Raw genomic sequence first — 144179 nt, 5'->3', positions numbered from 1 at the left:
TGTTACAACTAAGCATGTCGTTCAAAAGTATAACTCATCCTGCAAAAAGCAAGGCTTTACATGGCCATATTGATGAAAAAATAAAAAAGTTATGGCTTTGGGAAGAAGGGGAGAGAAAAACGAAAACATCCTAGGTCCTCTTGGTCTAAACTACAAGTTACGTATGTCTTTGTGGTTATGACACGCTGTTTTTTCTGTTCAGGTGTGTTGTGTTGTTACATTAATTGTTTACTCTTTTCACTCTTGTTAAACGGAAGTGTAGCTGAGCCACGTAGTATTATGGACCTGTAGAAGGGCAAAACGGTCGTTGTCTGCCATATCTCAAGTTTTCTGCTGAAATCCCTGCACCTGCATTTACAATATTAGCACTACTGCACTTTATGATATTGTCCAGGATGATAAGAAAATAAAAATGGACTGATTTACCTGCAGACTGGGCGAGTGCTGACATTCCTTCTTCTCCTTGATATTTTATTTTTCAGTCAATATGGCTGTGTGAGGGTTTGTTTTTTCCGGCATGAGTTGTACTTTTGAATCACACCATTTGTTTTACCATATAGCTTACTGTAGAATGGGGAAAAAAATTCCAAGTGCAATGAAATTGCAAAAATAGTGCGATTCCACAATTCTTTTTTTATTTTTTCATTTACCATGTTCACTCAATGCTAAAACTGAAAAAGCAATATAATTCCTAAGGTCATTGCGAGTTCACAGATACCAAACACGTGTAGGTTCTTTTTTATTTAAGTGGTGAAAAAAAATTTAAAAATTTGCAAGAAAAGAATTTGCTTTTTCGTTTTCTGAGACCTGTAACGTCTCCATTTTTCGTGATCTGGGGCTGGGTGAGCACTTATTTTTTGCGCACTGAGCTGACATTTTTACTGATACCATTTTGAGGTAGATACTATGTTTTGATAGCCCATTACTGCATTTTATTGCAATGTTGCAGAGGTCAAAAAAACGTAATTCTGGCTCTTTGATTTTTTTTCTCGTTACGCTGTTTACCAATCTGATTAATTCATGTAATATTATGATAGATCAGACATTTCTCAAATATGTGTATTTACCATATTATATACACATTTCTCAAATATGTGTATTTACCATAATATATACACATATTTACCAAATATGTGTATATATTTTTTAAAAATTGTTTTATTTTTAAGAGTGCAAAAGGGGGGATGATTTGAACTTTGTTTTCTGTTTTTTTATTGACCCCTCTACACCTCAAGGCGGTTTGCATGTTAATGACTGGGCCAATTTCTACAAATCTGACTAGTGTCATTTTATGAGTTTATAACTCTGGAATGCTTCAATGGATCCCACTGATTCTGAGATTGTTTTTTCGTGACATATTGTACTTCATGATAGTGGGACAATTTCTTCAATATAACTTGTGTTTATTTGTGAAAAAAAGCCTGAAATTTGGCAAAAATTTGCAAAATTTTGCAATTTTCAAGCTTTGAATTCTTATGCCCTTACATCAGAGAGCTATGTCACACAAAATAGTTAATAAATAACATTTCCCACATGTCTACTTTACATCAGCACAATTTTTTTAACGTTTTTTTTTGTTAGGGTTAAAAGTTGACCAGCGATGTCTCTTTTTTCTAACAAGATTTACAAAACCATTTTTTTTAGGGACCACATCACATTTGAAGTGACTTTGAGAGGTCTACAGCTCTGGCGAAAACTAAGAGACCACTGCAAAATTTTCAGTTTGTCTGATTTTTCTCACTATAGGTATATTTTTGAGTAAAATGTAAATTGTTCTTTTAGTCTTTAAAATTTTGACAACATGTCTCCAAAGTTCCAAGCAATAAATTTAGCATTTTTTTCTGACAAAGAAAAATGGTCAAAATAAAAAAAAATCCCGGGCTTTCAGACCTCAAATAATGCAAAGAAAACAAGTTCATAATAATTTAAAAGCAACAATACTAACTAGTGATGAGAGAGTATGCTCGTAACTTGGGTTTCTCCAAGCATGCTCGTGTGGTCTCCAAGTATTTCAGCGTGCTTTGAGATTTAGTTTATGTCGACGCAGCTGCATGATTTGTGGCTGCTAGACAGCCTGAATACATGTGGGGATTGCTTAACAAACAGGCAATCCCCACATTTATTCAAACTGTCTAGCAGCCACAAATCATGCAGCTGCGTCGACATAAACTAAATCTCGGAGCACTCTGAAATACTCGGAGACCACCCGAGCGTGCTCGGAGAAACCTGAGTAACAAGCACACTCACTCATCACCAATACTAATGTTTTAACTCAGAAAGAGTTCAGAAATCAATATTTTGTGGAACCACCATGATTTTTAGTTACAGCTTTCATGCATCTTCGCATGTTTTCCACCAGTCTTTCACACTGCTTCTGGCACAAAAATTTAAGCAGTTCTTTGTTTTATGCCTTGTGACTTTCCATAATCCTCTTGATTACATTCCGGAGGTTTTCAATGGGTTCAGGTCTGGAGATTGGGATGCACATCACAGGGTTTTGATGTGGTGGTCTCTTAATTTTTGCCAGAGCTGCATATGATAGAAAATACCCAGAAGTGACACCATTCTAAACTGCACCCCTCAAGGTGCACAAAACCACATTCAAGAAGTTTATTAACCCTTCGAGGCTAAGTACCAGAATTGGTGCATCTTATGGATGCACATTTTCTGGGGTGGCTGAGAGGTGATGTTTTTAGTCTGAGAGAGGGCCAATATCCACGGCCCCTTCCTAGACTATTAATATCAGCCCAAGGCTGTCTGCATAGCCTTTGCTGGTTATTAGTTATAGGGGGACCCTATATCTTTTTTTGGGGAGTCCCCCATTTTAATAACTAGTAAAGGCTGAGTATACAGCTGTGAGCTGATTTTAATAGCCTGGGAAGCTCTATGGGTATTACCCCCTTCCCTGTCTATAAACATCTGCCCCCAGCTGTCCGCTTTCCCTCTGCTCATTAATAAAATGTAGAGGGATCCCACACTATTTTTTTTACAGAGATTTATTTATTTAGTAAAAAAAATACATGTACAGAAAGCTACACAGGCACTGTACTAATTATATATGTCACTGACTTCTTTATAGCTATCTATTCTATATATATATATATATATATATATATATATATATATATCTATTCTATTTATTGCATTTTGTTTGGTTACACTGTGATTTTACTGTAGGCGGCATATGAATTGCTGGCTTTTCAAAGGATATCGGTGTCTAAAAATCGGACAACACTCGCATGGTCCGAGTGCTGTGTGATTTTTTTCTCGCACCCATTGACTTTTATTGCGGGATGCGATCTGATTTCCAATTACAATCGCAGCACGCTGCGATTTTTTTCTAGTCCGATCCGAGCTGGAAAAAAAAAATCGCAGAAAAACACACAATGTTTGAATAACATTTGTCCGAATGCAATCTGATTTTTATTCGGATTGCGTTTGTCCAACCAATTAATTGCAAGTGGGAGCAAACCCTAACCCACAATCAGTAAGACATATTCTCATGGAGTGAATATGATAAAGAAATTATGTGCTTTTTATACATTTAATTGGCATTTTAATCAGAATATATTATGGATAAGCTTAACCTGGAGGGTATCCATATTTAGGTGTAAATAAGTTCTCTGTCTTCAGCCAGCCATACTCATTGTCTTAGTCCAGGCTTACTTGGAAACACATGGGAAGTACTTGCCTAGAAACACATGGGGTCATCCATCTATATGAGCTAACCTTGTTTTGTCAATAGAGGTGATATGAGAAGCTTCTATCATTTGTTCCCATAGAAAGTAAACAGTTTAATCGCAAAACAGCAGGAAATAAAAAACAACTAAATCGAACTAGTGAATGGAGGCTGGGCAAACAAATCTGTTCTTGGACCTGAGAGAATAATGTCATTCACAATGTATGTAAACACAACACTGCCAGCTGTGACGACCTAGGGAAAATCTCAACACTGTGACATACTGTAATCTCTGCCTGTCCGCGTGGCCATCTACAGCTCCAGCAAAACAGATTTAAAGGCTAAGGAAACCTGCGATGTGGAAAAGTTTTTTTTTACATATGGTATTGGTGGCCTGTAGTGATGAGCGAGTATACTCATTACTCGGGTTTCTCCGAGCATGCTCAAGTGGTCTCCGAGTATTCTGGCGTGCTCGGAGATTTAGTTTCTGTCGATGTAGCTGCATGATTTGCGGCTGCTAGACAGTTTGAATACATGTGGGGGTTGCTTAATAAACATTAGAGCCATGAGTAGAGCTCTGACAGGTTGGTGTCACATTTTGCTGATTGGCCAGTTAGGTGAAGGACTCTGCAACAGCAAAATGACTATTTAAAAAATGTGTTTATTTTCCATTTTGGAAGCAAATCAACATAAAAAAATTCTGAAGTACAACCTCTGCCTGTTGCTAAACAATTGACTGCAATGTTTTTGGACACTCCTTTACATGCCGAGTGCTGAGAGTATTCATTAGGGAATGTCAAAGATGGTCTAAGAAATACTTACAATACCACAGAGCCACCATTGTTATGATCCGGTGGTAGGATCACAAAACTGACCTGACCTGTAAACCAGAATATTAGGACAAGTTCTGGGGATGAGGAAGCTATACTGACCGCAATCCTGATCCTATCCACACACACTAAAGGCAGCCGCGGAGCGTTACCTAAAAACCTAGATGCCTCTTCACAGCCTGAGAAACTGGCTACCCCTAGAGAGAAAGCAAAGACCTCGCTTGCCTCAGAGAAATAACCCCAAAGTTTTAGACAGCCCCCCACAAATAATAACGGTGAGATAAGGGGAAAATACAAACGTAGAAATGAATCAGGTTTAGCAAATGAGGCCCGCTAACACTAGACAGACTGAAGATAGCTAGGAATCTGTGCGGTCAGTACAAAAACTATCAAAAACAAACCACGCAGAGAATACAAGAACCCCCACACCGACTCACGATGTGAGGGGTGCACTCTGCACCCCAGAACTAACCAGTAAGCGAAAAATCACATTAAAGCAAGCTGGACTGAACTCATCATATACTGAGAAACGTTTTCAAGGAAATAATGAGCAAAATGAACAAGCAAGACTTAGCTTCTCCAGTAGGAGACAGGTCACAAGGAAGATCCAAGAGTGATCAGAATCAGGACTGAATACAACGACAGCAGGCAACAAGTGAAGGCCCAGGTGAGTTAAATAGGAACAGCAAAGCAGGAAATGAAGCAGCTGAACCCAACCACAGACCAGCCATATCGCTAAAGGCCACCAGAGGGAGCCCAAGAACAAACTCACACAGTACCACTCATGACCACAGGAGGGAGCCCGAGAACGGAATTCACAACAGTACCCCCCCCTTGAGGAGGGGTCACCGAACCCTCACCAGAGCTCCCAGGCCGATCAGGATGAGCCGAATGAAAGGCACGAACCAAATCGGCCGCATGGACATCGGAGGCGACAACCCAGGAATTATCCTCCTGACCATAGCCCTTCCATTTAACTAAGTACTGAAGCTTCCGTCTCGAAATACGGGAATCCAAGATCTTCTCCACCACATACTCCAACTCCCCCTCGACCAAGACCGGAGCAGGAGGATCAACAGAAGGGACCACAGGCACCACATATCTCCGCAACAATGACCTATGGAACACATTATGAATGGCAAACGATGTTGGGAGGTCCAAACGAAATGACACAGGGTTGAGGATTTCCAAAATCTTATAAGGACCGATGAAACGAGGCTTGAACTTAGGAGAGGAAACCTTCATCGGGACATAACGAGAAGACAACCATACCAAATCCCCCACACGAAGTCGGGGACCCACACAGGGACGGCGGTTAGCAAAGCGCTGAGCCTTCTCTTGTGACAACGTCAAATTGTCCACCACGTGGTTCCATATCTGCTGCAACCTATCCACCACAGAATCCACCCCAGGACAGTCAGAGGGCTCAACCTGACCCGAGGAAAAACGAGGATGAAAACCAGAATTGCAAAAGAAAGGTGAAACCAAAGTAGCAGAACTAGCCCGATTATTGAGGGCGAACTCAGCCAATGGCAAAAAAGTCACCCAATCATCCTGATCAGCAGAAACAAAACATCTCAAATAAGTTTCCAAGGTCTGATTAGTTCGTTCGGTTTGGCCATTCGTCTGAGGATGGAAGGCCGACGAAAAAGACAATTCAATGCCCATCTTAGCACAAAAGGACCGCCAAAATCTGGACACAAACTGGGATCCTCTGTCAGACACAATGTTCTCCGGAATACCATGCAAACGAACCACATTCTGAAAAAACAGTGGCACCAAATCGGAGGAGGAAGGCAGCTTAGGCAAGGGCACCAAATGGACCATTTTAGAAAAACGATCACAAACCACCCAGATGACAGACATCCTCTGAGAGACAGGAAGATCCGAAATAAAATCCATGGAAATATGCGTCCAAGGCCTCTTCGGGACAGGCAAAGGCAAAAGCAATCCACTGGCACGAGAACAGCAAGGCTTGGCCCTAGCACAAATCCCACAGGACTGCACAAAGGAACGCACATCCCGCGACAAGGAAGGCCACCAAAAGGACCTCGCCACCAAATCCCTGGTACCAAAAATCCCAGGATGACCCGCCAACACTGAAGAATGAACCTCGGAAATAACTCTACTGGTCCATCTGTCCGGGACAAACAGTCTCTCCGGTGAACAACGGTCAGGTCTATTGGCCTGAAACTCCTGCAACACCCGTCACAGATCAGGAGAGATGGCAGACAAAATCACCCCCTCTTTGAGGACACCAGCCGGTTCAGAAACTTCCAGGGAGTCAGGTACAAAACTCCTAGAAAGGGCATCAGCCTTCACCCGGAAGATATGAAACCACGAAATCGAAACGAGAGAAAAACAGCGACCATCGAGCCTGTCTAGGATTTAACCGCTTGGCAGACTCGAGATAAGTCAAATTCTTGTGATCCGTCAAGACCACCACACGATGCTTGGCTCCCTCAAGCCAATGTCGCCACTCCTCAAATGCCCACTTCATTGCCAACAACTCTCGATTACCAACATCATAATTCCGCTCGGCAGGCGAAAACTTTCTTGAAAAGAAAGCACATGGTCTCATCACAGAGCTATCAGAGCTTCTCTGCGACAAGACAGCCCCTGCTCCAATCTCAGAAGCATCAACCTCGACCTGAAAGGGAAGAGAGACATCGGGCTGGCGCAAGACAGGAGCCGAAGAAAACCGACGTTTCAGCTCCTGAAAGGCCTCCACGGCCGCAGGAGACCAATTCGTCACATCAGAACCCTTCTTGGTCAAATCCGTCAAAGGCTTAACCACACTAGAAAAATTAGTGATGAAGCGACGGTAAAAATTAGCAAAACCCAAGAACTTCTGAAGACTCTTCACAGATGTAGGTTGAGTCCAGTCATGAATAGCCTGGACCTTGACTGGATCCATCTCAATAGTAGAAGGAGAAAAAATAAAGCCCAAAAAGGAAACCTTCTGGACTCCGAAGAGACATTTAGAGCCCTTCACAAACAAGGCATTGGCACGCAGGACCTGAAATACCAGCCTGACCTGCTTCACATGAGATTCCCAATCATCAGAAAAGACCAAAATATCGTCCAGGTACACAATCATAAATCTATCCAGATACTCTCGGAAGATGTCGTGCATGAAGGACTGAAACACAGAGGGGGCATTAGAAAGCCCAAAAGGCATCACCAAGTACTCAAAATGGCCTTCGGGCGTATTAAATGCTGTTTTCCATTCATCGCCCTGCTTTATGCGCACAAGATTATACGCTCCTCGAAGATCTATCTTGGTGAACCAACTGGCCCCCCTAATCCGGGCAAACAGATCGGACAACAGTGGCAAGGGGTACTGAAATTTGACCGTGATTTTATTTAGAAGGCGATAATCTATACAGAGTCTCAGAGAACCATCCTTCTTGGCCACAAAAAAGAACCCCGCACCCAAAGGGGACGAGGACGGGCGAATATGCCCCTTCTCCAAAGACTCCTTTATATAACTCCGCATAGCGGCATGTTCTGGTACAGATAAATTAAAAAGTCGTCCCTTAGGGAACTTACTACCAGGAATCAAATTTATAGCACAATCACAATCCCTATGAGGAGGTAGGGCACTGGATTTGGGCTCATCAAATACATCCTGGTAGTCCGACAAAAATTCAGGGACTTCAGAAGGAGTAGAAGAAGCAATTGACACCAAAGGAGCATTGCCATGAATCCCCTGGCAACCCCAACTTGACACAGACATTGCTTTCCAATCCAGGACTGGATTATGAGCCTGCAGCCATGGCAGACCCAACATGACAACATCATGCAAATTATGTAGCACAAGAAAGCGAATCACCTCCTGATGTGCAGGAGCCATGCACATAGTCACTTGAGTCCAGTACTGAGGCTTATTCTTGGCCAATGGCGTAGCATCAATTCCCTTTAGTGGAATAGGGAATTGTAAAGGCTCCAAGATAAAACCACAGTGCCTGGCAAATTACAAATCCATCAAATTCAGGGCAGCACCTGAATCCACAAAAGCCATAACTGAGTAGGATGACAGAGAGCAAATCAAAGTAACAGACAAAATGAATTTAGGTTGTACAGTACCAATGGTGACAGACCTGGCGAACCTTTTTGTGCGCTTAGAACACTCTGAGATAACATGAGCAGAATCACCACAGTAAAAGCACAACCCATTCTGACGTCTGTGATTTTGCCGTTCAATTCTGGTCAGAATCCTGTCACATTGCATAGGCTCAGGCTTCTGCTCAGAAAATACCGCAAGATGGTGCACAGGTTTGCGCTCCCGCAAACGCCGATCAATCTGAATGGCCAAAGACATTGACTCATTCAGACCCGCAGGCGTGGGGAACCCCACCATAACATCCTTAAGGGCTTCAGAAAGACCCTTTCTGAAAATCGCTGCCAGGGCGCACTCATTCCATTGAGTGAGCACAGACCACTTCCTAAACTTCTGACAGTAAACCTCTGCTTCATCCTGACCCTGAGAGAGAGCCAGCAAAATCTTTTCTGCCTCGTCTACTAAATTAGGTTCCTCATAAAGCAATCCAAGCGCCAGAAAAAACACATCCACATTTAGCAATGCAGGATCTCCTGGCGCCAGAGAGAATGCCCAATCTTGAGGGTCACCACGTAACAAAGAAATAACAATTTTAACTTGCTGAACAGAGTCACCAGAGGAGCGAGGTCTCAGAGAAAGAAATAACTTGCAATTATTCTTAAAGTTCAAAAACCTAGATCTATCTCCGGAGAACAGCTCAGGAATTGCTATTTTAGGCTTTGACATAGGACTGCGGACTACATAATCCTGAATGCCCTGTACCCTTGCAGTGAGATGGTCCACACTAGAAGACAGACTCTGAATGTCCATATCTGCAGCTGAACTCAGAACCACCCAGAGATTAAGGGGAGGAGAGAGGCTAAACACAGTGCAGAGGGAAAAAAAAAAATGACCTCAGGACTTCTCTTCTCCCTCTTCTGCTGCATTAACACTTTGTGGGCCTGCTGTACTGTTATGATCCGGTGGTAGGATCACAAAACTGACCTGACCTGTAAACCAGAATATTAGGACAAGTTCTGGGGATGTGGAAGCTATACTGACCGCAATCCTGATCCTATCCACACACACTAAAGGCAGCCGTGGAGCATTACCTAAAAACCTAGACGCCTCTTCACAGCCTGAGAAACTGGCTACCCCTAGAGAGAAAGCAAAGACCTCGCTTGCCTCAGAGAAATAACCCCAAAGTTTTAGACAGCCCCCCACAAATAATAACGGTGAGATAAGGGGAAAATACAAATGCAGAAATGAAACAGGTTTAGCAAATGAGGCCCGCTAACACTAGACAGACTGAAGATAGCAGGGATCTATGCGGTCGGTACAAAAACTATCAAAAACAAACCACGCAGAGAATACAAGAACCCCCACACCGACTCACGATGTGAGGGGCGCACTCTGCACCCCAGAACTAACCAGCAAGCGAAAAATCACATTAAAGCAAGCTGGACTGAACTCATCATATACTGAGAAACGTTTTCAAGGAAATAATGAGCAAAATGAACAAGCAAGACTTAGCTTCTCCAGTAGGAGACAGGTCACAAGGAAGATCCAAGAGTGATCAGAATCAGGACTGAATACAACGACAGCAGGCAACAAGTGAAGGTCCAGGTGAGTTAAATAGGAACAGCAAAGCAGGAAATGAAGCAGCTGAACCCAACCACAGACCAGCCATATCGCTAAAGGCCACCAGAGGGAGCCCAAGAACAAACTCACACAGTACCACTCATGACCACAGGAGGGAGCCCAAGAACGGAATTCACAACACACCATATAGAGTAGCATCACACACAAAGTCCAACATACAGTTATTGTCAGAAAGAAGAAATTACCTGTATGTCGCAAGACATGTGGCACCCCAGGAGTCCGGTTGCCACAGTGGCATTGCCTCCCTCACAGGGGGTGATTACATGCCTGGAAGCAAGGAAGTGTTGGAGCCATGATTGACATCAGTCCACTTGGTGCAACAGCTCTCCAAGGTGTGATCACTCTTTTTAAGATGCAGATTAACGAGCCGATCTAATTTGATGCAGGTGTTATTTTTGGGTATGAAAATTTGTAGGGTGATTCCATAATTTTTTCCTCAGAATTGAGTGATTCCATAATTTTTTCCCTATGCTTGGTTAAAAAAAGTAACCATAACTGACTACCACATTTTTTGTTCTTGATTTCTTTTAGCGTTTCTTAAAGCCAGAAAGTTGCCATTTGAAACGACTTTAGTTTTGTGCCATGTCTGTGATCTGCTTTTTTTCTACAAAATTAAACAACTGAATGAACATCCTCCAAGGCCGGTGATTCCAGAATTTTTTGCCAGGGGTTGTAACAAAAAACACCTGCTTCCTAAGTGTTTAAAAAGGTCCCTTAGTCTGTTTCAGTAGGCTCCACAATCATGGGGAAGACTGCTGACTTGACAGATGTCCAGAAGGCAGTCATTGACACACTCCACAAGGAGGGTAAGTCACAAAAGGTCATTGCTAAAGAAGCTGGCTGTTCACAGAGTGCTGTATCCAAGCATATTAATGGAAAGTTGAGTGGAAGGAAAAAGTGTGGTAGAAAAAGGTGCACAAACAACTGGGATAACCGCAGCCTTGAAAGGATTGTTAAGAAAAGGCCATTCAAAAGTTTGGGAGAGATTCTCAAGGAGTGGAGTGCTGCTGGAGTCATTGCTTCAAGAGCCACAACATACAGACGTACAGTTGTGCTCAAAAGTTTACACACCCAGGCAGAATTTTTGCTTTCTTGGCCTTTTTTTCAGAGAATATGAATGATAACACCAAAACTTTTTCTCCACTCATGGTTAGTGGTTGGGTGAAGCCATTTATTGTCAAACTACTGTGGTTTCTCTTTTTAAATCATAACGACAACCCAAAACATCCAAATAACCCTGATCAAAAGTTCACATACCCTGGTGATTTTGACCTGATAACATGCACAGAAATTGACACAAATGGATTTGAATGGCTATTAAAGGTAGGAGTGAGTTTCTGTGATCCAGGCAGACTCTTGCATCTTTCATACGTTTCTGGATTGTGCAGAATAAACAGCAATTACACTCTCCTTTTGAATGCAAAAAAAAAAATTATTTTATTAAAGTTCAAAACAGAAGAGCAACCTTTGAATGTCAATGCGGTTCGGCCAACTAGGCCTTTTTCACGACAGTTGCACTCAGTAGGTATTCTCTTCTAGATAGGGATTTCTCTTCCCTGGAGGTGCGAATTGTTAAGTCTGGAAGGTATTGTTCAAGAGATATCCTTGAGTAGGTTGATGAATTTGGAAAGCCTGTATTTCACATGTCCCAGACCGGGTGCTTGCTTAAATGTTTCTGGATTGTGAGTCATGGGGAAAGCAAAAGAATTGTCAACGGATCCACGGGAAAAGGTAGTTGAACTGTATGAAACAGGAAAAGGAAACAAAAAGATATCCAGGGAATTTATAATGCAAAGTCAGCAGCATTCAAACTGTGATTAATAAATGGAAAACCACGGTCAGGTAAACCAACAACAATGTCATCCACAACTGCCAGGAAAATTGTTCAGGATGCAAAGAAAAACCCACAAATAACATCAGCTGAAATACTGGACTCTCTGAAAACTAGTGGTGTGGCTGTTTCAATATGCACAGCATGGTTGAGTCGCCAGAAGAAAGCCATTATTGTGCAAATGCCACAAAGTATCTCTCCTACAATACGCAAAACAGCACAGAGTCAAGCCTCAAAATGTCTGGAACAAGGTAATTTGGAGTGATGAGACCAAAATTGAACTTTTTGTCCGAAACCATAAACAATTGGGGAGACATCAACAAGGCCTATCATGAAAGGAACACCATTCCTACTGTAAAGCACCAAGGTGGATCTTTGATGTTTTGGCGATATGTGAGCTAGAAAGGCAAAGGAAACTTGGTCAAAGTTGAAGGAAAGATGAATGCAGCACATTATCAGCAAATACTGAAGGCAAATTTGCACTCATCATCCCATAAGCTGCACATGGGACATACTTGGACATTCCAACATGACAACGATCCAAAACACAAGTCGACCTATCATTGGCTACAACAGAACAAAGTGAAGGTTCTGGAGTGGCCATCTCAGTCTCCTGATCTCATTATCATTGAGCCACTCTGGGGACTTCTCAAGCGCGCAGTTCATGCTAGACAACCCAGGAATTTACCGGAACTGGAGGCTTTCTGCCAAGAAGAGTGGGCAGCTTTACCATCTGAGAAAATAAAAACCTCACCAACAACTACCACAAAAGAATTCAAGCTGTCATTGATGTTAGCGGGGGCAATACACGGTATTAAGAAATGGGGTATGTGAACTTTTGATCAGGGTCATTTGGATGTTTTGGATTGTCATTATGATTTAAAAAGAGAAGCCACAGTAGTTTGACAATAAATGGCTTCATCCAACCATTAATCATGAGAGGAGAAAAAGTTTTGGTGTTATTCATATTCTCTGAAAAAAGGCCAACAAAGCAAAAATTCTGCCGGAGTATGTAAACTTTTGAGCACAACTGTATCCAGGACAAGCTGGTCAAGTGTGATGTTTCCACAATCAGTGATGGTTTGGGGAGCTGTGTCATCTGCTGGTGTAGGTCCACTGTGTTTTAACAAGACCAAAGTCAGCGCAGCAGTCTACCAAGAGCTGTACCTGCACTTACATAGGGTAACTATAACATTTTGGATATTTATATGTGATATTATCATCGCTATATTTGGCTACCCTAAGTTATGGTGTGCACATTACTATTAATCCTTTTTTGAAGGTTTTATATTATAATGATCTTTATTGTGCTGGATATTTTTGATATTTGTCACCTTCAGTTACAAATTTAGCCTGACACTACATCATAAATGTAATTTACTTAATTGTTATCATCATATGCTTCCAGATACCTTATAGCCACAAAACCAATTCAACCGTCGTTGCACTATACACTTTATTCTTTGGACCTAATTTTGTCTATACTCCTATTCAGACTGGTTGTATGATTACTCTAGGATGTGGCATACCCTATATATATACATCGCCTCATCTAAGGCATAATTTTACTTATTTTATGTCCAGTGTTTGCGTTTTGCTATCACATGTATGGTCTACTTGCATTTCCTACTTTTAATTGTTCTTAAAGTGTGTTTATTAATAAAATTACTTTATATTCAAGATTATTGGTGTTGGCGGACTTTGTTGTTCCCTACGTTTTGTTGATTTACATTCGGTCCTCCGTATGTACTTTGGGGCTATTCATTTTTGTATATTCATATTGCTTTGTTAAGCTTGTACTTAACATTACTTATATAGTACCTATAGGTCATATTCTTCTAACCATGTTCAAGTCATTTGATTACGTGAACTTTTAATTTTAATTGGCCCGATTGCTGTCAATCCTCTCATATACAATTGGCAATGCTGCTAGATGATTACATGTTATGTATCCCTGCATTTCTGTTGCACTCTGATTTTTGGAATACTGTTTTTATTAAACCACTTTTTTGACTAAACATTATTTTAGGTTATAAATACTCGTGTATCTTGGACTTCCATTATTTGCCTGTGATCTCATTGTTGAATCTTGTATCAGTTCTTTGGATCACATTTGGATCCTTCAAAAGAAACCTGAAAATCCACCTCTTCAAGAAAGCTTACAACCTATTATGACCACACGGCCACCTCAACACCATCGGAGCTACTGCAACCCCCGACCTACTGTCTCCTTCCCCAAAATCCTGTAGAATGTAAGCCCGCAAGGGCAGGGTCCTCTTCCCTCTGTACCAGTCTGTCATTGTTAGTTTGTTACTGTAAGTGATATCTGTAATTTGTACAGTATGTAACCCCTTCTCATGTACAGCACCATGGAATTAATGGTGCTATATAAATAAATAAATAATAATAATAATAAGTTCTTGACCATAATTACAGAGAAGACTCCTCCACATGGGAAATTGTTGTATCATGTACAATTACATGCCTCAATTTAGTTTAAAGGACAATCCCTTCTCATTCCACATGTTTGGCCCCGTTAAAACAAATATGAAAAGACCATCTCTTGCAAACAGAAATCAGGTGTGAACAGGTGCATACTAAGAGTAGTCATCTCCATATAAAACCATCAAATAAAGAAGCACTCTATAGCGCTACAGCATGCAAACGTGAAATATAGGAAATTTGAATTGCTGAAAAAACCCACCTATACTCACCTCCCGTGGTGGCGCCATTCCAGCTGTGTTGGCACTCGCACTCTCGGAGCTCACACGGGGTTGTGACGTCTCACCTGAGCCCTGCGCCAGCTTCACTATCCCCGCTTTTGGATGCCACCTACAGGATGCCAGGGCTGAAGCTGCTTTCTGTCTAGCCATTGATGTTCCATTTGTTTGCTCACATGCCATAACAACCTCACACATTGACTAGCGGTGACATCATCACTAGTATTTTCTCACGGTCCTGAGGTCACTGCAGTTCAGCCCGGCTTTGATGATGTCACCGCTGGTCAATGATGCTGCGCTATCAGCAGCTCATTCACCAGTGGTTCTCAGCCTGGACGGTCACATCTTGGCACCATCCAGTTTGAAAACTATTTAGCTCCCAGATGTGGATTACAGCGTGGGACAGAATGACGGACAGGTATGGTACATTGTTGTTTTTTTATTTTACTTTTATTACAGGAGATCGAGGTCTTCGTTGGAGTTAGGCGATGTCGTAGGTATAGTTTAATTGAGATTATTAAAGGAGTCTGTGTTCTTTTTTCAATTAAAAGACTTTATTCTGGCTGTGCCTTTATTTAACATATAACTATAGGATTAGTAATGGAGAGGTGTCTTATAGACAACTCTCCATTACTAAGCTGTGGGCTTGATGTCACCTGACAATACAAAAGTGACATCAACCCCACAAATATGAATCCCATTTGCCACCACTACAGGGCAAGTGGAAAGAGCAGGGCAAAGTGCCAGAATTGGAGCATCTAATAGATGCGCCTTTTCTGGGTAGCTGTGGGCTGCTGTTTTAAGGCTGGTGGCGACCTATATCAATGGCTCCTTACCAGCCTCAGAGTACCAGCCCCCAACTAAATAATTAAAAAAAACAGCGTGGGAACCCCTCTATTTTTGATAACCAACCTTGCTGTAGCTGGCAGCTGAGGGTTGCAACCCCCAGCTGTGAGTTTTGCCTGGTTGGTTCAAGAAACTAAAGGTACCGTCACATTAAGCGACGCTGCAGCGATAACGACAACGATGCCGATCGCTGCAGCGTCGCTGTTTGATCGCTGGAGAGCTGTCACACAGACCGCTCTCCAGCGACCAACGATGCCGAGGCCCCCGGGTAACCAGGGTAAACATCGGGTTGCTAAGCGCAGGGCCGCGCTTAGTAACCCGATGTTTACCCTGGTTACCAGCGTAAAAGTAAAAAAAACAAACAGTACATACTCACCTGCGCGTCTCCCAGCGTCTGCTTCCTGACACTGACTGAGCTCCGGCCCTAACAGCACCGCTGTGCTTTCACTTTCACTTTAGGGCCGGATCTCAGTCAGAGCAGGAAGCAGACGCTGGGAGACGCGCAGGTGAGCATGTACTGTTTGTTTTTTTTACTTTTACGCTGGTAACTAGGGTAAACATCGGGTTACTAAGCGCGGCCCTGCGCTTAGTAACCCGATGTTTACCCTGGTTACCAGTGTAAAACATCGCTGGTATCATTGCTTTTGGTGTCAAACACAACGATACACGGCGATCGGACGACCAAATAAAGTTCTGGACTTTATTCAGCGACCAGCGACATCACAGCAGGATCCTGATCGCTGCTGCGTGTCAAACTAAACGATATCGCTAGCGAGGACGCTGCAACGTCACGGATCGCTAGCGATATCGTTTAGTGTGACGGTACCTTTAGGGGGAACCCATGCCGGGTTTTTCATTCATTTATTTTGCTATATTGCAGGCGGCGGCTGAGGAATACCCCTATCATCCGCTCCTGCTGTCACTGTTATTAGAGGCAGCAAGTGTCGGATGATGGGAGTAATAGTCTCAAAAGCTCCCACCTGCTGTCATCATTCTGACTTTAATATAACTCTCATCAATCCTTTCTGCTCGCGACGGTCGCCAGCAGAGCAGGGGAGAATGCTGACAGAAGTCTTTAGCACCCGCCGCCGTGGAACAGCGCTCACTGTAGCGCTTCTTCCCTGGCAGCTGTCCATGTGGTACTGTTGCGGCACACGGGCAGCACACAGTTGCCACACGTGTGCTGCAAGTATTACACAAACGGATACACGGACATGGATATCTCTGGTACCAGAACTGGTACTGGAAATAAACGGCTGTGTGAAATCGGCCTAATGCATAGCTAAAAAGAAGCTGCGCTACTAAGGCTACTTTCACACTAGCGTCGGGCTCGGCCCATCGCAGTGCGTCGGGCCGAGGTTACCGACGCTAGCGTTCTCTGCGCCGCACAATGGGGGCAGCGGATGCATTTTTCCAGCGCATCCGCTGCCCCATTGTGAGGTGCGGGGAGGTGGGGGTGGAGTTCCGGCCGCGCATGGGCGGTCGGAAAAAGCGGACCGTCGGCAGCAAAAAGCGTTACATGTAGCGTTTTTTGCTCCCGACGGACCGCCACAACACGGCGCAACCGTCTCACGATGGTTGCGCCGTGTGTCAATGCGTCGCAAATGCGTTGCTAATGTTAGTCAATGGGAAAAAAACGCATCCTGCAAGCACTTTTGCAGGATGCGTTTTTTGGCCAAAACGACGCATTGCGACGTATTAAAAAAAACGCTAGTGTGAAAGTAGCCTAAGTGTGCACACGCCCAGAAAATGAACTTGTGATCATGCAGTGTTATCAGGGGCTGTACAGTTCTTAAATTGGACTAGTATAGCAGATATATTTATAAAATATTTTTTTAAAGATGTTTATATATAGTTTATGTGGGTGTCTTGATGGATTATTAAAATAAGTGTGCAAAAGAAAGTAAATCTTTTTTTAAAATATGCAGACTATGAGGCAAAGAGATAAATTAAATTTTATGGAATATTGACAATTGTCTTTTATTATAAAGTTCTGTACGTCAGTGTATCTCAGATCAATCAAGTCACAGTCATCTCTGGCCGACTGGCTGATGCAATCTTCAGCAATGTGTGAAATGGCACCAGGCATTTTTTTTTTCAACAATCTGCGTGAATCAAATAGCAAATTATTTCAATTAGCCGGGATCTGCAAATCTCATGAAATTTGACTCAAAGTCGATTTGCCGCAGATCAAATCAATTTTCTCTAATAAACAGCATATTCCTAAGGTATTGTTACGGCTAGCATCACACGCAGATGTATGTGAAGGTGTCTGCTCGTCTTACAGACCGGGCCGCACACTAACAGCAACACGTAGTGTAAATTTAGACTCTGAAAGGATGCCGCAATACAACCTGGATTATACTGCTTTGTATACAGGGCCAATGTGGGCTATTTGACATTATTATCCTGTGTCTCTTTCAGCTACTGTGAACAATTCTGCTAATGCCATTATATAATATATAATCTATTATATATGCCTGCTTTATACGTAATGCGGATGGAAAATTTGATTATACGAACAGTTCATGCAATTTTTCATTTTGTTGCATTATCTTTGCTCACGTCATCCTATCAACTACACAATTAATCTTCATAGGGGTAACAGTTTTGCTTTCTTGTTATTTAGAGCTTTACTGTTTCCGCATTCTTAGTAATAGTTAAAAAAGACCTATTACTCTTGTGTATTCATGGGTTTTAATGGGAAAAAAATCATTTGCTCTTGTAAATAGAAACAATTACCTAAATACAGTATATCTAAAAAAAAAACAGAGTGTAGCGAGAATCATGACCAGCTCAAAAGCCTGCAAACCAAGCCAACATACTATGTCAGAACCTGTGATCTTACTAGATCTGATGAGAACTCGTGGATTTGCCATAAAAGAGCACTGTGAAAATAACAGCTTAATACAGTAATGTATACTATGTACAGTGCTGTTTTTTTAGTCGGGACCTGCAGCCACCACTGGTCAGAGCTCTTTGTATCCAGAATGATATGTATAAATACATATATAAATTAAGAGACCACTGCACAGTTTTATAAAAATCAGCTTCTCTACATTGTCTGACAGCCATTCCATTCCAGTGTCAGTTGAATTCCAACCAGAGTACACCTCATTCTACTTAATGTGCTTCTGATTAGGTGATCACCTGAACCAAATCTTATTTAAAGCGAACCTGTCACCCCCAAAATCGATGGTGAGGTAAGCTCACCGGCATCAGGGGCTTATCTACAGCATTCTGTAATGCTGTAGATAAGCCGCCGATGTTACCTGAAAGAGAAGAAAAAGAGGTTAGATTATACTCACCCAGGGGTGTTCCCGCTCCGATTGGTGTCTCAGGTCCGCTCCGGCATCTCCCATCTTCATTCCATGACGTCCTCTTCTGGTCTTCGCGCCGCTACTCCGGCGCAGGCGTACTTTGTCTGCCCTGTTGAGGGCAGAGCAAAGTACTGCAGTGCGCAGGCGCCGGTAAGGTCAGAGAGGCCAGACGCCTGCGCACTGCAGTACTTTGCTCTGCCCTCAACAGGGCAGACAAAGTACGCCTGCGCCAAAGTCGCGGCGCGGAGACCAGAAGAGGATGTCATGGAATGAAGATGGGAGGCGCCGGGCGGACCTGAGACACCCGCGGACCAGCAGCGGGAGCGCCCAGGTGAGTATATTATAACGTCTTTTTTCCCTCTTTCAGGTAACATCGGGCGCTTATCTACAGCATTACAGAATGCTGTAGATAAGCCCCTGATGCCGGTGAGCTTACCTCACCATCGATTTTGGGGGTGACAGGTTCCCTTTAACGAAAGAAAGTATAAAAAAAAAACCCTGCTGTGGTATACACAATCCTCTTGCAACAGGACAAGCTGGAAGGCAAAACAAGTGCTAGTAATATCCCAAAAGTAATAGGAATAAAAACATAACATTTAACCAAGCCAAAGGAGTTGAAAAGAAAAGTCTTGAGTGAGGAAAAGAAGGGCTCAATTCTGGCTTTACTAGCAGAGGGATACAGTGAGCGTCATGTTGCCTCCATCCTTAAAATTTCTAAGATGGCATTCCATTACAACAAGGTCAAGCAGCAGACATTTGGGACAACAAAGCTACAGACCGGCAGAGGGCGAAAATTACTCTCCACTGACCGTCATCTTATTCGAATGTCACTCAGCAGCTGCAGGATGACATCAAGTGACCTACAAAAGGAATGGCAAATGGCAGCTGGGGTGAAGTGCATGGCAACAACAGTTGCGGGCTCCTAGAGGCAGGACTCAAGTCATGTAAAGCTAGAAAAAAGACTTTCATCAATGAGAAGCAAAGGAGAGCCAGGCTGAAGTTTGCCAAAGACTATAAGGATTGGACCATAGAGGACTGGAGTAAGGTAATCTTCTCTGATAAGTCTAATTTTCAGCTTTGCCCAACACCTGGTTGTCTAATGGTTAGACGGAGACCTGGAGAGGTGTACACGCCACAGTGTCTTGCACTCACTGTGAAATTCTTGCCAAAATCTGACCATTCTGTGTCCATTAACTGATCAATATTTCTGCATTGATGCCAATTTATTTTCTTAAATTAAACCACATTTCGGAGGGTTTCAGCTTTCAAAAAAATAATTTATACAACCAATAGATGAATTTAACGTCAGGTTATAAGCTTTTATTTACATAACATGGATAAGCGACATAACTTCTGTCAGGGAGTGTATGAAAATGAACAAATGAAAGTCAGACATTGCTTTCCAACCATGCTTTCACAGAATAAAAATAAAAATAAAACTCCTGAAATAGACCTAGACAGAAATGATGGTACCCTTAACTTAATATTTTGTTCCACAACCTTTTGAGGCAATCACTGCAATCAAACAATTTCTGTAACTGTCAATGAGAATTCTGCACCTCTCAACAGGTATTTTGGTCCACTCATCCAGAGCAAACAGCTCCAGTTGCCTCGTGTTTGAAGATTGCCTTTTCCAGATGGCATGTTTCAGCTCTTTCCAAAGATGCACAGTAGGATTTAGGTCAGGGCTCATAGAAGGCCACTTCAGAATAGTCCAACGTTTTCCTCTTAACCATTCTTGTGTGTTTTTAGCTGTGTGTTTTGGGTCATTATTCTGTTGCAAGACCCATGACCTGCGACTGAGACCAAGCTTTCTGACACTGGGCAGCACATTTCTGTCTAGAATCCCTTGATAGTCTTGAGCTTTCATTGTACCCTGCACAGATTCTAGACACCCTGTGCCAAATGCGGCAAAGCAGCCCCAGGCAATAACAGAGCCTCATCCATGTTTCACAGTAGGGACATTGTTCTTTTCTCAATATGCTTCATTTTTCTGTCTTTGAACATAGAGCTGATGTGCCTTGCCAAAAAGTTCCATTTTTGTCTCATCTGTCCATAGGACATTATCCCAGAAGCTTTGAGGCTTGTCAATATGTAGTTTGGCAAATTCCAGTCCGACTTTTTTATGATTTTTTTTCAACAATGGTGTCCTCCTTGATCGTCTCCCATGAAGTCCACCTTGGCTCATACAACGAGGGATGGTGCGATCTGACACTGATGTTCCTTGAGCTTCAAGTTCACCTTTAATCTGTTTACAAGTTTTTCTGGGCTCTTTTGTTGCCATTCGTATTATCCAACTCTTTGATTTCTCATCAATTTTCCTCCTGCGGCCACATCCAGGGAGGTTGGCTACAGTCCCTTGGATATTAAATTTCTGAATAATATGTGCAGCTGTAGTCACAGGAGCATCAAACTGCTTAGAGATGGTCTTATTACTTTTACCTTTAACATGTAATCTATAATTTTCTTTATAATCTCCTGAGACAACTCTTTCCTTCGCTTCCTCTGGTCCATGTTGAGTGTGATACACACCATGTTACCAAACAGCACAGTGAGTATCTGTAGCCCTATATACAAGCCCACTCACTGATTCCAAGATTGTAGACACATGTGATGGTAGTTAGTGGACCTTGATTTAACATGTCCCTTTTGTCACATTATTTACAGGGGTACCATCATTTCTGTCCAGGCCTATTTCATGAGTTTTATTTTATTTTTTTTTAATTCTGTGGAAGCATGGTTGAAAAGCAACGTCTGACTTTCATTTATTCATTGTCATCGATTTTTTAAATTTATTATTACTGTATATACTCGAGTATAAGCCGACCGGAGTATCAGCCGACCCCCTAATTTTGCCACAAAAAACTGGGAAAACTTAATGACTCAAGTATAAGCCTAGGGTGGAAAATGCAGCTGCTACCGGTAAGTGTCAAAAGTAAAAATAGATACCAATAAAAGTAAAATTAATTGAGTCATCAGTAGGTTAAGTGTTTTTGAATATCCATATTGAATCAGGAGCCCCATATAATGCTCCATAAAGTTTATGATGGCCCCATAAGATGCTCCATATTAAAATATGCCCCATATAATCCCGCATAAAGGTTAATAATGGCCCCATAAGATGCTCCATAGACACATTTGCCCAATATAATGCTGCACAAATGTTGATTATGGCCCCATAAGATGCTCCATAAAGATATTTGCCCCATATAGTGCTGCATAAACCTTTATTATGGCCCCATAAGATGCTCCATACAGACACTTGCCCCATATAATGCTCCACAAATGTTTATTATGCCCCCATATGGCACTTTCAATATTCACCTGACTTCGTTCCAGCGCCACTCCATCTTCAGCGTCTTCTGCACTGACGTTTAGGCAGAGGGCGTGCACTAACCATGTCACCGCGCGCCCTCTGACCTGAGCGTCACTGCAGAAGATGCTGAAGAAGGAGTGGCACTGGAACAAGGAGAGGTGATTATCGTGCAGCGCTGTGCTCCCCTCCCCGTTATACTCACCTGCTTCTGGTGCGGTGCAGTCCCTGGGTCCCCGGCGCCGCAGCTTCTTCCTGTATTGAGCGGTCACCATTACCGCTCATTACAGTAATGAATATGCGGCTCCACCCCTATGGGAGGTGGAGCCGCATATTCATTACTGTAATGAGCGGTACAATGTGACCGCTCAGTACAGGAAAAAGCTGCGGCGCCGGGGAACCAGGGACCTACAGGGACCGCGCCAGGAGTAGGTGAGTATAATTAGACAGCCTCCACTCCCCCTCCCCTGCCGAACCCTGGGTATGACTCGAGTATAAGCCGAGAGGGGGACTTTCAGCCCCCCAAAGAATGGGCTGAAAATCTCGGCTTATACTCGAGTATATACTGTACTTTTGTCAAATTCAAGTTATTTCTGTGACCATTGTGGGTTTTTCTGTCATTAAACGAGGGGTACCAACAATTTTGACCACGTGTGTAGTGAGCCCAATTAAAGCCAAACTACTTAAGTAGAATGTTCCACATTATTAAGCAGGTCACAGGTTTCAAACAATATGGGAAAGAGAAAGGATCTCTGTGTTGTCGAAAAGCATCAAATGCCTCGGTCAAGGTATGAAAATATTAGATATTTCCCCAAAACTTAAAGAGGTGGTCCACTACAATTTATAATGCCCCCCATTGATTTAAACCTTTCAAATAAGTATTTTTTGTAAATACCTTATGTTGCTTTATGTGCTTGTGAGCGGCGCTATCTCTGCTCGCTCAATCCCAATCATATGACCCTTCGTTGCAGCCGCCGTTGACATCACACCAACTTCCAGACTCCCTTACATCCCTGAGGCGTGACCCAGTTGCACACACATGTATTTCACCGTACGTCCCAGCCCTGTATCCAGCTTGTGCTTGTAACCAATTAAAGCAGAGGAGAGAGGGAAAGGGCGTGCTGGGTAATGGGCTGTGACGTGCGGTCAAACACCATCCACAGCCCTGTCAATCAGGAGGAGTGTGTATGGCTGGGTCATGCCTCAGTGATGCAAGGGAGTCTGGAAGTTGATGTGACATCAGCGGATGTCAGCGGCAGATGTAGTCAGGGGTCACATGATTGGGACCGAGTGAGCAGAGATGGTGCCACTCACAAGCACATATGGCAACGTGTGGTATTTACAAAAATACTTATTTAAAAGGTTTAAATTGATGGGCGCATTAAACATTGTAGTGGCCAACCTCTTAAAGCGTGATCATTGTACTGTGACGACGTTTATACAGAGCACTAGAAGTTTGGACCGTCCAAGTAGTCACCTTGATGTGGTATGACTTTTATGCTTTTTTAAAAAAATCAAAACTGTTAACTATACCCCTATGTTATTTATGTGCTTTGTTGCTATTTATTTATTTACTTACTGCAGGGTAATTGTCTATTTTATTTGTATCTAAGATTTTGTTGTTTAATGGCCAGTGTGAACATGCGCCTAAACGTTACTTGCATACCACCTTATATTCCAGTTCATTTCTTTTGCTTTTTGCTTTTCGTGCAGATAAAGGCATATTAAAGAAGATTTCTCCCAGACAAATTAAGCGAGCAGATGCTAAAACACCATTACAAATCAGCAAAAGGGTATTTGAAGCTGCTGGTGCCACTAATGTCCAACAAACCTTAAAGTGCATGATCCTTCAGAGGTTTGCAGTTGTGCATAAGTCTACTATTCGGACACCCCTAAACTATGATTACAAGCAGAAATGGTTGTAGTGGAGTCAGACACACATGAAGAGTAAATTTAAAACAGTCTTGGTTACTGATGAGTGCCGTGCAACCCTGGATGGTTGGTGGATGGTCACCACATCCCAACAAGGCAGTGATTTCAGCAAGAAGGTGGCAGAATCATGTTTTAGGCCGGAATAATAGGTAGAGAGCTGGTAGGCCCCTTTAGGGTCCATACAGGTGTAAATAATCTCAGCAAAGTATATAGAGTTTCTGACTAACCACTTTCTTCCATGGTATAAAAAGTAGATCCCGACCATTGGTAATTGGTAAAATCATCTTCCTGGCTAACAATGCACTTATGCTGCAAAGAATATCTCTGAGTTATTGGCTGCTCTGGATATAAATGTAGAGAAACTCCTATCCATCATCCTCCCCTGGCCTCAACCCTATTCAGAAATTTTGGAGTATCCTCAAGCAAAAGATCTGAGGGTGGGAGGCAGTTCACATCAAAACAGCAGCTCTGGGAGGCTATTCAGACATCCTGTAAAGAAAATGAAGCTGAAACGACCCAAAATCTCACAAGTTCAATGGATGCAGGAATTGTGAAGGTGATATCCAAGAAGGGGTCCTTGATGAGAAGGTGCAGCAATTTTTAATTTTGTTTTAGTAATTATTGATTATATAATCAATTATTTTTAATACAAAATTAAATGTACAACTTTAATAGTTTTGTTTTTATTCATTTTTATTTCAGCAACTGGGGCTGCCATTTTAATTTTTCCGCTGCGACAGACAGCAGCAGACCCGGTGGACTAGAGAGACTTGGTGGGAAGAGACAGTGCGCAGCAGGGGGACATGAGTGCTCCAGCCCTCAAGCCTCAATATAGTGCAGGCCCGCGCTCGACTTTTCCCGCTAGCCATGAGAGGGGCAAGGTGTGAGCGCAACGTGCTCCGCAAGGTGTGCAGCCAGGCTGAGCCTAAATGGGGTCGGTAATTTGCCAGGATGCTGACAGAGCCTGCCGCAGTGACAGGCAGAGAGCCAGGAGCCCTGTTCAGCTGAGTGCCGCACGTGAGGTTAAGAGCCAGGGCAGTGTGCAGGACTGTGTGTTGCTGCCCACATTGCCATATGTTGACACAACATACAACCAGGTCTCTGACAGTATTGTTGCCTTGCCTGCATTGGCCGCAGCCGCTTATGGACTAGGGGCTCAGTGGAAGGTACAGGACACCGACCACTGCCGCCAGAAGACAGATCCACTAAATATGCCTCAACATTATCTTTTCCTTATACTATATACTAACTGAGACAAAACAGTGTAACAATAAAGGATATTTATTACACACACAAGTCTGCAGTCTATAACATACATATATTTATACCCAAGCTGGCGACTATAAATATATATATATATATATATATATATATATATATATATATATATATACAAATATACGGATATTACAACTCTAATACAGTAATATCACAGTCTACAGTGATATCCCAACAATATCACACAGTAATAACCCACAATATCCAGTAATATCACAACAATATCACACAATATAAAACCCCCACAATTAACTGCCCAAATCACACATACAAAATCAGCCCTCCCACCTATGGCTCATCTATCCCTAAGGCCTAGTAAGTAGAGTATACTCAGCCATGGCCATGTGTGTCCATCCCAGGAAGCAAGAGGTAAGAGAGAGGCCAGAGCACATGCTCTTGTCCCTTTTATGTGTGCCTCTAGAAAAGGTGTGTCCAGCCCCAGGAGTGTGGGGATGATGTCACAGTTTATTGTCCACTGGCAAAGGTACATCCCTTCAATCCTGAATGAAACCTGATATACCAGCACATGGAGCAAGGTGGAGGAGGGGGCCTACTGAGCACATGTGAGGGAATTATACATAGGTATATACACATCTCTATGTAATGATGTACATTTTGGGGCACTTCCCTTCAACAGTAGTAAACAGACCTATTGAGGTATAACAAGCATTTAATATTGCCAGTACCACTGACACATTGCTATCTACGCCCCCAAGATAAATTTCAGATCCATAAGATTAAAACAAGAACAGTCTCACCCAATTCTAGTTGTTCCTAGGATCTCTGGCACAAGTTCAATGAATCCCATATGGAGCTAAGGACATTAAGCCCCTATAAACATCATCCATGTCATCAGTAGAAGTCACTATGCCATTTCAAAAAAAGAGGACCGCATCCCAACGTATTTCATCCCTCCAGGACCCATCAGGGAATATGGCAGCCAGGACAGGAGGGCTCCACCATGTCTGGTATAAGTAAAGAGCCTCCATCGTGTTTTTTGCAATATATGACACCATTATACTGTGGGGTACTATATGAGGCCATTTATATTGTGGTGCACTATATGATGCCATTATACTGTTTTGCACTATATGAAACCATTATACTGTGGTGCACCACATGGAGACACTATATGGGAACAATATAGTGTGGCGCAATATGTGGGGTACATTATAGTGTGGTGCAATATGTCGGACCATTATACTGTAGGTCACTATATGAGGCTATTATACTATAGGGTACTATATGATGCCACTATACTGTGGGGCACTATATGATGCTATTATACTGTGGGGCACTATATGATGCCATTATACTGTTTTGCACTATATGATGCCATTATACTGTGGTGCACCATATGGAGTCACTATATGGGAACAATATAGTGTGGCGCAATATGTGGGATACATTATAGTATGGTGCAATATGGTGGGCCATAATACCGTAGGTTACTATATGAGGCTATTATACTATATGATGCCGTTATACTGTGGGCCACTATATGATGTCATTATACTGTGGGGCACTATATGATGCCATTATACTGTGGGGCACTATATGGGGCCATTATACTGTGGGGCACTATATGGGACCATTATACAGAGGACTCGGCAACTCTGATGAGCGGTGTAGTTACTGACGTCACTGCTCATCACAGCTGCCAGGTATCTTGGAGCGCAGCGGGACCTGGAGTGGCAGCTGCTACAGCCTATGGAGCGTCATTCTCTGAACATAGCTTCATAGCCTTTGGACGACGGATTCGGGGAGCGTCATGTAAATTGTGCCATGTAGATTACAATCAATTGCCATTTTGTGCATTGAAGTGTGGATGGCCAGTCTCAATAGCCAGTATAAACTAGCTCTTGGTTACATTAATGCTGCAAAATTTAAATAATGCAACTGTATGTCAATTATATTCTGCTTTAGATGGACTTGTTTTTTTTTATATTGGAGGTGAATATATTTTTTTCTTCTTCCCCAAAAATAGCATCCTATCTTTGGTGAAGATGTTTCTGTATAGAGTCTGATTGATGTGTTGAGTTCCTGTGGGGTGAATTTTATAAAGATTTCTGTTTTGAGATGTTGATGTTTCACGTCCAAGACAACTAATTAGAAGGTTATTATGATCTTATATCACTGACCGCAACATCTACAGAACTGCGCTGTTACAAACAGCAACATTTATCTGTTTTTGCATAGGTGTGCGTGATCCCTATGTGATCCTACAATCAATTTTCGTCTTTTTAAATCCTTGTTACCTCTAATTTATGAAGCGGCCAGATGTAAATATGATAATGATGGGCTGCGACTCCTGGGCCACTAGTGTGTACTTGCCCCAGGCTAAAATTTGCCAGTCAGCATCTGCTCTAGCTGTTGGTGGTTTGAAGATTATACTGACTCCTTTGCATCAACCAGTTAGGAAAATTAGAGAAAAATAGCATTTGCCTAATAATTTTGGACATGGTGTAGTTTAAAGGGATTTTTCCCTTTCAATTAAGTTTTTATCCCAGCTTCAACTTGCAAACAAACAACAAATCCTGCTATTCTCACCTTCCCTGGGTCCACCAACAAGTCTGTTCCACTGCTCCCAATGCCTGGCATAGGCTATGGCACTGATTTCACATCGACAGTGTGGCAGCCAATCGGTGAGTTTAGAGGCTCGAAGGTGGTGTTTCGTCTAGAGCGCAGAACAGTTTAGATCACTAATTAACTTCTGCACTATCCAGAGCTGCAGCCAATACCAGGCTCCGGGAGCAGAGGTGGACCCAGGGAAGGTGAGTACAGCCAGCCATCAGTCAGCCCCTCCGTGCACCTGGCTCTGCCTCCTCTATCTTCAGTAACGTACCCGGCGCCTGCGCTGTGCTTTTCTTTGTTGGGCATGCGCCGTTGTAGTGTGAATATAAAAATGGCTATTTTGAGCCCATATTGAAATATATAGAATGCATTTAGACCATTACAGAGCAGCATTTCTTGTCATACATTAACAGACAGACAATGCTCATCGTGACACAATCTTGAGGACTGTTTATTTATTGTCTGAAGACCTTTCAGTTCACAAAGTTTTAAGCTTCTGTTTACTATTGTAAAACATTAAGGTTTATTTAACCTCTGTCTGTGGTGGTTTTTATCTAACCCTTGTGGGCTTTTTATATATCTATGGGTTTATGGCCCATTGTCTGATGTATGACTGATATCTTGGTCTCATCCTATCTTGAAAGCTGGCCACTTGAAGGGCAGGGTGAAACCAAATGAAACATAGCGCAAATCACTATATAAGGCCAGAGAAACGTGACTAAGACAGAGGCATAAACTGGTGTACCTGTACTTACATGTGTACAGTGTTGTGATACCTGCATAAGTGGGGACTCCCATGCTGTGTTGCGAATTTCCCAGGGGTTCTCTGTCTTGGTGTTGCTTCTCTGATTTTCCAGACGGATGATGTTTAAAAGCCCCTTGGTGACGGATGATGTGAGTATATGTACTTAATCATTATATGAATTTAATCCTTATATGTACTTAATCATTATATGAATTTAATCCTTATATGTACTTAACCTTTGTATCTTAAAATATACTAATGTTTATGCAATCATACTATTCAATCATATTATTCCTTTAATTTTGTACTTTGAAATAAAATTGTGTTATATCGCAAGTAGTAGCCTTCTTTAAAGCCGTATCTGAACCTTAGTGTTAAAAACTTGGCAATACAGACGTTTGTGCTGCCCTTCGACTCACATCATCTGATGGAATTCATCATACCCGAGGCCCGAGATTCCGCCCCGCAGTGTGAATAAATCAGAACACACTGCGGGGCGGGATCTTGGGACTCTGGTACACGCAGGCGCAAGATGAATTCCATCAGATGATGTGAGTCAAAGGGCAGCGCAGACGGTGCATGCCTGAAAAAGAAAAGCACAGTGCAGGCGCCGGGTACGTTACTGAAGATAGAGGAGGCAGCGCCAGGCGCACAGAGGGGCTGACTGATGGCTGGGAGGCGGTTGTGTCCGGGGGAAAAGACGTGCCCCCGGACAGACTAAAGGTATGGCGCCAAAATTATAAAAATTAATATTGCTGCGTTGGAAGGGAGCACAAAAAGAAGAGCTGCACAAGGTGGCTCTTTTAGTTAAAAATGCCAGAGGATGCGACAGGTTCCCTTTGAGGGTCTAGGAGAATGAAATGTGTGACATAACACTGTTATATAAGGAGAATGAAATGTATGACATAAGTCTGTTACACTTGGTGTTTGCTTCATTGAATGGAGGAATTATATAACCTTCAACAGCGATGAGCGAACGTGCGTGGATAACGCTATACGTGTTATCCGTACAAGCTTGGGTGTTGTCCGAGTATCTTGGGTGTACTCGGATAATATATTTGAGTCCCTGCGGCTGCATGTTTTGCAGTGGTAGACAGCTGCAGCACACATGGGGATTGCCTGTTTGTTAACTTATTTATAAAGAAAAACCTTGAGAAATTGATGGTTGACAAGAAAAGTCTTCTTTGAGCAATATCTAGGAGTTAGTGATGAGCGAGTGTGCTCATTACTTGAGTTTCTCCGAGCATGCTCGGGTGGTCTCCGAGTATTTCGGCGTGCTTGGACATTTAGTTTATGTCGTCGCAGCTGCATGATTTGCTGCTGCTAGACAGCTTGAATACATGTGGGGATTGCCTAACAAACACGTAACCCCCACATATTCAAGCTGTCTAGCAGCTGCAAATCATGCAGCTGCGTCGACATAAACTAAATGTCCAAGCATGCCGGAATACTCGGAGACCACCCGAGCATACTCGGAGAAACCCGAGTATGGTCAGAGAAACCCGAGTAATGAGAATACTTGCTCATCACTACTAGGAGTCTTTTAAAGAGGAACCCTTATTTTGGAGGACTTTTAACAATCACTCATGTATGTATACAGTATATAAGGTATATCTGTACTGTATATTATGAGTTTCTCATCTGTAAGCTCCAGCTTTCATATTGTTAATCATCCCTAAACTTGGCTTCAAAGTGGAATGAGACAAGCTGCCATTATGTATCCAATAACCACACAAGGAATACAGAAGATTAAGGTCCCCTAACTGTATCTTACATACACTCAGAAGTAGCAACAGTAGCATGACATTGTATCACAGTACTAAGCTGTGTTACTGTGATTCCGGCATTAGGAGATAGTAGAACATTCATTAAAGGCAGCAGTATAATTTTTGTGTGTCTGTCCCATTATCTCACTTTCCGCTGCTGCTCCCGTCACCTATTTCCTATTTTCCTCTTGATAGACTTTGTTAGGAAGTGGTTGTAACCTGATCTCTTGGTGAGGTGGATTATTCTAATTTCTATCTTTTTCAAGATGCATTTAACCAATGGCTTGAAAGTGTGATCAGTGCAAGGGGTAGGTGGGAGGAAAAGAATAGTCTAATAGCTGGGAGTCCACAAATGACACTAGATGATTGGCGAGTTCCACCAATATCATTAGAAGCTGGCATTTATGGGTTATTTCCAACATTTAAAGTTATTATCTATCTAAAGAATCGTTGATAACCTGCAGATTGGTGGGGGTCCTAGCCCTCTGTTTGGATTTTACAAAATAAGTGATCCTGAGAAAAGGGCTTTGAATATACCTATACACCTAGTACATTGCTTGCCTACATCTACCAGTCCTATAGAATGAATGGAGCAGAGGCCATGCATGACCAACATTCCTTATGTGCGTTCTGTTGGGGCATTTCAGAGCCCATTCTTGAGATCAGCAATCAGACCTGCAGGCTATCCACAAGTTTTACACCTACCGTTTGGATAAGAGATATCTTTACATGTGGCAGACTTGGAAATAACCATTGAGTCTAATGTTGATGGCTACCTTACAACTTCTTATTCATAATATGTAGAGAGACATTAGATGCTTTGCACAATTGTCATGGTATAAATAGAAATAGAGCATTAGAATTAAAGATTTGTTCTAATTTCTAATAAAGATTTGTGCTAATAACACAGGTCTGTGACTAAAAAGCTGTTTTATTATTTTCATATAATTTCAAAGTATTTTGGTGTTTTGATAACGAAAAAAATATTGAAAAAAAATCCTGAACTTCAGGACTTGCCACAAACCTATGGTTTCTTCTGCAAACATTAGAAGGCTTATAGCTGATAAGGAGTTTGTTAATACCATGACGGATCCTCAAAAAGAAGGGTGGATAGCATTTAAAGAGGTCGTAGAGAAATTTTTAGGCAATAAAAAGATCCTGACTACAAAAAGATTGTCGAACGAATGTTTAAAGCATTTCAAGCTTTAGGTTGCCTGATGAGTTTGAAAATCCTCCATTCCCATCTTGACAACTTTCCTGACAATTTGGTAGCTGTAAGTGAAGAGTAGGGTGAACAATTCCACCAGGACATTAAAAAGATGGAAAGATACCAGGGAAAATGGAGCATTACAGTGATGGCAGACTACTGTTGGATGCTTCAGAGAGACATTCCAGAAGGTACTCACAAGCGTAAATGTACAAAGAGGAGCCTCAAAGGGAAGGAGGCGGTTATACACAGACGCGAAACGCGCGTTGGGGTACACACCCGGGATCCAGACGGGCTCACTTCAGCACTGATGGGTAATTAGTTCCTTACGTTCTATATGTTGTAAGGCATTTATATATGTATGGTAGCACGGTCAGCACTATTGCTAGCTGGTAATATTTACTCTAGCTACCATGCATCTGATATGACTCTCCACATATATATGGAGCTCATTGTTACTTGTTGCTGCAACATATAGCATATACTATTATTGCAATTATGCCCTGATCTGTGAACCTGGTGTATTGGTTGCACCGATGGATATAGTCACAATTCACCTTTTTATATGAAATCTTCTCCATATGTGATATATATGTGCTTTTATGCAAGTTGAATTTTCAATAAACATGTTTTAATGTTACTTTTTGGGCCAGTTTTTGACTCTTTGTCCTCCAAGATTAGTGATATGATTTTGAGTCGCCTTGTGCTTTTGAATTTACTGACGATTGTGTTAATAAAGGTTGCCTGATGAGTTTGAAAATCCTCCATTCCCATCTTGACAACTTTCCTGAAAATTTGGGAGCTGTAAGTGAAGAGTAGGGTGAACGATTCCACCAGGACATTAAAGAGATGGAAAGATACTAGGGAAAATGGAGCATTATAGTGATGGCAGACTACTGTAGGATGCTTCAGAGAGACATTCCAGAAGGTACTCACAAGCGTAAATGTACAAAGAGGAGCCTCTAAGGGAAAAAAAAATGATTTTAGTGAGCTTTACTGAGCTCATTTAAGTTCCAAAATGATTTTCATGAAAAATTTGTAATAAAAAATTAATTTAATAAATCTATTTTAATTTATTTTGTGGTATTGCCTTATTTAACATAGTTACCTACATTTTCAGGAAACGTGATATCCTATGACAAAACAGAGGTCTTTTTCGGATTCAGCGCACCAAAAAAACATAAAGATGGGGGGCGTGGCCTGAGCATGATGTGAGCAGTCGTCTGAGGCAGGAGCTCCCGCTCAGTATAAGCTATATGCAGGATTGCAGCCTGTAAAATTGGTGGCCAGGTACCTGAAATTATTGGGGAATCAGTGACCGGTGTGGTGCCTGTGGATCTGAGTGCCTGCGGGGCAATGACCGGCAGAAGGAGCTCCAGGAAGTCGACTGGAGAGCAGGAGAGAAAGGCCCAAGATGGCGCCGGCCAGGAGGAAAGGCTGTCAGAGGAGCCTGTGATTGTGGGGGAGGATCCTAGGAGAGCAGATGCAGCAGCCAGGCTGCAGCGCTTCCCCCGACAGACAGAGGAGATCCGGAGCCCAGCTGTGACAGGCAAGGTGAAAGATAAGCCTGTGCTGCATGGAGATATGGAGGAGCTGGGGGAGGAGGAGGGAGAGGACAGCGATGGTGGGAGCCATTCTGTGTAGGAGAAGGAGGAGGAGAGCGGGGGAATCATGAAAGGCTCTGTGCTATGCATCGGGGGAATGCAGATTCCTGAGGAGCCCACTCTGAAGGATGTGTTTAAGGTGGTTTTATACAGTCACAATACTATCACCAATATGGCTGCGCAGATGGGGGTCATGCAGGCAGACATGTCCAAAATGCAACATTCCTTGCACGTGAGTAAGGAAAGGATGGGAGAGGCGGAAAAACGCATTAGCGGTGCCGAGGACTGTATTGCTACGGCGGATAAGGCTACAAAACGCATGAGTGCTGCGATTTCTGCCATACAAGCGAAAACGGACGACCTTGAAAATAGGTCCAGGCGCAATAATGTGCGGCTGATTGGGGTGCCTGAAAAGACGGAAGGTGCGGCGCCAACAGAGTTCTTTGAAAAATGGCTATTAAACGATATTGGAGCCGTCAAGTTATCTCGGATGTATGCTATTGAAAGAGCACACCGCGTGCCTATGTATCCCTTCCCCCCTGGGCGTCCTCCTAGACAAGTGCTCGTCAAGATCTTGCACTACCGTGACAGAGACGCCATTCTCAGACATGCCAGAGAGAACCCAGATTTGCAGATAAATGGCTCCAGGATTTCCATGTTTCCGGACTTCTCCATAGAGGTGCAGAAGCAGAGAGCCAAATTTGTCCATATCAAGAAGAGGCTGAGGGAGATCGGCGTCACTTACTCGATGCTGTACCCGGCCAAACTAAGAGTGGTCGCTGAAGGGAAAGTGCACTTCTTCACGGAGGATAAAGAGGCACTCGGATGGCTGGACAGCAACGAGCAACATTTGAGTCAAGCAAAATTAAAGGACTCAGTGGAATGATAGAACGGTTCTTTCTTATTCTTGTTTCTCTTTTACTGCCTCCTTTTTTGAGGGATCCATTGGCTCCTTTTTTCCCCCCTGGGTTTTTTGTGTTCTTATGAGGTGGGGATGGGCCCTTGTTGGATCTCGAGTTGAAATTTAAATAGGCTGCAATCCACAAGTTATGTGAGAGTCCCAATAGTTTGGGACAAGCGGCGGGACTGTTGGACGGGGTTAACAGACTGTTCCGGATAAAGTGCGCTCTCCCCTCCGTGTTAGGAGGGGATGGAAGGATGGGATGGGGATTTGTTGGGGATGTTTCTCTGTTGTGTGGGGGGAGGGGGGTGGGGTTGGGGAAATATTTGTATAATGTACATCACCATGGTTACTGTGGTTGTGGCTTTGGCCGCAAATGGATGAAAGAATGTGGGATAATATGTACTGAGAAGGGAAAATGGCGGGAAGAATGAGAATTGTGAGTTGGAATGTCAGGGGTTTGGTGTCTGGTGTGAAGCGGCAAGCTGTGTTTAAATTTTTGAATGATGCCAAGCCATCAGTGATCTGTCTGCAGGAGACTCATATGGTGAAGGAGAGAACGCATTTTCTGGCTAAGAGATGGGTTCAGGTGGGGTACCATGCCACATATTCAGCATATTCCAGGGGGGTCAGCATCCTCATCTGTGCCGGGGTACCTTTTGTGTATCACAAAGTGGTTATAGATCAGTCGGGTAGATTCGTATGTTTGCTTTGTAAATTGTATGGATGTCTGATGTGGCTGGTTTCGATTTATATTCCACCACCATATTGTGGAAAGGTTATCCACAGAGTTCTGGGAATATTGGAGGAGACACCGGGGATACCGTTTTTGATAATAGGGGACTTTAACAACATTCCGGACGCACACTGGGATAGGGGGAGACGAGAGCCGTTGAAGTCGGGTGGTAATTGCACACCATTTGGTGCCGTCCTGAGGGAAACTGCTCTGCATGATTTATGGAGGATTTCTCATCCTGTGGTGTATAAGTATTCCTGTTTTTCGTCCTCTTTCGCTTCTTTGTCAAGAATAGATCTGGCCTTGGGCAATTCACAGATGTTGGGCCTTGTAGGGGAGGTAACGTATATGGCTAGAACAATATCTGATCATTCCCCCATGAGTGTGATACTTGAGGGTGTGGGATCCTTGCCTGCTAGGGGGTGCATGTGGAGGCTGAATCCGTTCTGGCTACACCTTATTGATTTAGATGGACACATGGGGGGGAAATTAAGGAATATTTTAAAATTAATGCTGGGTCGGCTTCGGTATTGACGGTATGGGAGGCCATGAAGGCCTATTTCAGAGGGCTCTGGATTAAGGGGATATCCCGAATCAAGGCAGAAACAGGCAGGAAGGATCGGATGTTGATAAAAGAGTTGGAGGAGGCTGAGGAGGCATTAATTAACCATCAATCCCCAGAGGCACAGGGAAGGTTAAAAGTGGCGTAGAATAGAGTATGTCAGATGGCAATGAAAACAGCGGAACGTAGAAGAATGTTTCAAACTGCCAAATACTTTGAAGAGGGGGACAGGGCGGGCCATCTCCTTTCCAGAATAGTGACGGCGCAGAGAGATTCCACACATATAGTCACTTTGAAGGGAAGGGATGGGAGGGAGCACACTGGTTGCAAAGCAATTTTGGAGGTGATGACGGAGTATTACTCGGATCTTTATAAATCACGGGTACAGCCAACGATGGAGGAGGTGGATGGTTTCTTGACAGGGGTTCAGCTTCCCAGACTCTCAGTGGCCGATCGGGGACTTCTCAAGGAGCCGTTTAATTTGGAGGAGCTTGACGCCGCATTGGTCTCTATGCCCAATGATAAAGCCCCGGGGGTAGATGGGATCCCAGGGGAGGTGTATAAAAAATATAAAGCGATACTGCTTCCTGCCTTATTGGAGGTGTATGCTGCTGGTCTGGTGGAGGGGGAGCTGCCGAGGTCCATGCGGGAGGCAATAATTGTTGTACTGCCAAAACAGGGTAAGGATCCGAGGGATCCAGCTTCGTATCGCCCAATCTCGTTATTAACGATAGATATCAAAATCTTGGCCAAGATGTTGGCTAACCGTCTTAACAAGGTGATAACAACACTAATACACCGGGACCAGTCCGGATTTATGCCCAATAGTTCTACAGCGTGTAATCTTCGACGACTGTTTCTCAATATGCAGGTAAAGGCGGATAATATGGGTCGGAGGGTTGTGGTGTCTTTAGACGCCGCTAAGGCGTTTGATAGTGTGGAGTGGCGGTATTTGTGGGCGGTCATGAAGGCTATGGGTTTTGGTGAGAGGTTCATACGATGGGTGCAGATGATGTATGCGTCTCCAAGACCCAGGATACGGGTGAATGGAGTCTTGTCGGGGGATTTCCCTTTATATAGGGAAACGCGGCAGGGGTGCCCCTTGTCTCCTCTGCTGTTTGCAATTGCTGTTGAGCCCTTGGCAGCGGCAATACGGAGGGACAGGGATGTAAAGGGGTTTCGGTATGGAAACTATGAAGAAAAAATAGCCCTGTACGCTGACAACGTGTTATTGTTCTTGGAAGATGCACAGGAGTCTCTGGGGGCCGCTATGAACAGTATTTCTAAATTTGGGGCTCTTTCTGGATTATCTATTAATTGGGAGAAGTCTGTGTTGTTGCCCTTGGACGCAGCTGCTCCTCTGACTCTTGACCCTGGGGTTCCCTTAAGAGTAGTACATGAGTTTAAGTATCTGGGCATTGTGGTTTCGGACAAAATAGAGGACTATGTGCGGCTCAACCTGACTCCTTTGCTTGGGAAGTTCCAGCAGAAGATTGGGGCCTGGAAGAAGCTATTTCTGTCAGTCGCAGGCAGAGCCAATTTGATCAAAATGATACTTATGCCTCAGTTCCTCTACATATTGCATAATGCTCCAGTGTGGCTGCCTCAGAGTAAATTTTATAGGATCAATACTCTATTTAGGGATTTAATCTGGAAGGGTGGACGGGCGCGCATCAAATTGAAACATCTGCAAAGGGCAAAGGATGAGGGTGGTCTGGCGGTCCCCAATCCATGGATTTACTATATAGCATCTCAATGCCAGCACATGGTAGGTTGGGGAGAGCCAGAACAGAGCTCTTCAGCGGGGATAATCATTGCACACGCGGTAGGGAAAGGCCCATTGTTGGCCAGTCTTGAAGCAGGTAGATTCAGAATTAACACCCAAAAATTCCCAACAATAGCTATGATGGGGAAAGTATGGCAGAAAATTAAGCAATGGAGGGGAGTAACGGAATTTACGAGATATACGCCAATTTGGTTTGAACCTAGGTTGGCAGAGCTCATGAGATTGCGGGGGTTCGGTCAGTGGAGGCGCATTGGCATTTGGTTTGTGTCTCAGTTGCTTGATGGAGATGTTATTAAAACATTCGAGACACTTAGAACTGAGTTTCCTTTAACCCAGAAGTCATTCTTTCAGTACCTGCAGTTGAGACATGCCCTAAACTGTCAACATGAGGTGGCGCGCGTGAATCTGCAGTCAGATAGCTTGTTGAATCTTATTGGGCCTCGGAGGAGTACGAGGCGGTTCATTACATTGATGTACAGGGGTCTGATGGATACCTTTTTATTGAAGCATCCGTTAAGGATTAAGGAGAAATGGGTGGCGGATGTGGGCCCCTTGTCGGAGTCCCAGTGGGAGTCCATACTTCAATATATCCCCAGGGCTTCTCTGAGTGAGGCTAAGAGGGTGTCATAGTTATACCTGGTGTATAGGGTGTACAGGACCCCGGCATGGATGAGGAAGGCAGGACTGAGAGGTGACTCAGAATGTCCCAGGTGTGGTGAGGAAGGCGCTGATCTGCTACATATGATGTGGTCGTGTGCTCGCCTCCAACCCTTTTGGGTGAAGGTGCTTAACTTGATCCAGGAGGTGACAGGAGTAGATGTGGTGCGTAACCCGCTGACTTGCCTTTTGGGCTGTATGGATGATATTGCTACGGATGAATGTGGAAGGCTGACTATCTCAAGATTGTTGTATGCTGCGAGAAAGCTTATCGCAATGCACTGGTTGGATGAAAAACCGCCAGGGAAAAAGGAATTTATCAACAAGATAAATTTTATTGTCCTTATGGAAAGAAATATATACAAGTAAGGCTACGTTCACATTTGCGTTGTGCGCCGCAGCGTCGGCGACGCAACGCACAACGCAAACAAAAACGCAGCAAAACGCATGCACAACGCTGCGTTTTGCGCCGCATGCGTCCTTTTTTTTTATTGATTTTGGACGCAGCAAAAATGCAATTTGCTGCGTCCTCTGCGCCCGGACGTGTGCGCCGCAGTGACGCATGCGGCGCAAAACGCACGTGCGACGCATGTCCATGCGCCCCCATGTTAAATATAGGGGCGCATGACGCATGCGGCGACGCTGCGGCACCCGACGCTGCGGCGCAGACCGCAAATGTGAACGTAGACTAAGAGAGGTCAGAATACAAAATTAGAAAATGTGTGGGGTGGATGGATGGATTACCCAGGTGTGGCGTCTGCTGAGTTACTGCAAAGTAGAATGGGTGTCGTGTAGTTGATTCTGGGGGAACTCCTACATGTACAGGCATGTTTTTGTAAAGCTTGTTATCTTTTCTCAAGAGGTGATGCTGTCAGATGGTTGTATTGGATAATGGGCAAGAGATTGGGGGGAGGGAGTGGGGGGTTGGTTAGGTGGTAAGGGTGTTGTTTAGTAAAATGAAAATATATTATCAGGTCATGTATCTAATGTACGGTATTTGTCTGGAAATTGTATCGGACTGTGGCGTGTCATATGCTTTAATAAAAAATACATGATTTAAAAAAAAAACATAAAGATTACGTGGAATAACCAAAACGGCTCTTGAAATTTTATTTTTTGCAGACCTGCGTAATAGAACCACTGGCAAACATTATGGAATCACCGGCCTTGGAGGATGTTCATTCAGTTGTTTAATTTTGTAGAAAAATACAGATCACAGACATGGCACAAAACTAAAGTCATTTCAAATAGCAACTTTTTGGCTTTAAAAAAAAAAAAAAAGAAATCAAGAACAAAAAACAAGGTAGTCAGTAATGGTTACTTTTTTTAACCAAGCATAGGGTAAAAATTATGGAATCACTCAATTCTGAGATCTGCAAGGAAGAATGGCAGAGGATCCCCAAATCCAGGTGTGAAAAACTGGTTGCATCATTCCCATGAAGACTCATGGCTGTACTAGTTCAAAAGGGTGCTGCTACTCAATACTGAGCACAGGGTCTGAATACTTATGACCAAGTGATATTTCAGTTTTTCTTTTTTAATAAATTTGCAAAATGAACTTTTTTGAATTTACTAAACGGCTACAATGAAACAAAGAGTGAAAAATTTAAAAGGGGTCCGAGTACTTTCCGTACCCACTGTTTGTCAGCTGTGTTGTGGCCACTACTAGGTAATACAGATACTTTAATTCATTTAACTAGGGGTGGAGCTGCATAATCCCGCAGCAGTTACTACACAGTTGATGAAGATGTGCTCTTCTGCTCTGCAACTGTTAACTTCCAGCCATTGTCACTACTGAGAAAAGCTGATCGGTGAGGTTGCTGGGTTTCAGACCCCCACTAATCTGGTATTTGATAACCTGTCCTCAGGATAGGTCATTTATATAATAGTTGAACAACCCTTTAATTCTTGATCTGGTTAACCCTTATCTGTCACCAGATTTCCAGATATAAACTACATGATTAAGAACATCTCCTAGATACGATAAGGATGGTGTATGTAATTTGTAAATCCATGTCAGTATGATGGTATACTCCTCAAATTAAAGTCAGAATTATAGTTATAATGCTCCATTTTAATATTAAGCAGAGAAACTTTCACAAAGGATTATAGAGCCATTCATAAAATATTCTGACTGCAACTACAAGTGCTTCTCACTAAATTAGAATATCATCAAAAAGTTTATTTATTTCAGTTCTTCAATACAAAAAGTGAAACGCATATATTATATACAGTCATTACAAACAGAGTGATCTATTCAAAGTGTTTATTTCTGTTAATGGTGATGATTATGGCTTACAGCCAATGAAAACTCAAAAGTCGTCTCAGCAAATTAGAATAAGTAACAAAAGACACCTCCAAAGGCTTCCTAAGAGTTTAAAAAGGTCGTTTAGTCTATTTCAATAGGCTCCACAATCATGGGGAAGACTGCTGACTTGACAGATATCAAGAAGGCAGTCATTGAAACACTCCACATGGAGGGTAAGCCACAAAGATCATTGCTAAAGAAGCTGGCTGTTCACAGAGTGCTGTATCCAAGCATATTACTGGAAAGTTGAGTGGAAGGAAAAAGTGTGGTAGAAAAAGATGCACAAGCAATCGGGATAACGGCAGCCTTGAAAGGATTGTTAAGAAAAGGCCATTCAAAAATTTGGGGGAGATTCACAAGGAATGAACTGCTGCTGAAGTCATTGCTTCAAGAGCCACAACATACAGACGTATCCAGGACATGGGCTACAAGTGTGACATTCCTTGTGTCAAGCCACTCATAACCAATATGCAATGCCAGAAGTGTCTTGTTGCTCAGTGGTTCAAGGTGTTGTTTTCAGATGAAAGTAAATTTTGCGTTTCATTCGGAAATCAAGGTCCCAGAGTCTGGAGGAAGAGTGAAGAGGCCACAATTCAAGCTGCTTGAGGTCTAGTGTGAAGTTTCCACAATCAGTGGTGGTTTGGGGGGCCATGTCATCTGCTGGTGTAGGTCCACTGTGTTTTATCAAAACCAAAGTCAGCACAGCCATCTACCAGGCAGATTTTGATCACTTCATGTTTCCCTCTGCCGACAAGCTTTTTGGAGATATAAATTTAATTCTCCAGCAGGACTTGGCACCTGTCCACACTGCCAAAGGTACCAATACCTGGTTTACAAACAACAGTATCACTGTGCTTGATTGGCCGACAAACTCACCTGACCTTAACCCCATACAGAATCTATGGGGTATTGTCAAAAGGAAGATGAGAGACACCAGACCCAACAATGCAGACAATCTAAAGGCTGCTATCAAAGCAACCTGGGCTTCCATAACACCTCAGCAGTGCCACAGGCTGATCGCCTCCATGCCATGTCACATTGATGCAGTAATTGATGTGAAAGGAGCCCCAGCCAAGTATTGAGTGCATTTACTGAACATACATTTCAGTAGGCCAACATTTTGGATTTTAAAAACATTATTCAAGCTGGTGTTATGAAGTATTCTAATTTACTGAGATAATGACTTTTTGGTTTTCATTGGCTGTAAGCCATAATCATCAACATAAACAGAAATAAACACTTGATATAGATCACTCTGTAATGACTCTATATATGAGTTTCACTTTTTTGTATTGAAGAACTAAAATTGACGTTTTGATGATATTCTAATTTAGTGAGAAGCTCTTTTATATGTGAGGGATTCCAGTATCACACTATGAGACAGTTTCCAGTAATGCAAGGATCTCATACGATTGTCCTCCTACAATAATGCTACACCTAAGCATACTTGGATCCACCAGACGTGTTGGCAGGTGCTGTCCTGGGTGCTGAAGCTGTTAGTACATAGTGAGGGACAGCTCTGCTGCAGCACAGGCAGGAGGCTGCGGGGTGGAATGTCTCTGAGGACATATGTAGCCCCTGTCTCTTCCCCTCCTTCAGGATTAATCCTTGTATATCTGCCTGGTCCTGTCTCTCTCTCTTTGCAGGAAGCAGAACTCCCCCGCAGCCACAGTCCTATAAACCACTCCTCTGCTCTGACTACACAATGCTGCTCTGCAGCTTTCTACTAACAGGGATTGCAGAGTAATGGGACAGAGCTCACCTAGACAAGCCACAGAAAAAGGAACCAAGCAATGGAAGCCAAGCAGAACCCATTGTATCCAACCAGAGCACCCACTACCAGTATCTGCTGGATGCCCCCTTCATTATTAGAGAAAGATGTATCAAGAAGAAAACTTGGCAGCACAGGTAGGATTAACGTGAGGATGGGAGATGGAAAGTACTTGTAGGGCTCTCAGGTCACCTGTCTCAGAAGATGTCCAGCTCCATATATGCTGCTCTCCACATTCTGCTCAGTATCCTCATCCCAGCTGCCAATATTCCCGTCATTGTCATCTTGTCCAAGCTAGTGAAGAAAAGGCGCTGCAAGAGTTACATCTTCATCCTGAACCTGGCTGCTGCAGACCTGCTGGTGGGACTCATGTGCATCATGGAAGCCCTAGATGACATCTTTGATGAAGACTTTGACAAGAACCTTTTCTTCTGTCTGCTGAGGTTATGCTTCACAGTCACCCCTTGCATTGGGTCCATTTTGACTCTACTCCTAATCTCCTTGGACAGATACCTGGCTGTGAAGATGCCACTATACTACATTAAGATCATGAATCGTAAGTGTGTTGGCATTTCTCTGGCAGTTTTGTGGGTGGTCTCCTTCTTTGTTGGCCACATGCCCTTAATAGCCCCCTCACTGCAGCACAACAATTACACTGGAATCTGTGGACTCTTCTATGCTGCAAAAAGTGACTATCTATATGTTCTGTGCTTCGTTATTTTCCTGCCAGCCTTAGTGACTATTGTGTGTCTCCACATGGCTGTTGGAAGGATAGCCTATTTCCACCACAAACGGATCCAAAGGACAAGGGCTATTAGTGGTCTTCCCAGCAACCACCCAGCACATTCATCACACTTCAAGGCAGCAAGGACAGTTCTTATAGTCATTGTCTGCTTCACCCTATCATGGAGTCCTTACTACATCACTGGAATCATCCAAGCCACCTGCACCTCCTGTAAGCTTGTGGACTTACTAAAGGATATTTTATTTGTATTGGGGGAAGCAAACTCTCTTCTTAACCCTATCATCTATACCTTCTATTGTAGAGACATAAGAAGTTACCTATACCAGCATGTCATCTGCAGAAGGAGGAAGGTGAAGCCCCAGGGGTTAGCGTTAGTTCAGTTCACCAATATTGCAGGAGCAGCCATCCATGAAAACTCTACATTGGCCCAAATATCTGGAGACACTGGTCATAATAACCTATCCATTTTAACATGCAATGGTGAATATTGTAAGGGAGCATCCTGAAGCCTGGCAAATAATAGAAGTAATATCCTAGTCTGATTAGTCTTCTGACCACCAAAGATAAGCCCAAGATTCTTCACTGCAGGCTGGGGACATGATGTAACTTCTACAATATTTTTGGTGCAGGGAACATATCATGCCCCTATTTTGATCCTGAAGCAACAGGTTGCACACGTCGATATTAGTACTGGTGCTATAGACTTGTAATATTCAGGGTGTCCAGTCTTGTAATGCAGTAGAAGTGTGTTTCTGCGCCAAAATGTACTAGCCCTTTTTCAGATATCACGCTAGGATTGCTGCCTGTCGATATTTACAGTGTGGAACAACTCTAAAATATTAGGACATTTTTCTTAGTTGTTTATATTCTGCATTCCTTTTGTTATGAATTACATTTAAACAGTTTATTTCATAGCTGTAGTATTTTCATATAGGAGAAAGGCAGTTCTATGATTTGTATGTGTGTATGTACTGTATATATGTGTGTATATAGATGTATAGAGAGAGATCTAGATATATATATTTTTTTTCTATTGATATATTTACATTTTTAATGTCACTATGTGTTTTCAGGGCTTGTTTGAATACAGGGAAAAAAAGCTAATATTTTCTCACTTTATTTTATGCATTTGTTCGCCTTTGAAATACACTATTGACCATCGACCAGTATTTTTCTTGTAGGTCCTTGTGTATTTTGTCCAATTTCTATAAGATTTTGCATTATTTAAGTATGTCGGTAAGATGGTGGATTGTATCCAATATGAATTTTTAAAGGACCAAAGACAATATAAGGCTTTGTTAACATTGCTTTTTTAACATAGAAAAGAAACAGATCTCTATTGCTCCTTTACATTTACATATATATGAGACTTAAATTGATGAAGTTTATTAGTCACATATAAAAACCACAGGTGAGCATCGAGTGTATGTTTTTTTTTTTTTTTCAAGGTCTGTAAAAATAGCTCATGCAAGCTGATACATTTTATCAAGTGTCTGAATCACATAAAGAATTGGATTCATAGATCGATCCAGATTTTATTGCCATCATGTTTACCATCTGTCCTACTAGGTGATGAAGACATCATAGAGGGGGACGCTGTTTGGTACCTTTAATATAAACCAAGAAAAATACACTAACCTAGAATATGGAAGGCTATTCAATTGTCAAGCTGGTATTTAATAATAGATTCTAGTCATCAAACTTCTTGCCCGGAAATCTGGTGTAAGACTGACAGAAATTTTACTAAGTTATTTCAATAACTAATAGTTGCACATACTTTGGCGTTTTAAGCCAGCTCCACCAACTTTTTAAAAAGTGGAAAGAGCCACTGCAAATAGAGGGGCAAAGCAAAGACCAAAAATTGATCCTAATTTATGTCCAAAAATTCACCCAAAAATGTTCGTACAATTCTGATGCCAACATGATGTATAGCAGCTGAAAGATGTATCAATGTCATACAGAAGAGCACATATCTTAATGAATGGGTAATTTTACGCCAATGGACTTTGTTTCACGATGTACAAAATGTGAAAAAAGCATAAGAAAAATAGAAAATTATTTTCATGATATTTACATAATAAGTACCGTATTTTCCGGCGTATAAGATGACCCCCCAACTTTTCTAGTTAAAATATAAAATCATCTTAAAAGTCAGGGTCTTCTTATATGCCATGTGTCGTCTTATAGGGCGGGTGACCAATGTGCATATGGTGGGGTGGAGTGGTCCCGATGACGAAGAGAGGGGGCATCTCACAGGGAAGGTGTAAGTGGAGTATCCCCCATTACCTTATTGTAGCAGCGATGTTCTCTCTGCTGGGGGGCGGCGTTGGCGGCCCCTCTATGTACATGGGGTCTCCGTGCTGGGGGCGGCGGCGGCTCCTTTTTGTGCAGTGTGGGGGCTCTGTGCTGGGGGGCGGCGTCGTATCTCTGTGCAGCATCGGGGCTCTGCCAGCATTTCCTCAAAGCCCGGAGGCAGCGGCAGCTCCATTGCTGCGATGCGGTGGCCTCCGGGAAAATGGCTGCTGGGGGGCGGCGCATGCTCAGATTCAGATCTCGTCTCTTGAGATATCGGGACGAGATCTGAATCTGAGCATGAGCCGCCCCCAGTGGCCATTTTCCCGGAGGCCACCGCATCACAGCAATAGAGCTGCCGGTGCCTCCAGGCTTTGAGGAAATGCTGGCGGAGCCCCGATGCTGCAGAGATACGCCGACGCCGCCCCCCAGCACAGGGAGCATCGCTGCTTTGCTACAATGAGGTAATGTGGGATACTCCACTTACACCTTCCCAGTGAGACGCCCCCTCTCTTCGTCATCGGGACCACTCCCCCCCACCCACCATATGCACCCGCCCTATAAGACGAGACCCGGCGTATAAGACGACCCCCGACTATTAAGAAAATTTTCAGGGGTCAAAAGGTCATCTTATACGCCAGAAAATACGGTACTTGCTTTGAGTTTTTGGTGCACATTCCTATACAGCAAATGCAATTTAATATGATTTACCCAACCCCATTCATACACAAGGGAAAAACTGCACTCATTTTAAAATGCGTAAAAAAAATCCAAAGGTTTAATATACAGTAGAAGAGCTTTGGATCTGTAATGAAATGGGTAAAATATTTGTTCCGAGATAAGGTCATAAAAGAGGGAGAAATTCAAAGAAAAGACTTTGGCCACAATTCATTATTTGTGTTTTTATTAAAGTAATTTTTCTAATTTTTGTCTTGTGGTATTCGTTGACATATTTTGGATTAAACTCTTCAAAGCAGCACACTTGATTTATGAATTGTGTGCAAAAAAAAATGGTCTTTATTTTTGTCTTTAATCTGTCACATGGCCCGATATCCAGGTGAGGCTGGAGCACATTTGTACAAAAGATTAGTAATGGTTTAAAAAGCATTATTTGATGAATCAGCCCAAAACATCTTAAAAATAAGCAAGAGAAAACATCAAATTGGCTGTAAAAAGGCGTAAATTGAAAGAACAAGGAAAATAAGAAGCTGGCCACATCATGGAATAGTGACTGCAGAGATGAAAAAAAAACAGTTTCGATTTTTACATTTTTCCTCTGGGTACGGAGATATTAGCTACTAAAGTTTATCATTTATGCTACAGCTCAACTGGGTGTTACCAGAAATGTAACAACAGTGATGAGACATCATCATGTTTCAATACCATGTAGATGTGCGAAAGCCGAAAGTGAGATGATCCGTTTCCGACTTGCTTTGTTATAGCATCACAAATACAGCAACATCAGCAATGTTTCGAACCTAGTCTAGGTCTTTGCCTTTATCGGATGCTGAAGCCACCTTTATAAGGCTAGGTTCCCATTGCGTTAATGGGATAGCGCTAACGGACAGCGTTGCACGGCGAAATTAACGCCGTGCACCGCGTCCGTTAGCGCTCCCATTGCCGGCAATGTTAGAGCGCATTGCTAGCGTGTGTCATTTTCGGCACGCGCTAGCGATGTGCCGGTCTTTTGTAGCGCGCCTCGGACGCTGCTTGCAGCGTCCGCGGCGCGCCAGAGGTCCGTTCCCCGCTCTCGCAGATCGGGGATCTGCGAGAGCGGGGACGTTAACGCGACCCCTGAACGCGGCCCTGAAAAAGACATTGCGTTAGCGCAATCCGCTAGCGCTCGCGCTAAACGGATTGCACTAACGCAATCTGAACCTAGCCTAACAGACTCTCTGCGAACGTGTACTTCTTCACCCACATGAGGTTGACCAATAAGCAAGCAGCAGCACACAGGAAAAAAAAGACCACGCCCTTCTCTCCTTTCTGTAGCTACTGTGTAGAGCAGTGTTCCCTAACCTGTAGCTTGGGAACCGCATGTGGCTCGTGGGCCTAGAGTGTGGCTTGTAGATGTCTGCCAGCTTGGTGCGTTATCATCAGCAGCTATTTAGAAAAGGAATGGTGAATAGCCCTGCATGGAAGAGAAGATCTGGATGTGCATATACTGGGAGAAGAGATAATAGGATAATACTGACAGAAGGGGGCTTGAAACTGGATATACAGTAATTGGTGAGTGTGCTTGATGCGAAAATACCAAATGGAGTCAGACTCCCTGGATGTATGTAAACTGACTACAAGGAACTGGCGGGGGAGGGGGCATAAGGTTTTGGTTTGCTTTCTGTTAAGAAGCTTTGTATGTCATCATACTTAAAGTTGTATTTTAGCTGTCTATATTGTCAGGCATGTCTTTATTGTCAAGAACATTGGGTTAAATAATGAAAGTATTGTAACCTAAAAGGTGATGTCCATTACTTGGACAACCCCTTCTAAATACTATATTCCCTAATGTAGGCTAAAACTACCCTATACTCACCTCCTATTCCGGTGCCGTACCGGCAATGTCAATGCCTGGGCTAATGTGACATTTGTATGCCACGTCAATCAGTGGTCACCATTGAGCCGCTCTGCTCTCACTTCGTTTTGACGAACCTCAGAACGGCAACGAAAGTGAGAACACAATTGCTTATTAGCGACTACTGATTGGCTGCAGGGCTCATGGGATATAATGTCAAGTGAGCCCCGTGTCAACCTTGCTGGAAAAGTGCTTGTACGGGGAGGTGATTATAGAGTATTTCTATTCTACATTGGGGAATATAGTATTTAAGAAGGGGTTGTCTGAGCAGTGGACGACCTCTTTAATATCAGGCTCACTATCATATACTGCAACCAGAACGGAGTTGGGTGAATTAATTTTGGAATTAAACATATACATAAATACATACATATTGTAATTAAACATATACACACTCAAATTTCAAGATAATCAGTGATGCAAGTAAGCTGGTCAGTACTATGGCTCTCCAATTATATTCCCAAGTCATAACTAAATATACCGGGTGACACGGAGTGCAAAAAAAGGTCAGAGAAAATGTATTTTATAGTGTGTGAGTACTTTGTACACTATTTGGAGTAAATACTGCATATAAAACCTTCATAAAACTTAAGTAAATGTTTAAATACATTTGTGTCAGATTTCTTGTACAGCTTCTGAGCCTGTCTTAGGCTATGTTCACATGTTGCATTTTTGCTGCTTTTTTATGCAAAGTCTAAGCTCCTTATAAAAAGCAGGTTTTGCTTAGTTTTTGGTTCATTTTTGCTGCATTTTTATTGCTGTGTTTTTTTGTCAGGGTTTTGTCAGCATTTTTTCAGCGTTTTTTCCACTCCCTATTGCTTTCAATGGGTGAAAAATGCTGAAGTGACGTGCTGCGTTTTGCAAAAACGCAGCTCTTTGATAAAACAGTCAGGAAATAAAAACCAAGGTATGTGCATGAGATTTCTGAAATCTCATAGACTTAGCTGGTACTGTGAAACGCAGCTGAACATTTGCATAAATAAACGCTGCAAAAACGCAAAGTGTGAACATAGCCTTGCAGTCCAGGACAGGTTTTAGATTTGTGTTGGCTTCATAGTTAAAATCACTTAGTGTTTCTTGCTGGTTCATTTTCTACAATAGAACATGCTCAGATGATTTACAGTTATCTTATGTGCGTAAAACTAACAGTTCTCCTACTGGTCCACTCCCGTCTTACCCGCTATCTCTCAGATAATTCTCTTCTCGACCCTCTTCAATCTGGTTTCCGCTCTTTACACTCTACTGAAACTGCCCTCACTAAAGTCTCTAATGACCTACTAACAGCTAAATCTAATGGTCACTACTCCATGCTAATTCTCTTGGATCTCTCCGCAGCATTCGACACTGTGGATCATCAGCTCCTCCTCACTATGCTCCGCTCCATCGGCCTCAAGGACACCGTTCTCTCTTGGTTCTCCTCCTATCTCTCTGGCCGATCCTTCACTGTTTGTTTTGCTGGTTCCTCCTCCTCTCACCTTCCCCTTACTGTTGGGGTTCCTCAAGGATCAGTCCTAGGCCCCCTCCTCTTCTCTTTGTATACTGCCCCTATTGGACAAACAATCAGTAGATTTGGTTTCCAGTACCATCTCTATGCTGACGACACCCAATTATATACCTCTTCTCCTGTTATCACGCCGACCTTTTTAGAAAACACCAGTGATTGTCTTACCGCTGTCTCTAACATCATGTCCTCCCTCTATCTGAAACTGAACCTGTCAAAAACTGAACTCCTCGTGTTCTCTCCCTCTACAAACCTACCTTTGCCCGACATTGCCATCTCTGTGTGCGGTTCCACCATTACTCCAAAGCAACATGCCCGCTGCCTTGGAGTCATCCTTGATTCCGAGCTTTCATTCACCCCCCACATCCGATCACTGGCTCGCTCTTCTTATCTGCATCTCAAAAACATTTCCAGAATTCGCCCTTTTCTTACTTTCGACTCTGCAAAAACTCTTACTGTCTCACTTATTCATTCTCGTCTGGACTATTGTAACTCTCTACTAATTGGCCTACCTTTTACCAGACTCTCCCCGCTCCAATCTGTCCTGAATGCTGCTGCCAGGATCATATTCCTCGCCAACCGTTACACCGATGCCTCTACCTTGTGCCAGTCATTACACTGGCTACCCATCCAATCCAGAATCCAGTACAAAACTACTACCCTCATCCACAAAGCACTCCATGGCTCAGCACCACCCTACATCTCCTCTCTGGTCTCAGTCTACCAACCTACCCGTGCCCTCCGCTCTGCTAATGACCTCAGGTTAGCATCCTCAATAATCAGAACCTCCCACTCCCGTCTCCAAGACTTTACACGTGCGGCGCCGATTCTTTGGAATGCACTACCTAGGTTAATACAATTAATCCCCAATCCCCACAGTTTTAAGCGTGCACTAAAAACTCATTTGTTCAGATTGGCCTACCGCCTCAACGCATTAACCTAATTATCCCTGTGTGGCCCATTAATAAAAAACAACAACATAATCACGTTCCTCCATCATGTTCTCATACACTTTATGCAGTTAATAGCCTCTGTGTCTGTACTGTTACATACTTAGGCAGTTAACTGGTTCATGCAGCTTTACATGAACACCCGAGCCTTACACTATGGCTGGTCCAAATAACTAAAGCAATTGTTACCATCCACCTCTTGTGTCTCCCCTTTTCCTCATAGATTGTAAGCTTGCGAACAGCAGGGCCCTCATTCCTCCTGGTATCTGTTTTGAACTGTGATTTCTGTTATGCTGTAATGTCTATTGTCTGTACGCGTCCCCTCTATAAGTTGTAAAGCGCTGCGGAATATGTTGGCGCTATATAAATAAAATTATTATTATTATTATTACCTTAGGCCGGGGTCACACTTGCGAGTGTGATGTGAGAAACTCGCGCGAGTCTCTCACATCAATTCCCGGTACTGTATTTCTATGCAGCCGCACGCTCCGGTCCGAGTGCCAGCGGCAGTGCCTTTTATTGATGCAAGACTCACAAGTGTGACCTGGCCTTAGAGCTGCTCCACTGAAATGCTATAGTTGTGCCTAATAAGTTGTTGTCTCCATAAACAATGAGCAGAAGTTAGATTGTGGCTCTGGTAATTAATAGATCACTCCCCTTTTGGGTGCTTGTGTTTGATAAATTCAGCACCTATCCCTAGAAAGGCATTCCATGGCCACTTTGCATTAACCCCTTCGCACCTAAGCCATTTTTCCCCCTTCATAACCAGGTCAAATCTTACAATTCTCACCAGTGTGAAATTATGTGCTAATAACTGTAGAACGTTACAACGGATCCCAGTGATTCTGAGAATTTTTTCTTGTGACATATTGTACTTCATGATAGCATTAAAATTTGCTTGATTTCACTTGCGCTTATTTGGGAAAATATTGGAAATTTGCAGAAAATATGGAAAATTTTGCAATTTTCAAACTTTTTTTTAAAATTCTTATGCCCTTAAATCAGAGAGCTATGTCACACACAATAGTTAATAATTAACATTTCCCACATGTCTACTTTATATCTGCATCATTTTTTAAACATATTTTTTTTGGGGGGGAAGTAAGAAGGGTTAAAAGTTGATCATCAATTAATAATTTTTCCAACAAAATTTACAAAATCTTTTTTTTTTTTTTTAGGAATCACATTACATTTGAAGTGACTTTGGGGGCCTATATGACAGAAAATACCCAAAAGTGCACCCCTCAAAGTCCTCAAAACAACATTCAAGAATTTTAACAAAAAAAATATTTTAGGCCAAAAACCCCAAATCTTTTTGTGCAATTTGCACTGAGTACACAGATACCCGATTTATGGGGGAAAACTGTTTGGGCGCACAGGAGGGTTCAGAAGGGAAACCCCTGATATTGGAAAGTAAACCCCTCAAGGAATGTATCTAGATGTGTGGTGAGCATCTTGAACACCCTGGTACTTCACAGTAGTTTATAACGTAGAGCCGTGAAAATAAAAATAAAAAAATCTAATTTTTCAAACCAAAATGTTCTTTTAGCCCCAGCTGTTTTTATTTTCACAATGGTAACAGGAGAAAATGGAGCCCAAAATTTATTGTGCAATTTCTCCTTAGAATACCAATACCACATATGAGGGGGAAAACTACTGTTTGGGTGCACAACAGAGCTTAGAAGGAGCACTATTTGACTCTTTGAACGCCAAAATATCTGGAATCGAGAGCAGACACTGTCACTTTTGGAGAGCCCCTGATGTGTCTAAACAGTGGAAACCCCCCACAAGTGACCCTGTTTTGGAAACTAGACCCATCAAAAAATGTATCTAGATGTGTGGTGAGCACCGTGAAATCCAAGGTGCTTTACAGAAGTTTAAATGTTGAGCTGAGCAAATGAATAATCATATTTTTTACCAGAAAAATGTTTTAACGCCAATTTTTTATTTTTACAAGGGTAACTGGAGAAATTGCATTACACAATTTGTTGTGCAATTTCTCCTGAGTATGCTGATACCCTATAGATGTTAGAAAACTACTGTTTGAGCGCATGACAGGGCTCAGAAGGGAAGGAGCGCCATTTGAATTTGTGAACGCAAAATTGGGTTTGGAGGGCCTCTGATGTAACTAAACAGTGGAAATTCCACACAAGTGATGCGTCACGAAATTTATCTAGATGTGTGTTCAGCAACTTGAACCCCCATGTGCTTCACAGAAGTTTATACGTAACTGTGAAAATAAAAAGATAAAATTTTCCCTAAAAAATGTTGGGTTTTGTCCCAAATTTTTCATTTTCACAAGGTTAAAGGAGAAAATGGAACATACAATTTGTTTTGCAATTTCTCATGAATACACCGATACCCCATATGTGATTGAAAACTACTTTTAAAGCACAGTGTAAAGCTCAAAAGGGAAGAACTGCCATATTGGAGTTCAGATTTTACTGGAATGGTTTGAGGGTGCCATGTCACATTGGCAGAGCCCCTGAGGTATCAGAACAGCAGAACCCCCATAAGTGATGTCATTTTACAAATTACACCCTGTATGAATTCATCTAGGTGAGCATGTTGAAGAAAGAATAATTACATTTTTAATGCTCAAATGTTGTTTTAGCCCCATTTTTTTTAATTTTTTTTGAGGTCTAATAGGAAAAAATTGACCTCTCAGTTTGTTGTGCAATTTTTCTTGAGTGCGCCAATACCCTATACAACAGGGTATACAACAGAGCAATAGGATGTTTTTGCCACAGAGAACAAGGTTTATATAGAGCTGTAGTATTTTTTGTCTGAGAACAAGGTTTGACCGGCCTTTATACAGGCAGGGTCACATGGTGCGCTAGCCAATCACAGCCATGCTAGTACTTGGCATGGCTGTGATGGTTCTGGAAATGCCCATATCCCACAGCAATGTATTTACAAAGGTGTGTGTATTACTTAAATGGTTGTCCAGTTTGAAATTAAAAGTCTGCAGTTACTTTATTTAACTGCAAACTAATAAATCTTGACTGTGTGATTCCCCTGTATTCCCCATGTGGGTCGGCAGTCACGGGACTGAAAGTACATCATTTTCATACTTGTGGTCACATGCTGACTAGACTCATCTGGTGTCTCTTAATTCTCTTCCATTGAGAGATGCTGGATGAGTCAAGTCGGCATGTGGTTGCGAGTGTGAAAATGACATACATGTGGCCACACCTGCTTGTGAAATACAGGGAAATCGCGACTCGGCAATCTGCATTCACATTGGACAACTGCAGACTTTTCATTTCTGCCTGGACAACCCCTTCACAATAGCGGCAGGTGGAATCGCGATCCACCCGCCGCTATTAACTAGCTAAACGCCGCTGTCAAACACTGACAGCGGCATTTAACTACCACTTCCGGCCATCGGGCCGGAAATGCGTGCATCACCGACCCCCGTCATGTGATCGGGGGTCAGCGATGCGTCGGTATAACAAGTAGAGGTCTCCTTGACCACTGGGTGGCGCTCACAGCAAGCCTGTAATTCAGCTGCATAGGAGCGATCTGATCATCACTGCTACATAGCAGAGCCGATCCAGTTGTGCCAGCTTCTAGCCTCCCATGGAGGCTATAGAAGCATGGCAAAAGTAAAAAAAAAAGTTTTAAAAAATATGAAAAAAAGAAAAAAATATAAAAGTTTAAATCACCCCCCTTTCGCCCCATTCAAAATAAAACAATTAAAAAAAAATCAAACATACACATATTTGGTATCGCCGCCTTCAGAATCGCCCGATCTATCAAATAAAAAAAAAGGATTATCGCTAAACAGTGTAGCGAGAAAAAAATTTAACACACCAGAATTACGTTTTTTTGATCGCTGTGACATTGCCTGTTATTGCATTTTAATGCAATCAAAAGAATATATCTGCACAAAAGTGGTATCATTAAAAACGTCAGCTCGGCGCGCAGAAAATAAGCCCTCACCCGACCCGAGATCCTGAAAAATGGAAACGCTACGGGTATCGGAAAATGGCGCAATTTTTTTTTTTGTAAGCAAAGTTTGGAATTTTTTTTCACCACTTAGATAAAAAATAACCTAGACATGTTAGGTGTCTATGAACTCGTACTGACCTGGAGAATCATAATGGCAGGTCAGTTTTAGCATTTGGTGAACCTAGCAAAAAAGCCAAAAAAAACCATTGTGGGATTGCACCTTTTTCTGCAATTTCACCACATTTGGAATTTTTTTCCCATTTTCTAGTACAAGACATGGTAAAACCAATGGTGTCGTTCAAAAGTACAACTCGGCCCGCAAAAAATAAACCCTCACATGGCCATATTGACGGAAAAATAAAAAAGTTATGGCTCTGGGAAGGAGGGGAGCGAAAAACAAAAACGCAAAAACAAAAAAGGGCTGCGTCTTGAAGGGGTAAAATGGTTACTGTCGTTTCCACAAACTTGCAGAGTTTATGAATACTAGGTGTTGGTCTTGGTCCATCACCAGCACTGGGCAGGTTCAGAACACTATTAACCTGCAGATTAACCCCATATCTGCAGGTTAATAGTGTTTTTTTTATGTGACAGGTTCCCTTTAAGTACCTTTCATATGATCGTGGACCTTGGACTAAAAAAAAAAAATAATGGAAAAGTGGCCAAATGGGAGAAGTCCTGTTGGTGCCACAATGAGTAAATGACATATAAATGACTTGGTCATCATGGGGCCTGGGGCCAAATATGGTGAGGGGCGACGTCTGCCCAGAACTTGTATGTTTGTATGGGTTTCCTCTCCGCTCTAGTCTGTGTGTGATAGGGAGCTCGACTGGGATGATTGTAAGGGATAACAATTTATTTAGAGCGAGAAAAGAAAAAATACAAAATGAAAGGAAAGAAATCCATGAAATTTTAATTATTAGTACAAATGGTTGTAAAATATTACATTACATGACTTGTGCTAGGAATCCAGCATGTGATGAGCATGTGAACTGCCATCCTTCTCACTGCGTACGTCACAGGGTACATAATTGCTTAAGATCTCCTGGATTGATGAGCGGACATCCTTGTTAACGTGACAGACACTGCAGAGGTAGATCAGCCTCTGTGCCTGAGCCACCAGAAAGGAGGACGGCTGGACTCTGTCCCACTGCTTTTTAGACCGGAAATGCAGACATTCGTGACATTTATTCAGCAAACTCAGGAACTTGATCTTCATGGCGAGCAGCATGAGCTCATCTTCCGCTGATTCCATCTGTAAATCACCTTCTCTTTTCGCCACCTTTCAATTAAAAGTAATAGTAAAATTGTGAAGGAAAGCCGTACTACGAACATTGCCGTTGTTCATTTAATTTGATGAGGTTACACAATAATGTGATTTTCCTCAGTCCAATGTTGAGCAAGCTGATGAGAACAACGTCGGCCTTAATATTCCTAACCATCAATGTTCTGAGATATTTACAGAAAGTGTAAAAAGGAATTGCATATTTTATCTCTAGGACGACTTGTCCTGCTATTTGGTTTTGGGCCTTGGACCTACGTTCCCATGGGCCATGGGCTACCTAGTCATGTAGGGTCAGGATAAATCAGTCCAATGCATTGACAAAGCAAAGGTAGAGCCAAAAACTAGCCTGGATCGGAATGGAGAACTAGCAGAGGGAAAATACAAAGCAAGGGGGCACAAACTAAATAAAGGCGGCAAGGTCAGGAAGCAGAGAAGGTAAGCAATCCAAATGAGATGGAGTCTAAAATAGCTCAATCATACAAATACACAGTAAAACAATAATCAGTCTGACCTGCCGTCAGCATGTAACATTGCCAGGGGAGAGGACAGATTGATAAACTGATTTGTGAAAAAGTTTTCGTAAAACTTGTATTTTATTCATTGAAATCCCTGCTTGGAACTCACTGGGCTTAGGAGTCCGATGGGCGGCCCTAATCAGGATTGACAGCTGAGTATTCACACTTACACAAGAAAATTTGTCAACATTGAGGGGGATTGGCAGGTAGACCCCTGTGCCCAGGATGAGCAGGGATCATAGTGTATAAAATATATGTCATCTGGACAGTTTTCCTACAATAATCAAGTTGTCAGCTTCTCCTACTACATCTTGTTGCCCATAGTGGTGCAGCATTTCCAAGCGGTTGGGATAACTATGATTGAGAAGCCATCCTCCATTTTCATGCACACAGAAGAAATACAAGAAGGATGAATTTGCCCTGTACAACCCTTTCCTTCCCCCCAACCAGTGGTCATATTCTTGCTTTCCAATTTTGCTTATTTACCTGTGATGTCAATTTTCTTGCTCCCACATTGAATTTTGCTTGCTTCCCCATTGCCAAAAATGTGACGTAAATCCGATCTTTCTCAAATATTCTGACCCCCACTTGATGGTTCAAGGCTATAAATATTGGTTTGAACTCAACGCAAGGACTGACACTGTCAGGGCTCCTCCACCGCCATCGCCGCACTCTTCCTCCTGTGCAGTCCGAGTATTGTCCTCCCACTGGATTCAGAATTATCCTGGATAGTTAAGAACATAGTAAGGCATTTCATCTATGTGTCAGGAAATTAATCGGTATAAGGCTGCCGTCACACGCTCAGTATTTGGTCAGTATTTTACATCAGTATTTGTAAGCCAAAACCAGGAGCGGAACAATTAGAGGAAAAGTATAATAGAAACATATGCACCACTTCTGCATTTATCACCCACTCCTGGTTTTGGCTTACAAATACTGAGGTAAAATACTGACCAAATACTGATAGTGTGACGGCAGCCTCAGCGCTTCTTACAGCTGATATTCTGTATTACATTACAAAAAAATGGCATTTAACTATTTATGTGCAGTATGTAGGACAATGCATGGGACTGACTGTATTATTACATACTTCCTACATGCAGTTGACGCCAGTGGGACATCCAGCAGACACTTGTCAGAAGAAGCACGGAGCAGCTCTTATATTTGACAATTCTGTTTTCACAGATACTTATCGGCAGAAACAGGAATCTACATGTGACAGATCCTTATATATGGCTGGTACGCAGCCTCCCGACTGCAGCAAAAGAATATGGTGCGGGAGACAGAGTGGACATAGCTGACTTTCCATCCCAACGTCTCTCACTAAGGCCGGCGTCACACATGCGTGTTTTACGGACGTATGAGCGCAGAAAATACATCCGTAAAATACGCATAACACACGGCCCAATGATTCCCTATGTCCCAGCTCCTATCAGCCGTATTTTACTGATCCGTATTATACGGTCCTCTCCGGCCGTACAAAATCGCAGCATGCTGCATTTGTCAGCGTATTGCGCAAATAAATCGCCAATGAAAGTCTAAGGGGGCGAGAAAAATACGGATTCCACACGGACCAGCAGTGTGACTTGCGAGAAATACGCAGCAGTGTTAGTGAAAAGCCGGTAATTCAATTGCCGGCTTTTCATTCCTCCTGCCTAAACCCGACATGATATGAGACATGGTTTACATACAGTAAACCATCTCATATCCCCTTTTTTTTTTGCATATTCCACACTACTAATGTTAGTAGTGTGTATGTGCAAAATTTGGGCGCTGTAGCTGCGAAAATAAAGGGTTAAATGGCGGAAAAAATTGGCGTGGGCTCCCCCGCAATTTTCTCCGCCAGAGTGGTAAAGCCAGTGACTGAGGGCAGATATTAATAGCCAGGAGAGGGTCCATGGTTATTGGCCCCCCCGGCTACAAACATCTGCCCCCAGCCACCCCAGAAAAGGCACATCTGGAAGATGCGCCTATTCTGGCACTTGGCCACTCTCTTCCCACTCCCGTGTAGCGGTGGGATATGGGGTAATGAAGGGTTAATGCCACCTTGCTATTGTAAGGTGACATTAAGCCAGATTAATAATGGAGAGGTGTCAATTATGTCACCTATCCATTATTAATCCAATTGTCTGAAAGGGTTAAAAAACACACACACACACATTATTAAAAAGTATTTTAATGAAATAAACACACAGGTTGTTTTAGTATTTTATTGCTCTCTCAATCCAGCTGAACACCCTCGCTTGGCAAAATAATAAACCCACAATATACATACCCTCAGATGACCTGTCACGTCCCACGAGGTAATCCATCTGAAGGGGTTAACTCAATTTACAGGCAGGAGCTGCGCTAAAGCACTCGCTCGTGCCTGTAACCCCAGGGGAATGAATGAAAGCTGAGTGATCTGTACTTACATTGAGTTGCGGTGAAGCGCCCTCTGGTGGATGAACTCATGAACTGGAGCCTTGGAAAAGTTCCCATGCTCGAGTTCATATGAGATTACTTCGTGGGACGAGACGGTTCACCAGAAGGTATGTATTTTGTGCGTTTATTATTTTTCCAAGCGACGGTGTTCCTGATGGATTGAGAGAACAATAAATTATTACAACAACCGCTGTGTTTATTTCATTAAAATACTTTTAAATCATGTGTGTGTGTGTTTTTTAACCCTTTCCAACAATTGGATTAATAATGGATAGGTGTCATAATTGACGCCTCTCCATTATTAATCTGGCTTAATGTCACCTTACAATAGCAAGGTGGCATTAACCCTTCATTACCCCATATCCCACCGCTACAGGGAGTGGGAAAAGAGTGGCCAAGTGCCAGAATAGGCGCATCTTCCTGATGTGCCTTTTCTGGGGTGGCTGGGGGCAGATGTTTTTAGCCACGGGGGGCCAATAACCATGGACCCTCTCCTGGCTATTAATATCTGCCCTCAGTCACTGGCTTTACCATTCTGGCGGAGAAAATTGTGCGGGAGCCCACGCCAATTTTTTCCGCCATTTAACCCTTTATTTTAGCAGCTACAGCACTGAAATTTTGCACATACACACTACTAACATTAGTAGTGTGGAATATGCAAAAAAAAAGGGGATATGAGATGGTTTACTGTATGTAAACCATGTCTCATATCCTGTCGGGTTTGTGCAGGAGAAATGAAAAGCCGGCAATTGAATTACCGACTTTTCACTAACACCGCTGCGTATTTCTCGCAAGTCACACTGCTGGTCCGTGTGGAATCCGTATTTTTCTCGCCCCCATAGACTTTCATTAGCGATTTTTTTGCGCAATACGCTGACAAACGCAGCATGCTGCGATTTTGTACGGCCGTAGAAAGCCGTATAATACTGAACCGTAATATACGGCTAATAGGAGCAGCCCCATTGAGAATAATTGTGCCGTTTATTTTGCGAGTTTTACTGACGTAGTTTCTGCGCTCTTACGTCCGTAAAACTCGCCAGTGTGAGGCCGGCCTAAAAGTCATAAAACATGGCGCCTACTGATTCAAATTTATCAAAGGGGCATATATAGTCCACACTGCTAGATGTGTCCAGAACCTATAAAATTACTGTGGAGCACACCATTTACTACAATACTGTGCACCCCATGTCTTAAAGGGAATGTGTCACCAAGTTTTTGCCACCTAATCTGAAATCAGCATAATGTAGTGGCAGAGGCGCTGATTGCTGCTGGCTGTAGTTTTGATAATATCACAGTATAATCAGCCAGAGAAGATGACTAGTAAACCTGCTGCCTGGTAGTCAAGCATAATTTATGAGCTCTGTGTAACCCCGCCCCACCACTGATTGGCGGCTTTCTATGTACAATGCACACGTGCAGAAAGCTGCCAATCAGTGGTATGGGCGGGGTTATACAGAGCTCAGCATTCAGTAGATCTGCAGCAGAGAAAACAGAGAATTTATCAAAATGACAACAAGCAGCCCAGTAAGTGACACATCACTGGAATGAGGGTCTCTGCCCCGACGTTATGCTGTTCTCAGAAGGGGTAGCACAAACTGTGTAAAAACTCAATAATGGCTTTGTATGTGGCAATTCATATATATCGTGCAATCACACAGGGCATTTTTCTTGTTGTGAACTTCATGAATCTCTAGGAGGACACTCAGACGCAGGAGTGCATTAGTGTCTGCCTCCAGTAAGCGTTCACTCATTGGTCTACAAATGATGCCCCACAGAGCACACCTTCGCTCTGCTGGCACCATTATAGTCTATGGCCCCATAGGCACATACGTCCAGTGACGCTGCTACCATTAGGCGATTTGAGCTCTTTGGCTCAGGCGGCAGAAGAGAGGGGGCGGCAGATTCTGTAGTTCCCGGCCCCTAGGGGCCCCCAGCCAGGAGCGGACATACCGCCAATGCCACTGCTCTGGGGCCGAGAGGTGGAGGGTGGCCCCTGCAGGCAGGCCCGGTATCATGTAGCATCAGGCCCCTGTCACTCCCTCCTCTAATCCTGCCAACACCCTCAGCTGGGGAGAGAGCGGCGCGGGAAGTGCAGGACTTCAAAAGGGGGGCGTGTCATGCAGGGAGAGACGCTGGCCAATGAACGCTTTCCTCACCAGACTGAGGAGAGCGCTCACTGGCTGCTGTCTCTGTTCTCCTGCATGGCGCGTCCCTGGTGACTGGTGAGTACTCAGTCAGGGGCCCTGCAGCACATCACGCAGGGACAGCAGTGGAGGGAGAGCAGGACTTAGGGTAAGTTCACACAGGGCTTTTTTGCTGCATATTTTTGCTGCATATTTTTATGCTAATTTAGGTGCGTTTTTTTGGTGCGTATTTGGTGCGTTTTTTGGGTAAGTTCACACAGGACTTTTTTGCTGCGTATTTTTGCTGCGTATTTTTGCTGCGTATTTTATGCCAATTTTCAGCTGCTTACAGATGCGTTTTTTGTGCGGTTTTGGTGCGTTTTTTTGTCTATTTGTGCATGATAATAAAGTTGAGTGACCCCAGTGGAGCTTAGCATCGCCTTCATCCCAGCGGGGGAACAATTTACGGCGAATTACATGCCATGCATCGGCCTTTTTTTGACGATCACTGTAGTTTGGGCAAGCTACATCCCAAATTACAGGCATTGCTTCCACCTTGGAAAAATAAATGGAAAAGTAATTACCAAATGCAAGATGAAATGAAGCCAACATTCATGACAAGGAAGATACAAACATACACATGCAGAACACATGAACATGTACATAACAGCACATGAGCATCGCAAAGTGTACCATTGCAAACAATCAGATAGATATATCACAAATTAAAAAAAATATTACCTCCATGATTAGTTGGGAAACATTAATGCTCATCCTCCTATACCAAGACATGGCTAACACCTCACTACCAGAAACTCCCTCACAGTAGATCACAATCAGGACACCTCACAATGGCTCTTCACACCTCACAATGGCCGACAATGGCTCTTCACACCTCACTAACCACACCCCTAAGCTCTTGGCTGTGAGATCCCTTCCTGCTGGCCATGATTTTTCTGCACAAAAAATGCAGCAAATAATGCTACATGCGTTTTTGCAGCGTTTTTTCCATCACCCATTCAAGTCAATGGGTGCAAAAACGCAGCAAAAATGCTGAAACGTTCAGGCTTTGGTCAGGATTTTATGCAAGTAAAATCCTGACCAAAACTGCACCTGAGGTCACTGGTAGGTCACCTGCGGTGTGCCTGCGTGTTTTGCTCATTGTAGCAACATGCTGCGTTTTGAAAAAACGCACCGCGCATGCGTTTTCGCGGTTTTTTAACGCATAGTGGAGTCGGGATTTCATGAAATCCCCTCCACTATGCTGTAACATCTGGACGCTGCGTTTTTGACGCTGCGGAAAAACGCAGCGTTTCCTGAACGTGGAAACATACCCAAAGAAGTGACATGCCCTATGTCCAAAAAACGCAGCAAAGCAGAAAATACTGATCAAACAAAAACCCAATGTGTGTGCATGAGATTTCTGAAATCTCATAGGCTTTGCTGGTACTGTAAAAAGCAGCTGAAAATTAGCATTAAAAAACGCAGCAAAAATACGCAGCAAAAAAGTCCTGTGTGAACGTACCCTTACAGTGTGTCTTCTCCCTCCACTGCTCTGTTCCCAGCAGGCTGCCGCTGCAGCATCTCTGTCCTCACTGTGAAGAGATGGGGGAGGAGCTCACTGCACTGGACAGCACAGCAGCACCAGGGGGCTGATATCAGTCTGCTCTGTGCCCCATCCCCCACAGTGGGGTCTGCAGCCCTCTCCAGCTGGACTGCCCTCCTCCAAGGCTCCTCTAATCACCTATACAAGATTAGTATGTGTGTATGTACACTCACCGGCCACTTTATTAGGTACACCATGCTAGTAACGGGTTGGACCCCCTTTTGCCTTCAGAACTGCCTCAATTCTTCGTGGCATAGATTCAACAAGGTGCTGGAAGCATTCCTCAGAGATTTTGGTCCATATTGACATGATGGCATCACACAGTTGCCGCAGATTTGTCGGCTGCACATCCCAAAGATGCTCCATACAAGGCAGGATGGATCCATGCTTTCATGTTGTTTACGCCAAATTCTGACCCTACCATCTGAATGTCGCAGCAGAAATCGAGACTCATCAGACCAAGCAACGTTTTTCCAATCTTCTACTGTCCAATTTCGATGAGCTTGTACAAATTGTAGCCTCAGTTTCCTGTTCTTAGCTGAAAGGAGTGGTACCCGGTGTGGTCTTCTGCTGCTGTAGCCCATCTGCCTCAAAGTTCGACGCACTGTGCGTTCAGAGATGCTCTTAGGCCTACCTTGGTTGTAACGGGTGGCGATTTGAGTCACTGTTGCCTTTCTATCAGCTCGAACCAGTCTGCCCATTCTCCTCTGACCTCTGGCATCAACAAGGCATTTCCGCCCACAGAACTGCCGCTCACTGGATTTTTTTTCTTTTTCGGACCATTCTCTGTAAACCCTAGAGATGGTTGTGCGTGAAAATCCCAGTAGATCAGCAGTTTCTGAAATACTCAGACCAGCCCTTCTGGCACCAACAACCATGCCACGTTCAAAGGCACTCAAATCACCTTTCTTCCCCATACTGATGCTCGGTTTGAACTGCAGGAGATTGTCTTGACCATGTCTACATGCCTAAATGCACTGAGTTGCCGCCATGTGATTGGCTGATTAGAAATTAAGTGTTAACAAGAAGTTGGACAGGTGTACCTAATAAAGTGGCCAGTGAGTGTATATGCTTGTTTATGTATGTATGTGCATCTGTGTATGTACAGTGTGTGTATCTATGTGTACGCTTCTGTGTGTATCTGTGTATGCATGTACAGTATATGTGTATGTCTGTGTGTATAATATGTGTGTATCTGTATGTGCGATATATTTGTATGTATATACGGTATGTTTATGTGCATGTATGTACAGTATATGTGTATGTCTGTGTGTACGGTATGTGTATACTTTGTGTATATAACTGTATATGTATGTACGGTACAAGTATGTGTACCTGTATGCATGTACGGTATATGTATGTGTATCTATGTGTATGTACGGTATATGCGTGTATGTATGACGGTATGTGTATCTGTGGGTATGTACAGTATATGTATGTACGGTATGTGTGTGTATGTACGGTATATGCATGTGTGTATGTATAGTACATGTATGTATGACAGTATATATATATATGTGTATCTGTGTGTATGTACAGTATATGTGAGTGTTTGCATATACAGTATATGTATGTGCATCTGTATGTATGTACACTGCAGTATGTGTGTTTGCATATAAGGTATATGTATGTGTATCTATGTGTAACATATATATTTATTACAAACACACACTATATATATATATCCATCTCAGTGAAAAAATATAAATATATATATTTTTTAGAGGTGTGGGGCCCAAATAGAACTTTTGCTATGGGGGCCCTGTGATTGCTATGTACGCCCCTGCTTGCAGGGCAGTAATAATGAGGGCAATCTGACTTGTTTCTCAGAGCCCGAGGCTCCAGGGTGCCATTGCCAGATTGCCATCATCATAAGTAGTGTATCAGGCAGGAAGGGGGGCCCAGACACAATTCTTGAACAGGGGCAACAAGCTATTAGAGTTCGCCCCTGCCCCCAGCCAGTGGCGTGTCGCTAATAGCAGCACACCATGTAGCTGCTATGGGGCCCGTGAGTCAAAGGGGCTCGCCCAGTGCCAGTGAAGAAAGAGCAGTGGGTGACAGGAGGCAGGAGCCGGCTGCTGCGGCTAAAGCCTGTGCCCGCTGCTAAAGAGAAATTCATAGTCACTGCTCCCCACACCCATAGTCACTCCCACCACTATGCACTGAAGCCAGTGCCGAGAGATGGGAGGGACTATAGGAGTGGAGAGCAGTGAATATTCATTTCACTTTAATAGCGGTCACAGTAGCCGCAGCTGCAGGCTTCCTGCTGTTAGGCGATCACATGTGCCCGCTACTAAAGGGAATGAATATTCACTGCTCTCCACACCCATGAATACGATATATATCAGTGAGCGAGTGAGTACATGGTGGCCATAATGCTGTAGGACTGCATTATATTCTGTTGGGGACTGCATTATGTTCTATGGGGGGCTGCATTATATTCTATGGGGGGTTGCGTTATACTATATGTCAGTATTATATTCTATATGGGGACTGCATTATACTCTGGAGGACTATGGGAGTGTATTATACTCTATGGAGAACTATGGGGAGTGTATTATACTCTATGGAGGACTATGGGGAGTGCGTTATACTATATGGAGGATTAGAGGGAATATATTATACTATATGGAGGACTATGGGGAGTCTATTATACTATGGAGGACTATGGGGAGTCTATTATACTTATATCTTATGGGGCCATAGCACTTGTGCAGCACTATATAGGGCAAATATCTCTATGGAGCATCTTATGGGGTCCTTATTACCCTTTATGCAGGATTATATGGGGCATATTTTAATATGAAGCATCTAATGGGGCCCATCAAACTTTATGGAGCATTATATGAGGCTCCTGATTCAATATGGATATTCAAAAACACTTAACCTACTGATGTCTCGATTAATTTTACTTTTATTGGTATCTATTTTTACTTTTGAAATTTACCGGTAGCTGCTGCATTTTCCACCCTAGGCTTATACTCGAGTCATTAACTTTTCCCAGTTTTTTTGTGGCAAAATTAGGGGGGTCGGCTTATACTCGGGTCGGCTTATACTCGAGTATATACGGTAACTGGATTTGCGCTGCTAGGTTTTTTTTTTATAAAACTCCGGGGTCAAGTGCCCGCCCCCCCTCCTCCCTCCCTCCTTCCCGCCCCCCCTCCAGCAGGGACTGTGGTGGGGGGGGGGGCGCCATTTTTCCGTTCGCCTCAGGCAGCAGAGAGGCTAGGTTCACCCCTGCATACGTCTGAGTCCCATTTTACAAGGGGGGGGCGGACGTAAGCAGCGATGAGACCAACTAACTGGTGCAAAAGCACCCAAAGAGAAAAAATCCTTCAGATAGTAAACAGTACACACTTTGACAAGTGACATATCCCTGAATTCTGCGTTTCAGTCTCTTATCTGCTGCTGTATTCAGATTACATAGCAAAAAGCTGCTGACAGATTCCCTTTAAAAAAAAAATCGGATTACATATTGAGCCCCAGTATAATAACAGAGAACAGATTTTTACATATACATTGCAGTTCTTTAATACATTTAAAAAACGCCCCACGTGTTTGCTAGGTCGTTGCTGTTTAGACGTCACTTTTACAATGACGAATTTCAACGTCTTTTTCCTACAGAAGAAGAACAGGAGGCGGTGAGGATACTGGAGGAGCTGGCACTGGAGCATGATAACATGGGAGGTAAGATTCCCCCATGCATTCGTCCACGCTCCACGAAGTTCCCCTCATTTACATCTTGTCCCAGTATTGATTTGTTCGTACGGGTGGTGACGAATGAATTTTTGAAAATTCCTAAATTTGGGGGGAAGGACAATCTATCTAAAGAGGAGAGAATCCGGTTGCGATATTTACAAGGTTTACCTGACATAGTGCTGAAGCCGGCCGATAAGGGTGGCAATGTCGTTGTGTGGCCTAAAGTGATGTATGAGAGGGAGGTATTTCATCAACTAAATAACACCATATGTTACAAAAAACTTACATATAACCCCCTATCGGCGTTCAGTTCAAAATTGGAGATCATCATTAAAAAAGCACTGGACAACGACGTTGTCACCAGGGACCTGGCCTCGGCACTTATTGTCAGGGAACCTACAATCTCTACACTTTACCTCCTACCTAAAATTCATAAGGATGCCAAGTCACCACCCGGCCGTCCAATTGTTTCAGGGAGGGGGAACTTCCTGGAGAATGTAAACAAGTGGATTGATTATTATCTCCAGCCTCTTGTACAGAACCTCCCCTCCTTTCTTAAGGATACTGGGGACTTGCTGCGCAGGGTTGACGGTCTGTGCTTAGGGGGTGATACTCTTTTAGCTTCAGTGGATGTAGAGTCCCTGTATACCAACATTCGTCATGGTGATGGCCTACGTGCCGTTCGGTTTTTTCTTGGTACATCAACACTATCTCCATCCATCAGGGACCTCATCCTTGAGCTTCTTGAGTTCACCCTCACACACAACTTTTTTGTGTTTAGAGGGTCCTTCTACCTACAGCTCCAGGGCACAGCGATGGGTGCGGCGTTCGCGCCCTCCTACGCTAATTTGTTCCTGGGGCTGTGGGAGAGGGACCTTTTCCTGTCAGACAAACAGGGATCAATTGAGCGCGTCCTTTTATGGACGCGCTACATTGATGACATCTTCTTTGTCTGGCAGGGTACGGCCGTTGACCTTGCGCAGTTTATGACCTCTCTAAACAGCAATGACCTTAATATAAGATTGACCCCTGTGTGGGATAGGGAAAGGATCGACTTCCTTGATGTGACTATACACAAGGATAGATTGGGATACTTGCAGACGGATATTTTCCGCAAGAGTACAGCCACTAACACCCTATTGCATGCTTCATCCTGTCATCCGCGTCATTTGGTACAGGCTATTCCGGTGGGGCAATTTTTACGCCTCCGCCGGATATGCTCTGATGCGGCTGACTTCGAGGTTAGGGCGGGTGAATTGAAACGTAGGTTCCTGGCCAGGGGATATAGCGGTCGGTGCGTTAAGAAAGCATACCATCGTGCAAAATATTCCGACCGCAATAAATTACTGTATGGTCAGGGATCGAGAAAACCTATGGGTAACAATGTGGCGAGATTCGTCACGACATTCAATCCCCAACATGATAAACTTCGTACAGCCATCAAGAATGCTTGGCCTATTTTGAAGGCTGATTCAATAATCACCAAATTTCTTCCCGATAATCCATCTATTGCGTTTAGACGTGCGAGAAACCTCCGGGACCAATTAACACGGAGTCATTATGTGGGTCAAAATATGCCCACATTTTTGGACAGGATGCGGCCAGGAGGTGGGTGTGCTCCGTGCGGTAAGTGTGTTGCGTGCCCTAACGTTGAGAGATGTAATTCCTTTATGAACTCTGAGGGTACGAGGGAATATAACATCAGACAACGCATCTCCTGTGTTTCCCGATACGTGATATACTATGCTACCTGTCCGTGTGGTTTGATCTATGTTGGTCTGACCACACGGCAGTTCAAAGTCCGTATTCGGGAGCACGTATTGGGGATTAGCGCAGCTACTACATGCACGGACGCATCCACCCTCAAAACCCTGCCTCGCCATTTCTTTGATTTCCATCAATGTAATGAGAAATTATTGCGGGTACGGGGCATTGACCTACTACCAATTAATATTAGGGGAGGGAATCTCTCAAAGCGTCTAGCGCAGCTAGAATGTAAATGGATTTGGACATTAGGGACAATCCACCCAAAAGGACTCAACGAGTACTTGTCATTTGTCCCATTTCTGTGAGTTCTCCATCTGTCGGTAATTGTGTGGATTCATTCATGTCATGCACTTTGTGGTTTTATGTATTTTAAGTTTTTAATATTATATTCTAGATTGGTACACGTCATACTTCATGGGTCGTTTGAATATAGGACAAGGATAGCTGCAAACCCAAGAAGACATCTATGATTGGGCTAATTTATATTATTGTGTATGTGTTTTCAATAGGATTGTGCACAATTTTAGGAATTGTATACAAATATGTATGTATTGTCTTTCTTGTGGCTATTATTGTTGTAAATTTTGTGTATATTAATTTTTCTCACACATTTTATGCATTAGATTAAATATGTATGTATATATTTTGTATTGGGGGCAGTATTGTTCTATGGTATATTTTATTTCTTTATTTTGGTTTATTTGTTTGTTTACACACATATTTTGTCATATTTTTTCACTTTTTCGTTCTTTATTACACATTGGTTCTGCTGTAATTATTATATATATGTATATTGTGTTGTGTGTATGTGTATATATATATATATATATATGTATATATATGTGTATATATATATATATGTGTATGCATCGTCTGTTCTTGTGTTATCTGTTTCAGTTGTTTATTTATTTATGGTCACGATGTATTTATATCATATTGTTCAGCTAGCATTATTTAGTTTTTGTTCATATGTTTTCTGTTATATATATTTATGTATATCCATTTGCCCGTCCTTTTGCCCTTCTTCACTATGGCGTCTGCTGTATTTCCGCTTCCTGCCCACCTGTCTGCTCGCATCCCTGGTGTCCGCTGTCTGGTGATGCCGGAGGACGTGGGGCCCCACGTATTTCCGGTTTCCGGATGGCAGCGGTGGCGGTGGATGGCGAGGTAGGCGGGCGGTGCACGCTGCGGCGTCATGTGTTTCCGATGTGGCGGCATATAAATACTGCCACTATCGGGTTGTATCTTACCCCCTGAGGAAGGAACTTTCTAGTGGTTCCGAAACGCGCGTCGGGGTGGGCGTGAGGGCTCCCCACCGTGGACGCACATCAGGTAACTCCTCCTGGCAATATTAGTTCATTATGGGCTGCATCCTGGTTGCCATTAATGGCTTAAATTGTTGTATGTAAATGCACTAGGCATAATTTCATTATGTTTTCTTTCAGGATGGCTAATTTATAATGATGTGCTCCTATAGTATTTATTTATTTATGTATTATTGAAGTATTTGATTACTGTGGTGGTTTTACCTCATGGCCCAATGCGTTTGTGCATTCTGACATTGGTGTTTCCTATTAGCCCCATTGGCTCCTTGTACACTGTTCCTGTATACTGTGGTTTCTTTTAATATATTTAATAAAGATATAATTTTATGGGAAATATCAACTGTGTTCTCTGTGGAATATTAGGATTTCTGTTTTCAGTTGTCCCTTGATTTAGTCCTAGCATACACACTTGCAGCACCAGCATTGGTGTTTATTTGGCTCCATCAATATGCATATTGTAAGTGTGTAAAATGTATGCCACAATATTATTTTCATTATTCACCCCTGCATACGTCTGAGTCCCATTTTACAAGGGGGGGGCGGACGTAAGCAGCGATGAGACCAACTAACTGGTGCAAAAGCACCCAAAGAGAAAAAATCCTTCAGATAGTAAACAGTACACACTTTGACAAGTGACATATCCCTGAATTCTGCGTTTCAGTCTCTTATCTGCTGCTGTATTCAGATTACATAGCAAAAAGCTGCTGACAGATTCCCTTTAAAAAAAAAATCGGATTACATATTGAGCCCCAGTATAATAACAGAGAACAGATTTTTACATATACATTGCAGTTCTTTAATACATTTAAAAAACGCCCCCCGAGGAAGCAATTGTGCAAAACGCGCGTCGGGGCTTTCCTTTCCCACGTTCTGGAGCAGGTTGGTTCATTTTATGTCATGTGAATTCCCTTTAGGGGATTTCTGGTCGCATTTCTTTGTTATATTAGCGTGGTCCTTACCCTATAGTAGGTCTCCTGGTATACCCTTATATTTTGGATCTGTCACTGTGTGGATATGATTCATGGTGACTCCCATCAATTATACTAGCCATTGTGGCTATGGGTTTTGGTACACTTGGTTGCACCTTCTACCTACTTGCACGATGCACTTTATTATGTCCATATTTAGCCTTTTTGACCAAATTCAACTTTTTTTAGCCCACATATATTGATTAGGGGTAACATAATGATCTATTATGGTCTAATATGTAATTATGAGATTTCTTAGTTTAATTTTGCTTACACTTGGTTACCTTAGCTATATTATAGCCACTTTGGCTTTATCATGTGGGTATATTCTCTATTTTTATTGGCAATATGTATTTATTACAATTGACACACTGAATGTATTCTATTTGATACCATTAGTCCACTTCACACAGCTGTAATCTACCTCAATAATCCTATAGAGAGTGACTCTGAGATCATTTACCGTACCTTTACTTGTTTATATATCGTATGTGGTGGCTATTTTGAATTATCCTGCAACCCTGTTCTTTTCCTGTTCGTGGTACTAGTTTTGTCGCCTTCCCCTTTTCTATTGTGTCTTTTTTATTGTATATTATTATTGTGCTTGAGAACTTTTTAGAGCAATTCTAATAAAATTTTCTAATTTTTTTAGCTCCAGTTTCCATTTCTTGTTTTGGGTTTTCTGTATTTTGCTATGGCGAAGCCTATACTTTGTCTGCCTCGTTAGTCGGTTTACTACTTTAATACATTTAGTGTTGTAAACTTTTATTAACTGCTGCTGTACAAAAACGGATTGGGCAGAGATTGCATATGAATTGCACGCGGATGACAAATCGTCTGAATTTTCTGGATGATTTATTTATATGCTTATGTGAACCCGGCCTTAGAGATGTCTGTATTGTAGCAGGACTATGTTACACATTTTCTGAAGTCTGAGTCTGAAGTGTTCCTGCCACACATTGAGGAAACTGACCATGTTCTAAGTCATCATCAAGAGGAATATATTTCTGATGTATACCCAAACAAGCAGCCCGCGTCCATGTGATGATTACGGCCTATTTGTACTCTATGGCTAATGTCTGTAAGCGATGTCAGCTCCCTTTCTAAGAATGGATTATTAATTGCTGTATTGTTAGAATGACGTCTGCCCCCATGGCATTTACCATACAGACCACAAATACACAAAGTCCTTATTTTTCCGGTATTCTAAAATAAGGCAGAAGATTCATCATACAATAATTCTTATATTCAATTCTTCTGCTTTATTTTTGCTTTATGAAGGCGATCAATAACATTACGCCCTTCAGTTCAAATCATGTTTTTATGTAAACTTCCAATGCAAACACAATAAAGCACAAATACATCCAAAGTCTATTAATTGAGCTTTACCTGGGGATTAACATATCTCCAACTTTATCAACTAAAACAGGCCTAAATAAGAAAATGAGAAGTCTAATCGGAAAAGATAATAATTATAGATAATGGGGTAGATGGAACAATATATATTTAAAATGGAAATGCAGTGACAATATGTCCCTCTCTAAGGCTAGGCAGGATAAAGCCACATTAGACAGGCAGGAAAAAAATGGCAATTTTCTCAGAATTGTGCACTCTACTGTATAAGAAATTGCTAGAAATGTTCCACATTATTCCTTACACCACCTCTTGTCTCACTTACACCAATATTTTGAGACATTTTTTTTTAATAATTTTACGTACCATTCCTGCTAGCCACTCGCTTTTCCATGGTTAAGGGAAGTGTAAAAATGTCTAAGACACATTAAAAATTTGGTGTAGCCATGCAAGGCACTTTTTTTTTTTCTCAGCAATTTGGGCCAGAATTCTGACCTATTTTTCCGTGCCAAACACCATATTTATAACAGAGTTTAAATGTGTTGGAAATATGCTGGTAGGACATAATGTATATATTATGTGCAACTTATTTAACTTTCTATTTAGCAAAGGTCCATCCTGAGGTTGATTACCCTCTGCATATTCATATTCATCAAGATACGTGTTTATATAAAAACTGGAAAGACAAATAGCTCAATAGGGTCTTTTCCGGATTACAAAGAAAAGAGTAAAATGGGATTTGCTCACCCGGGGACGATGTGAAAGTCACAACCCCTTTGCTTTTAGATAACGATAGCTGCTGCAGATCCACCAAAACAGAAAGTATACAAACTGGAAGATGGAAATGGCTAAGAATCCCCCGCTGACGAGGATCCAAAATACAATAGGAGACCAGATGCGGTATGGATGCGGTTTTATTTGTGAAGATGAAAATGAGAGTTGTGGGTTGTCCTGATGAAGAGGTATGATCACCTCGAAACACTTTGACAAATACAACTACATCCACACCGCATCTGGTATCCTGTTGTATTTTGGATCCTCGGCAGAGGGGGTTTCTTATCCACTTCCATCTCCAAGTTTGTATATTCATCAAGGTGACAGACACTATGCTAATAACTATGACATACAGTGCACCAAGAGGGAGACTGCAACATTGTTTATCCAGTGCACCAGCTTTAAATGGATTCTGTCAGTAAGATCATGCCACCCCAAACTACATATATGAGGAAGCAGATGTTTGAAAGCTAAATGCATGGACATCTTTATATATTTTATCTGTTGCTGCATTCCTGAGAAATTATGAAAATGAGGCATTAAGTGTTCTTAGCCTGATAGAGCACTTCCCGAGACTCTGCCTCCCCGGGTTATTTCCCCACCTAGCACCAGGGAATTTAGCTTAATTGATAGCTCATTACCTGTGTGAAGTCAGACGCCAGGTAAGGAAATCAGCCAATGAGCCATCATTAAAGCAAAAGAGGGTGGTGCTAGGTGGAGAAACAACCTCAGGAGGTGGAGGCTTGGGAAGTGCTTTGTCATTCACAGAGCACTTAACACCTCATTTGAATATTTACCATAACATATGAGTGACCAATATACCCTCCCTTCTTTTCAATAGCTGACAAAAGCCTTCTATCCTTCTATCCATGGAGTGAGTCTGTCAGTTTCTTAATCTGCTCATGATCAACTTTTTGGGCAGCACCAACCACAGCCTCCCCGACACTGTTCACAGGGGTGTACTGTTTTTCTTCACCATAAAGCTCCTGTTTAAGGGCCCACAAGTTCTCATTAAGGTTAAGTTAAGGTGAGATGGGGCCATGTCATTATTCTGTCATCCTTAATGCCTTTAATGAATAGCCACACAGTGGAGTACATGCAATGGAGCATTGTCATCCATAAAAATCATGGGTTTCTTGACAGATAAAGACTTTTTCCTGCGCCGCTGCTTGAAGAAAGTGTCACCTAAAAGCTGGCAGTAGATTTAGGAGTTGATTTCCACTTCATCTTCAATCCTAAAAAGTCCAACTTGCTCATTTTTAATAATGCCAGCCCATAGCTGTACCCCACCTCCAACTGGCTGGCATCTGAGTTGAAGAGGAGGTCTGTGCTAGATACTGATCCAGCCATGGGCCCATCCATTTATTCCATCAAGAGTCACTCTCATCACTCTCATCTCGTCAGTCCATAAAATCTTTAACAAATCTATCTTCAGATATTTCTTGACCCAGTCTTGACGTTTCCATTTCTATGTCTTGTTACATGGTGGTTGGGTTTCAGCCTTCCGCTCCTTGGCCGTGTCTGTGAGCACTGAACACCTTGTACTTCCGGGCACTGCGAGGAGGTTGCGCATCACCTGGTCTTCTTCAAACCAATAAGCATTCAAGTTTATACAACTTGGAGTTGGAAAACCATTTATAAAAATTTTGATCTGATCAAAATACTCGCCTAATAATTGTGCACCCAGTGAGAAGGTGTCAATAAATGTGCCAATATATGCGGTTTGCAGGGCTTGATCTTACTGACAGATTCTCTTTAAATAGCATCAAGAAGATGTCTATAAATAATATATTATAATATAAGGCATTAGCGGTAATACTCTTCAGGGCTATGGACAATGTTATTGTTTTCATGAAGATATTTACTCATGGGAATTAAGTTTGATTAGGTCACACTGAATGCAAGTAGCATGAGTTTACATAGAGCACTGCACTACTACAGGAGCTCTATTAATTTCACACCAAAACTCTCAATGGCTATCGTGGTGCAGAGCAAGACAGTAGTGGACGCTGGAATGGAAGTCTTTCCTTTTCTGTGATGAGTCCCGCTTTTTTGTTCCTTGAGCGAAGGAACTTAGTTGACGTTGCGGTCACGTGACCATGATGTCATCTAAGGTCCTTCGCGCAATGCATCCTTAGGAACGGAGGCCACCGCTGAGAGCCGGGGGCCGTCGGACGGTAAGTATATCCCATATTTTTTATTTTTATTATTTTTTTTACTTGAATATGGATCCCAGGGCCCGAAGGAGAGTATCCTCTCCTCCAGACCCTGGGAACCATCCAGGACCTCTCCCTGCACACGCCGTACCCGGCATATAAGACGACCTCTGACTTTTGAGATGATTTTCAGGGGTTAAAAAGTCATCTTATATGCCGGAAAATACGGTATATATATAATTTACTGTATGTATATATATATATATATATATATATATATATATATATATATATATATACACTGTATATTCATATATATAATATAGTATTTTTAGTATGTTGATGTCTTTTATTGCTTACAGCTTGTTCACTTCCAAGAAATGCTATTTTCATGATCATCAACAACACACCACAATCTTTGAGTTGGCCGCTTATGGTAACACACACATTGGAAGGTGGCCAGCTCAGTTAATATTAGCAGCAGAGCTGTGAATGTGCAGGGAGCCGACTCCTATCAATATCTCAGCAGATTAGCCTTAGCACACTGGTCTATTGACCATGATTAAATCATGCCCTACTACCTGAAAAGAATCATAACGCTGATAGGACCGTTTGGCTCATTAGGTAAGATGCACATGTGGACTAGGTAAGCTAAAAGTAGGGTGGCACATACCATACATTCTTGTTTAGGTGGTAGCAGGTAGCTTTCCCAGAAGATCCAAATACCGCTAGGATGTCTGCGCTGTGCTCTCTGTCTTCTTGAACAATGCAGACTGATTCTTTTACTTTACTTGGAATAATAATGATGGCCAGATTACCCGACGGATAGCTGCAAGATAAGGCCAATAACCAGTAATCTTATTGGCATATATTTGTGACTGCATGATACACAGATATTCTATGCAGCCTCCGGGCTGGCAGGAGAGAATATTCTGCTGCTCTGCTTCCCCGCTGATAGCATATAGTAATTATTTTATACATACCAATCACATACAGTAGGTTTATTTGCCACCTTTTTGGGGAACAAAAACATTGCTGCAAAAAAATAGCTGCAAGTAGTGAAACATGAAACACACTACAAATAATGGCCTTTCATGTGGTGTTTTTTTTTAATCCAAATTAAGTGCATATTTTGACATACAGTAGTTACCAACAATGTTGTTGATATTTTGGACATTAAGCCTCGTCTGTGGTCCAACCAATGAATGTCTCTCTTCTCAATATCGACCCCCAAAATTTGAATAAATCAACACCATCTTCACCCCAAAATACTCCATTTTTAAATTAATTCCACTTTGATCCCAAGAAATTTTTGACATTACGAGGACTAATTTTGAAAAATCATGACATGCTTTGGGAAACTGTTAAAAGTATGTTTTGGGTGCTCCTCCTCCCACCCAAAAATGCTGCATCTTTTAGACATGTTCTTTTATCGGGTCTTTCTTCATAGACTTCCCTATAGCAAAAAAAAAAAAAATGCAAAAAAAATCCACGTAACATAAGCACAAACGCAAAAATTGGCATAAAAAAGAATGCTTATAAAAAATACATGAAATTCATGCCATTTAAAAAAGGCCACCAAAGTGTATGTGTGAAGGAAGCCTAAAGAACTTATAAGGAACCTTCAAAGGGAACCTGTCACCAGGTTAGGCTGATATAAGATACGGCCATCACCTTTCAGGGCTGATATACAGCATTCTATAATGCTGTAGATAAGCCCCGATCTGAGCTGCAAGAGAAGAAAAATATGTTTTATTATACTCACCTGCAGGGAGATCCGGTCTGATGGGTGTCGCAGGTCCTGGTCCGACACCTCCCATCTTCTTGTGATGCCGCCCTCCCGCTTGCTTCATGGCTCCCGGAATCATTCTCCTGCGCAGCAGTACGTCTTTTCCCTGTTGAGGGCAGAGCAAAGTACTGCAGCGTGCAGGCGCGGGGCCTTTCTGACCCGATGCCTACGCACTGCAGTACTTTGCCCTGCCCTTAACAGGGAAAAGACGTACTCCTGCGCAGGAGCGTGATGCGGGGAACCATGACGCAAGCAGGAGGACGGCATCACTAGAAGATGGGAGGTGCCGGACCAGGACCTGCGACACCCATCGGACCGGACTGCCCCCGGTTGAGTATAATAAAACTTATTTCTCTTCTCTTGCAGGTTGGATGGAGGGCTTATCTACAGCATTATACAATGCTGTAGATAAGCCCTGAAAGGAGGTGGCCGTAACATATATCGGCCAAACCTTTAAGTTGTACATGCAGACCGGTGTGTGAACAGTGTGGTATAGAGGAGAAGCTGAGTAGAAAAATCGATAATTATGTACAGTGAATAGAATGAGAGACTGAACAATGTGTCCAAAAAAGCTCATCCATTGTGCATAAAATCGTTTATGCAAATAAAAAAATGTTGATTAATCTTTTAGAATAGTGTAAAGTAAATGGAGAGTGTTTGCTCTTTCAGTTATTAGACCATCAAAAAGGAGGTGTGGGAATACAAATCCTAAATAGGTCTGGCTCTCTAGCAGTTGGCGTAGTGGAACGAATGCATGTTTGTGTCATATTGGTCCTCATTATTACTGTATGTACTGTTCATGTACATCCGTTAAATTGATTAGAACATCTAATTGCCAATTTGATTAAATGTTCTTTATACACAACAGAAATATTTGTACAGTTCTTTATGAGTTCATGTGTTCGATATACTTAGTATCACATATGGCATTTGGACATTAAACACAAATACACTTCAGATATCATCTGTCCGTCTGAGCATGGGCACGATATTTAATGCTACAATGTAACGATCACTGTCCAACCATTTCATTCACGATTCTCATCCTGTCAAACAATTGCCTGACATTATTTGCAAGTTGTGAGTTATCATCCCATCAATCATTGTTTAATCCCTTAATGCTCAATGACGTATATATCCATCACTGAGCATGTCAGGGACTTTGGAGTGAGCTCAGAGGAAGAATCCGCACCACAGAAGGCAGATGCCGACTACATTATATTACTGACATCTGCCTTCAATGGCACTAATTGGCAAGCTCACCGACTGATGCTGTTAACCTTTTACACAGCAGCATTTAAGTGCCGCAATTCGGCCCAGACGTTAGTCTGGATGTCCACTGTTCCTCCTGCGACGCAATCGCAGGGAGCTGATGGGTTACTATGAAAGCCAGGGGTCCAATCAACACCCCTGTGCCTGTCATGTGATCTCTCCTGTGATGTCTATCCTGTGGTTTGGCATCATAGGAGACTGGAGACTAACAAAGTAAAACAGGAAAAAGAGAAAAAAACCTTTTTAAAAATATGAAAAAAATAAATAATAATTAATGTTTCCAGGTGATTTTTAGTGCAGAATGGATGCAATTAAAACAAAACCCTAAAAAGTTGTGGATTTTTTTTCCCGTAATTTCACCTAACTTTTAACTTTTTTTCCAATTTTTCAGCACATCCTATGATAACATAGATGGTGTCATTCAAAAGTACAATTAGTCCCACAAAAAACAAAACCTCATACGGCTATGTCGGAGGGAAGAAAAAAAAATTAGGGGTCCTGGAAAAATGAAAGCTTAAAAATGAAAAATTGCTTGGTTCTTAAGGGGTTAAACAATTATCTGCTAACAAACCCTAACAAGCGAAGTAGTATTTAGGAGCATATATATACTGTACTTAATTCTCTTATGACACCTCTCTCAACGATAAGCAGTGGAAAACCTGCAGAGGATTTTTTCACACAGGTCAATAAGGCGGCAAAAAGCCCCATGGCGGTGCCACAATAACTGCATATTATTTTCTCAGTTGGCATTAAGGCTGTGTGCACACTTTGCGGCGTGCTCTGCGGGTTCTCCCGCAGCGGAATTGATAAATCTGCAGGGCAAAACCGCTGCGGTTATCCCTGCAGATTTATCGCGGTTTGTTTTGCGATTTCCGCTGCGGGATTACTCCTATACTATTGATGCTGCATATGCAGCAATATGCAGAATCAATAGTAATGTTAAAAATAATAAAAATTGGTTATACTCACCCTCTGACGTCCCGATCTCCTCGGCGCTGCACGCGGCGCTCCGGTTCCAAAGATGCTGTGCCTAGAAGGACCTTCGTGACGTCACGGTCATGTGACCGCGACGTCATCGGAGGTCCTGCTCGGCACAGCAACCCAGACCGGACAGCCGCGTGCAGCGCTGAGAGGTGAGTATATCATTATTTTTTATTTTAATTCTTTTTTTTTTACACTATTTATGCTTCCCAGGGCCTGGAGGAGAGTCTCCTCCACCCCGGGTAGCAACCGCACATTATCCGCTTACTTCCCGCATCGTGGGCACAGCCCCATGCGGGAAGTAAGCAGAACAATGCATTTCTATGGGTGCAGAATCGCTGCGATTCTGCACAAAGAAGTGACATGCTGCGGGTTGTAAACCGCTGCGTTTCTGCGCGGTTTTTCCCGCAGCATGTGCACTGCGGTTTGCGGTTCCCATAGGGTTTACATGTTAATATAAACGCAATGGAAACTGCTGCGGACCCGCATCATCAAAATCGCCGCGGATCCGCAGTAAAAACCGCAAAGTGTGAACATGGCCTAAAGCAAAAGATTGTATCTATTTAATGAGAAAGATATGAAACCATACAAGCAAAGTCACTGGACAAATATGGAGTGCAAAGGATACAAAATTTGTGCACTTCCATCTGGAAATACTGAAAGGAATTTCCTTCCTGTCCTGTAGTATTTTTCGACAAATCTTCCTGGGATTATCTGAAATAAAGCATGAAGTATTGTAATAGTATCAACACATCTAGCTTTCATATTGGCACAACTGCACAAGAGCCATACATGTGACATCTACAAGATAACTAATTGTGGTATAGAGTATTTCAGTGTTGTCATCTTATGTTATATAGTCTGTTGATCCTTCTCGCCACCATTATCACCACATGCTACATAGATTAGACAAAAAATGTATTCTAAAAAGTTTTTTTTATATATATATATTTTTACTGTCCAGATTTTGCAGTGTACTACAGATCTTCACCAACCTGACAAATGCAGAATTATAAATACTGTATGTACCCCTATTCAAAATAGATGTAATTAAAATGGAGGCCTACCTTCAGTTTAAGGAGCCCCAGTTTGGGATTCATCAACTCCTTAGTGGGCTACGTTATGTTTACATTCTTCCTTTTAAATACATACAGCTCTGGCAAAAATTAAGAGACCACTGCAAAATTTTCAGTGTGTCTGATTTTTCTCTTTATAGGTATATTTTTGAGTAAAATGTACATTTTTCTTTTATTCTATAAACTTCTGACAACATGTCTCTGAATTTCCAAGCAATAAATTTATTTTTTCCTGAAAAGGAGAAATGGTCCAAATTAAAAACAAAACAAAACAGTGCTTTTAGACCTCAAATAATGCAAATAAATCATTCATATCAGTTCATAATCATTTAGAAACATCAATACTAATGTTTTAACTCAGGAAGAGTTCAGTTTGTGGAATAACGATGATTTTTAATCACAGCTTTCATGCGTTTTGACATGCTTTCCACCAGTCTTTCATACTGCTTCTGGAGCAAACATTTAAGCAGTTCTTCTTTGTTTGATGGCTTGTGACTATCCATCATCCTGTTGATTACATTTCCGAGGTTTTCAATGGGGTTCAGGTCTGGAGATTGGGCTGCCCATGACAGGGTTTTGATGTGGTGGTCTCTTAATTTTTGCTAGAGCTGTATGTACAATGCCAATTTTATTTGTGCATTATGTAAAGTTGAATTGGATCTTGAAAAATGGAATACGCTCCAGTTATCGTGGTTTGGAATAATTAACACAATTAGAATGAATGTCTTACCCAGCTTAAAATACTTTTTCCAGACCATAGCCATTTACTTGCCTGCCTCCTTCATTTTACATTTTAAGCTGCTATAACTAGATTTATCTGGGCAGAGAAACATCCCAGTTTGTCATTTACAGAGCAAAGCTAAACAGTCAGGTGGGGCGACCATTCCACATTTCCTCCCCTAAAGCTGTGCTTCTTTAGGCACCTGCATCCTAAACTTATTCCATCATAATAGGACCAAGAAATGGGTTGAAATAGACACTTTGCAATATAAATGCAGCACTCTGGCAGCAATATAGACAACAATCACTACTCTTACAGACATTAATACCCTCCGATTCCTCACTAAAAACCTTTTGCTTTCCTCAAGCGAGGCAATAAATTATTCCACCTTTCCTGCACCTCTGAGATTCCCAGAAGGACAGTCAAGCAGTGAGTTCCAACACCTCTTTCCACTGTTCTTCCGTAATCGGCCCCACATCGCCTTCCCATTTAAATTTAGCTTTCAGGGGATGGTCTCCTATGCAAAACTGTAAAAGCTGCTGATAGATTTTTTAAATTAAACCGGTTGTATCTCTTGCCTCCGCTATGGAGTCTAGTAAATAATTTTTCCATATATCCGGTGCCGCACTGAGTCACATATATATTCCTTAGTTGTAGCTATTGAAAGAAGAGGCCGTAAGGCAATCCAAACTCTTGTTAAAGTTTGTTAAAGCTTTTAAGTGTTCTAATTTCTATTAACTGATCTAAGGTCTGAATTCCCCTTGATTTCCAACATGCGAAACCAGTCAATTTGTCAAACTCCACCAGTCGCTGATTTTACAATAATGGGGTAAAATTAGAGTATTCCCTTATCCCTAACAGTGCCTTCCCCATGTTCCACACCTTGTACATCATTGCTAAGGTCAGGGTCTCTCTGTGTACTTACTGCCCACCTCCAGTACGTATCTGGGCGACACCCATTTTTGTCTTGAAGGACGAGACTACATCCTTGCCCATACCTCTCTTTTTTCCCACCCATGAAAATATGGCATCTGTGAATTTATAAAATATTTCCATGGATCTGGAATCTCCAAATCTCCCTCAGTTTTGTCCCTTGCACTTTTGCCCTTGTCTTGCACTATATCAGTTCTCTGAACGATTATTGCACCTTTTCGGAATATGGGAGGGGGATCCAACAGGGGGAATTGTGACGCAAACACAACAATTGTGGCATCAAAATCACTTTAATAAAATTCCCCCTACCTATTACAGACAGAGGCAATTTACCCCACACATTTATTTTGGTTCTAAATCTATCTAGTAAGGGGTTAATGTTTAAGGCTATGTAGTCTTTAATATTAGAACCGACCACCACACCGAGATATATAAACTGTTCCACCCCTTGTATCCGAGCTGGTGCAATTATTTCCGTATGTGGGAGAGGGTCCAGTGGTAATATAGAGGACTTATCCCAATTGATTTTTAGGCCTTAACTCTGACCAAACTCCTTTATATCTGTCATTATTGGGCCAAAAGATGACTATATCACCCATATACAGTAGCATGTCATCGGCAGACAGACTCATAAAAATAATTTTTACATAGACTAAATTTATCTTTATTTCAGAAAAACATGTTCCATATACAAGTAGGTATACAGTTATGTACAATTCCAATGCTCCCATTTAAAGGCATTCCAGACATAATAAATACAGATATATTAGTAAGCAATATACCTCTCCTTCTTACCACTCGGCCTGCAGAGCATAAAGAATATTGTAAGTACTGCTTAAAATCTGACATAAAGAGTGAACTATGTCAAGAGGATTATTGCAGTCCCAGCCTTTAAGATGATTAAGTTGCAAGACAAAAAAAATATTTCCAAGGGCTGGGGACACTAAATCCTCCTCCAGAGCTTTCTGTTTGTCAATTTTGGTATTTATACTTGAAGTTGACCCTTCAGTAGCTGCAGTGTAAGAAAGTGAAGACTCTATAGGCTCTGTAGTGGCCTTCATTGATCTCCAGTCATCATGATGATCATTGAACAACTTTGGGGAGAACTCAAATACGCCTTTAACTCAAGACTATAGAGGATTATTAGGATTTGTAGGCTTTTTGTAGATAAAAAATAAATGGCTTGATCTATCAGAAAAGACCTCAGATCAGAGGCATAGCTAGGGATTTGGTTCTGGTGGGACTTCTGGGTGGGCCCCTAACCAGGTAACCTTGATTACAACTGGGTGATGCACCCTAATAGTGGAGGAGAACCTCAGCAGATGGCAGCGATGTTGCTGAAAATCTCTATACAAAGACCAACACTGATATTACCGCCATATGGTCAGTGGTAGATACTAGCCCTACAGAACATATAAGAGATCGCAGCACAGTTATAGATGGTGACTCACAGCTGATGTTCCTTCTGATGGAATCGTTCATTTTTCCCCTTTTTTCCTTCTGGTCCAGACGGACATGACAACTTTTTCCACAGAAAATACAAAAGGGGCTGACAGCACTCACTTATCTGGGGCGCCCGTTCTTCATCCAGGGAACCTTCCTGGATATTCCAAGACCATCAATATGTAAATGAACAGCGCTCCATCCAGGTGTAGAAGTCTTCAAAATTTATTAAGCCATATAAAACATAGCAGCGACGTTTCGACCATAGACTGGTCTTTATCAAGCTTGATAAAGACCAGTCTATGGTCGAAACATCACTGCTATGTTTTATATGGCTTAATAAATTTTGAAGACTTCTACACCTGGATGGAGCGCTGTTCATTTACATATTGATGACAACTTCTTCCAGCCAGGACTCGACTGCAGAGAATACAACAAAGACACAATTCACATCTCATATTTTCAACACCTTCCACAATGGGACTATCCCCAACCTGCACAAACTCCTCATCCTGTTGGTACCCCAGTGCTGCTGCCGTATGTGACCCTATTACTGCACCTACTGTGTGGTTCTATTACTGCACCTACTGTGTGGTTCTCTGTGCCCTCTAAATTCTAAAGCAACACTCTAGAATATAGTAATGTCCTGTGCAAGTGCCCTAGAAAACAGTGCCCACATTTTGCCCCCTAGAAAGTAATATTTCCCTGTGTGCCCCTTTGACAGTCAAAGTAACCTGAGTTAAACTATAACAATAAGTGTCCACCTTACATTTAACAATGTCCCGAGTCTCCCCCTGTACAGCTCCCCTCTGCACAGTATGAAGCTCTCTTATACACAGTATAATGCCCCCTCACTGTATATATACTGACCTCAAAGTATTCCCCAAACTGTCTGATGGCTCCAACACTGTATGATGGCCCCGTCACTGTAATCTCCACACTGTATGATGACCCCCTTGATAGCCTCCATTTAGTATACTGCACCAGAAAGTCCTCAATATAGTATAATGCAATCCCCGTAGGCCTCCATATAGAATAATGTACTCCCCATAGGCTTCCATATAGTATAATACATTCCCCATAGGCAGACTCTATATTGTAAAATGCATTTCCCATAGGCAGACCCTATATAATATAATGTACTCCCCATAGGCAGACTCTATATAGTATATTGCACTCACCATAGGCAGACTCTATATAGTATAATGCACTCCCCATAGGCAGACTCTATATAGTATATTGCACTCCCCATAGGCAGACTCTATATAGTATAAAGCACTCTCCATAGGAGGACTCTCTGTAGTATAATGCACTCCCCATAGGCAAACTCTATATTGTATAATGCACCACCCATATGCAGACTCTATAGTATAATGCACTCCCCATATGCACACTCTACAGTATAATGCACCACCCATATGCAGACTCTATAGTATAATGCACTCCCCATATGCACACTCTACAGTATAATGCACCCCCATAGGGAGACTCTATATAGTATAATGCACCCCCCATAGGCAGACTCTATAGTATAATGCACTCCCAATAGGCAGACTCTATAGTATAATGCACCCCCCATAGGCAGACTCTATAGCATAATGCACTCCCCATAGGCAGACTCTATAGTATAATGCACCCCCATAGGCATACTCTATAGAATAATGCACCCCACATAAGTGGATTCTATAGTATAATGCACCCCCAATGGCAGCCTCTATAGTACAATGCACCCCCATAGGCAGACTCTATATTGTATAATGCATCCCCCATAGGCAGACCCTATAGTATAATGCACTCCCCACAGGCAGACTCTATAGCATCATGCACCCCCCATAGGGAGACTACATACAGTATAATGCACCCCCATAGGCAGACTTTATAGTATAATGCACCCCCATAGGCATACTCTATAATATTATGCACCCCACATAGGTGGATTCTATAGTACAATGCACCCCCCAAAGGCAGATGCTATAGTATAATGTACCCCCATAGGCAGACTCTATATTGAATAATGCATCCCCCATAGGCAGACTCTATAGTATAATGCACCCCCCATAGGCATACTCTATATTGTATAATGCATCCCCCATAGGCAGACCCTATAGTATAATGCACTCCCCACAGGCAGACTCTATAGCATCATGGACCCCCCATAGGGAGACTACATACAGTATAATGCACCCCCATAGGCAGACTCTATAGTATAATGCACCCCCATAGGCATTCTCTATAGTATAATGCACCCCACATAGGTGGATTCTATAGTACAATGCACCCCCCAAAGGCAGATGCTATAGTATAATGCACCCCCATAGGCAGACTCTATATTGTATAATGCATCCCCCATAGGCAGACCTTATAGTATAATGCTCTCCCCATAGGCATACTCTATAGTATCATGCACCCCCATAGGAAAACTCTATATAATACAATGCACCCCATAGGTAGAATCTATAGTATAATGCACTCCCCATAGGCAGGCTCTATATAGTATAATGCACCCCCAATAGGCAGACTCTATAGTATAATGCACCTCCCCATAGGCCTCCATATAGTATAATGTACTCCCCATAGGCTTCCATATAGTATAATGCATTCCCCATAGGCAGACTCTATATTGTAAAATGCATTTCCCATAGGCAGACCCTATATAGTATAATGCACTTCAAGAGGGAGACTCTATAGTATAATGCATCCCCCAAAGGGAGACTGTATAGTATATGCACCCCCATAGGCAGACTCTATAGTAAAATGCACCCACCATAGGCAGACTATAGTATAATGCACCCCCCATAGGCAGACTCTATAGAATAATGCACCTCCCATAGGCAGACTCTACATAGCATAATGCATCCCCCATAGGCAGACATCCAGCTCCCTGCAGTTAGGCAGCGGAGAGAATGACATAGGCAGTCATTCCCTCTGAACAGAATAGAGCGGACGAGAAGCAGCTGCTTTGTTGATGTGACCTCACAGGAAGCCACACAATCACCGGCAGGAGAGGTTTGTGACTACTCTGAGCTGGCAGAGATTGGCGCCGGACAGAACAAATGGGTAGTTACTGCCTGTAAGAAAAAAATAAAATAGTCCTGGATAACCCCCTAATATATCTTATCACAGTATTTATATTTTTATTTCTGAGAGTTCTTCTTCTCCATCTGCCTCCTGAACTTATCATTCACTCTAAAAAACAGCTGTCTATATGAGCATGTAGGTCATTGGAAGAATAAAATGTTACATTGATATCTGCAATCCAAAGTTTTATTCTAGAGAAATCTGTGCCTTTATCATTATTATTATCTAAATGAGCTGTTAAGATCTATAGGCAGGACACAAATCTCTCCAAGAATCTGCCTCCAGAGCTTATTATACATTAAAGGGGAGTTACCAGTGTGAGACATGTAATGACTGACAGTCTGCCCTCCTGATCTACATGTCTCACACTGGTAACTCCCCTTTCATTTAAAATAATCTCTGGAGGCAGATTCTCAGGGAGATCAGTGTCCGGCCCATAAATCTTAACAGCTCATATTAAGGAAAAAGTGGATTTCTCTGGAATAAGCCTTAGAACTGCAGATATCAAGGTATCATATTTTTCAACTTTCTGTGACCTGCATGCCCATATAGACAGTTTAAGAGCGTTGATCCCACTAACAGATTCCCTTTAATACTACAAAGTAATCGAGAACTTACCGTATCACTAGTGAAGTCATATAAGGTTGCCTCTTGATCAAAAGATTCTGCATCAGAAGTTACTTCTTCATTATCTGGAGGAACTGTCCAGCTGTCTCCCGCAGGAGGGGCATTGGACAACTGGTAGGAAATGGTTTTCATGGGCCTCCCATCTGTCATTAAAAGGTAGACCATCAAATACTGTGCATCCATTGTCATATAAGACATACCTTTATTAATAATTGCAGAGAACTTTTCTTGAGGTTCCATAACTAAATGGTTCTCTTTGATCCTGTCAGAATACTGACAAAGTCAACTTTTCTTATTTTGTCTTATCTAAATCTAAAGACAGTCTGTGGTACAGGCTTTATAGAGGACAGGCATATGTAGTTTTATACTAATTAATACTATACGATAATAAAAAGTTATATAAATGTTGTCTGGTCTCACAAAGTAGAGTCATTGACAGCTCTCCCTTAAAATCACATAGGCAATATTTTACAGTAAGTCTAAGCTGAGTGGCATCCTCTCTCTCCTATGCTGTCTTCAGATGTACAGTTGCAATCAAAATCAATCAACCCCCCATGCAAATTCGATTTATTAACACAATTTCAAACTTTTTGCGCTTCACAATAAATCAAGCAAACAAGAACAATTTAAATAGTGCAACACAACTAATAAAAGTGTTTTTTTCCAAATTCATCACAAAATTCCACTTGTAATGAATACTGCACTTTGAGACTTATTCTACACGTTTATTAACTACAGTGCTAATTAAAGAACCCTATAGATGTTATGATCTGCTGCAAATGTGATGTATTGTCAGACATCAGCTTCTGGCAGTGTCCCTGAGATATCATCCCATTCCTACTGGAAAATGTCCTCCAATTTGCTAATATTCTTGAGTTGCGTACTCCAACATCCTTCTTCAAGCCCACCAAAGATTTTCTGTGGGGTGAAAATCAGGCAGTTGAGGACCTCTCCAGAATTTTCCAGGACTTCTGAAACCAAACCTTGATGGACTTTGGGGTATACTTGGGATCACTGTTCTGCTGGAAGGTCTAATGACAGTTCAGCTCCCTCGCAGATGGGTGATGCTTTCTCCTAAGATTCCCTGATACTTGGTTTAATTCAGATTGTCCTCCACACGCTGCAGGTTTCCAGTGCTAAAAGAAGCAAAGCAGCGCCAGAGCATCACAGAGTCACTGCCATTATTCACTGTAGTCAGGTTGTCAGCATATGCTTCATTCTTTCTCCTCCAGACTTAACGATGATCCCTAGGTTTGACACATTACAGTTTTGTTTCATTGTTCCACAGAACAGAATTTCTAAACTAACGTTTCTGGTGCTTTTGGTTCTATAGAGGTGCTGGTTTTGGAGTGCAGACATTGAGACCTTCAGAATTTACTATATGCTCTACTATGCAAACTGAAACCTCGATGCCTGCTGCCAACAAGTCTTATTGCAGGTCTATTGCAGTCACTGCAGGTTGGGATCTCCTACCCCCTCAGAATCTGGTGGTGATAACCTCCTCTTTCTGCCAAGTAGTGTAACCAGTGTTCTTATAGCTTTGATCTCGTATCTCTAGGTAAATTCAATGTGTTTGTACAAGGCAATGATTTTATCTCATAATATTTTGGACCATTCTCCAGACAATTCAAAATTATTAGTGAACTGCAGGCCTCTGCCTCTGCCCATGAGGCATAGTTATTTAATACAGTTATACCCCTATTAATCTTAAGCTTAATGTTTTATAAAAATTGTTTTTTTTGCAACAGCTATTTCAGTTTCATATATCTGATAACTGTTGGACACAGTAATGTTTCTGCCTTGAAATGAGGTTTATTGTACTAACAGAAAATGTGCAATCTGCATTCAAACAAAATTTGACAGGTGCATAAGTATGGGCACCCTTATTTTCTTGTTTTAAATACTCCTACCTACTTTTTACTGACTTACTAAAGCACTTTTTTTTTGGTTTTGTAACCTCATTGAGCTTTGAACTTCATAGCCAGGTGTATGCAATCATGAGAAAAGCTACTTAAAGTGGCCACTTGCAAGTTGTTGTCCTGTTTGAATCTCCTCTGAAGAGTGGCATCATGGGCTCCTCAAAACAACTGTCAAATGAACTGAAACCAAAGATTATTTAACATAGTTGCTCAGGGGAAGGATACAAAAAAGCTGTCTCAGAGATTTAACCTGTCAATTTCCACTGTGAGGAACATAGTAAGGAAATGGAAGAACACAGGTACAGTTCTTGTTAAGGCCAGAAGTGGCAGGCCAAGAAAAACATCAGAAAGAAAGAGAAGAAGAATGGTGAGATCAGTCAAGGACAATCCTCAGACCACCTCCAGAGAGCTGCAGCATCAACTTGCTGCAGATGGTGTCACTGTGCATCAGTCAACTATACAACACACTTTGCACAAGGAGAAGTTGTATGGGAGAGTGATGTGAAAGAAGCCATTTCTGCAAGCACGCCACAAACAGAGTCGGCTGAGGTATGCAAAAGCACATTTGGAGAAGCCAATTTCTTTTTGGAAGAAGGTCCTGTGGACTGATGAAACCAAGATTGAGTTGTTTGGTCATACAAAAAGGCGTTATGCATGGCGGCAAAAAAACACAGCATTCCAAGAAAAACACTTGCTACCCACAGTAAAATTTGGTGGAGGTTCCATCATGCTTTGGGGCTGTGTGGCCAATGCCGGCACCGGGAATCTTGTTAAAGTTGAGGGACGCATGGATTCCTCTCAGTATCAGCAGATTCTTGACAATAATGTTCATGAATCAGTGACAAAGTTGAAGTTACGCAGGGGATGGATCTTTCAGCAAGACAATGATCCAAAACACCGCTCCAAATCTACTCAGACATTCATGCAGAGGAACAATTGCACTGTTCTGGAATGGCCATCCCAGTCCCCAGACCTGAATATCATTGAACATCTGTGGGATCATTTGAAGAGGGCTGTCCATGCTCGGCGACCATCAAACTTAACTGAACTGGAATTGTTTTGTAAAGAGGAATGGTCAAAAATACCTTCATCCAGGATCCAGGAACTCATTTAAAGCTACAGGAAGCGACTAGAGGCTGTTATTTTTGCAAAAGGAGGATCTACTAAATATTAATGTCACTTTTCTGATGGGGTGCCCATACTTATGCACCTGTCAAATTTTGTTTGAATGCAGATTGCACATTTTCTGTTAGTACAATAAACCTCATTTCAAGGCAGAAACATTACTGTGTCCAACAGTTATTAGATATATGAAACTGAAATAGCTGTTGCAAAAAAAACAATTTTTATAAAACATTAAGCTTAAGATTAATAGGGGTGCCCAAACTTTTTCATATAACTGTATGTTTGCAGTGGGTCATAACAGCCATAGGTGCTCTACTAAATATTAAAAGTGATTGTCATGATGGGACTGAATAATAAAGTAATGCAAAGTTGTATTTTGTGTTGAATTTGGAGAACTCACTTGTATTAGTTGTGCTTGAAGTGTTTCAATTGCTCTTGTCTGATTTGTTTATTGTGGACTGCAGAAAGTTTGTACATTTTGCTAATAATCCTAATATACAATTGGGGTATACAATAAGCCATATTGCACTAATACCTGTCACCATATAGCATAGACTGTCCGGTCTATATATTTTTTGATGTACAACAGATAATGGCCTGTGAGAACAATGACACAACTTCTCTGAGAAGTCCATTGACAAACTTCTGGCTTCCATCCACTGTGCATCCAGAAATAGAAATTTCCAGCAGCTCTTAAATGTTATTAACAGATTGGGCATGGAGATTACAGAACACATTATAACAATATATTACATTTTGGCTGATAATGCACTTCTGTAACATAACATCCACAGCGGCTCCAGGGTAAAGCTTCAATTGTTTCTCATTATCCATTAATACTAACAATGTTAAAAGGGGATTTAAACTACATTGATATTAATGTCCTATCCTTACAAGATCGTGATGGTCCAAACCCACCACCCCAGTAATCATCTTTTACCAGCTCTGTTAAAGGGAACCTGTCACCCCCAAAATCGAGGGTGAGCTAAGCCCACCGACATCAGGGGCTTATCTACAGCATTCTGTAATGATAACCTCCCATCTTCAAAGGATGATGTCCTCTTCTGGTCTTCACGCTGCGGCTCCGGCGCAGGCGTACTTTGTCTGCCCTGTTGAGGGCAGAGCAAAGTACTGCAGTGCGCAAGAGCCCGGGAAAGGTCAGAGTGGCCCGGCGCCTGTGCACTGCAGTACTTTGCTCTGCCCTCAACAGGGCAGACAAAGTACGCCTGCGCCGGAGCCACAGCGTGAAGACCAGAAGAGGACTTCATCTGATGAAGATGGGAGGCCCCGGACTGGACCGCGACACCCATCGGACCTCTTTTTCTTAACTTTTAGGATACATCGGGGGCTTATCTACAGCATTCCAGAATGCTGTAGATAAGCCCCTGATGCTGGTGGGCTTACCTCACCCTCGATTTTGGGGGTGACAGGTTCCCTTTAATGGCAGGATGTAAACAGTATACAAATTGGAGCAGCACAGCTCCATACACTGCTTAGTGGCCATTCCTAGGTACTGCGAGCTGCTATTTCATCTGAATACTGTCAGAGCTGGTAACAAGTGATTGGAGAGAGTGCCGGGTGTTAAACCCCTACATATTTGATACTGATGACCTATCATGTTGTTAGGTCATTAATATAATTGTGGTGGACAAAACCTTTAATTTTGATATGATACTTGTGCAACATATTTCCAAAGATTTTCATATTACTTGAATTTCATTGTCCAGTCTCTCCTTGTCTGACAACTTGTAGATTGTTTAGAAGCTCTAGAGAGGGACAGAAGTGCTCACAAAATAGGGCAATGTCAGGTGATAAAGGATAGGTATAAGCGATGGTAGCGCTCACCCCAAAGTGTTGTGTATATCACCTATAAAGGTGTGGAAAGTCACCGCTGCGGCCCCGTGGCAGGTGGAAATGCTTCTTCCAGATGTATAATGGCATAATTGGATGCTCGCATGTTTAGGTGGGCTACACTGCAGGAATGAAGAGCTTTGGGATTCCAAAACGGTTTTCATTAACACCAACACGTTTCTGCTTAGGATCGATGCCTTTCTCAAGGTATCTAAACTAAGTCAAGTGGTTTTTATACCTTCAGAAAGACGCTGGTTCGGTGCAAAAACACGTTGGTATTAATGAAAACCGTTTTAGAATCCCAAGGTTCTTCATTCCCGCAGCGCAGCCCACCTAAACGTGCCAGCATCAAACTTTTAGATTGTTGATTGTCAATGCGGTGCACAATGCCCATTGAGAAGAGAGAACAATGCGTCTGGAACTACAGGGTTAAACTGTGGCTGTTAGGGTATGTGCACACGTAGAAAGGAGCTCTGCGGATTTTTCCGCAGCGGATTTACCACGGTTTTTATGCGGAATTTGTGCGGATTCCACCTGCGGTTTACACCTGCAGATTCCTATAGAGGAGCAGGTGTAAACCGCAGCGGAATCCGCACAAAGAATTGACATGCTGCGGAATGTAACCTGCAGCGTTTCCGCACGTTTTTTTCCGCAGCATGGGCACTGCAGATTGCGTTTTCCATAGGTTTACATTGTACTGTAAACGCATGGAAAGCTGCTGCGGACCCGCACCTGCAGATCCGCTGCGGATCCGCAGCAAAATCCGCAATGTGTGCACATAGCCTTACTATTGAACAGTATTCACAATACTAAGGCTACGGTTTAGTCACAATGGTGCATTATTTTCAGAATACATAGTGACTGTACACCTGACAGCACCATAAAGCAGATAAATGAGTACAATGGAATCAGTATTGACCAGATCTAGCAGTTTCCATACATCACATAGTGGGGATTCAGGCTGATCATCTTATATTTATAGGAAAACGAGCTGAGCTCAAAGCTAAGGAGCTTATTGTACCAGGTACTTGCACAATAAAAGCCATATAAAGCAAATGAGTGCATTCTGGCCCCAATAAATCAATGACTCTTCCTCATTTACCCGAATCAGCGGTGCAATTTATCAGCCATCCAAACAAAATAAATATTGCAGACTACAGTCCATTATACCCGGACCCTTCTTGTAATAATTATGTAATCCTGAGGATAAAGCTTTTTTATAGTCTGAAATAGAGGCCGCGTGTAAATACAGCTCCAGCTGGGCACACACGGCTCCTGGACATGTCACGGCTTAAAACATATCTAATTATAGGGCTGCACACGGAAACGTCACTGTATCAACAGCGTGTTATGTGGGAGCTCGTCCATACTGACCGGCTAGCCTATTCTGGAAAGCAAAGAAACTATATATCAGTATACAGCGGCAGATGTCAGGCACAGACAGATAACAGACAGGAGCAGACATAGGAAAGCACAGTGACTTTCCAGCCTTGGGGTCCTGTCATCAAATCCCACCAAGGACAACATATGCAAGACTTTGTAGGTTCTCCCCATGTTTGCGTGGGTTTCCTCCGGGTTCTCCAGTTTTCTCCCACACTCTAAAGACAGACTGATAGGGATTCTAGATTGTGAGCCCAATGGTGACAGTGCCGATAATGTTTGTGCAGCGCTGCAGAATATGATGGCGCTATATAAATGAGTAAAATACAGACAGACAAACAGATAATCCAATGATATCAGAATAAGATGTATACTATATGTATGTTTTATTTAGTTTTTTTTTGCACTTACATTCATTAAAAGTTGTTGGCTCTGTCACAACTGATTCAAAAACTTTTGCCATATGTCTTTCTCTCAGCCTGAGGAAGAATAACACATATTTTAGGCAAATACCCTTTATTTCTAATCAGTGAAACCACGCAAGGAATGAGAATTGAGCAATTTCACATTTTCCTTTTTTCTCAAGTGTTTTCTCCATATATAGTGGGGAAAAAAGTATTTAGTCAGCCACCAATTGTGCAAGTTCTCCCATTTAAAAAGATGTGTCATTCGAGAGCTCTTTGGTTTTCACCATAGTGGAGTTTGGAGTCAGACTGTTTGAGGTTGTGGACAGGCGTCTTTTATACTGATAACAAGTTCAAACAGGTGCCATTACTACAGGTAATGAGTGGAGGACAGAAGAAGTTACAGGTCTGTGAGAGCCAGAAATCTTGCATGTTTTTAGGTGACTAAATACTTATTTTCCACCATAATTTGCAAAATAAATCTGGCCAAATCAGACAAGGTGATTTTCTGGATTTGTTTTCTCATTGTGACTGTCATAGTTGTGGTCTACCTATGATGTCAATTACAGGCCTCTCTCATCTTTTTAAGTGGGAGAACTTGCACAATTGGTGGCTGACTAAATACTTTCTTCCCCACTGTAACATGATGAGAACACTGACCCATTGGTAAGTGAGGTTTTCTTTTAGGAGTCCAGCAGCAGTTTTGATCCTGCAAGCTGCTGACGCACTTGGTCGGAGACCTGTAACAGAGTTTTAAAATGCCTCTGTGTAAGGCTTTATAATTACCGTCACTGTAAAACAGAATGTTTAATGTTCCGTGTGCCGCTCCCATAAAGACTTTGATGTTGATCCTTAATGCTGAAGTGGTCTTTGCCATAAGTGCATGTCAATCCCTCTACTCTTGACTACAAAGTCTGTTCTAGAGCTGAAGGGGGGTCTGGAGGCCTCCCCTTGGAGAGGCTTGTGCCAGAGACAGATTTAGGGGGAGTCTCTCAGTGATTTGGGCAGCAAAACTGAGTGCAGTTAAATGAGACCGTTCTAAACCACAAGTAGGGCAGCCATCACCTTATGAATTGGGTGACACTGTTTTCTGTTGTGAACCTGTTCAAGCACCATATCGTTGTAACCACCCAGGTTACATGCCTCCACACATTATCTCAGTGTTGCCTCCATTTGTTATAGACCATTTCCTCTTGTGAGCAGTCAACACTAGATGCCACTTCAAGCAGAAGCCCTTCTGTCGGAGATGGCAGAATGATCACAACCATGTGGTGGCATTGGCCTCTTCTATTTACTGCTCTATGGCACATTTGAACAAGTTACTGGAGAATTACATAGAATAAGCAGCTACAGAAAAGTAGGATGAAACTTTCTGCAATTAACAGAATTTCACATATTCACAAGTACTACTCATCAGGTCTACAAATAGATTCTGCTTTGTTAAATTCCCGCTGTGTTCTAAAATGATGTGTAGAGCGCGGAGAAGAGGTGCCCAAATCTGGGAGTGGAGGACATCTGTATTTTCCCATCTATGACCGTGGAGGTCAGATGTTCAGAAAGCACATGTAGATGTAATATTCAGGCATCCTGATACCTGGGCATGCAATGTATTTAACAACTGCGAGTATTAGAAAATAATCATCTAAATATTATCCCCATGAATAGGGCTGGCCTTATAGGTGGGCAAACTGTGTGCCTGCACAAGACTCATCTACCCTAACTAGTAAAAGATGTCTCATGATGACCCGGGTATGTCAACTTGTACTCACACTCCCATTAGTGACCTGGGTCCAACCTTAGGACAGCTAGTTGTACGGGGTGCAGCCACATTCCCTAGGATATTTACAGTAGTGTTCAAAATAATAGCAGTGTGTCCAGAAACATGAGTTAATCACAAAATCTTTACACTAGTTTTTATTTCCAGCATTGGGAACATTGCACAATGTTTTCTTATTCAAAACATGAAGAGAAATGTATATATTTTTTTAACTACTTCAAAGAAAATAACAAACAATGAACATTGGTCTGTTCAAAAAAATAGCAGTATCTGCATTTGTCTTTACAAACTCACAATAAGTACTATTTTTTTGTGGATTTAGCATTCCTGTGAATCGCTAACTAATATTTAGTTGTATTCCCACAGTTTTTTAGAAGTGATTTACATCTAAGTGGCATAGAGTCAACCATCGCCTGGCCCCTGTCACCTGTTATACCAGCCCAGGATGCTTGAACTACAGCCAACAGTTTTTTGGCATTTGTTGGCTTTGCCTCTGAAACAGCATTTTTGATGTCACCCCACAAGTGTTCTATCGGATTAAGGTCCGGGGATTTGGCTGGCAACTCCATAACCTCAATTTTGTTGGACTGGAACCAAGATTTTGCTCGTTCACTGTTGTGTTTAGGGTCGTTGTCTTGTTGAAACACCCATTTCAAGGGCATAACCTCTTCATCGTCAGGCAACATGAACTCTTCAGGTATTTTAATATTTGCAAACTTGTCCATGATCTCTGGTATGAGGTAACTAGGCACAGCACCATAGAAAGAGAAACATGCCAATAACATGATGCTTGCACCACCATGCTTCACTGTCTTCAGCGAGTACCGTGGCTTGAATGCAGACATTGGGGGTTGTCTGATGAACTGTCTGCGGCTCTTGGACCCAAAAAGAAGAATTTTACTTTCATCAGTCCACAAAATGTTTCTCCATTTCTCTTTAGGCCAGTTGATATGTTCATGCAATCCTTATAAGAAAAGATGAGGGCACTCACCGGTCTTCCGTAAATTACTTCTTTATTATCAACGACAAATCCAGATAAAAATCATGGCCGGGGGAGAGGGAGCCGAAGCTCGTGTGAGCAGAGGAGGACAGTTGATATGTTCTTTGGCAAATTGTATCCGCTTCAGTACATGTCTATTTTAACAGTGGGACCTTGCAAGGACTTCTTGCTAAGAGATTAGCTTCACACAGGCGTCTTCTGTCACAGTCCTCACAGGTAACCTAAGACTGTCTTTGATCATCCTGGAGTTGATCATTAGCCGATCCTTTGCCATTCTGGCTATTCTTCCCTCCATTCGAATGGTGGTCTTCCATTTTTTTTCACGTCTCTCTGGTTTGGCTTTCCATTTTAAAGCATTGGAGATCATTGGCCTATCATTGTCTGCACCTCTTTATAAGTTTTACCCTCTCCGATCAACTTTTTATTCAAAGTACGCTGTTCTTGTGAACAATGTCTCGAACGACCCATATTTCTCAGGCTTTCAAGGAGAAATGCATGTACAACATGTTCTGTTTACACCCTTAAATAAGGGCCACCTGATTCAAGCCTGTCTATTCACAGAATGATTGACCTCACTAACTGAGCTCCATACTGCTATTATTTTGAACACCCCCCCCTTTCAATTAATTATTCTTATACACAAACTCAAAAACATTCAGATCAATGCTGAGTCTGCTGGTTTTCTTACAATCTACTGCACCAACTGGTAAATTATTTGATGGAGCACAGATAGGAATAACAGTCGTCTAGCTCTTAGTGAGGATACATATTTTGTCGTTGTAATCGGCTGAAAGAGTTAATGTGAATTTTGATAGGAAATGAATATTTTACAAATACAATGTCACTAGGAAATATTCCAGGTCATTTTATTTACATTTTGCAGTAGACGCGAGTATTTTTTCATGACATGTATTTCCATATACACAACGCGTCATCATTAGTCTACCGGGTTTCAGGAGCTCCTAGAATAACAGTTGGGGAAGATCGGTGGAGATAGGACTTTACCTCTGTGCTGTCTTCTCTTTTGCTTTTTGTCTCTCAACTTCACTTCCATAAGGTCCATGGGGGGCCACCGAGATTACCTCGATTTCATCTTTTTGAAGCGGTTGCTTCTCCTCTTTCATCAAATGCTGGAACATGTTTCTAAACTGCCTGCAGCAAAAAATCTGAAAGTGTTTTGTATTAGTTTTATTGGCTTGAAAACGGCTGTGCCCCCGTATTTCCAAAAAAATAAAAAATAAAAAATAAATAAATATATATATATATATATATATATATATATATATATATATATATACACTCACCGGCCACTTTATTAGGTTCACCATGCTAGTAACGGGTTGGACCCCCTTTTGCCTTCAGAACTGCCTCAATTCTTCGTGGCATAGATTCAACAAGGTGCTGGAAGCATTCCTCAGAGATTTTGGTCCATATTGACATGATGGCATCACACAGTTGCCGCAGATTTGTCGGCTGCACATCCCAAAGATGCTCCATACAAGGCAGGATGGATCCATGCTTTCATGTTGTTTACGCCAAATTCTGACCCTACCATCCGAATGTCGCAGCAGAAATCGAGACTCATTAGACCAAGCAACGTTTTTCCAATCTTCTACTGTCCAATTTCGATGAGCTTGTACAAATTGTAGCCTCAGTTTCCTGTTCTTAGCTGAAAGGAGTGGCACCCGGTGTGGTCTTCTGCTGCTGTAGCCCATCTGCCTCAAAGTTCGACGCACTGTGCGTTCAGAGATGCTCTTAGGCCTACCTTGGTTGTAACGGGTGGCGATTTGAGTCACTGTTGCCTTTCTATCAGCTCGAACCAGTCTGCCCATTCTCCTCTGACCTCTGGCATCAACAAGGCATTTCCGCCCACAGAACTGCCGCTCACTGGATTTTTTTTCTTTTTCGGACCATTCTCTGTAAACCCTAGAGATGGTTGTGCGTGAAAATCCCAGTAGATCAGCAGTTTCTGAAATACTCAGTCCAGCCCTTCTGGCACCAACAACCATGCCACGTTCAAAGGCACTCAAATCACCTTTCTTCCCCATACTGATGCTCGGTTTGAACTGCAGGAGATTGTCTTGACCATGTCTACATGCCTAAATGCACTGAGTTGCCGCCATGTGATTGGCTGATTAGAAATTAAGTGTTAACAAGAAGTTGGACAGGTGTACCTAATAAAGTGGCCGGTGAGTGTATATATATATATATATATATATATATATATATATATATATATATATATACATACACAGTACAGACCAAAAGTTTGGACACACCTTCTCATTTAAAGATTTTTCTGTATTAAAGTTTGCACACACCTTCTCATTTAAAGATTTTTCTGTATTTTCATGACTATGACAATTGTACATTCACACTGAAGGCATCAAAACTATGAATTAACACATGTGGAATTATATACTTAACAAAAAAGTGTGAAACAACTGAAAATGTCTTGTATTCTAGGTTCTTCAAAGTAGCCACCTTTTGCTTTGATGACTGCTTTGCACACTCTTGGCATTCTCTTGATGAGCTTCAACAGGTAGTCACCGGGAAAGGTTTATCACTTCACAGGTGTGCCCTGTCAGGTTTAATAAGTGGGATTTCTTGCCTTATAAATGGGGTTGGGACCATCAGTTGTGTTGTGCAGAAGTCTGGTGGAAACACAGCTGATAGTCCTACTGAATAGACTGTAAGAATTTGTATTATGGCAAGAAAAAAGCAGCTAAGTAAAGAAAAATGAGTGGCCATCATTACTTTAAGAAATGAAGGTCAGTCAGTCCAAAAAATTGGGAAAACTTTGAAAGTGTCCCCAAGTGCAGTGGCAAAAACCATCAAGCGCTACAAAGAAACTGGCTCACATGAGGACCGCCCCAGGAAAGGAAGACCAAGAGTCACCTCTGCTTCTGAGGATAAGTTTATCCGAGTCACCAGCCTCAGAAATCGCAGGTTAACAGCTGCTCAAATTAGAGACCAGGTCAATGCCACACAGAGTTCTAGCAGCAGACACATTTCTACAACAGCTGTTAAGAGGAGACTTTGTGCAGCAGGCCTTCATGGTAAAATAGCTGCTAGGAAACCACTGCTAAGGACAGGCAACAAGCAGAATAGACTTGTTTTGGCTAAAGAACACAAGGAATGGACATTAAACCAGTGGAAATCTGTGCTTTGGTCTGATGAGTCCAAATTTGAGCTCTTTGGTTCCAACCACCGTGTCTTTGTGCGACGCAGAAAAGGTGAACGGATGGACTCTACATGCCTGGTTCCCACCGTGAAGCATGGAGGAGGAGGTGTGATCGTGTGGGGGTGCTTTGCTGGTGACACTGTTGGAGATTTATTCAAAATTGAAGGCATACTGAACCAGCATGGCTACCACAGCATCTTGCAGCGGCATGCTATTCCATCCGGTTTGCATTTAGTTGGACCATCATTTATTTTTCAACAGGACAATGACCCCAAACACACCTCCAGGCTGTGAAAGGGCTATTTGACCAGGAAGGAGAGTGATGGGGTGCTATGCCAGATGCCCTGGCCTCCACCATCACCAGAACTGAACCCAATCGAGATGGTTTGGGGTGAGCTGGACCGCAGAGTGAAGGCAAAAGGGCCAACAAGTGCTAAGCATCTCTGGGAACTCCTTCAAGAATGTTGGAAGACCATTCCCGGTGACTACCTCTTCAAGCTCATAAAGAGAATGCCAAAAGTGTGCAAAACAGTCATCAAAGCAAAAGGTGGATACTTTGAAGAACCTAGACTATAAGACATGTTTTCAGTTGTTTCGCACTTTTTTGTTAAGTATATAATTCCACATGTGTTAATTCATAGTTTTGATGCCTTCAGTGTGACTGTACAATTGTCATAGTCATGAAAATGCAGAAAAATCTTTAAATGAGAAGGTGTGTCCAAACTTTTTTGGTCTGTACTGTATATATAGACATAACGTCTAATACACACTTGATCTTTTGAAATCCATTAAAATGTGTTTTCCCTGTTGATCTTAATTCTTGAGAATTACAAATATTGGATTTCAGCTCTGCAATATACAACATAAATGTATACAGAGGGCACCACATTTCCCCATCACGTGGCCTGCCCTTTCCTGGAAGGTGTATGCACGGGCTACATGCTATGCCCAATATATCTTTTGATATACTAGTTTTTATCTGTGCTTTACAGTTACTTATATTCAGGGCTGGACTTGGACGGAGATTCAGGTCTGACATCTGAAAGCTCACAGGTATATGCAACTTCCCCCACACCTTCTTCCCCAGGTGGGGGTCTGTATTACAGGTATGACCCAGCTTGATATTGGAGGAAATCCAGATTTACTGCAGAACTAATAGTTCCAATAATACCGCTATATAAGGTTAATTAATACCACCACACTATAACCACATAATGTGAAGAATATATGTAGAAAAATCCATCTCCAACACAATACAATAAAACAAATTTAAATCTTTAATTGTAGTACAATACAATTAAAGGCATTGTTGGGAAGAGCCAAAGTCAGATTAAAGAGAGAAGTGGGTGTCTATCATGAAGATAACCGGACGCGGTTGGAGATGGATTTTTCTACCTATATTCCTGCACATTATCCTCACGTCTGGAGGAGACGGAATCCTGTGATCTACATTTGGACCATGTGATGTCCTCTACAAGGGTGAGCTGAATCCACCATATATTTATTGCATAACCACATAATACCTCATGCCACCATACTCACCATACTGATCGTTACCAAACACAACTATGTTAAAACCAACATTACCATCATATAAGAGACAAATAATACTGCCAGACCATAACCACATATTACCAGGATGTACAGCAGTGATAATATCCCCATATTGATTAGTAAAACCACTAAACTAGTACTGATATTCCCCCATACAGTGACCATGCAATGGTGGCTATCAGTGCTTCCTCATAGTAATAATCCCTTCTTTGCCTCCTTGGTAGTGCCCTCTGTGCCTTCTTATAGTTATAATGTCGCTGTGCCTACTTATAATAGGAATGACCTCTGTGCCTCCTTACATATTTACAGCTCCCATAGTAATAATGTCCTTAAATAATAAATACTAAAGAACAACAATTCTTCTCTCTGTCTTATAATAATAATGTGGAGACACGGGGGGTTGGCAGGCGCTCTGGTCCGCTAGCTGAAACCGCATGAACCAGTGATCATCCCGCTGAACGCCCACGCTCCCTTTAACATGGGCATAACGGTACTCAGACAACAGAGGGTGAGGGTAAAACAGTGTTACAATACTTTATTGAACCACAAAACAGGCAGATAACACACGGCCCTAATGCTGAGCTTCAGTGCTGGGGGTCTGTTTACTGAACTCGCACCACCCCTGTGACTGCAAACTGAAAGGTAACCAAGAGGAATAAAGTTCAATTTCTCCCTGCAGCGGTTCATCCGTGCAGGCGCCGAGCAGGTCCAGAACGCAATAACCTGCAGACTAACCTCATATCTGCAGGATAATAGCGTTTGTTTTTCATGTGACAGGTTCCCTTTAAAAGTGATGTCTCTGCAGCCCACTGCATCAGTAGCTTTTTATTTGCAACATGGCAGTGGGTGAGAATGATGATCTAATGCTTGTTGGCTGGGCCTACACTTTGAGGTGGGTCAATAATTGATGGGAGACTTTCTATGTACTGTACTTCACTGCTGAAAAAAGACTAAACAGCTAGATCACGATTTACAGTATATCAGAAAAGATATATCCTCAATATCAGCACAGTGGGGTCCAACATCCTGCACTCCCCTCCGGTCAGCTGCTACCAGCTCCGGTGACGTCTGGATGTGCACAGTGTACAGCGCCGGATCAGCACCGCTCCATTCACTATGTAGTGGCTGTTACCAAAGGCCGCAGCTCAGCTCCTATTCAAGTGAGAAGTAAAGCTGCGGTACCCGACCAGGGCAACTCCACAGGGTACGGTGCTGTGCTCATCTGACTTCATACACGGCTTATATCTGCCCACCACTGGAGCTGATCAGTGGAGGTGCTGGTGCCGTACAGTCACCAATCTGATATTGATGACATAAGAATAAGAATAGCGCACCAATACCTAAGTAATGGACAACCCCTATAAGCCTCCAATCTATGCTGGACGTACAGCAGATTTGAACTGTAGAGTATTTGAGGCGTAACACAAATGCTGAAATCTGTCTGAATACCTCAATACCCCATAATGCCTTGTACCGCGATGGCCTCATGCCTCCTTCATATATGAACAATGTACCTCATTAGAAATTGCTTTATCTGTGGTGTTTCCCAGATGGAAAGGCTGCAATGGTTTTCCACAGAATTCACACAGTTGCTTTCCAGACTGCTCCCTCAGGATCTACATCAAAGAGAAGCACATTGGATGGCAGAAGAGCAGCAATTCCACGCTCCATGTATAATGTGCATGGGGAATAACGAGTCACATAACTACTGAGACATTGCTGAAATGTTCTAAGAGGATTCTCTATTACCTGATACCGGGAGGATTGCTCCACAGCAGCATCACACTCCTGACCTTTTCATGCATGTTAGGCAAGAAGTATCTAATTAACTACCTTCATCATTGCCAGTAGCCGGTTGTCTTCTGAGGATTCTCTTTTGTATGCCAGGATAGTCGGAGGGCCAACACTGGGCAAAGTCTCTAGGTGGTTCTCGAAATACGCCCTGTAATCGTGAGAGAACTACAAGAAAAGATCACATGTTATTAAAGGAACCAGTAATGTTTAAGTTAAGATAGGATTAGATGCCATTACCTCCGTGTCATAAAGATTGCTTAGCTCACTCAGGTCTTCGGATATCGAGGAGTATAAGTCTGCAAGTAATGCAAGACATTAAAGGCTATGGATAGCGCTGGAAAAAGCCTGTTTTCAACTTCCTGACCAGGCCATTTTTTTCAATTCTGACCACTGTCACTTGATGAGGTCATAACTCTGAAATGCTTCAACGGATCCTGGTGATTGGCGATTCTGAGAATGTTTTCTCGTGACATATTGTACTTTATGATAGTGGTAACATTTCTTCGATTTCACTTGCGTTTATTTGTGAAAAAAAACGGAAATTTGGCGAAAATTTTGAAAATTTTGCAATTTTTAAACTTTTAGTTTTTATGCCCTTAAATTAGAGAGTCATATCATACAAAATAATTAATAAATAACATTACCCACATGTCTGCTTTCCATTAGCACAATTTTGGAAACATAATTTTTTTGTCAGGAAGTTATAAGGCTTAAAAGTTGCGATTTCTCATTTTTACAACAAAATTTGCAAAACCATTTTTTTTTAGGGACCATCTCACACTTGAAGTCACTTTGAGTGGTCTATATGACAGAAAATGCCCAAAAGTGACACCATTCTAAAAACTGCACCCCTCAAGGTGCACAAAACCACCTTCAAAAAGTTTATTAACCCTTCAGGTGCTTCACAGGAATTTTTGGAATGTTTAAAAAAAATTGAACATTTAACTTTTTTTCACTACATTTTTACTTCAGATCCAATTTGTTTTATTTTACCAAGGGTAACAGGAGAAATTGGACGACAAAAGTCGTTGTACAATTTGTCCTGAGTACGCCGATACCCCATATGTGGGGATAAGCCACTGTTTGGGCACATGGCAGAGCTCGCAAGGGAAGGAGCGCCATTTGACTTTTCAATGCAAAATTTGCTGGAATTGAGATCGGACACCATGTCGCGTTTGGAGAGCCCCTGATGTGCATAAACATTGGAAACCCCCCACAAGTTACACCATTTTGGAAAATAGACCCCCTAAGGAACTAATCTAGATGTGTGGTGAGCACTTTGAACCCCCAAGTGCTTCACAGAAGGTTATAATGTAGAGCCGTAAAAAAAAATCATATTTTTTTCCACAAAAAGAGAGAGAAATCAGATAATGTAGGAGAGAAAGGAATGGCATTTTAATCACATGAGTATCAGCGTCTGTCAGCATAAAGGTAAAAAGTGTTGAACTTAGAGAAGGTAGAAAATTGCATGTTAGTGAGTCTAAGAAATTAATAAAGTATTGAACATTGTAACCTTATTTTTTTTTAACAAGTGATCTCATATTGTTTCTTCATGAGCATGCTGCTCCTCTGCTTCCTGACTTCAAGGGGTTGTGTGCTTCAGTATCTAAAATGCCCTTTTTAAAATAGCGCCGATCGTGGGCATTGCTGCGGGGTGTCAGCTGTCACATATAGCCAGGGCCGGACTGGCCATAGGGCATTTCTGGCAAATGCCAGAAGGGCCGGTCCTTGTAATGGGCCGCTAGACATATCGCCCCCTCCGCTTTGTCAGTGGGCGTTCCAGAGTTCCCTTCAGCAGCCAGGACGCCGGGCGGCATTTGCTTCCCTTGCACACTGATCGCGCCGTATTAGGAGGAAGTAGGCGGTCTGATGTCCTGATCACTAGCGCTGCAGTGAGGTAACATAGAAACAGGATGAGGGGCCACGCTGTGCTGTGCTGCTCCGGCCATGCCTCCCGCTGCAGCCTGTGATCAGGACATCAGACCGCCCACTTCTCCCTGTCTAGTGAGGCGATAGGGCATGAGGGGGTGCAAACATTTTTCTATGCACTGATTTTTTTTTTCTGCTGCGCCGGGTTCAGCCATTCAAAAAAGGGGCGTGCCATGCTGGAGAAGAACACTGGCCAATGAGCATCAGATTGATAGAAGAGCTGATTGGCCAGTGCTCCTGTCCCCCTGCACTGGGCGCCTCTGAGGGAGAGAGAGCCTGCAATCAAGCTGCAAGGTCAGGAATATCTCCCTGTGTGTGCTCCCAGGGACAGATAGAGAAGCCGCTCAGTTCCCCACCGTCACATCTTCTCCTGCTCTGGTCCACAGCCCGACAGAGAAGGAGAGAGCGGGGGAAGTGCTGGGAAAGTGCTTGCTGTGAGCAGAAGGAGCTGCACGTGTATAGTGACCTCTCCTGCAGCACAGAGTGTGTGTTATCTGTAGTGTGTATGTGTCACATGTGTGTGTATGTTACATGTGTGTGAGGTATCTGTAGTGTATATGTGTTACATGTGTGAGGTAACTGTAGTGTGTGTTAGTCTACGTTCACATTTGCGGTCTGCGCCGCAGCGTCGGGTGCCGCAGCGTCGCCGCATGCGTCATGCGCCCCTATATTTAACATGGGGGCGCATGAACATGCGTCGCACTTGCGTTTTGCGCCGCATGCGTCACTGCGGCGCACGCGTCCGGGCGCAGAGGACGCAGCAAGTTGCATTTTTGCTGCGTCCAAAATCAATGAAAAAAAGGACGCATGCGGCACAAAACGCAGCGTTGTGCATGCGTTTTGCTGCGTTTTTGTTTGCGTTGTGCATTGCGGCGCTGACGCTGTGGCGCACAACGCAAATGTGAACGTAGCCTTACATGTGTGAGGTAACTGTAGTGTGTTACATGTGTGAGGTAACTGTAGTGTGTGTTACATGTGTGTGAGGTATCTGTAGTGTGTTACATGTGTGAGGTATCTGTAGTGTGTGTTACATGTGTGTGAGGTATCTGTAGTGTGTTACATGTGTGAGGTATCTGTAGTGTGTTACATGTGTGAGGTATCTGTAGTGTGTTACATGTGTGAGAGGTATCTGTAGTGTGTTACATGTGTGAGGTATCTGTAGTGTGTGTTACATGTGTGTGAGGTATCTGTAGTGTGTTACATGTGTGAGGTAACTGTAGTGTGTTACATGTGTGAGGTATCTGTAGTGTTACATGTGTGAGGTAACTGTAGTGTGTGTTACATGTGTGAGGTATCTGTAGTGTGTGTTACATGTGTGTGAGGTATCTGTAGTGTGTGTTACATGTGTGTGAGGTATCTGTAGTGTGTGTTACATGTGTGTGAGGTATCTGTAGTGTGTGTTACATGTGTGTGAGGTATCTGTAGTGTGTGTTACATGTGTGAGGTAACTGTAGTGTGTGTTACATGTGTGTGAGGTATCTGTAGTGTGTGTTACATGTGTGAGGTAACTGTAGTGTGTGTTACATGTGTGTGAGGTATCTGTAGTGTGTGTTACATGTGTGAGGTATCTGTAGTGTGTGTTACATGTGTGTGAGGTATCTGTAGTGTGTGTGTGTTACATGTGTGTGAGGTATCTGTAGTGTGTGTTACATGTGTGAGGTAACTGTAGTGTGTGTTACATGTGTGAGGTATCTGTAGTGTGTGTTACATGTGTGAGGTATCTGTAGTGTGTGTGTTACATGTGTGTGAGGTATCTGTAGTGTGTGTTACTTGTGTGTGAGGTATCTGTAGTGTGTGTTACTTCTGTGTGAGGTATCTGTAGTGTGTGTTACATGTGTGTGAGGTATCTAGTGTGTGTTACTTGTGTGTGAGGTATCTGTAGTGTATGTTACTTGTGTGTGAGGTATCTAGTGTGTGTTACTTGTGTGTGAGGTATCTGTAGTGTGTGTTACATGTGTGTGAGGTATCTGTAGTGTGTATGTGTTACATGTGTTTGAGGTATCTGTAGTGTGTATGTGTTACATGTGTTTGAGGTATCTGTAGTGTGTGTTACTTGTGTGTGAGGTATCTAGTGTGTGTTACTTGTGTGTGAGGTATCTGTAGTGTGTGTTACATGTGTGTGAGGTATCTGTAGTGTGTATGTGTTACATGTGTTTGAGGTATCTGTAGTGTGTGTTACATGTGTGTGCGGTATCTGTAGTGTGTATGTGTTACATGTGTGTGAGGTATCTGTAGTGTGTGTTACTTGTGTGTGAGGTATCTAGTGTGTGTTACTTGTGTGTGAGGTATCTAGTGTGTGTTACTTGTGTGAGGTATCTGTAGTGTGTGTTACATGTGTGTGAGGTATCTGTAGTGTGTATGTGTTACATGTGTTTGAGGTATCTGTAGTGTGTATGTGTTACATGTGTTTGAGGTATCTGTAGTGTGTGTTACTTGTGTGTGAGGTATCTAGTGTGTGTTACTTGTGTGTGAGGTATCTGTAGTGTGTGTTACATGTGTGTGAGGTATCTGTAGTGTGTATGTGTTACATGTGTTTGAGGTATCTGTAGTGTGTGTTACATGTGTGTGCGGTATCTGTAGTGTGTATGTGTTACATGTGTTTGAGGTATCTGTAGTGTGTGTTACTTGTGTGTGTTACATGTGTGTGAGGTAACTAGTGTGTGTGATCAGTGCTGTATTTTTTAGCATATTCTGCAGTGTGATAATAGTCCATCTGTGTTGAATTCATGTCTATTCCCCCTATGGCCACTGCAGGTTAAATATGTAAAGTGGTATAACACATTTGATTGGTTTAACAAAGCAAAAAAGTCGGCACGTCCTGTCAGTGCTTTACAATTTGATTCTACGACACTCGTATGTGGGCTGGTGAATTTTTATTTGTGCCAGGGCTGCTTTTTGGTCCCAGTCCGGCCCTGCATATAGCTGACACCTGCAGGTGATCGCCGCAGCGCTCACTGTGAGACCGCGCGATCGTGCCGCCATACTAGCAGAGCAGTACTAGTACGTTCATGTCGGGAAGGGGTTACGGAGTTGGTCTGGTACCTAAAATATCCTTTCTAAATACCTATCTTTACATCCTCCCTCCCAAATAACCTCCCCTCTACACCCTGATCTGCCGTGTACAACCTCCTCCCATCCCTGCTACTATCTCTAAGGGCCCCACACATCTACAGTCAGCCAAACCTGTCGATATTAGCAGAATCAGCCTCCTGTTTAAAGGAATACTGTCAGCACTGAAAAGCAATTACAGGTGCTCGTTGCATCCTTCCACCTGCTTGTTTTTCATCTATCTCTACCTTTCTCTGGCTGTACAAAGCCAAATCCGTCAATCAAAACAGAAGGGGGTGTGGAGACTGAGGGAGAACAAGAAGGTAGGAATGAGTATTTAAATGATTGGCCACACCTTTGTGCATCCGCCAAGGTGCTTAGTTTGAACAGTCATTTTGTGCTGATAGAGTCCATTTATTTTGTATAGAGACAGCGGATTCTCCCTAACAGATTATATAAAGGGACAGTTTGAGAGATAAGCCACTTTCAGAACCAATTGGGAACAGTTTTCCCTGCTCTCCCCATTTAAATGGGGCAGTCGGGGAAAACAGCTGAAGATTGCATGAGCGCTCGCTGGTAGTTATCGTATACAGTTGTGTGAAAAAGTATTTTCCCCCTTCCTGATTTCCTATTCTTTTCCATGTTTGTCACACTTAAATGTTTCACATCACCAAATAAATGTAAATATTAGACAAAGATAACACAATTAAACACAAAATGCAGTTTTTGAATGAAGCTCTATATTATCTTTATTATTAAGGGGAAAAGAAATCCAAACTTACAGGGCCCTGTGTGAAAAAAATATTTCCCCCTAAACCTAATAACTGATTGGGCAACCTTAGCAGCAACAACTGCATTCAAGCGTTTTCAATAACTGGCAATGAATCTTATACGACGCTCTGGAGGAATTTGGCCCACTCATCTTTGCAGAATTGTTGTAATTCCGCCACATTAGAGGGTTTCCGAGCATGAACTGCGATTTTAAGGTCATGCCACAGCATCTGATCGGATTAAGGTCAGGACTTTGAGGAGGCAAAAACTTTTTCACACACCTGTATGTCTGGCCATCATAGATATTGTTAATAGGGAGATGAAGATAAGAGAAGACTGAGCTTGCTGTCAGATCTATGTCAAAAGCACCAGAGCAGCCAGCTATGTGAAAGATTTCCACAGACTCGACAGCATCAAAATGATAAGAAACTTTAATTAAAGATTTTTAATTAAGTTTGCCTAATTTTGCAAATAAACTGTAAAAAAAAGTTTTATGGTAGATTGTCTTACCTTCCTCTTGCTCAGTCACAGCGGATTCGATTACTGTTTGAGTGGAATCAACCTCTAAAAATTGAAAAAATGCTTAAAGATACATGTGTGCCAGAATTAACTGCAGAGATGAGATTGATAAAAAAAACCACCAAAGACTCCAGTTCTATTTTGGTAGTTGTTTTTTTTTTTTGGAAGGGTTTATATAAAAGCTTTATCATTGGCATAATAAACCATTGTTAGTTAATTTTTTTCATATGCTATTTATTGTTTGACACATTGTATCAGCAATCCATTACGTCAAATAATATGTATATGTAAGATAGCCCTACTTAGCTGACCTAACAGATCACTTTTATGTAACATTCATCTGACCTACTACCATACACTGCACAAAATAAGATGAATTCTGAATTTATCTTTAAGGCATGACCAAGCTGCAGATTTTTACAGTAATTCCGAAGTTTTTTTTTTTTTTTTTTCAAGGGACTTGTTCATTCTTGAATTATATTCTGCACAGAATCCAAACAGTGCGGAAACGTGTGGATTAGCGCCATTGCAAAACAGCATTAGGATTTGTGTTACCACAAACTACAAATCTGCAGCAGAAATCCATCAGCCATGTATTTCCACCAACAATTTTCTTTTAAAGCAACATCTTACTTTTCAGAATGAAAATCAGCCTTGTGACTGTGTCTTTGACTCAACAGCAAGAACAAGAAATTATTCAAATTCAATATTATAAAAATAAAGCAAATTATATTTTTCCACATTATTTCACATTTCTATGATTTTAGGTGTTACTTTGATTCAAAAATTCCCTTTAAGAATGATTTTTACTAGTGATGAGTGATTGTGCTCAGATAAGGTGTTATCTGAGCATGCTCTGGTGCTAACCAGTATGCTTGAAAAATATGTTCTCATCCCCACGGCTGCATGTCTCGCGGCTGTTCAACAGCTGCAACACATACAGGGATTGCCTAACAAAAGGCAATCTTTGCACATGTTGCGGCTGTCTAACAGCCGCGAGACATGCAGCCGTGGGGATGAGAACATATTTTTTGAGCATGCCAAAGATACTGAGCAAACAAGCATGCTCTGTTAACACATTATTACACTCAAACACATTCGCTCATCACTAATCTTTACAAGTCAGAGAAAAACAGCCATTGAGAATGGATAATCATCAAACACGTTTATTTAAAGTCAGATGAACATTAGGTTTCTGAAGAGGATGAGAGGCATGGAATAAAGAACATTCACCCCTGATGCAGAAACCCACATCCTCTCTTCTGGACCAAAACCCCTCCAGTGCACCAAGTACTGTAGGGAACGACACTGCAGACGAGAATCAACAATCCTCGAAATCTGGAACTCCAAATTACCATCAACAATGATTGGAGCTGGTGGCAGTGGAGAGGACTCAAGAGATTTAACATATTTCTTGACCAGAGACCTGTGATTATTAATAGCAAACTCAGCCGACGGTAAATAAGATGCCTAATCCTCCTGGTTTTCAGAGACAAAACACCTGAGGTAAGTCTCTAAATTCTGATTAATACACTCGGTCTGTCCATTCGACTGAGGATGGAAAGCAGAGGAAAAGCACAGAAAGCTTTCCAAAACTTAGAAACAAATTGGGTCCCCCAATTTAACACCACATTGTAGGGAACCACATGAAGCTTCACAATCTCATTAATAAAAACCTGAGAAAGAATCCTGGTGTTCAGAAGTGCCAGTAATACGATGAAATGCACTATTTTACTGAACCTAGCTACAACCACCAGAACCACTGTCTTGCCTGCCGATACCAGTAGGTCAGTAATAAAATCCATGGACAGGTGTGTCCATGGTCTACTAGGAATGGGTAGTGGAAGAAGAGGACCAGACGGACGGATATACGATACTATAGAACGTGCGCAAACACTGCAAGCAGACACCTGTTCAACCACATCCTGATGCACCACCAAAAATGATCAAGCATCGAGTTATGATGTTCCCTAATAACTTTTCGGCGCAAATTATATAGTACAAATAACCTCCCCGAAGGGCAGGAGCATCCCCCTGAGACTCCAACATCTCACCCTCCAGGTACAAGGCTGGGTACAAGGCTGAAATGACTACCCCTTCTGCAAAATTGGGGCAGAGTTCTCATGGTCATCACCACCGGGTTAGCTCTGGGACAAAGCATCAGCCTTGGTGTTTTTAACTCCTGGACAGAAAGTGACCACAAAATTGAACCTAGTAAAGAACAGGGACCACCTAGCTTGTCTAGGGTTGAGATGTTTAGCAGATTGAAGATATGACTGGTTCTTGTGGTCTGCGATAACAGTAATAGGATGGATTGCCCCCTCCAACCAAACTCGCCATTCCTCAAATGCCAATTTAATTGCCAAAAGTTCTCTATTACCCACATCATAATTTCTCTCAGTTGAGGATACTTTTTTTGGAAAAGAAGGTGCATGGACGCCATTTACCAGGGAACAGACCCTGAGACAACACAACCCCAACCCCCACCTCCGATGCATCCACTTCTATGATAAAAGGTTGAGAAATATCAGGTTGACTAAGTATAGGTGCAGTCTCAAAATAACTCTTTAAGGTGGAAAAAGCCTGCTGAGCAGCATTTGACCATTTAGAAAAATCAAACCCCTTCCTTGTCATGTCAGTAAGGGGTTTCACCATTACCGAATAATTTTGAATAAACTTCCGGTAAAAATTAGTAAAACCCAGAAAGTAATGTATTGCCTTCAGGTTCTCGGGACGGTCCCAATACAGTACAGTAAGAACCTTCTCCGGATCCATCCGAAAGCCCGAATATGACAACAGGAGGTACCCCAATAACTGCACCTTCTGGACGGTGAAAACACATTTTCTCTACTTTGGCGTAAAGCTTGTTATCCCTTAATATCTGAAGCACCAGTTTAACATGCCCCTGATGTGTCCCCAAATCAGGTGAATAAACTAAAATACCATCCAGATAGACCACCACAAACCTGCCCACCAAATGATATAATTTATGAAATGCTGGAACACTGCCGGTGCATTGGTCAGACCGAAAGGCATAACCAGACTCTCGAAATATCCCTCAGGGGTATTGAACGCCATTTTTCATTTATCCCCTTCCCTGATTCTAACCAGGTTATAGTCCCCACTTAAATCAAACTTGGAGAAAACATTAGCTCCTACAACCTGGTTAAATAAATCTGGAATCAGAGGAAGAGGATATGGATCTCGGATAGGAAATCAATTTAATTCCCGGAAATCTAAACAGGGACGGAGACCGCCATCTTTCTACTTTATGAAAAAGGTCTCATATGTCCCTTCTCAAGACTAGCAGCAATAAAATCTTTCATGGCTTGTCTTTCAGGACCGGAAAGATTGTACCGTCTGGACTTGGGTAGTTTAGCTCCGTGAATCAGGTTAGGACAGTCATATGCACGATGGGGAGGCAAATCCTGACACCCCTTCTCAGAAAATACGTCCTCAAAACCAAAACAAAAATGCAGGTAAGGTCCCCATAGATACTGCAAAAAGGGAAATGTTTAAGCAGTTATCATGGCAGTAATCTCCCCATTCCATAATTTCTCTGGATTGCCAATCCACTATCGGATTGTTTCACCAACCAGGGTAAACCCAGTACAATTGGAGTGGGGAGACCATCCAGGACCTAACAAGGAATTACCTCATAATGCAAAGACCCCACCTTCAGTCTTACAGTGGGTACGGAAAGTATTCAGACCACTTTAAATTTTTCACTCTTTGTTTCATTGCAGCCATTTGGTAAATTCAGAAAAGTTCATTTTTTCTCATTAATGTACACTCTGCACCCCATCTTGACTGAAAAAAAACAGAAATGTAGAAATTTTTGCAAATTTGTTAAAAAAAGAAAAACTTAAATATCACATGGTCAATTATTCAGACCCTTTGCTCAGTATTGAGTGGAAGCACTCAAGTATAGCCATGAGTCTTCTTGGGAATGATGCAACAAGTTTTTCACACCTGGATTAGAGGATCCTCTGCCATTCTTCTTTGCAAATCCTCACCAATTCCGTCAGGTTGGATGGTGAACATTGATGGACAGCCATTTTCAGGTCTCTCCAGAGATGCTCAATTGGGTTTAGGTCAGGGCTCTGGCTGAGCCAGTCAAGAATGGTCACAGAGTTGTTCTGAAGCCATTCCTATGTTAGTTTAGCTGTGTGCTTAGGTGTGCTTGTTGGAAGGTGAACCTTTGGCCAAGTGTGAGGTCCAGAGCACTCTGGAAGAGGTTTTCATCCAGGATATCGCTGTACTTGGCCGCATTCATGTTTCCTTCAATGACAACCAGTCGTCCTGTCCCTGCAGCTGAAAAATATCCCCATAGCATGATGCTGCCACCACCATGTTTAACTGTTGGGATTGTATTGGGCAGGTGAGGAGCAGTGAGGAGCACACATACCACTTAGAATTATCACCAAAAAGGTCTATCTTTGCTTCATCAGACCTATTTCTCATAGTCTTGGAGTCATTCATGTATTTTTAGCAAACTCTATGCAGGCTTTCACATGGTTTGCACTGAGGAGAGGCTTCCGTCGGGTCACTCTGCTATAAAGGCCCGACTAGTGGAGGGTTGCAGTGATAGTTGACTTTGTGGAACTTTCTCCTATCTCCCTACTGCATCTCTGGAGCTCAGCCACAGTGATTTTGGGGTTCTTCTTTACCTCTCTCACTAAGGCTCTTCTCCCATGATTGCTCAGTTTGTCTGGACAGCCAGGTCTAGGAACACTTCTGGTGTTCTGAAACTTCTTCCATTTAAGGATTATGGAGGCCACTGTGCTCTTAGGAACCTTGAGTACTGTAGACATTTTTTTAACCTTGGCCAGATCTGTGCCTTGCCACAATTCTGTCTCTGAGCTCCTTGGCCAATTCCTTTGACCTCATGATTCTCATTTGCTCTGACATGCGCTGGGAGCTGTGAGGTCTTATATAGACAGGTGTGGGCCTTTACAAATCAAGTCTTATCAGCTTAATTAAACACAGATGGATTCCGATGAAGGAGTAGAACCATCTCAAGGAGGATCACAAGGAAATGGACAGCATTTGACTTAAAAATGAGTTTCTGAGCAAAGGGTCTGAATACTTATGGCCATGTGATATTTCAGTTTTTCTTTTTTAATAAATTTGCAAAAATTTCTACATTTCAGGTTTTTTTTCAGTCCAGATGGGGTGCAGAGTGTACATTAATGAGAAAAAAAAAGAACTTTTTTGAATTTACCAAATGGCTGCAATGAAACAAAGAGTGAAAAATTTAAAGGGGTCTGAATACTTTCCATACCCACTGTATGTTATTAAAAATTTGTGTCAAAGCTCTCTGTGCAAGTGGTGCTGAGTTGACGGCGTAAATAGGAATGGGCTTAGCTAAGGCAGAGCAAGCAAGCCCATGAGTTCTAGCAAACTCCGCATCAACCATGCTGACTGCAGCTCCACTTTCTACAAACACAGAAATTTTCTCAGTCCTGCTCTCTAGCACCACCTCTGCTGTCAGGACAAACCTAGAATTACAGTTTGACGACGAGCATACCCCTTGATTATCCAACTCCAGACTCACAAGGGTTAATCGAGTCTCTTTTTGCTTAGGAATCAAAGCACAGGCCCCATTAAAATGTCCCTTTCTCCCACAAAAGAAACACACACCCTTTTCTTGCGAATCTCAGGGGAGACATATGACGCGGAAGCAACTCCTAACTGCATGGGTTCTTCTAACTTCACAAGTACTGGTTCTCTCCCAGACCGCCCCTCAGGCACAGGAGTATTGCCTGGAAAGAGGGCTCAGGAAAAGGTGGACTTACCCATCTATCTGCAGGAGTCTATCCACACCTATAGCTAATGACATGGCAGCCTACAAGGACTCTTGGGTTTCGTACACTGCCAAAGCATCTTTCAACTTTTCTGTAAGGCCTTGGCTTCTAAGAGGCGGGTCATTTCATTTGGTGTTGGTTGCCCACATATAGAATTCAGAGCTATAAGTCTTCTCGGAACGATTCTCCTGCTGCAGCCTGTATTCAGCCAAGGACCATTCGATCAGGATCATCATAGATAAGAGCTAAAGCCCCGAAAGAACCCTCAACCGACTGGAGACAACTAGAACCCTTTGGAAAGAAAAAGCTCAGGATTGAGGCTCCCCTTGCAACAGTGAAATCACAATTCCCACTCGTTGCTCCTCAACTTCAGAGGAGTAAGGTCGAAGTTTAAAATACACCTTACAGGCCTCTTTGAATACAAAAAATTTGTCCCTACCTCCTGAAAACCTGTCCGGGAGGGCAATTTTGGGTTCAAACTGGACCGACCTACCCACAGAGTCCACCAAAGTAGGAGTCTGCAGCCACTGCTGTTGCTGCTGAACCTCAGATCGAAGGTCAGTCACTTCCAGTGACAACCTCCATAGCTGATCTGCCAGCACAGAAACGGGATCCATGGATGCGAAAACATTTTTAAAAAAACAGACCACAAACAAGGAAAATACATACAAAAAAAACCAAGTGTTAGTTTTGTGTTTTGTTTTTTCTAAAAAATGTGTATGGCTGGTGATAATGTCACACTGGGTCAGGGAGAAGCTAGGTGCACAACAAGGGGAAGAGGGTGGGGGAGCCCAAACACTAGGAAAGGGGGAAGTGGAGAGCCCTAGGCAGATCTCACAACGTCCTGTCTGCCCTTATGTCCCTAAACAGGTTCCGCACCTATCGTCGAGCAGGAACCTAATCCCTGACTGCCCCTAGCGATAAGCCCTGGATATGGAGGGGACGGGGTTAGTGCTAGTCATCCCACACTACAGCTAAAGACAAACCAGGAAGACAAATGAGGGAATACACTTAGCTTGAAACGACACAAGAGAGTGTACACCAGCAATCTTCCAAGAGGTTCCAAAAAGAAAAGAGTCGACTTCTAGCTCTACCAACAGACAGAGGTAAATATACACGTGCTTCTTACAAAATTAGAATATCATCAAAAAGTTAATTTATTTCAGTTCTTCAATACAAAAAGTGAAACTCATTATGTATAGTCATTACAAACAGAGTGATCTACATCAAGTGTTTATTTATGTTAATGTTGATGATTATGGCTTACAGCCAATGAAAACACAAAAGTCATTATCTCAGTAAATTAGAATACTTTATAACACCAGCTTGAAAAATTATTTTAAGATCTAAAATGTTGGCCTACTGAAATGTATGTTCAGTAAATGCACTCAACACTTGGTTGGGGCAGGGAGGCGATCAGCCTGTGGCACTGGTGAGGTGCTATGGAAGACCAAGTTGCTTTGATAGCAGCCTTCAGCTCGTCTGCATTGTTGGGTCAGGTGTCTCTCATCTTCCTCTTGACAATATCCCATAGATTCTCTATGGGTTTAAGGTCAGGGGAGTTTGCTGGCCAATCAAGCACAGTGATACTGTTGTTTTTAAACCAGGTATTGGTACTTTTGGCAGTGTGGACAGGTGCCAAGTCCAGCTGGAGAATTAAATTTATATCTCCAAAAAGCTTGTCGTCAGAGCGAAGCATGAAGTGCTCTAAAATTTTGTGGTAGATGGCTGTGCTAACTTTGTTTTTGATAAAACAGTGAACCTACACCAGCAGATGACAAGGCTGCCCAAACCATCACTGATTATGGAAACTTCACACTAGACCTCAAGCAGATTGGATTGTGGCCTCTCCACTCTTCCTCCAGACTTTTGGGCCTTGATTACCAAATGAAATGCAAACAGTCCAGTTCTTTTTCGCCTTGGCCGAGGTAAGACGCTTCTGGCATTGTCTATTGGTCATGAGTGGTTTGACACAAGGAATGTGACACTTGTTGCCCATGTCCTGGATACGTCTGTGTGTGGTGGCTCTTGAAGCAATGAATCCAGCAGCAGTCCACTCCTTGTGAATCTCCCCCAAATTTTTGAATGGCCTTTTCTTAACAATCCTTTCAAGGCTGTGGTTATCCTGGTTGCTTGTGCACCTTTTTATACCACAATTTTTCCTTCCACTCAACTTTTCATTAATAGGCTTGGATACAGCACTCTGTCATCAGCCAGCTTCTTTAGCAATGACCTTTTGTGGCTTACCCTCCTTGTGGAGTGTCTCAATGACTGCCTTCTGGATATCTGTCAAGTCAGCAGTCTTCCTCATGATTGTGGAGCCTACTGAAACAGACTAAGGGACCTTTTTAAACGCTTAGGAAGCCTTTGCATGTGATTATTGTTAATTATTCTAATTTACTGAGCTAATGATTTTTGGCTTTTAATTGGCTGTAAGCCATAATCATCAACATTAACAGAACATTAACAGAAATAAACACATGAAATAGATCACTGTGTTTGCAATGACTATAATATGTGAGTTTCACCTTTTGTATTGAAGAACTTTTTGATAATATTGATATCCTAATTTTGTGAGAAGCACCTGTAGCCATCAGCAGTGCCTTGTTAAAGCGACTAAATGTATTTAAAAATCCAGCAAGGGTGTGTTAATCAGCAGCAGACAGTGGAGATCACCGCAAGGTCTTAGAGGGAGAAGGATATCACTCCACAGCAGAGATGCAAGATCCAGAATGTGCCGGCAGACCCAAGTGCATTGAACTTCTACAGCTGGATCCAGAATGACTGTCTGTCACACCAGACACACCCGTGACACAGGGTCTCTTTTCCTACATTATGTTGCTCTCACAAAAAATAAATACCTGGTGACAGATTTCTGTGAAGAGGATTTCTCTCCCATCTACCCCGTGCATATAATATTGGTGTGTTATTATATGGATGTTATGCATCCCAGGAATAAAAGGTGAAATATGGCTACTACCTTAAGGCATATTCCCATGGTCAGGAAACGCTGCAGGTTGGACGCTGCAAACATCCACAGCGTCCAACACGCAGCGGCCAGATGTTACATTATAGTGGATGGGATTTCAAGAAATCCCATCTCTACTATGCGTGCAGGGATGCCTCCGGCTTCCCTGCAGAGACGGATATGCGATGCGTCTTTCGAGACAGCAGCATGTCAATTTATCTTGCGGAGACACTCAGTCTACGCAAGATATATTTCCCGTACAATGTATTGGGCGTGGTGATTTTGCACGGTTCAATGAACACTTGTGGAATCACCTGCGTTCAAAAGCCGACAGCGCTTTGGACAGAGCGGACATTTGCTGCATCCAAAGCTCTGCCGGTTCCTGACCGTGGGAACATACCCTTATAGATATATACCTGATTTAAACAGTGCATCCACTCTTATCTATGTCAGTAGATAGTATCAGAAAAAGATCTTAAGGTGGGACCCTTCATCACTAGTTTAAAGGGGCCTGATGAAATTGCACAGTGTTGTGCACATTTAGCTTTTAGCTCTGATTTCTTCACATATCTTTGATCATCAATAGAATTTAATAACATGTCAGAACATAGAAGAAATGTCTTCTGTTCAGATCGCCTGACACAGAGCAGATTTCCTGGTTGGAAAGAAGCTACTGTCAACATTTACTTCCATCTGAAGAGAAGTTCAGGTAAACAGTGCTTTAAGAAATCTGTGTTACTTCATCTTCTCAATTACATTAAAGGAAAGCTCAATAATTGAAAGAATATTTTAGAAAACAGCATAAACAAATTTCGCTATTCTGTATTTTGTATTTTCCAGTTATTAGTATTATCCATAAAGGGATTTTACAGGTTTTAAAATCTATATTATGAGCTGCTTATGGTGTGAGAAAACATATAGGCACAAACTACTACATACACATTTACATTCTCTTCTAGTCCAACGGTGATGGTCATAATATCCCCTGCTGGTCTTGGTTTACACCTTTGCAACAATGACATGTGACCACTGCAGCCAATCACTACTCACAATGCAGCCAATCACTATTCCCAATGATATCAGTATGGACAGGTCATGACGCCAGTGATCCTTTGCACTGGTCATTACTGCACGTCATTGGTTCAGCAAATTAAGCAGAGGCTGGCCCCCAAAGTGGTTTCACACCATTAACTCTATATTTCGAGACCTTGTTTGGGGGAAGAAACAGCCAAGAATTAGGCTGGAATTGCTTCAGATGCCTAAAGATGGGGGGGGGACTGGCCCTTCCGAATCCCTGGATCTATTTTTTGGCAGCGCAGGATCAGCAGATGAAAAGTTGGGGAGAGGTGAATGGACTGGGATCGGTTCAACGGATTTTGGTTTGGTTAGTGGGAAGGGACCCATTGGTTCAGGGATTGGAGGCAGGGGGATTTGGGAAGTTTGGAACGGCTTATCCTACCTTGACATTGATTCAAAAGGTATGGGAGACAATTAAAAAGACAAGGGGAGTGGGACTTTTAACAAATCTCTCCCCAATATGGCACAATGAAATATTGCCTGAATTTATTAAAATGGGGGAATTAAAAAATTGGAAAGGATTAGGTATTCAATATATGGCTCAGATTCAGGACGCACAAGGACTGTTATCCTTTGAGGCACTGCAGGAGAGCTACGGATTGCAGGAGACCTGTAGGTAGGTTTCAATATGGACAGTTGAGACATGCCTATCTTGCGCAGAGCAAAACGGTTGATATGGGAATTTATAGAGACATTCTGGTAGACTATGTCTGTGCAATGGGAGGAACGAAAGGGGTAGTCTCGGATATTTATAGGGATTTGTTATATACCTTTCTTAATAGATTCCGTATTAAGGCAAAAGAGAAATGGGAGGAAGAGCTGGGAAGGATAGAGGAGGATAAATGGGAGGATATCATGGAGTATATTCCCCAATTATCATTAAGTGAGCCGGGTAGACTTTCACAAATATATGTGCTTCACAGAGTATATAGAACTCCAGATAGGCTTTATAAAGCAGGGCTGAGATAGACTTCCGAGTGTCCTAGGTGCCAGTCCGAGGGGGCAGGGATTCTACACGTTATGGCAATGTACGAGATTGAATTCATATTGGTTGGAGGTGGGAGAAGCAATTGGGAAATCATATGGCTGTGCAATTGAAAGAGATCCTGTGATATATATTTTTGGATATGTGGAAGAGATCCGAGTCCCAAATCATCATAAAGTGGCCATAGCTAGATTATTGTATGCTGCACGAAAGCTAATTGCCAAGCACTGGTTGACTGAGGTACCGCCAACTCTGCAGGAATTTTATAGACAGTCTGATATGGTTATTAATATGGAAAAGGGTATTTACGAAAAAAGGAAAAGTGTGAAAACCTTTGAAACACTTTGGAATCCGTGGATGGAGAGGAACTGATTCCAAGGGAATGTGGCTTTATTATGTAAGCAATGTATGCTATTGTCCTATTCTTGTTTTTGTTTTTTTAACATGTTTATTCTCCTTTTTGACACAATTGTGTCTGTTTGTCAACTTGACTACTGTTAATAAAAAATTATCTGATTAAAAAAAAAAGCAGAGTCTGGCAGGGAACCATGGGAGCGCCAGTACTAAAGCGGATAATGATTTAAAAGGAAAAGTACGTGCACATTTGCTATTTAAGGCCATAAGCAGTTGACAGGAGAAGTATCAGTCAAACGACTTACCATTTTTGTCAGGATTGGACTCTTGATTTCGGACTGTGCGACTTGTTTCAGCACTATGGAAAAATGTACATATCAGAAGATTCAGCAAACAGTTACACAACACTTAGTGTATGTACGAACAACATCTTTTTCAGGCGAAGACCCACTGCAAAGAAGTGAACAATGTACAGCAATGTAAAGCCGGCATTGCACGTCACATTGCACATGCCTATTCATTATTTAACTTCTTTTAACCGGTTTACGTTTCAGAAACCATAGTGAGACTAAAAGTAGTATCACGATGGTTTAAATTACAGAGATGGATGCTGGTGGCGGAGCCATGGCAAAAAGACACCAAAACAGCCAGCAAAGCTGCAAGCAGCTTTGCCAAAGACACTTTGGAATATTTGCCGAATCGCCGGTATCTTAAAGGCGTCGTGTGCACATACCTTTACACCTGACTTGCACAATGGATACATGGTAAATATTTTGCATCCATATTTTGAAGCTAAAACTAAAAATGGATCCTAGATCCAAATTCAAATAATGACATTTTTGTTTTACATCCATTTATTTTTCTATCCAATTCTGATTTGGGTTTTACAAAAAATGCAAAATGCGAACTTATGGTGCTTTCACGCTGCATTCAGGCTCCTGTTCGGTGGCTCCATCGGGGGTTACATCCGAAGACCCTGGAAAACAGGATTCAGGCATATGCAGTGACGGGGCTATAGACTATAATGGTGCCGACAGAGCAAACGTGTGCTATGACGGGCATCATTTTCGGGTGTGTGCACCATAATGGAGGTGGACATCCAGACATAGTAGACTGCATCTGGGTGTCCATCTCCAGTAGGCATACACACCCGAAAATGACACCCAAATCCCATTTTTTGGGGACGTAAGCCCTGACGGAGCCATCGAACAGGTGCCTGAACACAGTGTGAAAGCACCCTTAGGCCTCCTTCACACGTCTCTATAAAATACGTACATGAAATAAAAATAAATAAAATACGTACACTGTGTTATCAGTGTATGGACAGTGTGTCCATTTTTACCATGAGTGTGGCACCCGTGGGTCCATTTTTACCATCATTGTATTTTTCAGCTATAGGTAAATACAGAATTAAATGACAAAGCTTCTCCTACACTTTGCAATCTTAGGCCGGTTTCACACATCCTGATACAGTGCCTTGCGAAAGTATTCGGCCCCCTGGAACTTTTCAACCTTTTCCCACATATCATGCTTCAAACATAAAGATACCAAATGTAAATTTTTGGTGAAGATTCAACAACAAGTGGAACATAATTGTGAAGTTGAACGAAATTTATTGGTTATTTTAAATTTTTGTGTTGAAAATCCGGTACCAGAGATATCCTTGTCCGTGTGTCCGTTTATCACATCTATGTGGCATCTGTATGCTATCCGTGTGTACCATACGTGTGGCATCCATGTGCTGTCCGTGTGTCCGTGTATTGAAACAATTTGTTTCTATTTTAACCCTATGACTTTAAATATGCACACGGACAGAACACGGACGCACACGGATGGCATCCGTGTGCAGTACGTGTTTACATGGACCCATTGACTTGTATGGGTCAGTGTGATCCGTGCTGTCACTCAAAAACGGACATGTCAGCGTGTTTTGCACACGGACACACAGTCCATGAAAACACGCTGACATGTACATAGACCTATTCATTTGAATGGGTGTACGTGTGTCAGTGTCTCCGGTAAATGAGAAAACTGTCACCACACGTACCGGAGACACTGACGTGTGAAACTGGCCTTAAACACGGACAACACATGGATGGCACATTGATGCCATCCGTGTGCTTTGAGTGTTTTTTACGGACCCATAGACTTGTATTTGCCCTTGGCATCCATGCCGCCAAGGAAAACATGGACATGTGAATAGCATGTGAAAAAAACGGATACCACACGTACTGAAAGCAAGGATCTGTGCAGGAGGCCTTAATGTGAAACTGTCAATAGTTTTAGTGACCCGATTTTTTGGATTCTGGTGACTTTTTGTGCAATTTTTATATTAAAAGACATTTGTCAGGTTATATTGGAGGACACTTGTGATCAATTTTTTTCATGAGTATACTATGTAAATACAAATGAAAACTCCAATTGGCAGAATGTTGGGGAAGGGAAGGAACAATACACTCAATGTCACAATCTATTTTTTACTTTTTATGGCTCTTTTCACATCTGTTCTTTGGTTTCCATAAATAAAGGACACCATAACACTGTGTGGCAGATGTGCCCCACTGACTCCATCGATGGATGCCTTGATGAAAGAGACAAATACAGTTGCGACCTCAGCTTATGCATAAAGACTATTTTGGTATTTTCTTTGTTCCTTGCCTTGTGCATTCTGATTCCCTTAACTTGTTTTGTGCAGACTATTTTCACACGATGTTCGGTGTCTATGTTAAAAGAATGCAGTGGGAAATGCTCCCAGCACGTACTGTACCTGAGATAGGTCAAAAGTTCATGGTCTTTAGATGACATAGATGACATACGCAACGGTATGGTATACGGCGCTTTATGTCTGGACTTTATGTTTTGCGCATATGTTAAGAGATTTTCAATAGTGATGAGCAGATCAGGCCACGTTTGAATTCACCTGTTCATGCAGATTTTCCTGGGAAATTGTATTTGCAAAGATGTTATTCTCTGTAAATTAAATGTCCCATATTACCGTATATACTCGAGTATAAGCCGACCCGAGTATAAGCCGACCCCCCTAATTTTGCCACAAAAAACTGGGAAAACTTATTGACTCGAGTATAAGCCTAGGGTGGGAAATGCAGCAGCTACCGGTGAATTTCAAAAATAAAAATAGATGCTCCATGCCGTTCATTATGGCCCCATAGCTGTGCCATATAGTGCTCTGCACCGTTCATTATTGCCCCATAGCTGTACCATAGAAAGCTGTGCCATATAGTGCTCTGCACCGTTCATTATTGCCCCATAGCTGTGCCATATAGTGCTCTGCACTGTTCATTATTGCCCCATAGCTGTGCCATATAGTGCTCTGCACCGTTCATTATTGCCCCATAGCTGTACCATAGAAAGCTGTGCCATATAGTGCTCTGCGCTGTTCATTATTGCCCCATAGCTGTGCCATATAGTGCTCTGCACCGTTCATTATTGCCCCATAGCTGTGCCATATAGTGCTCTGCACTGTTCATTATTGCCCCATAGCTGTGCCATATAGTGCTCTGCACCGTTCATTATTGCCCCATAGCTGTGCCATATAGTGCTCTGCACCGTTGATTATTGCCCCATAGCTGTACCATAGAAAGCTGTGCCATATAGTGCTCTGCACCGTTCATTATTGCCTCATAGCTGTACCATAGAAAGCTGTGCCATATAGTGCTCTGCGCTGTTCATTATTGCCCCATTGCTGTGCCATATAGTGCTCTGCACTGTTCATTATTGCCCCATAGCTGTGCCATATAGTGCTCTGCACCGTTCATTATTGCCCCATAGCTGTGCCATATAGTGCTCTGCACCGTTGATTATTGCCCCATAGATGTACCATAGAAAGCTGTGCCATTGCTGCTGCTGCTGCAATAAAAAAAAAAAAGACATACTCACCTCTCTTGCTTGCAGCTCCTCAGCGTCCTGTCCCGGCGTCTCTCTGCACTGACTGATCAGGCAGAGGGCGGCGCACACACTATATGCGTCATCGCGCTCTCTGACCTGCACAGTCAGTGCGGAGAGACGCCGGGAAGATGGAGCTGCGCCCGGCGTGTGGAACGCGGACAGGTGAATATGTAATACTTACCTGCTCCCGGGCCAGGAGCCCTGGAAGCAGGTGAGTATGCCTCAGCGCCCTCTCCCCCTCACCCGCCAACCCTGCCGCCAACCGTGACTCGAGTATAAGCCGAGAGGGGCACTTTCAGCCCAAAAATTTGGGCTGAAAATCTCAGCTTATACTCGAGTATATACGGTATGTACCGGGGTCACTCTAGACCCCAGAACATATTAAATATAAGATGTAAAAAAAAAATCCTTATACTCATCTCACCGCTCACCTTTCCAGTCCCTCCACTCCTCCCTGTCACCTATCCGGTGCTCACCACATCTTCTCAACACCGCTTTGAGCACTGAAATTCCTGACCCTTTCATGCTAGGCTGGGACTTCCAGCTCTGAGGCTGTGACCTTGCGCGAAAGGTCTCGACGTCATGACATGTGCTGTGACCTTGGGTGCACATCCACAGATCAGTCCCAGGCTTGGTTAGAGTCAGAAGTTCTGGCCTACCATAAAAGGTGATTTCATCATGATAGAATATCTCTTAGGGAAGCTCTATTTTTGGCTAGGAAAGCGATAGTATTGAGGTGGATGGGGGGGTAATCTCCTTCAACTAACCAGTGGAAGAAACTTGTGAATGATGTAATTCCTTATGAAAACATATTATACAGAAACAGAGAATGTCCCCAGAAATTTCAGAAGATTTGGGAAAGGTGGTGTGACTCGCCATTGACGCACCTGGCTCCTGGCGCTATGCTATCTTCAATCTTGCGATATAGTCACTGATGTGTATATCTATTCTGGATTATGAATGTGATGATCTATGTAGGATTAACAACATGTATCTATTATAACCTGATCTGATATGAGGTTTAAAACATTTATAAAAATTCTGTTGATTAGGAAGTGCAATCCCTGGTAGTATGTATTATACTGAAGGTTATGTTTTGTTTGTATATTATTGAAGGTATTTTCTCATATCTATGTCAATATTAATGTTGATATATGGATTATTTTGACGTTATGCTATGATATCATATGTTTGTTACCTTATTTTGTGGAATCCTTCAATAAAAAGAGTTTAGAAAAAAAGGTGATTTCAGCGCATGTGGCAATGAACAGGCGATGCAATTAGGACCATACAGGTGATGGTAAAGAGTAGAGGGGCTGGAGAGATGACCAGTAAGATAATGTAATGTGGTTACCAGACACATAATTGATGGGAGGTATGTATCACAGAGGTGGTTGTCCTCTTTGATGTAAACCTGGAGGAATGTTCCTGTGCACACAGTACTAAGAGGCTTGTTTTGTGCATCTGGGTGAGATTTATGGGCATGCTGAGAGATGGGCAGGTCTGGCTGCCAACATACCCCATCTCTGGGTGTGATTCACCTGATAAAATTGAGTCTGTTTGTTTGACACACGGCCTTTGTGTGGAGGTAAGAAGACCTCCTGTATTCTGTCTCCAGACTGAGCCAATAGGCTGGATGCTATCCAGCTTGTGTGTCCTGAACTGTCTCTAAAGTGACTTTGTTAGAACTGTTTGCTTTTGTTTTGCCTGCACTGAATGGCCGTTTATTTTCCTTTGCTTGTGGCACGGTTTATGAAGTACCAATAAACCAGCCTGGACATTTAAATGGAAACTCTTCCTGTGTTGCCACACGACGCACCCAAGTGAGTAGCAATTCAACAATTGGTGTTAGAAGTGAGGGCAGCATTCCCAGGTAACACGTGTGACAGCTATAGAGGTACTGCATGTCCTGGGTGAAGGCGGACCTAAGGCAGCAAGCAACGTCAGTCAGCATGGATGACCTGGTAACACACCTGGTGCAAGCCCAGCAGCAGAATCAGCAACAGCTGCACCAACAACAGCTGGCACAGCAGGAGATGAATAAGCAGCTTATGCAACAGACTCAGCAGCTGCAGTTTGATTTTACTCACAGAGGCAGTTCATTGCATGGCGGCAGCTCCCACTCTAAGGTCAGCTGATGAGTTTTCAATCCGGAGGCGGTAAGGAGAGCTCTGCAGGAAATGACTGAGGGTAATGACAGAGGCCTTTTTGACTGTTTTTGAAAGGGTCGCGAGAGGGAGAAACTCCCTTCTGAGCAATGGACGGAAGTGCTGGGCCATACTCAATAGGGAAGCTCAAGAAGGCCTACTATGACTTAGTGACCATGTAGAAAAAGTTAAGGGGCACTTGGTTAGTGCTTCTGATAAATACAACTTCTTTCAGGATGTACCTGGGTGGTGCAAGGTTGCAAGCATAGCATATATTCATAAAGTGATAAAAGCAGCACTCTCACATATCCTTTAGGCTAAAAGTCCTTTATTTCATTCATGCGGACATCTTCTTAGAAGTATGCAGGTAAAAGCAAAAGGATTATAGTGGGGGGAAGAAAAAGATACGGACTATGGCCGTTTCGCATCTTAGTTGACGTAAAGGTGAATGGTCAGCAAGTGACTAGACTGCTAGACCCAGGGAGTTTGGTGACCCTCATGAAGGCCACATTTCCTCTCCAGCTGATCCCCGGGAAGAAGGTTGGTGTCCACTGCATTCACGAGGATGCTAAAGACTATTCAGTGGCCAGAGTGGACATTGAAATGGCTCAAAATACTGAGTCCCATGAGGTTGTGGTCCAGGACTTATTGCACCCCACTATCATAGGCCAGGACTTTTGTTTGTTTTGTGACTTATGGGGGAAGGGGACAGGGCTCGGTTGCTCGTCCCTAAAGAAGTGTCACCAAACCCAGAGTCTGACGGGTTTCCCTTCTGTGTCCTTGTTTCGGATGACGAGGTAGTGTCTCCTGAGGCCAACATTTCTGAGTTAGGGGTGGCCAATGACAATTTTGGGTCTGCCCAACATAGGGACCTAACTCTGAAGGAGGTGTTCAATAATGTAACAGTCATAAACGGGATACAGCAGGAGTCGGGGGATGACACCAGGTTTCCCTATTTTATGTTGAATGGGGACTTATTGTACCAGGTTTCTAAGGTGAGGGAGGAGATAGTGGAACAATTGTTGGCACTGGGACCCTATAGATGGAGGGTGTTGAACATGGCCCATTCACATGTCTTGGGTGGTCCCCTGGGGGTGGACAAATCTCAAGAATGGGTCATGTGGAGGTTTTATTGGCCTGGATGTTACCAGGAAATCTTAAAGTATCGCAGGTCTTGTCCCACCTGCCAGAAAAACGCCCCCCATCTCTCACTTTTGAAATCCTCTCATGCCATTACCCATAATAGAAGTGCCATTGGAGCAAATCTGATTATGGGCATCAATATACATCGGTTATCCTTGACAATGCTATGTGGTACACTGAAGTGGTTGCCCTGATAAACTCCTTCGAAAAGTTTAGACAGCGAGTTGATCCACGCTTTTTCCCAGACAGGATTACCGACGGATATCCTGACCAACCAAGGAACACCCTTTATGAGTAAGGTGATGAGGGAACAGTGTAAGGCCTTGTAAATTACAGAACTGAAGACGTCGGTGTACCATCCACATACAGATGGCCTTGTGGAAATGTTCAATAAGGACGGTCGAGACTGGTACTGTGTCCTACCATATCTGTTGTTTTTTTATCAGGGAGTTTGCACAAGCCTCTACCAGATTGCCTCTGTTTGAAATTCTGCATGGCATACATCTGTTTGGTGTCCTTGATGTAGTGAAGGAAACCTGGGAAGCTGAAGTCACGTCCCACCGGAGCGTCATAGAGTACGTCACCCAGATGCATGAGAGAATTGGGAAGGTGATGCCCATCATAAAAGGACATCTTCTCCAGGCAGAAGAGTCTCAAGCTAGGGTTTACAACCGGTCATCCAGGTGAGGCAGTTCAGCCCTGGGGACCGAGTCCTCGTAATAATTCCTAGACTGAAGAGTAAGTTCTTGGCCAAATGCAAGGCCCCTATGAGGTGACGGAGAATCTTCATGAAGTGAACTACAAGGTTCATCAACCAGGAAGACAAAAGCCATACCAAGGGTACCATGTCAATGTAATCAAACCATCGCAAGAAAGGGAGCCTGTTGAAACTCCATGTTTGCTGGTCAAGCCATATGCAGATGTTGAAGGAGATGCTGTCGAAGGTCCAAAAACAGCAGTGTTGGGAGTTGCTGCAGCAAAACAGGGACCTGTTCTCAGATTTGCCGAGGTGTAGAAAGTTAATAGAACATGAGGGTCTGACATAATCACATGTGCAGGTGAACTTGAAGCCCTATCAAATTCCCGAAGCCTGGAGAGAGCTGATCTACAAGGAAGTATAGTGTATGCTGAATCTTGGAGTCAATGAGGAATCCAAGAGCAGGTGATGTAGCCCGATTCTAATGGGTCCAAAACCCGATGGTGAATGGAGATTCCATAGCAATCATAGGAAGTTGAATTAAGTCTCTAAGTTCGTCGCATATCTGATGCAGCGTGTCGATTAGCTAATCGAGAGACCTGGGCTGGCAAGGCACATAACCACCTTAGATTTAACGAAGGGATCTTGGCAAATCCCCAAGTCACAAGAAGCTAAGGATAAGACTGCTTTTTCTACGCCCAACAGATGGTTCCAATACGTTCGGATGCTGTTTGGACTGCAGGGAGCCCCAGCCACCTTCCAAAGGGTCATGGACTGGATCTTTGAACTCCATGAGAATTATGCTGCGGCATACCTAGACAATATTGTAATATGCAGCCCGTATTGGGGAAGTCATCTGCGAATGGTCCAGGAATTCTATAAATTTAAAAAAATGTGCCATGGAAAAAGAAGAGGTCAAATACCTAGGATATGTAGTAGGTAGACGCGAGATCAAACCCCAGAACAGTAAAGTGGACGAAATCCAAAATGGACTGAGCCTTTTTGGGAATCGTGCGGTACTACAGGAGGTTCCTCCCAAACTTTGCCATGATGGCGGCACTCCTGACAAACCTCCTTAAGGGGACAAAATCAGCTATGGCCAAATGGACTCCAGAGGCAGAGACGGCCTTTCAAGAATTGAAAGTAGCTCTGTGTAAGCAGCTGATTCTGGTGGCCACTGACATTTAGGCCGGCGTCACACTAGCGAGTTTTGCGGACGTATGAGCGCAGAAAATACGTCCATAAAATACGCATTACACACGGCCCAATGAATCTCTATGGGGCTGCTCCTATCTGCCGTATATTACGTATCTGTAATATACGGCATGTTACGGGCATAGAAAATCGCAGCATGCGTTTGTCAGCGTATTGCGCAAAAAATACGCCAATGAAAGTCTATGGGGGCGAGAAAAATACGGATTACACACGGAGCAGCAGTGTGACTTGCGAGAAATACGCAGCGGTGTTCTATAGAAAAGCCGGTAATTCAATTGCCGGCTTTTTCTTTCTCCTTCACAAACCCAACAGGATATGAGACATGGTTTACATACAGTAAACCATCTCATATCCCTTTTTTTTTTTGCATATTCCACACTACTAATGTTAGTAGTGTGTATGTGCAAAATTTTGGTGCTGTAGCTTGTAAAATAAAGGGTTAAATCACAGAAAAAATTGGCATGGGCTCCCACGCAATTTTCTCCGCCAGAATGGTAAAGCCAGTGACTGAGGTCAGATATTAATAGCCTAGAGAGGGTCCATGGTTATTGGCCCCCCCTGGCTAAAAACATCTGCCCCCAGCTACCCCAGAAAAGGCACATCTGGAAGATGCGCCTATTCTGGCACTTGGCCACTCTCTTCCCATTCCCGTGTAGCGGTGGGATATGGGGTAATGAAGGGTTAATGTCACCTTGCTATTGTAAGGTGACATTAAGCCAGATTAATAATGGAGAGGCGTCAATTCTGACACCTACCTATCCATTATTAATCCAATTGTCTGAAATGGTTAAGAAAACACACACATTATTACAAAGTCCTTTAATGAAACAAAGACACATGTTGTTGTAATATTGTATTAGACTCTATCGCGCTGAATTAAATATAGATATATACAGTATATATATATATATATATATATATATATATATATATATATATCATTGAGACACATATATATGTATATATATATATATATGTGTTTTACCGAACATTTGAGCCCATAAATCCATTAGATGTCGGTTTTGCAAGCCTGCGAGAAAATATCGCAGTACGGATGCCATAGGGATTACATACGGAGGATGCCATGCGCAAAATATGCTGCCACACCCTGCCTACGGATGACATACGGATCACTATTTTTGGAACATTTCTGCGTATTACGGCCGTAAAAAACGGACCGTATTGTCTTACGCCTAGTGTGACGCCGGCCTTAGAAGGAATTTGTACTCCAGACAGACATCTCAGAAGTCGTTTTGGAGCAGTCCTTTCTCAGGAGGTACACGGGGAGGAACACCCTGTTCTCTACCTGAGTAGGAAGCTGTCGGCATGTGAGAAGAATTATTCCATCGAAGAAAAGGAATGCTTCCTATAAGGTGGGCGGTGGACACATTATCTGTTAGGTCAAAAATTTAAATTAGTATCATCCTATGCCCCACTCAGGTGGATTCAGGTGGATGAAGGAGAAAAAGGGGAAAAATGCTCTAGTTACCCGTTGGTTTCTAGCCCTTCAGGATTTCAGCTTCCATGTGGAACATAAAGCCGGGAAGCTAATACCAATGCCCTCTCGAGAATCCTGTGTAGTGGTAGAAGGTGCCAAGCCTCACAGGATGGGAGGTATGTACAGTATAACAGAACTGGTTGTCCTCTGTGTTGTAAACCTGTAGTAATATTTCAGTGCACATAGCACTAAGACGCTTGTTTTGTGCATCTGGTGAGACAGTGTAAAAAAATAATCAAAATAATTTGTAATAATAACTACTAAGATGAACTGGTGAGAACACACTGGAAAAAGTGGTCGATATTGTGCATGTGGAAACATTTTGGGACATTTGCACACAAATGGACAAAGACCTGGTCTACAACACACCCAACTAATCCATCATTGAGAAAGAGGATATGGATCGTTGACATAGAAATACTTGGTTATAGCAGGGTCGAGGAAATTGAAGAGGCTGAAAAATATAAAAATCTGAAAATTGAAATCTAAAGACTACGGCACAAACCAGCAGCTTTGGTGCCAGTGGTCATCAACGGCACAGTGGATGCTATGCCCCAAAACCTCAGAAAGCACTTACCGCAACTCAATGATGACATGGTCACCATCAGTCAATTGCAGAAAGCAGCTCTGCTCAGATCCGCACATCCTATGCCAATATATTACAACATAATAGGGTCCACTAGTGATCTGGCAGATGTAATTAATAGCAGGATACTAATAATAATGTTATATCCTATTTTTTATTTTCAAGGTTTATTTAATCAGCCCTGGAGAATTACGTTAGCCTCTCAGCTGTCACATTATGAACCCAATATGATAAGAGCGAATGAGTATGCGGCACTAATCTTGTAATACACTTCAGTAGATTTTATTCCAAGCAGATACAATGACAGCGTAGTGCCATGTGAAACACAATGGAGCACGGACAACAGACGTTTCACGCCGATCAGGCGCTTTGTCCAGAAACATGCAGCTGCTCGGCGTCAAACAGCTGTTGTCCATGCTCTGTAGAGTTTCCAATGCCACCACACTGTCATGGTGTCTGCTTGGAATATAACCTGCTGATGTTTTTTTACACGGGTGAGTGCCAGATACTCACTCTCTTTTCATATTGGATTTTTACCTCTTTATGCATTTTGCTGAGCACAACCCTAGTGTGTGGAGAAGAACGTTTTTTGGTTAAAGTGCCGATGCTAACTTTCTTGACTTGGACTATGTGTCATATTATGAAAGCAGACTTTGGCAACTACAATGCTGAAGTTCTCAGAGACTGCAAAGCAAGCAGCACTAATTCAACAAGAAGCATATTTAGCATTAAAACATTAGTAAGTGTAAAGTTTGCGTGAGGCATTAATTTATGCCATGCACAATATGGCAGAGCAGTGTGGACGTTGTTGATACATGACAGAAGAGTAGAATCTAGTACAGAAAATGGTAGAAGCATAACATGGGAGAAGATAGTTTTTGCCTTTATAGTAAATGCATACATGGATTTTTTTAGCTATTTTTACTTTAGTAATTATTTAGTTGAGGAGTTTTATTATTAGAAGAGCTTGTAGACATGGGAGGACAGATGGCGGCACACAGTATGTTCTGCACATCATTATGCTTGAAGCCTGGCTCTTATAAGATCAACCTTGAAGTTTCCTGTTAGAAATTTCCTGGAAATCAAAGAGGTGACCCTGTGTGCAGCGGACGCTCACTTATCCTGATCCTAATAGTTTTGTTTATGCCTTGACTTTGTTTTCAATTACTCCTTGTTACACAGGATCTGAGAACAGAGTATGTCGAAATAATTGGCACATCGCTCGTCTATCTGTTCTCATCATTCAAGTAATTGTATGTCTGAGTCATGACACTTGATTGAAGTGGTGATCAGCAGAAAAGTAGTAGCCGATGTTCATACAGCCATTACCGGAACTCTGTCAGCACAGAATGGCTGTCCAAACCAAGTACAGTGGTTCACGGCGGAGCCAAATGTTTATATACACCTTCCTACCTGCTTGTTTTCTCTATATCTACACACCCTCTTCTTTGATTCACAGATCTTGGTTCATAGAGCCAGAGAAAGGGGAAGATACAGTCATGGACGAAAGTGTTGGCATTCTTGAAATTGTTCCATAAAATTCAATATTTCTCCCAGAAAATTATTGCAATTACGTGTTTCGTTATACACATGTTTATTTCCTTTATGTGTATTGGAACAACACAAAAAAACAGAGAAAAAAGGCAAATTGGACATCATTTCACCCAGTAGGCTTTCTATAAAGATCTGTAATCAGAGAGCCCACCATATTTTTGATCACTAGAACATCCAAAAAATGGGTCTGTGTGGAGTCAACGTTCTAAGTGAATGAAATTGAAAACTTTGTTAAACAAATGCAGATCATCGTTCCTGATACAGAATATGTCACCTATATAACGGAGCCATGTAAAGGCATGTTGGAACAGAGGATGGGTGGTATATCCCTCTATATGGGTTACATAATACTTCTGCTATTATGTAGCTGAAAACATATCACCCCACATAATCTAATAAGCCTCTACAGCACTATTTCCCTTCTCATGTATTCTGACTATGGCTCTGTCTCTGGTACACCCCGTCTCTTTAGAAGTCTCATTCTTTCCTCTTTGAACTTTTTTCCTCCTTTGTTGAATATACATGCTTATAAATTCTTCCCTTTTGTATAAACTCTGGCTTCTCTGATCATTATACTATATTTTTTTCCTTTCTTCTTTTCTTTATATTTTCACTCTTTGCTTAGTTCAATCATTGGCAGTAGCATAGAACAAATAAATATTATTTTGTACATTATATAAATATATTTATTCTGATTTTTGCTATTTATCTGTTTTCTTGTAGGGCCTGATAAAAATCATCTTGACCACTGAAACAATGGCCTGTTCTCTTGTACAGATTTTCGGCCACACTAAATAAAGTTTGTGTGTTTTCACCTGCAAGTTTTCAGTGTTGAGGCTTTATAGGATATACATGCTGTTCTCTACCGTGTAGCACAAATTACTCTACTGAACCGCAGAACGCCCACCATATTACTTCTAGTGGGCTCTTTACCAGACATTTTATTTGACTAAAATATAGCAATCTCTAGTTCCGGTTTCAGCTGGAGTATTGGAGTTAGTATATCATTCTTACTCAGTCTGGAGGGTCTTCATTTCCACAGATGGGGATTGTCCCTCTCTTCTTACTGTCATTATCGGCAAATGTGATGCTCCTGAAAAATAAATGCATCAAATCCACGTGATTAGTTGGTGCCATATCTCTATAGGACAACGAAATGATGCACAGAAATAATCATACTTTGTATGTACTATCTGAGCATAATTCCCAAACCTCTGATTGTGCCCACTTAGCCCCTTCACTTCTACTGTCTAGATTGACTGCAGCATAATCAAAGGGATGTGCCCGCTGTTTTTGCGCTTTGATATGATAAGAGAATGGGCACATAGAGTCACTGAGATGTGTTTAGAAACGGCGAGTTATCTAGTGGAGACCGCTTCAAGAAATGCTCCTTCTTAGGCGAGTTTTTTCTCTTTTTTTTTTAAGTTTACTAATGGGATTTTTAAGAGTTTGGATATGTGCACACAGCAGTTGGCAGCTTTGCTGTCATCCAAGCGTGGGCTCTGCTGCCAGCGGCTTTCGCTCTATACTTTTAAGTATAGATTGCGAGTGGCTTCAGAGCAGGAGATGCCCGAAGATTGAACATGACGCTTCTTTTACTGCTTCAAAGTTTCCGATCCCTGAAATGGTTAAAAGAAGGAACTTGTGCACAGCAATGCCACTTTGACATTGTTGTGAACTATGTATATTTTATGGGGAGCTTTCGCGAGCAGATACTGAGCAGAATCCGACTGAAAAAGACGCCGTGTGAATATAGCTTTCTAGGAGCATTGTAAAAGAGTTTTTTTTCCAGAAGTGTTATTTTACCGCCTTTTGATTGGACAATGCTTAATGTCAAGTGAATTCAATTAGTAGTCACTCACAATTCCATTTTTTTTCCCCACCAGGCAATTTTCAAAACCTGAAGTGGGAAAAATGTTCAACAGACTGAACATATAAAAAACTTGTAAAGAGGTTTTCCAATAGAAATGAACAGGAAGAATTTTTTTAAAGGTTTTTAAGGAATTTTTCAGGCATTTTTTAAGTCGATCTGGTAAAATAAAACTCCATGAACTCAATGTGATGATCAAAAATGACAAGAGTTTCATTGAAGAAATGAAATTGGACGAATGCAATCCGGTAAAAAATTGGATTGCATTCGGACCAATATTAGTCAATGATTCAGTACTCATCTGTGTTTTTGTTATCAGCTCGGATTGGATTTGCCTCTTGGAACGCAGATTTTCCTAGAAGAGAGTCCCTAATTGCTAGAACAGCAGAATCCGCCCTCAAGTGAACCCATTTTGGAAATTATACCCCTTGGCGAATTTATCTACAGGTGTAGTGACGATTTTGACTTCATTGGTATTTTTCAGAAACAAGCAGCAATGAATGTTGCCAAGTGAAAATTGCAGTACGCTGTAGTGACCAGAACGTTGCAGTCACCAGTACGTTGCAGTCACCAGTACGTTATGCCCAGCCCATGCTTCTGGAGGCATACACCCGTACGTTAGGCAGGCTCTCATTGCTACAGAAATGCCAAATGTGGACGCAATCTGTGGTTTACGTACACTGGGGCTCAGAAGGGAGGGGGCATATGGATTTGAGAATTTGCTGAATTTCTTTTGCGGGTGAGGCCTTTCTACTACCTGTAACATGGAAGTCCTCTATATTTCCGTTAACAGATGACAGACCTGAAAGGGGACTTGCTTTTTTTGTGGATTGAGTTGAAGCTTTCATTGGGAACATTTTAAATAATGTTTGGGATCACATTTATCTGGCGCTCTACGCTGAACACTTGCTTTGGGGTTTCCATCTAAATCTCTGAGTGACATGATTCAGATGAAACCCCAGAAAGATCCATTAATTATAATGAGGCAGCAGAGTTACTCTGGACTCCGTCTGGCCTTTTTTCAGCAGTGTCCTTCTTTTCAGAAGTGTGCAAAACTGTGGCTGACGGCACTTTTATGCAATCCTAAAAAGACGGACACCGCCAGATCACAGGTCAGACGGAGTCCACAGTGCTTCCATCTGCCTTATTATTTGGAATCTTTTGACAAGGGTTACATCTGAATCACGTATGTCAGAGATTTACACGGAAACACTGATACAAGCGCTCAGCGCAGGATAAATGTGCGCTGAACCTTACTGCGATCTTTGGGAGGCAGAATGAAAAAAATCAACAGCAGGTGAAGAATTGGTTTTATTTTTTATGCCGTTCCTCGTACGGTATGAGTGATTAAATGACTATATTCCTCCGGTCGGTGCGATTACAGCGATACCAGATTTATGTCGGGTTTTTATGTTTGGCTGATGTCACACACTAAAAGACACTTTTTATTGCATAAGCATATTTTGAGAAATATAATTTTTCCATAAATACATATGCTCACCTTGAAAGCTAATCCACAAAAGCCCTGTAAGAGTAAAATTAATAAACAACCATATTCCTCACCTCTCCGACGAGAAGATAATCCATTTGTCTCTTGACGAGTCTAGCTCTGCTACATATACTTTGCAGGCGGAACACTTGCATGATGCGAGGGCCGGCCAGCCAGCAGAGACATCGAGCTGCACGTGCTAGCGCAGCTCAGTGCCTCAAAGTGATGTGAGAAAGTTGAGCACGGTTCATGCTCAATGAACTTCGTTCACCTCACTGAGGTCAGCGCGAGTGCCATGGGAGAGCTCTCACGCTCGCCCTGATGTCAGTGAAGTGAACAGAATTAATTTGGTATGAACTTCCTTCAATTTTCTCATGTCATCTCGAGGCACTTTGCGGCACTGGTTAGCACGCGCAGCTCAGTGTCTCTGCTGCCTGGCAGGCTGAATGCACGCACTATGCAAGCATTCAGCCTGCCAAGTAGATATAGCAGAGTTACACTCGTCAATGAAGAAATGGATTATTTTCTCGTCGGAGAGGTGAGTAATATGGTTATTTATTTGTTTTTCTCTTTCACAGGTGACATGGGTGTTGGAGGATTATCTTAACACTAGATGGTAGCCTGATTCTAACGCATCGGGTATTCTAGAATATGTATGTATGGTAGTTATTTATGAAGATTTTAGAATAATACATTGAATACACAGGATTCAGCCAGCCGCGACCAATTAGCGAAGCGTGGTTCAAATCACGCGCCAATTCGCGGCCGGACTGTGCCTGTCGCTGATTGTTCGCGGCCGGCCATGTAGTATATAACAGCCCACGTAGTAAATAGCACAGCCACGTAGTATATTGCACAGCCACGTAGTATATAGCACAGCCACGAAGTATATAGCATAGCCACGAAGTATATAGCACAGCCACGAAGTATATAGCACAGCCATGTAGTATATAGCACAGCCCACGGAGTATATAGCACAGCCCACGGAGTATATAGCACAGCCCACGGAGTATATAACACAGCCCATGGAGTATATAGCACAGCCACGGAGTATATAGCACAGCCCACGGAGTGTATAACAGCCCACATAGCATATAACACAGCCCACGTATTATATTGCACAGCCCACGTATTATATAGCACAGCCCACGTATTATATAGCACAGCCCACGTATTATATTGCACAGCCCACGAATTATATAGCACAGCCCACGTATTATATTGCACAGCCCACGTAGTATATTGCACAGCCCACGCAGTATATAGCAATAGAATCATATCCCTGTTAAAAAAAATAATTAAAATAAAAAATAGTTATATACTCACCTTCCGTTGGCCCCGGATCCAGGCGAAGCGGTTACCGACGCTCCTCGCGCGCTCCGGTCCCAAGTGTGCATTGCGGTCTCGCGAGATGATGACGTAGTGGTCTCGCATGGAGCGGTCACCGGAGCGTCGCGAGGAGCGGGAAAGGCCAGTTCTGGATCCGAGGGGGCGATGGACGGTGAGTATATAACGATTTTTTATTTTTTTTATTATTTTTAACATTAGATCTTTTAACTATTGATGCCGCATAGGCAGCATCAATAGTAAAAAGTTGGTCATACAGGGTTAATAGCAGCGGTAACGGACGTGGTTCGTTGTTGCTGCCATTAACCCTGTGTGAGCGCTGACTGGAGGGGACTATGGAGCGGGCACTGACTGCGGGGAGTAAGGAGCAACCATTTTGCCGCCGGACTATGCCCGTCGCTGATTGGTCGTGGCCGTTTTGCCACGGCCAATCAGCCACTTGGATTTCCATGACAGACAGAGGCCGCGACCAATGAATATCCGTGACAAACAGACAGACGGAAGTGACCCTTAGACAATTACATAGTAGATAGGAGAGGTGAGGGATATGGTTGTTTATTATTTTCATTCTTTTACAGGAGACATGGGCTTGAGTGGATTAGGCGTCAAGGTGAGTATAACTTAGATTTTTTATTTTTAATTAAAAAAAGGTGTCAATATTTTTATTTAAAATAATAGTAAAATTAATAAACAACCATATTCCTCACCTCTCCTGACGAGAAGGTGCATTTGTCTCTTGACAAATCTAGCTCTACTATATCTACTTGGTAGGCTGAATGCTTGCATGATGCGAGCATTCAGCCTGCCAGCCAGCCAGCAGAGACACTGAGCTGCGCTTACTCAATGAACTCCATTCACCTCACTGACATCAGCACAAGTGCCATGGGAAAGTTCTCACGCTCGTCCTGACGTTAGTGAGGTGAACGGAGTTCATTGGGTATTGGGAACTGAGTGGCTCTGGCATAGGCAGCTCTGCTGCCTGGCAGGCTGAACGATTGCATCATGCAAGCATTCAGCCTGCCAAGTAGATGTAGCAGAGCTAGACTCGTCAATGGACAAATGGATTATCTTCTCGTCGGAGAGGTAAGGAATATGGTTGTTTATTTTTTTTACTCTTTTACAGGGGACATAGGCATTGGAGGATTATCTTTACATTGGAGAGGTGAGGGATATGGTTGTTTATTATTTTAATTCTTTTACAGGGGACATGGGCTTCAATAGATTAGGCGTCAAGGTGAGTATACCTTTGCTTTTTTATTTTTAATTAAAAAAAAAATGTCAATATTTTTATTTCAAGTAAAGGACTTAATTCAGGGTGTTTTTTTATTTATAATATGACTATGGGATTAGTAATGGGGGCGTCTTATATACTGCTCTCCATTACTAACCCCTGGGCTTGATGTCAGCTGTCATTACAAAAGCAGACATCAACCCCAATACTATTCCCCACTTGCCACCGCACCAGTGCAAGTGGGACGAGCGAGGCTAAGTGCCAGAATAGGCACATCTTTTGGATGCGCCTTTTCTGGGTTGGCTAAATGCTGATGTTTTTAGTCTGGAAGTGGGCCAATACCCATGGCCCCTTCCTAGTCTATTAATATCAGCTCGCAGCTGTCTGCCTAGCCTTTGCAGGTTTTTACTTATAGGGGGACTCTACGTTGTTTTTTGGGGGGTTCGCCCATTTTAATAACCAGTAAAAAACAAGTATACAGCTGTGAGCTAATATTAACAGCCTGAAAAGCTTCATGGGTATAAAACTAATAGCAAAGCCACAAAAGAGGACTAAAAATTCAAAAAAACTGCAGAAAAAAAGGCAGAACCGCTTACCTGTTCTGGTCTTTGAACAAATGCACTACAGGATGCAGCCAGCCCATATAGCAAGATGTTGGCAACACAGGTGCAAAATACTAGACAGCCACTCGCCACCTACCCATTCATGGAGGGAGTGACTGCTTAGTATACATTTGCACAATAAAGGCCTGTATAGGGCGCTGTTCACATTAAGGTAATGCATAGTGGCTGGTTCTCAGCCTATTAGTCACATTAGCATGACATTCAGATGCTAAAAATTGCATTGTACTCGCATGAAAATTGCATGCCTTTGACTGACTTTTCTGGATCAAAATCAGACCAATTTTTAAAAAGCGAGTGGGACCCCGGCCTAATTCTATTCCTCATAGTATAATTAAAAAGAAAAAAAAAATGCATCGATGCTGCATAAAAATGGCATGTTTTCACAAAGCAGCACCAAAAACCATTTGTACATTAGATGTGGGGTGTTTTTCAGCCATAAAAATCCACAACCAAAAAACTCAGTGTGAACATTCCTATATATGTACAACACAAATTGTGGAAAAAACCCTCGTGCGCTATAGGCTTGTTTTCAATTTCTTATTTGAATGGATGGAAAGCTGATCCTAAGGCTACTTTCACACTAGTGTCGTGCACTGCACGTCGCTATGCGTCGTTTTGTAGAAAAAACGCATCCTGCAAAAGTGCTTGCAGGATGCGTTTTTTCTCCATTGACTTGCATTAGCAACGCAGTGCGACGCAATGACACACGTCGCAACCGTCGTGCGACGGTTGCGTCAGACCATCGCCACCAAAAAACGTTACATGTAACGTTTTTTGGTGCGTCGTGACCGTCTTTTCCGAGCGCGCATGCGCAGCCGGAACTCCGCCCCCGCCTCCCCGCACCTCACAATGGGGCAGCGGATGCGTTGAAAAACTGCATCCGCTGCCCCGGTTGTGCGGCGCTTTCACTGCTTGCGTCGGTACGTTGCAATGACGTAATTCGTTGTGCGTCGTCCGATGCTAGTGTGAAAGTAGCCGTAAGCCGATCTCAAGCAATGTTTGTAAAGGTGGATTTGGGGGCGTAATCGGTGTTAGAAACGTCCTGAACATAGCCTTGAACTCCTTGTAGGTGTGCAGTGCAGTGTACCCCACTACTGCCTGACATTGCTCATGATCATCTAAAAACACTAAAAGCAAAAATAATCAACAAAACTGCAAGGAGTCAATAATGGCAGGAAAACTAATAGTTCTCTTCCTCAGTTGGAGGGCAGCTGTCCGCAGACACCGGAGCCGCATGCGTCTTCTACAGATTCCCATGGTCCCAGGAAACGTGCCGGGATCTGCCCGAATCTTAGCAGTAGGGACGTGAAGCCTCAGCCTCTGTCAGTGCTGTGCGGGCGCCATCCTGACCAGCCTCCGTCCACACAACGTAACCCGCACGGTGCCAACATCCCCCGCTGCTGCACAGACCGGGACCGGACACGGGGCAGCCAGGAAGCTGCAGCTAGCACTCACCCGGCTCCCGGGCCTCCTCCGCTCCCTCCATGCTGAGCTTTGTTGTCTCCCGGTCCCCATGACAACCGGATACAGCGCAGACTCCGCCACGTTCTTCTAGCTCGCACTCTCCTGTCACCCACAGAGCCGTGACCTGCAGTGTTGTCAGAGGGATTGTGATCAGTGTGTGGTCATATGTACTCTCTGCCTGTACCTCTCCGCCAGCCTGTACCTCTACCAGCCTGTACTTCTCTGCCTGCCTGTACCTCTCCGCCAGCCTGTACCTCTACCAGCTTGTACCTCTCCGCCAGCCTGTACTTCTCTGCCTGCCTGTACCTCTCTGCCTGCCTGCACCTCTCCGCCACCCTGCACCTCTCCGCCAGCCTGTACCTCTCTGCCAGCTTGTACCTCTCCGCCAACCTGCACCTCTCCGCCAACCTGCACCTCTCCGCCTGTACCTCTACCAGCTTGTACCTCTCTGCCTGCCTGCACCTCTCCGCCTGCCTGTACCTCTCTGCCAGCCTGTAGCTCTCTGCCAGCCTGTACCTCTCTGCCAGCCTGTACCTCTCCGCCAACCTGCACCTCTCCGCCTGCCTGCACCTCTCCGCCTGTACCTCTCCACCAGCCTGTACCTCTCTGCCTGGCTGTACCTCTCTGCCAGCCTGTACCTCTGTGCCTTCCTGTACCTCTCTGCCTGCCTGTACCTCTGTGCCTTCCTGTACCTCTCTGCCAGCTTGTACCTCTACCAGCCTGTACCTCTCCGCCTGCCTACACCTCTCCGCCAGCCTACACCTCTCCGCCAGCCTGCACCTCTCCGCCTGCCTGTACCTCTCTGCCAGCTTGTAATTCTCTGCCTGCCTGTACCTCTCCACCTGCCTGTACCTCTCTGCCTGCCTGTACATCTTTGCCAGCCTGTACCTCTCCTCCTGCCTGCACCTCTACCAGCCTGTACCTCTCCGCCACCCTGCACCTCTCCGCCAGCCTGTAATTCTCTGCCTGCCTGTACCTCTCTGCCTGCCTGCACCTCTCCGCCAACCTGCACCTCTCCGCCAGCCTGTACCTCTCTGCCAGCTTGTACCTCTCCGCCAACCTGCACCTCTCCGCCTGACTGTACTTCTCCGCCTGCCTGCACCTATACCAGCCTGTACCTCTCCGCCAACCTGCACCTCTCCGCCTGCACCTCTCCGCCTGTACCTCTACCAGCTTGTACCTCTCTGCCTGCCTGTACCTCTCCGCCTGCCTGTACCTCTCTGCCAGCCTGTAGCTCTCTGCCAGCCTGTAGCTCTCTGCCAGCCTGTACCTCTCCGCCTGCCTGTACCTCTCCGCCAGCCTGTAGCTCTCTGCCAGCCTGTACCTCTCTGCCAGCCTGTACCTCTCTGCCAGCCTGTACCTCTCTGCCAGCCTGTACCTCTCCGCCAACCTGCACCTCTCCGCCTGCCTGCACCTCTCCGCCTGTACCTCTCTGCCTGCCTGTACCTCTCCGCCTGCCTGTACCTCTCCGCCAGCCTGTAGCTCTCTGCCTGCCTGTACCTCTCCGCCAACCTGCACCTCTCCGCCTGTACCTCTACCAGCCTGTACCTCTCCACCAGCCTGTACCTCTCTGCCTGGCTGTACCTCTCTGCCAGCCTGTACCTCTGTGCCTTCCTGTACCTCTGTGCCTTCCTGTACCTCTCTGCCTGCCTGTACCTCTGTGCCTTCCTGTACCTCTCTGCCAGCTTGTACCTCTACCAGCCTGTACCTCTCCGCCTGCCTACACCTCTCCGCCAGCCTACACCTCTCCGCCTGCCTGTACCTCTCTGCCAGCTTGTAATTCTCTGCCTGCCTGTACCTCTCCACCTGCCTGTACCTCTCTGCCTGCCTGTACATCTTTGCCAGCCTGTACCTCTCCTCCTGCCTGCACCTCTACCAGCCTGTACCTCTCCGCCACCCTGCACCTCTCCGCCAGCCTGTACTTCTCCGTCTGCCTGTACCTCTCTGCCAGCCTGTACCTCTCCGCCTGCCTGCACCTCTCCGCCAGCCTGTACCTCTCTGCCAGCTTGTACCTCTCTGCCAGCTTGTACCTCTCTGCCAGCCTGTACCTCTCTGCCTGCCTGCACCTCTACCAGCCTGTACCTCTCAGCCAACCTGCACCTCTCTGCCTGCCTGTACCTCTCTGCCTGCCTGCACCTCTCAGCCAACCTGCACCTCTCTGCCTGCCTGTACCTCTCTGCCTGCCTGTACCTCTCTGCCTGCCTGTACCTCTCTGCCTGCCTGCACCTCTACCAGCCTGTACCTCTGAGCCAACCTGCACCTCTCCACCTGCCTGCACCTCTCCGCATGCCTGCACATCTCCGCCAGCCTGTACTTCTCTGCCTGCCTGTACCTCTCTGCCTGCCTGTACCTCTCTGCCTGCCTGTACCTCTCTGCCAGCCTGTACCTCTCTGCATGCCTGTATTTCTCTGCCTGCCTGTACTTCTCTGCCTGCCTGTACCTCTCTGCTAGCCTGTACTTCTCCACCTGCCTGCACCTCTACCAGCCTGTACCTCTCCGCCAACCTGCACCTCTCCGCCTGCCTGCACCTCTCCGCCTGCCTGCACCTCTCCGCCTGCCTGCACCTCTCCGCCTGACTGTACTTCTCTGCCTGCCTGTACCTCTACCAGCCTGTACCTCTCTGCCTTCCTGTACCTCTCTGCCAGCTTGTTCCTCTCTGCCTGCCTGTATCTCTACCAGCCTGTACCTCTCTGCCTGCCTGCATCTCTCCGCCAGCCTGTACTTCTCCGCCTGCCTGAACCTCTCCGCCTGCCTGCACCTCTCCGCCAGCCTCCACCTCTGCCTGCCTGTACTTCTCCGCCTGCCTGTACCTCTCTGCCAGCCTGTACCCCTCTGCCTGCCTGTACTTCTCTGCCTGCCTGTACCTCTCCGCCTGCCTGTACCTCTCTGCCAGCTAGTACCTCTCTGCCTGCCTGTACTTCTTCGGCTGCCTACACCTCTCCGCCAGCTTGCACCTCTCCGTCAGCCTGTACTTCTCCGCCTGACTGTACTTCTCTGCCTGCCTGTACCTCTACCAGCCTGTACGTGTCTGCCTTCCTGTACCTCTCTGCCAGCTTGTTCCTCTCTGCCTGCCTGTACCTCTACCAGTCTGTACCTCTCTGCCTGCATCTCTCTGCCAGCCTGTACTTCTCCGCCTGCCTGTACCTCTCCGCCTGCCTGTACCTCTCCGCCTGCTTGCACCTCTCAGCCAGCCTGTACCTCTCTGCCAGCCTGTACCTCTCTGCCAGCCTGTACCTCTCTGCCTGCCTGTACTTCTCCGCCTGCCTGTACCTCTCTGCCAGCCTGTACCTCTCTGCCAGCCTGTACCTCTCTGCCAGCCTGTACCTCTCTGCCTGCCTGTACTTCTCTGCCTGCCTGTACCTCTCCGCCTGGCTGTACTTCTCCGCCTGCCTGCACCTCTCTGCCAGCCTGTACTTCTCCGCCTGCCTGTACCTCTCTGCATGCCTGTACTTCTCCGCCTGCCTGTACCGCTACAGTCAGCTGACACCTGGTCAGCTGACACCTGGCCCCGTTCGGCTGCGCTCCCCCAGTGAGCGCGGCTGATCGGTGATGACGTACTATCCCATCGGTGGTCAAATGGGCCCATACCACCTCGACGGAATAGTACGTCATATGTCAGAAAGGGGTTAATACCCGGGCACTGCCGCCGGCACTCAGACCGGAGTGTGCGGCTGCATGTATTTCTATGAAGCTAAACACTCCGGTCCCGAGTGCCGGTGGCAGTGCCGGGTATTGAGGCGAGAGACTCACGTGAGTTTCTCACATTGCAATTGCAAGTGTGACCCCGGCCTTAACCTGCATATTGCTAGCTGCAGAATGAGGTAACTGGGTAGGTTATTGGTTTATGCCTAGTGCAGACCATGGCTGGTATTCTCTGGAATCCCTCTTAGGGCAGAGACAGACTGCCGTATTTCTCATGGGAGAATCACATCGTAAACCTCGTACTGGCTGTCGGCTCTTCTGACCT

The 144179-nt window shown here is 43.0% G+C and overlaps 2 protein-coding genes across 2 annotated transcripts; one reads left to right on the top strand and one right to left on the bottom strand.

Annotated features, from left to right (window-relative positions):
* The first annotated feature begins 42054 nt into the window (after window positions 1-42054).
* GPR119 (G protein-coupled receptor 119) lies at window positions 42055-44918 on the top strand. Its single transcript, XM_077292950.1, has one exon. It carries the CDS (start codon window positions 42275-42277, stop codon window positions 43319-43321), a length of 1047 nt encoding a protein of 348 aa, XP_077149065.1. The 5' UTR covers window positions 42055-42274; the 3' UTR covers window positions 43322-44918.
* A 10052-nt stretch (window positions 44919-54970) lies between these two features.
* On the bottom strand, window positions 54971-140332 carry ERICH6 (glutamate rich 6). Its single transcript, XM_077290761.1, has 14 exons — window positions 140204-140332; window positions 133203-133281; window positions 119748-119800; window positions 108243-108296; window positions 102222-102280; window positions 102024-102149; window positions 101705-101806; window positions 96458-96618; window positions 92683-92750; window positions 85988-86139; window positions 78747-78832; window positions 74750-74905; window positions 56368-56605; window positions 54971-55363 (listed from the first exon to the last, which is right to left on the bottom strand). Exons 1-14 carry the CDS (start codon window positions 140232-140234, stop codon window positions 55043-55045), a joined length of 1686 nt encoding a protein of 561 aa, XP_077146876.1. The 5' UTR covers window positions 140235-140332; the 3' UTR covers window positions 54971-55042.
* Between the last annotated feature and the right edge of the window lie 3847 nt (window positions 140333-144179).

The sequence above is a fragment of the Ranitomeya variabilis genome, chromosome 2 (assembly GCF_051348905.1).
Source record: "Ranitomeya variabilis isolate aRanVar5 chromosome 2, aRanVar5.hap1, whole genome shotgun sequence".
Taxonomy (NCBI): domain Eukaryota; kingdom Metazoa; phylum Chordata; class Amphibia; order Anura; family Dendrobatidae; genus Ranitomeya; species Ranitomeya variabilis.
Note: the sequence above shows the minus strand (reverse complement) of the source record. Positions and strands in the feature narration are given on the sequence as shown.

Excerpts from the sequence above, each read along its gene's own strand:
- ERICH6 (XM_077290761.1), bottom strand. The coding sequence starts at position 140,234 with ATGGAGGGAGCGGAGGAGGCCCGGGAGCCGG. Across the intron at positions 101,807-102,023 it reads GGCTACTGGCAATGATGAAG|ATCCTGAGGGAGCAGTCTGG; the intron begins GTAGTTAATTAG and ends TCTTTGATGTAG. Across the intron at positions 86,140-92,682 it reads GCCAACAACTTTTAATGAAT|ATGGGAGGCCCATGAAAACC; the intron begins GTAAGTGCAAAA and ends TTTTAATGACAG.
- GPR119 (XM_077292950.1), top strand. The coding sequence starts at position 42,275 with ATGTCCAGCTCCATATATGCTGCTCTCCACATTCTGCTCAGTATCCTC.